Source organism: Hordeum vulgare, chromosome 2H (genome assembly GCF_904849725.1).
Source record: "Hordeum vulgare subsp. vulgare chromosome 2H, MorexV3_pseudomolecules_assembly, whole genome shotgun sequence".
Taxonomy (NCBI): domain Eukaryota; kingdom Viridiplantae; phylum Streptophyta; class Magnoliopsida; order Poales; family Poaceae; genus Hordeum; species Hordeum vulgare.
Genome location: NC_058519.1, coordinates 144,779,333 through 144,923,511, shown reverse-complemented (window position 1 = coordinate 144,923,511; position 144,179 = coordinate 144,779,333). Strand labels below are relative to the sequence as shown.

Genomic DNA, 144,179 nt, shown 5'->3' with positions numbered 1-144,179 from the left:
GACCGGAATCCAAGGGTCTACAGGAAGGTAGCGATCCGCTGGTACCAAACCCGTGGCGCCTGCTTCAACCCGTACAAGGAGCGAGAAAGCAGGCACACATGATCAGGGTGATTAGCGTCGACGAAGCCAGTGGGCTGCTGACAGAACACCTGCTCGGAGAGATCTCCATGCAGAAAGGCGATGGAAACGTCCAACTGATGCACTGGTCGAGCTCGAGAGACCGCCAACTGGAGCACCATATGGATAGTGCTCGGTTTGACAACCAGGGCGAACGTGTCGTTGAAGTCCACGCCGTCACGTTGCCAGAATCCACGCATGACCCATCGAGCTTTGTAGCGCTCAAGGGAACCATCGGGGAGGGTCTTGTGATGAAACACCCATTTCCTAGTGATGACGTTGGCATGAGGGGGTCGCGGGACAAGATGCCACGTGCAATTGCGTTGTAAGGCGTCAAACTCCTCCTACATCGTCGCAAGCCAATGAGGACCCGGAAGGGCCTCACGTGCGGAGGAGGGTATAGGTGATGGTGCCCATGTCAAGGCCGTGCAAGCGTACGCATTCGATGGATAACGTGTGCTCAGGCAAAACGCACCCGTATGGGCGCGGGTCATCATGCGAGAAGGCGGAGCCGGTGCCGGGACACACTTGGCGACGGGCGCTGAGGTCGAGCCCGTCGCGGGGTGGCTGGCCGTAGAACCAGCTGGTGTAACTGCGGGGAGGCAGAGGTAGACTCGACCTCAGGGGAGGGAGTCGCCAGCTGGGTGGCGGCGGGCGCCAGGAGTTGGTGTCGGTCGATGGTGGCCGCAGACCTCCGCTACGAGGTGTCGATGTCGCAGCAGCAAGAAGATGCGCTAGACGCCAGTGTAGGCGAGGGAGCTGCCGATGGAGGTACCTCAAAGAAAGGAAACACCGTCTCTACAAAATACACGTGCCTCGAAGTGTACACGCGGTGAGTAAGAGGGCCATAGCACTGGTAACTTTTGGTGTTGGAGGGATAGCTGAGAAAAACACACGGAAGGGATCATGGGGCGAGTTTGTGAGGGGTGGTGGACGCTGTGCTAGGATAGCAGAGACACCCGAAGAAGTGAAGACCGTCATAAGATGGGGGCGCACCAAAGAGGAGATGGTGAGGAGTGCAGTTCTACCGAGTGCAAGATGGACGGATGTTAAGGAGTAATGTGGCAGTGGCGAGGGCATCAGGCTAGAACCTGGGTGGTATGTTAGAGTGAAACAATAACGTACAGACGCAGTCATTGAGAGAGCATAGGATGCACTCGGCAAGGCCGTTCTGTAGGGAGGTGTAGTGGCAGGTTAGACGGAAGATGGTGCCGTGAGAAGTTAAGATAGTGCGAAGGGTGACATTATCAAACTATTTACCGTTATCGGTTTAGAGGGCAAGTATGGGGCGACCAAACTGCATGGTGACATAGGAATAAAAGGTAGTGATTGTGGTGAGAGCATCAGACTTGCGACAAAGAGGAAACTTCCACACATAATGAGAATAATCAACTAAAATCACCAAATAGTAGAGGTAGCCTGTATTACTTGCAACGGGTGATGTCCAAACATCACTATGAAGTAACTGAAACAGAAAGGTAGATATAGTTGTTCACTCGCTAAAGGGAAGGCGAACATGCTTGCCGAGACGGCAAGCCTTGCAAGAAGCACCGTCCAACTTATTACATGAAAAAGAAAAGCTCCTAAGAATTTGACGAAGGACGGCTTGGCTAGGGTGGCCCAAGCGAGCATTTCTGAGGTCGACGCCGGCGAGCACAGGGTAGAGGTCCTCCGGACTGTCACATCGGTGGAGTACCATCCGAGTATGGCAGACGTTCACAGAGAAACCAATGGCGTCAAATTCAACGGTAAGAGGATTTTCACGAGCGAGGAAACGAACGGAAACGAGATTAGACACTAATTCTGGAGAAACTAGAAAATTAGACATGTTGATAGGTGTGGAGTTGGACGGACAATTAGTGACCAACAAGATTAATAGGTAAGGAAGAACCATTGCCTACGGTGATACGGGTGGGAGTGTTGAAAGGGGTGGAGGAAATGAGGTTACCGGGATCAGGTATCATGTGCGCGGTAGGACCTGAGTCCATGTACCAGTCGCCTCCACCGCTGTACGCACTATGTGACGGGGCCGAGTGCAAGGCAGCAAGGATTGAGGGGTCCCATGGCAGCAGTACCTGCGGCGGTGTGAGGGCCCCATAGGGCTGCGTCGTGGCTGACAGCCCGTAACCGCCAGCAAAGGATGGGTCGGACGATGCGGTGTAGCCGGCTCCAGCTAGCTAGGTGGCGGTGCCAAAGAAGGCATGGTGGCCCGCGGGAGCAGGGCCAATGAGACCTCACATAGAGGCCCTTGGGACGGGCATGTTATAGGTATGCACGACGCCCGTCCAAGGGTTTGGACCGGCGGTCCAGGGCGGGGATGGCTGCGAGAGGCGCGATACCCCAGTTCCCTTGCTTCGGCAACTACTGTTGGTGGCGGCCAACACCTCGGTGCCGGTTACACCGGACTCCGACCTGCTGTTGATGGTGTTGTGGAGGCGCGGGGGCGGCGGGAGGCACGACGGGTAGTTGGAAAAAACCGGGCGACGGGGGAGGCCGCGGGTGCGGTGGCACAGGTGCCGGAAGACTAGCTCCACCGCGGGTTGTGCCGGCGGTGAGAGCGGTGTGTTGCACCTGCTGCTTAGCCTTCTTCATCCAACATAACTCAAGTTTCAGGTAGGCGACGACAACCTGAAAGGTGGGTTCCGTCAACAAATGAGGTTAGAGGGGGCGTAGTCGAAGACCTCGTTGAGGCCGACGGTGAGGGTGCTCAACATGAGCTCGTCAGAGATTTTGGCATGTTGTCACGAAGCTCATCGGCGAGCATCTTCAACCACATGCAGTTGTCATCGATGGAGGAGTCATCCCGATGGCACCCGAAGAACTCTTGCTGCAAGAAGACATGGCGCTAAAATTGTTGTCGGTGAAGAGCGCGTTGATCTTGGTCCACACAGTGCAAGCGTCATCGCCGTCAGTGACGACTGTGTGGAAGATGTCCTTCAAAACGGTTTGGTAAAACCATCGGATGAGAGTAGCCTCGATGGCGGACAACTCCGGATCGCCATTCATGAACTCGTTGTCGATGGAGCCATGGATGTGTTCGGTGAGTAAATACTCGCTGAAGATAAGGTTGAAGTAGGTCTTCTGCCCGTAGTACGAGGAGGTGGAGGAGTCGAGGCGGATGGGAACAGAGCCTTCGATGTTGAGATCACGGATGGCGTCGGCAGAGGGGGAGGGACCGGCAAACGGGTTGGTTCTATTGGTGGAGACGGATCCCGGAGATTCCATGGCGGCGGCGATGGTGGGGCGCGATGGGGAGGGGAGTGGCGGGTTGGCATGGCATGCAGCGGCGACGCTAGATGCAGTGACGACGGTGGTAGCCGAGAGTGGGAGAGGGAGCAGAAGCAGATGGGACACGACAAGGGACGGCGGCGGCGGCAGGGCGTGGTGGTGGTGGGCAGCAACGGCGGTGGCGGCTGCAGCGTGGAGAGGGATCGCAGTGGCGGCGGTGGTGGCTAGGGTTAGGGCAGCGACGGCGGCGGCAGCGACGGCTTGGAGATGATACGCAGCGGTAGCAGCGGTGGCTGGGATTAGGGTAGGATCAAGAGGTATGATACTATGTAGAGAAGGGTCTTGGCAATGCAACTCTCAATGTCATTGATTGGGTGCAATGGCACATATACATAGAGTATAATGTGGGCCTCTACCTCAACTATACATGGTTAGGAGGTGGGCTGGCCTATACAAATATACGTGCCTAAAATACATATTCAACACTTCTCCCACTCGTGGGTCTAGAACTGGATGCTCTTCCCGCCCTTGCACGCGAGCGCCGGCCAGTTGGCGTCCATCTCCTTCAGCAGGTCCTTTCTCCCAGAGCTGTAGGGGCCACATCCCGTGGATGCCGAACTCAGGCCGGCACTTCTTCTTCCCCTTGGTCACCATCTCTATGACGCCGTCGAGCACGCCTTGGGTCTTGCACTTGGAATAGTTGGGCCACATCCCGTGGATGCCGAAGTCCGTCACCGGCTTGCCGGTGCCCGGGAAACACCACCCCGTCTTCGTGTCACAGAACGATCCAGGCCACTGAAATAAAACATACAAACGTCGAGAAACAAGACGATGATCATCGTAAGGTTCATCGCTTTTCCCGAAGGAATCAGACAACTTTAACATTACAATATGCATATTAACTTCTGTGCAAAATGGGTTCTACAGATTGGAACTTGATCATCGATTATTACTATTGTTACTAACTTGCGGAACAAGGTAGAAGAAATCGAATTCCTCAGCGGAGGAGACGACGACGAGAGAAAGCAGGACCAGAACCGAGAGCACAACAAGCTTCTTCATCTTGGTTTACGAACTTTGCTGTGTAGTTGCAGCTAGCGCGCGACAACTTATAGCACGACATAGTAACCTAACAATTTCTTCTTTCTTATACTGTAATATATATGCACGATATGTAACAACTTCATGCAACAGGCAAGATGTCTAGCGTAGATGCAATCGGAGTTCGAATAGGACAAGCAATTAGGTGCCTAATCCTGATCCAGTAGCTGTGAGTTAATCACGTTGCCCTATACACATAGGATTAGGAAAAAACCAAACCGAGTCCTACTAGTATTAGGATACCTAGTCCTAGTCTATTTCCATAGTCCCTTGTGGATGTGTATAAAAGGCACCCTAGGGGTGGTGCTTGTAACACCAGAAAAATGAAAAGCAATACAAAGCAAAGGCTCGACACGGGCCTTTAGCCATCAAATCTATCGATCAGTTTTATTCGTGTTGCTAGTTACGCAAGTTCCGTCAAGTAGCCGGCCGAAGCAAGAATCGCTTAGGCACGCCTGTACGGCTGCATACGCACGTTCAAAAGCCAACAATTGGTATCCAGAGCCTCGGCGATCTACGATCTACGATGACGGACAACGAGGCTGAGTCGGTCAAGTCTGGCAAGGGTGGTGCCAAGGCGAACAAGAACGGCGACAAGGTGAAGAAAGGCGTCGAGTCAGCAACCAGTGGTGGAGGAACGAGCGGCGCGAACGTCAAGGCACATCACAACATCCCCATCCAGTACCCGATGCTCACCGACGCCAACTATGGAGTGTGGTAGGTAATCTCGGACGACGACGTCAATGATGAGTCCGACGAAGGTGCCATGGCCGCCATAGCCCAGTCCATGCCGGATTCCATGCTGATGACATTGGGGGAGTTCGAGACGGCAAGAGAGGAGTGGAACGCACTCAAGGAGATGAGGATCGGAGAAGCTCGTGTCACCAAGGCTCGGGCACAAGTGCTGAAGCACTAATTTCACAAGTTGCAGATGGAGGAAATTGAATCGGTGAACGACTATGCCATGCGTCTTACTACTTTGGTGGGAGAGATCCGCACGCTTGGTGCAAAGCTCGATGAGACCAAGATTGTGGAGAAATTTTTCAGTTATGTGACTGATAAATTCATGTACATCATCGGCAGGCTCGAGCAGCTTTACGACATCGACGACATGACCATAATGGAGGCGATCGGACGCCTGCGGACATGGGAAGAGAATGCTCGTGGCTATCAGAAAGGCAAAGGAGGAGGTAGTGACCAACTCATGTACTCCCGCGCAGATTGGGAGGCCCCAAGTAGCAAAGGAAGGCGTGATGGTGGCGAAGGCTCAAGCAACGTGAAGCGCGACGGACAAACCGGAAATGGCAAAGGAAAAGGCAAGCCACAAGGTCGTGGTAAGGCGGACCAATCTAAAGGGCGGAAGCCACAAAACTTGGATTTATCCGAGGCTAAGTGCTATAACTGCAACGAGATGGGTCACTATGCAAAGGATTGTCCGAAGCCTAAAAAGCGGGAGATCAAGGGAAATTTGTCAAAGCAGGAAGAGGAAGGTCCAGGTCTTCTGCTGTGCGAAGTTTGTGATCTCGCTAAAACGGTGGTTGTGAACCCAAGCCGGAAGGTGCTACTTCATGAGAAGAAAGTGACACCGAAGTTATCCCTTGATTAGAACGTGTCGTGGTGTCTTGACACGGGTGTCAGTAACCACATGACGGGGTGCAAGGAGAAATTCCTTGAGCTGGAATACGATGTTGAAGGCTCGGTCAAGTTCGGTGATGGTTCAGCTGTGGAGATTTGCGGGAGGGTCTCATAGGCGAACATGGCATACTCACCGGAGTGTACTACATCCCACAGCTTCGTAACAACGTCATCTCTATTGGGAAGCTTGACGAGAATGGATGTAAGGTGAATATCGAGAACAGAGTGATGAAGATCTTCGATAACCTCCGAAATTTGCTAGCTCGTGTTACTCGCACACGGAACAGCCTCCATATCCTCAACCTTGATCAATCTCAACCGGAGTGTTGGCTCGCCAAGAGTGATAATTCGTGGTTATGGCATGCTAGATTTGGACACGTTAACTTCTATGCCTTGAAGAAGATGTCAAAGATGGAGATGGTATCTGGGATGCCATTTATCGGCCATGTTGATCGAGCATGTGACGGGTGCTTGGTTGGAAAACAGCACAGCAGGCCGTTCCCTGCTCAGTCTACCTATCGTGCAAGTGATGCACTCGAGCTGCTCCATGGTGATCTATGTGGCCCTATCACCCCGGCAACTCATGCGGTAAAGAAGTATTTATTCCTTGTGGTAGACGACTACTCGAGATATATGTCGTTCGTTCTCCTACGATCTAAAGATGAGGCATTTGAAGCATTCAAGAAGTTGAAGGCTGCAACGGAGATGGAACACAAGTTGAAGGTTCGCGCTCTACGGACAGATCACGGCAGAGAGTTTACGTCGAACGAGTTCAACGACTACTGCGAGAAGATTGGCATAAAAAGGTTCCTCGCGGCACCTTACACACCGCAGCAGAACGGGGTCGTTGAAAGGCGCAATCGAACCGTCATTGACATGGCAAGGAGTTTACTCAAGAGCAAGAACCTGCCGGGGACTTTTTGGGGAGAAGCTGTCTCGACGGCGGTCTATCTTCTCAACCGGGCTCGAACGAAGGCGGTGATCGGCAAGACTCCGTATGAAGCAATTTACGGACGTAAGCCGGATGTGTCTCATCTATGGACGTTCGGGTGCGAGGCACATGTGAAGACGGCGGAGCCGCACCTCTCCAAGCTTGCCGATCGTAGCACCAAGATGGTGTTCATCGGATACGAGAGGAGTTCGGGCACCGCTTCTACGATCCACAAACCAAGCGTCTACGGATTTCACGCGAAGTCGTGTTTGAAGAAAACCAAGCGTGGAATTGGAGCACCGCAGCCGACGATGCTCCAAACGGTAACATATTCACGGTTGAATTTCCAACTGATGATGATGCAGGGGAGGATGTCCAGGTGGTTGGCAAGACTCCTAACCTAGGTGACCACAATGGTAGTGATCATCATGGTGCTGACACCGACGACGACATGCATAGGTCGCAAGGAGATAGAGACAACAAAGCGCATGACACGGGTGGAGATCTAGATGACAACAGCGACAACGAGGCGCATAGAGACGATGACAATGAAAATGATGGTCATCATCACGACAACTATGCCGACGACGCGGATGTCGATGACACGCCCGAGACTCAGCCATCTTCCTCAAGTGCATCAACCTCGACACAATTTTTGTCGCCTCCTTCACAAGCCACAACGGACTCCTTAGGGCCTCGTCTCTACAAGACCCTCAAGAAAGTCTACAAGTACACAAAGCCAGTTACGCTCGAGTACTCCGGACTATGTTTGTTCGGAGTTGATGAGCCGACGAACTTCATAGAGGCGAGGACGCACGCCATGGATGAGGAGATGAAGGCGATTGAGAGCAATGGCACGTGGACTTTGGTAACCCGACCTCCAAAACAAAAGGCGATAGGTTTGAACTGGGTTTACAAGTGAAAGAAGGACACGGAGGGTGCCATGGTGAAGTACAAGGCAAGACTCGTTACAAAGGGCTACGTACAACGTCAAGGAGTTGACTATGATGAGGTGTTTGCACCAGTTGCTCATCTCGAGACATTGAGAGTGCTCCTAGATTTGGCAGCACAAGAGGATTGGAAGGTTCATCATATGGTTATTAAATCCGCTTTCCTCAACGGTGATCTCACAGAAAAAGTGTACGTAGAACAACCCCTCAGCTACGAGAAGAAAGACGAACAAGCGAAAGTTTACAAGCTCAAGAAGGCACTTTACGGGTTGAAGCAAGCGCCAAGAGCTTGGGATTTAAAGTTAGACCAAAGTATGATCACGAACGGGTTCAAAGGATGTTCCCTCGATCATTCGAAGGTCATTCTACAACGCACCGAAGAAGAGGTGAAGATTAAAGACATGACCAAAAATGAGTGTTGTCATCAAGCTACGGACGAGCCGACGACAGTAAAGACAGTCCGTAAAATGCTGCAAGGGACGACAAAGGCCATGCCGATGATAACAGTTATGAGAAGCAGCAATCGTGTTTGGGACCCAGGTTGGAAGTAAGGACATCGTGATTAGGGGGTGAATGTGAGTTAATCACGTTGCCCTATACACATAGGATTAGGAAAAAATCCAAACCGAGTCCTACTAGTATTAGGATACCTAGTCCTGGTCTATTTCCATAGTCCCTTGTGGATGTGTATAAAAGGAACGCTATGGGTAGTGCTTGTAACACCAGAAAAATGAAAAGCAATACAAAGTAAAGGCTCGACATGGACCTTTAGCCATCAAATGCATCGATTAGTTTTATGCATGTCCCTAGTTACGCAAGTTCCGTCAAGTAGCCGGCCAAAGAAAGAATCGCGTAGGCACACCTGTACGGCTGCATACGCATGTTCAAAAGCCAACAGTAGCAAGCTAATTAGGAGCCCGCCTCGTTTTGTAAAAAACTAAGGTGGATATTTCATCATAATCGATCGTGCATTGGATCGCTTCCTTTCCCACGTAGGGGAGCTGCGGGAGTAACGGGTTTGAGTGAAGAGAATAATGCACTAGAACAATTAGAGGGAGCGCCGATCGACGGGATGTTCATGGGACATGTTGTTTTCTGCAACTCACATCTAGTTTCCCAGATGTAGAGGCCAGGGGTATTCCTCCTTTTCCAACCACTATTAGAAAAACAACGCTTTGGTTCTAGCCGGATCGGAGCAATAGTTCCGATTGCGTTATGAATAAAGACTAATGAAAGCATTAATCCTAATTCGAGCGCTGGGAACGCCGGACGGGGCTCGGCAGGCATCGGCCCTGGTTTCGATGGAACATTTGGTCCCGGTTGGAGGCACCAACCGGGACTAAAGGGTTTGTGGCAAGTCCAATTATCTTTTGTCTCGGTTGGTGTTTTCACGGGACTAAATGTTCGTCTTCAATTCCGGTTTTATACCCTATCCGGGACTAAAAGTTTGCTTATATATATCCTCGCCCCTAACCACCCTCTCCTCTTTTTTTCCTTAGAGAAGGTGGAAGGTTTGTGTTAGTTTATTTTCCTTTCATATGCACTAAGGTGTTCGATGAAGTGTCTTAGAGCATGATGTCTTTGATATGAGGTGCCCGAGCCACACTTACGCTTTCTTCTCTTTCTTATCCTCTATTCTTCCTCCAAACTATTGCCCTAGTCGTCCCCGCCATCGATCGCTCGTGCTGATCCCGTCGTCGGCACCACCATGGTTTTTATATCCGCCCCCGTCGACTCTCGTTCGGTCTATGATTCATATGTGGTATAATATCTTTCATAACTCTTTGTTTCATTTAGTGTTTATTATAATTATGCAGACTAACTTGACATAAATATTTTTACATAGGAGGTATTTGAACCGGAAATTCCAACCGACCCTCTTGTCGAGAGGCTAAATGTAGTTGAAAAAGAAAACAATTATTTGAAAGAAAAATTGAAAAGAGTTCAAGAAGAGAAGATGAAATTTGAGTTGCATGTTTTCGATGTCGTCGATCTACACAAGATCAAGATGGATGCAATGTGCTTGAAGATTAGAATGTTTAGAAAAATTTCCATTGATAAAGAGGCTTGGTATCATTTTGTTGTTGGACCAATTGTTACCTTAGTTGTGATAATGCTTGCATTTGTTGTTGCGTTTAAATGTTTTACATAGTTGTATGTTAGTTTCAATGTATGTTTTAGATGCTCTAGATAGTTGTGTGTTGTTTTATGAGAACTATGTATGAACTTTATGTATTTATTTTTGAATTAATACCATTTGATCACTATATTACTTTGGTTTTAATGTGATGAACTTATATTAATTTGGTAATTTTTCTATTCATGATATTCTGTAATGAGATGGGCAGAATTGGTTTTAGAATACTTTGATCAAGCTAATTTCTTATCCTTGACGCACCACTTGGCCTAGATGAATATTTAGACCATTCTAGAAGGTGTACCTAGTTTGAACTCATTTGGACATGTTTCGCAATATAAAGGTGCTCAAACTAGAAAATCGACACATATGGTTTTGAGGGAATTTGATGATGTTATCTTGTTCTCCAACACATGAGACTTGGCAAGATCATCAAATATTGCATTTTTGAAATGCTAGAATTTTCTTAGAATTTATGGAGAATAACTCCTTTGTAAATATTTCAAAAGCTTGAAATATCCAAAAGGGGTAATTGAGTGTTTTGACCAATATTTTGAGCTATGTAAGAGAGAGAGAGAGTTATTCGAGGTAGAATTAATATGACTAGGGTGAGGTGTGGTAAAAATTTGAGCTAACAGAGAATCCATTTGGTACCCCATCATTGACCATAAGATTTTGGCAGAAGCTGTTTGATGATGAATAGAGGTACTTATAGGAATATTATAGCGTTGGAATTTAACAGGAATGAGCTCGGTATCAATTTAAGATTGTGTGCACATTTGTAGCTCAGTTGAAGAAACTTTGCAATGTATAATTTTCAAACCCAAGAAATGGGCACAAATGGTTTTGACAAGCTTTCACCAAGTTAACTTGTTCTCAAACTTGTGGCACTTGATGGGGTTATGCCCATGAAGATCTGGCAATGTGGTATAAATTTGATATCAATGGGAGCAAGTTGCCAATGTAACTTTGTCAAACCCTAGAGATGGGCAGTATTGGTTTTGACAAACTTTGACCAAGATAATTTTATCTCCTTGATGCACCACTTCGCCTAGATGAATATATAGACCATTTTAGAAGTTGTACGAAATGTGAGCTCATTTGGACATGTTTAGCAATATAAAGTTGCTCAAACTAGAAAATGGAAAAATATGGTTTCGCGGGAATTTGATGATTTTATCTTGTTCTCCAACACATGAGACTTGGCAAGATCATCAAATATGGCATTTGTGACATTCTAGAATCTTCCTGGAATTTATGGTGAATATTTCCTTTGTAATTTTTTCAAAAGCTTGAACTATTCAGAAAGGGTAATTGAGTGTTTTGACTAATATTTTGAGCTATGTAAGAGAGAGAGAGAGAGTTAGTCGAGGTAGAATTAGTATGACCAGTGTGAGATGTGGTAAAAGTTTGATCTAAAGAAGAATCTATTTGGTTCCCCAATCATTAACCACAACATTTTGGCAGAAGGTGTTTAATGATGAATAGAGGTACTTTGAGGAATCCAATGGCTTTGGAATTTAACAGGAATCAGCTTGGTATCAATTTGAGCTAGTGTGCAAATTGTAGCTCATTTGAAGGAACTTTGAAATGTATTTTTTTCAACGGATTTTTATTTCTGTGCACCTAGTTCCTTAGTTCTACTCATTCATCCCCACACGCTTAACTTTTGCTCACTTTTCTCCACTCCCTTGCCCGAAACCCTCATAACTAGTCACATTGGACGTTGTCGTCCGGTCAATGGATTGACCGTTAACTCTGACGAGTGGTGTCGCGTAGGGACCAGTCCATAGATTGACCGTTACGTGCTAACGAGTGGGGCCGCAAAACTAAAACTCACTCCTGAATAAGATCGACTCATTTCTACGCAGCCCGTTCCGCCGCTGTCGTGCTGCCTCTACGCTCTCATGCCGCCTCTGCCACAGTCGTGCCGCCTCCGCCGCATCTACCCTCTCCCCCATCTACGATTAGCAGGCGATGTCGGGGGAGCACCCCATCCGGCACATCGATCGTGAGATGATTGGGTCGAATCAGAGGCAGATAATTCATGGATTCCACATGGGTAAGAATCGTTTTCCTCTCAAATTGATTAGGAGATCCGTAAATTAGGATGTATTTGACCACCGTTGGCGCGAATTAATGAAATTTTTTGAAACTAGCGAGCGAGCTGCGTGGAACTAAACCAGATCTGATTTCTAGATTTTTCAATCGAATAGGGTTGATCCTGCACTTGCTTTTCAGCTGGCGGTTAGAATGGAAACTAGCGAGCTGCGTGGAACTAAACCGTATCTGATTTGTGGATTTTTCTATGTGAAAGGGGTAGAAACCTTCGTTTTCTTCATAGATTTCCGCGAGGCACTCTGTTGTGAGTATCCATGGAGCCCTACCAATGTTGTTGAACTGAGATATTTCTACAGTACCGAGCATAGATTTGTCCCATTAACTTGCGATGAGCATCTGGGATTGCTATGTAGTTTGAATGTTGGCAACCGTTTCGGTAAAATCCATATCGGTGTGCTTCACGCACGCAAATAACGTATCCCGAAGGGAAAGGGTGTTCAGACATCATCTATCTCTGCTAATAGAGAGCGTCCTCGCACTCCTAGTAGGCCGAGAGCAAGTAAACCTAGTGATTCTGAAAGCAACAACTGGTCGGCTGCCGTTTATTCTGCCACTTCTCCTCTCCCTTTTGCACCTGATGTAGAAGTAGATGTAGAGCCCGACCAGGAAGTGCCTCGACATGATGATGAGGATGAGATTCTGTTCCCTAAACTGGTAGATGAATATCTAGAGGAGCCTAGCAGTCGTGCTGAATTTGATGACACTGATGATGAAGAGAGGAAGGAGAACATTGACTCCTTAGTTTTACAAGAATACAATGGTGAGGACATACCAACAATTGAGTGGAACAGGGAGAATCCTCTGCTTACTCCAGGAACCCTATTCGAATTGATGGTGGACTATCGTAATGTAGTGACTACATATTGCAGTCTCACTGAAAACTCCTATGAGGTTGATAGGAGTGAGCACGGAAGATTCACTTTTCATTGCCCTTATGATAGGTGTAGGTGGAGGTTGCATGCATCCACTATGCTAAAGAGCAAATTTATTCAGGTATTGCAACTGAATCTTTTTGATATTTTTATCCATTCTATATTCAGATCATGAGTACTGTTTACTAATTGTATTTGACATCATTTTCATTTTGTTTCAGATAAAAACAACCCACACGGGCACACTTGCCGACCTGGAGGGGGAGGCGGAAAGGATAAATCAAAGCTTGCAAAGACTCGGTGGGTGGCAGATGCAATCTTGGATTGGGTGAGGGAAACACCAACAATTGGTCCAACAACACTCCATGGGAAGCCATTTGAGAAGTACAAGATTAATATATCTGACATGAAGATTTTATATGCTAAGGAAAGGCTCTTTATAGGATTAATGGTCCATGGAATGAGAGTTTTCAGTTGCTTTACACCTTCAAAGCTGAACTAGAGACAACTAGTCCAGGGTGTGTTGTAGAGATTGACAAGCATACAATTCACTACAAATTAAAAGGGAAGATAGTGGAGAAGGAGTGCTTCAGGAGGGCTTTTGTTTGTTTCAAGGCTTGTTGGCAGGGGTTTCTGAATGGTTGTAGGCCCTATTTGGCTGTCAATGCAACAACTTTGAATGGAAGATGGAGAGGCTAGCTAGCTGCAGCTTCTGCAGTTGATGGATACAACTGTTTATTCCTAGTTGCATTTGGTGTGTTGGAGGCAGAGTCCGAGGAGAGTTGGGTCATGTTTCTGTTGCAGTTGTGCAACATTAGAGGTACACCCTCAGGTTTAGTTATACACACATGCTTGGAAGGGTTCAGATTGTGCGGTAGAAATTGTATTACCTAGAGTGGAACATAGGGAATGTATGCGACACCTAGCACATAATTTTAAAAAGAAATTCAAAGCCAAATTTTATGATGAGAACCTATGGCTAGCATCATACACATGCAGCTTCAGGAAGCATGAGCACCATTCGAGAGTATTGTATGCTCACAATCCTTTGGTGAAGGAGTACATGGATGAACATCATGGAACGGTGTGGTCAAGAAGCAAATTCAATGAAATCTGCAAAGTAAACTATGTGACCAATAACCTTGCTGAATGTTTCAATGGAAAGTTCAAGTCAATGAAATGGCTTTTGTTGTGGCAAGCATTTGATAAGATGAGGCAGATGATGATGATAAAGATGGCTCTTCGTAAAAGAATTGCAGAAACACAATATCTTGGCCATCTTATGCTCCCATCTCTGATTAAGGAATTGCATGCGAAGTGATGACGAGTTGATGGATAAACTTCTCGCCCCTTGTTGGTTACCCCAAGTGGAAGGTCGAGATGTAGTCAGGAGCAGATTTCCCTTACACGGGATTGTAAGGTTTATTGAACCAGGAGGACTCCGAGGAACAACAAATAGGTGTCTGCTGTTCTAGCGCTAGCAGAAGACATGGACCTGCACACACAACAAATAACTTTGCTCCCAACGAGTTCAGAGAGGTTGTCCATCTCTCCTGCCTTGTAGCTTGCAAAGGATCAAAACACAAGCGGGAATAGAAATAGTGATTGCAACAGAAAAGTAAATAAATACAGTAAATGGTGGAACTGTAAACAATGGTGGTAATATGGACCAGAGTCCCATGACGTTCACTAGTGATGTCTCTCTCCCAAAAGACGATAAACAACTATGCTGAGTAAAGAAATTACAGATTGGGCAATTGACAGAATTATAAATGCACCACAATGCTAATTATGCTACTAGAAAGTTAGAGGCTCAAAAGTAATGGGCTGTACGCCAATACAAGTAGACCGTTTATCCATCACCATCTACTCTCTAATCATCCACCTTGAGATATCTATCCAGAACATCTCGCTGGTAATAAGTTGTGAGCCCCACCCAAAGTGTAAACACAAAGCAACGGACAACTGCATTAACAAACTTTGTGTAAGGTAAACAATCCTTGCAACCATGGTCACAAGCACCATTGTTTCCTCCCATGTGGCAAAAGCACATCCCCTAGTCTCATGTTTGTGTCACTCAAGCTAGACATCAGGGGGCATGAACCCACAATCATGCATGATGCTCCCTCTTGGAGTTACAATCTACTACTAGGCCAAAGCAATAAAAAGTAACGGTGAACATGCATGAATTACTCAAGAACGTAATATAAAAGGAGAACCAAATATATAACTCATCACAATCTGAACATAATCTCATAATCCATCGGATCCCAGCAAACGCAGGAGAGAAACAACAGGTAAATTACAAAGATGGCTTGATCATGTAGGGCAGCTCAGAAGGGCTAAATATTGAAGCACAAGATTGGAGAGAAGACATCACATAGCTACTGGTCATGAACTCATGGTCCAAGGAGGACTACTCACGGCACGTCCAGGAGCATCCATGGTGGTCGAGAAGCTCCCGGAGGTCAGTCCTCCGTCCGGCAAGGTGCCGGCAAGAGGTCTTCTGGCGCTCCCGATCTCAGAAGTGTTGCAGCTGTGGAACGGTGGAGAAATTCGCGATTCTGGATCTGTCTATAGGGTTTTCTATGGAGAGGTATGTATAGGCCGAAGGAGGGCACCAGAGGAGGTGGGCCCCACCTAGGCGACCTGGTGGCGTGGCTAGGAGGTGGGCCGCGCAGGGAGGCCTCCTGGGAGAGCCATGGCTCCCCTCTGGCCCTACTTGATGCCTCGTGAAGCTTCTGTCACGCTGATTTTTATATATTTTTCTCGGAATTTTTGGGGCTCTGTAAATTGGGGTAAAAATCCCTGCAAAAAAGACGTCACCCAAAAATAGCAAAACATATAACAATGTCACCCAAAAGATCATGGAACAAAGATAAATTATAGATACGTTTGGGATGTATCACCAAGGCAAGAGGACTAAGAATGAAATGCATTCGACCATTGACATACGAGGCCGAGGTGACATACACTGACAGTAAAAATAGGGAATGGAGATATCCAATGAACCTTGGAACAAATGAATGCAGTTGTAGGCAATGGCAGATCCGCGGGAAGTCATGCATACATGCCCTACATCTCATGACTCTTATTGGAGGAGAAAATGGTGAAGTTGATCAGTATTGCTCTGAATATTTCTCTATTGCCAAATTTAGGGCTGCTTATGCCGAAAATGTGCCAGCACTCCTGGGACAAGACCAATGGAACATAGTAGACCCAGGGTTCAAACTCTATTCTCCTGTACTGACTAGACCACCAAGACAACAAAGGAAAAACAGGATAAGAGCTGGTGAAGAGGGTCGTGGAAAAAATAGTGTGAGTGCAAAAGATGTGGTATTCTAGGGCATATTGCTAGGCTTTGTACCAATCCAGTTGATGCATCATTTGGAGAAGAGGAACAATGGTGACGGGGGTATAACCCTGGGGTAGGCTCATCAAGCCTACACCTCTATACTTTGCTATAGAAGGGAGCAACGACATCCTCAACCGCCGGCTCCTCCTAGCAGGCTACAAAGTACTTGCCCGCTCGGAGCATAGCCGTCTACTCTATGGCCGGCTGGCCAAGATGGCAGCCGGCTGACAGGCACTTGTCGCATCAATCCCGAGGATGTGACGGGGGCCTTCGATTAAAGGAGAAGGTAGCTCAACACATGTACGATGGAGAAGCACATGTATGGCTACAGTGGCTTTAGCCGTACCGCCGACCGACGTTGGCTCCGATCCGTCAACCACGCACAGTACCAGTGCATAAGAGAACACTCCATTACCTGGCCCGACGTGGCTATAGTGGAGGGTTCGTACCGCAGACCGGCGCCGGATCTCGCTAGACGACACCGGTCGTACCGCACGCGTCCTGCGTGAGGAGCATGCATCGATCTCATAGGCTGGCTGGTCGGTCCCATGGCCACTCTTGCACCCAATCACACCACACAGGAGAGGTAGAACGCGAGTCGACTTCTTTTTCTTCCTCCTTCGTCGAACAACTCTCGTTCATCAACCACTTCGGTAGGACTAGGAGTATTATCTCCCGCGGAGAGCCCCCAACCTGGGTACATTGTGTGTCTTTCTTGCTAGTTACCAATCCCATTCCCGGAGCCCGCCGGTGTCCTTTCGGTCCCAACCACCCTCGATAAGCCTACCTATGGCATCTGTCGTGAGAAAACAACGACAGTTGGCGCCCATAGTGGGACCGTCTACGACATCGGTCAGCGTTACGCTCCGGGCGGGACCCTCCGCCAACTTCACCAGATGCCTCGCGTCCGGACTGATCAGCACGCTAGTGGAGCCTACCCCTGCGGAGGTTTCAGCGGTGTTGATTGACTATCCAGCCCGTCCTGCAGGCTTTGTTGAGGAGATCGCCAGCAACCAACTTGCCAGCGACGTTGCTTCCGACGTCGCTCGCCTCTGCACTCTCTTCGGCAACGTGTGCCTCGATGAGGAGCCTCGCCACCTGCGCAAGCTTCAGCAGGGTCAGCCTTGAGGATGCACCTGCACCAGACGAGTACCCCTCGGACATACTCAACTGCAACGATCCACCATCATTCACGGGGTGTCTTGCTCCACATGACGTTGCCATTACCTCTGATCTCATAGAGGTGATGGTCCCTGGCACAAGCACCAGCTGAGGCCGCGTCAAGGCCGCGGTGGATGCAACTGACCCCCCTCCGGGCCCAGCCGATCCGCTTCACGCCACCCTTGTCGGGCTGACCACTCCCATCACCACGACGACGAACACAGCTACGGCCAAGGCCGAGCGGGAGGAAGCTCGCAAGTAACTCCTGGTGGAGGGCACTGCTCTTGCCACCGCCAAGCGTCGGATGGATGCCGTGCAACATGAGTATAACTGCGCTTATGGTTTCACTCCGGCCGCTGATGGTCACAGCCGGCATGGAGAGGTCAGCCACGGCGGCCGGATCGTCGCCAATATCCTAGGCGGCATGCTCCCCATCTACGACACTCCTGTGGCCAACATGCGGGCTGCACAGGCGGTCCTCGCGGAAATGGGCACTCTGGAGGGTGAGGAATGTGCTCGCCAAGAAAGGTGCGGCAAGGACCTCCTCGACACCGCCAATGAGCAGCATGCTCGCCTTGACCCTACACACGCATTCTCGGTGTCTCCGGCTCTCGACCCGAGGGTCCCCGCGTCCCCAGCGGCCGGCAGCAAGCTCAACATTCTTCAACCCCTCGCATGTATGGACGGAGGGCTGATGGAAGACAACACCAGCGTTCCCAGGAGCAGAGCGAGCCATGAGCAGTATCTAGCTGACGACGCAAGGCGGCTGGAAAGGAAGGAGAGGAGACTCGGTCCATGAAGTTCCCCCGCCTAGGCGTCGGGAAAGGGCCAACACGCCTGTGCCTCCGATCCGGCCCGAGCTTCTGGCTCGGATGGGCCCTCGCGTTCCTCGCAGCGAGAACGATGCTCGTCTCCGGATCGACCTTCTCGCACAGTTCGCCCTATTGGAGGAGGAGGTTCCGTTGGTCTTGCGTGCTTTGGCCCCCAGATCCAAGGGGAGCAATTCCCTACCGGCTTCACCCACCCCCGCGACACTCCAAAGTACAAAGGCTCCGCCAAGCCGGAAGACTAGCTGATTGACTACACTACTAAAGTTTGCATTGCCTAGGGCAACAAGCACGTAGTCGTCCGCTACGTGCCACTCATGCTGACCGACTCGGCAAGGACTTGGCTTACCAGCCTACCAGCCAACAATGTCAACTCTTGGGTTGACTTTGACGAGGAGTTCGTACGCAACTTCACCGGCACCTACAAGGGCCCTGGCCGGCCTCGCGAGCTGGCCATGTGCGTTCAATTGCCCGACGAACCCCTTCGCGACTACGTCACGCACTAGACGGAGTTGCGGAACTCTCGCAAAGAAGTGCATCAGGTACAAGCAATAGACTTATGTATTTATGTAATATAAGAGCACAAACTCGAGTGCTCCGGGCCGACCTCTTTGGCGGTTCTTATGGCCAAGGTGGATAAGAACACCACTACCGACTCCGCAATGAGGATCAAGGTCCGCACAACGGACAAGATCATCGCATCGCTGGCTACGGCTAAGCAGGCTAGCGACAACCGTGGTAGACAAAACAACAAGCGCAAGGCGGATCAACTTGATCCGTGACCTGGAAGCAAGCAGGTGTCCAACGTGGAGGAAGAGCAGCCGGCTGCTCAAGCCGGCGCTCAGCAACAGCGGATCGACAAGAACGCTTGGCAGCCCAAGCTCACCTTTGAACAGATGCTCGATGCGCCTTGCAAAATGCATACCTGGGTGAAGCCGAGCAACCATGCACTATGGCAGTGCAGCTTATCACAGCGCTTGGCCCGGGCTGCGGGTCTGCCGGCTCCACTGGGGGCGGCTCCTCGAGGTCCCGTTCCCGGGCCGAGTCCAGCTCCAACTCAGCCGCCTCCCAATGATGACCATCTCCACGATTAGTTTCCCGAGCGGGACGGAGCCTACGTTGTCTTCATGAGTGAAGGCAACAACAAGCACATCGAGTGTCAATGCTGGCATGAGGTGAATGCCACGGTCCCTTCGGTTCCCCAATACATGCATTGGTCTGAAAAGCCAATTACATGGAATTAGGCTGACCATCCAACGGTGGTGCCGAACCCCAACACATACGATCTTGTCCTCGACCCCACCCTCGCCTCCAAGAGACTCACGTACCGGTTCTCACGGGTGTTGGTCGATGGCGGCAGCAAGATCAACATGCTCTACCGAGACACTCTGCTCAAGCTTGGGCTGAAGGAGGACTTGCAGTCGACCAGGACTGTTTTCCACAGAATTGTGCCGGGACAATCTTGCTCGCCGATTGGCAAAATCCAGCTGGGCATCCTCTTCGGTGACAAGGCACACTTCTGCCGCGAGCCGGTCTGGTTCGAGGTGGTGGACCTCAATAGACCATACCACACGCTGCTGGGCAGGCCGACATTGGCCAAATTCATGGCTATCCCCCATTACGCCTATCTCAAGATGAAGATTTTGGGTCCCAAGGGCATCATCACTATTGCTTGTGACTACAAGAAGTCGCTCGAGTGTGCGCACGCCAGCAGCCGGCTGGCCGAGGCGCTGGTGATTGCTCAGGAGAAGAGACAGCTTAACCGGCTCATGGTCAGGCTACCGAGCAGCTGACAATGCCCACTCCTCCGTCCCAGTCGATCAGCCAGGGCTCGTTCGAGCCATCCAAGGAGACCAAGCAAGTGCCACTCGACCCGGCCAACCCCAAGCAGTGCATCACCATCGGCGCCAACTTTAGCCCCAAATAGGAAGGCTTGCCCGTTGACTTCCTCCATAGAATCAAGGTATCTTTGCATGGTCCCCAAAGGATATGCGAGGAGTCCCGAGGAAGTACGCCGATGATACGTCTCCAACGTATCTATAATTTTTGATTGTTCCATGCTATTATATTATCAACTTGGGATGTCATAGATGCATTTATATGCCATTTTATATCATTTTTGGGACTAACCTATTAACTCAATGCCTAGTGCCAGTTTCTATTTTTTTCGTGTTTTTGACCTTTTTCAGAAAACAATATTAAACGGAGTCCAAATGGATAAAACCCGCGGGATGATTTTTTCCATAGCAGAAGACACGTAGAGGACTTGAGAACCAAGACAGGAGGTCTTGTGGGAGGTCATGAGCCCCCTACGCGCGCCCTAGGGGGCGCCTACCGGCTCGTGGGCCCCCCGTGCCTCCTCTGCCCTACCTCTTTCGCCTATAAATTCCAAAAAATCCCGAAACCAACCAGGAGAGACACGAAAATACTTTTTCGCCGCCGCAAGCTTCTATCTTCGCATTATCCCATCTGGGGATCATTCTGGTGCCCTAACGGAGGGGGATTCATACATGGAGGACTTCTTCATCAACACCATTACCTCTCCGATGATGTGTGAGTAGTTCACCACAGACCTTCGGGTCGATAGCTAGTAGCTAGATGGCTTCTTCTCTCTCTTGGATCTTCAATACAAAATTCTCCATGATCTTCATGGAGATCTATCCGATGTAACTTTCTTTTGCGGTTTGTTTGTCGAGATCCGATGAATTGTGGATTTATGATCAGATTATCTGTGAATATTATTTGATTCTCCTCGGATTTCTTATATGCATGATTTCATATCCTTGTAATTCTCTTCGAGTTATGGGTTTCGTTTGGCCAACTTGATCTATAATTCTTGCAATGGGAGAAGTGCTTGGTTTTGGGTTCATACCGTGTGGTGTCCTCACCTACTGACAGAAGGGGTAGTGAGGCACGCATCGTGTTGTTGCCATCAAGGGTAAAAAGATGGGATTTATATCATATTGCATGAATTTATCCCTCTACATCATGCCGTCTTGCTTAAGGCGTTACTCCGTTTGTTATGAACTTAATATACTAGATGCATGCTGGATATTGATACGTCTCCGTCGTATCTACTTTTCTAAACCCTTTTAACCTTGTTTTGGACTCTAATTTGCATGATTTGAATGGAACTAACCCGGACTGACGTTGTTTTCAGCAGAATTGCCAGGGTGTTGTTTTTGTGCAGAAATAAAAGTTCTCGGAATGTCCTGAAAATTTACGGAGATTTTTTTTGGAACAAAAGAAAAATACCTGCGCAAAGTTCCACGTGAGGAGGCGTGCCAGTGGGACACAAGCCCACAGGCCGCGACCAACCCCAATGGCCGCGCCGTGCAGGCTTGTGGGGCCCACGTGGCACCACCGCCCCAATCTCAGTTCTATATCTTCCGTTTTGCCTGGAAAAAAACCAGAGAGAATGTTTCATCGCGTTTTGCGATACGTAGGCGCCGCCACATCCTGTTCTTCATCTGGAGGGCAGATCTGGAGTCCGTTTCAAGCTCAGGAGAGGGGAAATCGTCGCCATCGTCATCATCAACCTTTCTCCATCGACAGTTCCATGATGCTCTTCATCATTCGTGAGTAATCTCATCGTAGGTTTGTGGGACGGTGATGAGTTGGGTTAGATCTATCATGTAATCAAGTTAGTTCTTGACGGGGATTGATGCCTTGTATCCACTATGTTCTAGATTGATGTTGCTACTACTGGGCTATGATTAATGCTTGTCACTAGGGCCCGAGTGCCATGATTTCAGATCTGAACCTATTATGTTGTTGCCAATATATGTGTTTTTTAGATCCTATCTTGCAAGTTGTAGTCACCTAGTATGTGTCATGACCTGGCAACCCCGGAGTGACAATAGCCGGAACCACTCCCGGAGATGACCATAGTATGAGGAGTTCATGTATTCACCGCCTGTTAATGCGTTGGTCCGGTTCTTTATTAAGAGGAGAACCTTAATATCCCGTAGTTTCCATTAGGACCCCACTGCCACGGGAGGGATGGACAATAGATGTCATGCATGTCCTTTTCCCTAAGCATGTATGACTACATACAGAATACATGCCTACATTAGATTGATGAACGGGAGCTAGTTACTTATCTCTCTGTATTATAGCTGTTACATGATGAATCACATCCGTCATACTCATCTATCGCAGATCCATTGCCTATGAGTCTTTTACTACTAGTCCTCGCTACGTTACTTTGCCTAGGCTTGTCCCTTGCTACAAGAGGGATTGGGCCACTTTGCTGCTGCTGTCACTACTGTTCTTACTTGTTACTTTGTTGCTGTTGCTACTACTGTTCCTTGCTACTCCGCTGTTACTTGTTGCAAGACTTTGTTGGCGCTAACATCCCGTCAACAAGGCCTTTTCTGGCGCCATTATTGGGAATTGTCAAGGCTTTTTCTGGTGTCGTTGCTATCATACTACCTTTCTACTGATACTTTGCTTGCAGACATTAATCTTTCAGGTGTGGTTGAATTGACAACTCAGCTGCTAATACTTGAGAATATTCTTTAGCTTCCCCTTGTGAGAAAATCAATAAATTTGGGTTGAATACTCTACCCTCGAAAACTGTTGCGATCCCATACGCTTGTGGGACATCAAGGCTTTTTCTGGTGCCGTTGCCGCGGAAGCACAGCTATATTCTCTGAGCACTTGGGATTGACGTCTGCTGATCACTATGAGGAATCCGAAAGATCCAAGAACTAAAATCCTGCCTTCCACTATGAGGAGAGGTAAGGAACTACCATCTAGCTCTGCACTTGATTCACCTTCAGTTTTGAGTAAGTTTATGGCTTTGCCTCCTGCTAGAAATCATGATATGTCGCATGTGCTTGATGATGCTACTTCTATTGCCCATGATACTTATGATGCTATGCTTGATACTATGCCTGATGATGCTATGCTTGATACTATGCCTGATGATGCCATGCTAAATACTATGCCTGATGATGCTATGCCTGATACTGCTTTGCCACTAGGTGCATTCCTTGATGCACATATTGCTAGAGTTGTTGCTAGATGTGATGATACTTCTGGGACTGCTGATACTATTGAAGTAGAACCTGCTACTATGCCTGAATTGCCTGTTATGCCTGATATGCGTTATGTTATGGAGGGAGAGATAGCTGAGGATTTTCTTGCGTGTAAGGATAGCTATAATGTTGAGAAACTTCTGCGCAAGTGGAAAGAAAAATATCTGAACGCTAGGATGAAATACGACCCGAAGTTTGCCACTTCGCCTATCTTTGTGACCGATCAGGATTATGAATTCTCTGTCGACCCTGAGTTAATCACTCTGGTCGAATCTGATCCTTTTCACGGTTATGAGTCTGAAATAGTTGTAGCCCATCTTACCAAACTGCACGATATAGCCACCCTATTCACTAGTGAGGAAAAGATCCGCCACTACTATTTGCTCAAGCTGTTTCCTTTCTCGCTAAAGGATGATTCCAAGACCTGGTTCACTTCTCTTGCTCTTGTTTTTGTGCGTAGCCCCGAGGATATGGTCTACTACTTCTCCGAAAAATATTTCCCTGCCCATAAGAAACAAGCTGCCTTGCAGGAAATATACAACTTTGCTCAAGGTGAAGAAGAGAGTATCCCACAAGCTTGGGGGAGGATTATACAGCTATTGAATGCTTTGCCTGATCACCCTCTTGAGAAGAACGAAATACTTGATATCTTCTATAATGGACTTACTGATGCTTCCAAAGACCACCTAGATAGTTGTGCCAGTAGTGTTTTTAGGGAACGAACTGGAGAACAAGCTGAGATTCTGTTGAACAACATGTTGTGCAATGAGAATGCTTGGACTATTCCCGAACCACCTCCTAAGCCAACTCCGAAGAAAAGAGGTATTCTATTCCTCAGTCCTAAAGATATGCAAGAAGCCAAGAAATCTATGCGAGAGAAAGGCATTAAATCTGAAGATGTCAAAAATCTACCACCTACCGAAGAGATCCATGGTCTCGATAACCCGATACAGGTAGTAGAAGTAAATTCTCTACGTAGGTTTTATGATAGTGATATTCCTTTTGATAAACCTGCTAGCTTATGCTTTGATGAATTTGATAACCTCGTTGTCAAACAACAGAGTTTCAATGATTATGTTAGCATACAATTGGAAAAGAATGCTCATTTGCTTAGTCATTTAAGTGCTTGTGTGGACAGAAATGTCAATGATCTTAAGCTTCTGAGTAAACAAGCCTCTATGGTTACTACTCGGGTAGAACAAGTACTTAAAGCTCAAAATGACTTGCTCAATGAGTTGAATGACAATGCCGTCAGAGTCGTTACTAGAGGCGGTAGAATGACCCAGGAACCTCTGTATCCTGAGGGTCATCCGAAGAGAATTGAACAAATTCTCAAGGCGTTAGCACTGATGCACCTAGTCATCCTAGAAAGAAGAAGGAAGATGATAGGGATGTGCACGCTAGCAACCCTGTTGCCGCTACACCTGAGAGTCCAAACGATCCCTCTGTATCTAATGCTGAGACACAATCTGGTGATGAACATGAGCCTAATGATAATATCAATAGTGATGTTCATGAAAATGCTCAACCTAGCAATGAAAAAGATGTGGAGATTGAACCTAGTGTTGATCTTGATAACCCACAGCCTAAGAATAGAAGATACGATAAGAATGACTTCGCTGCTAGGAAGCATGGTAACGAAAGGGAGCCATGGGTTCAGAAACCTATGCCCTTTCCTCCCAAACCATCCAAGAGAAAGGATGATTAGGATTTTGAGCGATTCGTTGAAATGATCAGACCTGTCTTTCTGCAGATGCGTTTGACTGATATGCTCAAGATGTCTCCGTATACTAGGTACATGAAATATACACTACTAAAATTCATAATCGTCCTATATCATAATTTCCAAAACTATGACCCCATCGGCTTAGTGGCGTCGATGGTCGGTGGTGTCGGGTGTCGGTCGCATCGATGGTCGGTGGTGTCGGGTGTCGGTGGCGTCGGGGGTCGGGGGTTAGTTGTGTCGGTGGTCAGGGGTTAGTGTCGTCGGGGGTCGAGGGTCAATGGCGTCAGGAGTTGGGGTCTTTTCGGTCAACAAGAGGCCGAAGAGGTGTCGGGGGTCGGGGTTGGGGGTCAGGGTACGTAGGGTGTCGGGGGTCGAAGGTCAGTGGCGTCGTTGGTCGGGGCTCGGGGGGCGAGGGTCAGTGGCGTCAGGAGTCGAGGGTCAGTGGCGTCGGGCGTCGAGGGTTGGGGGTCGAGGGTTAGTGGCATCTGGAGTCGAGGGTCAATGGCGTCGGGCGTCGAGGGTCAGCGGTTAGTGGAGTCGGGGGTTGGGAGTCGGGGGTCGGGGGTCAATGGTCAATGGTGTCGGGCATTGGGGGTCGGGAGTCGGGTGTCAGTGGCGTTGGAGGTCGGGGGTCGAGGGTCAGGGGTTGGTGGCATTGGTCGTTGTGGGCTGGGGGTCAGGGCTCGGGGTCCTCTTCTTTCATCTTCTCCTCTCTCCTCTTTTTCTTCTTCTTCTTCTTCTTCTTCTTGATCATCTTATTATTCTTCTTCTTCTTATTTTTTCTCCTCCTCCTCCTCCTCCTCTTCTTCTTCTTCTTCTTCTTTCTTTTATCTTTCTCCTCCTCTCCTCTTTCTTCTTCTTCTTCTTCTTCTTCTTCTTCTTCTTCTTCTTCTTCTTCTTTCTTTTATCTTTATCCTCCTCTCCTCTTTCTTCTTCTTCTTCTTCTTCTTCTTCTTCTTCTTCTTCTTCTTTCTTCTTCTAGTTTATTATTCTCTTATTTTCTTCTAAGTTTGACTAGATAAAGCATGTAGAGTAGGAGCGTCACATACAATTCAATGCAAAGATACATGTTTCTATTACAATAGAACCTCAAAAGGCTAAGATCTAAGAGGTGTTAATAAAACTACATCAATGGTTCATGCATGAGGTTTATGTCAACACCTCCTATCTTCAGACCAAAAGCTTAACATGCAACTTCTGTCAAAAATGCACATTTACTTCAAATGCAAATCTATCATTTCTTTTTTGGGGCCCATACCCTTCTTCATCTATCATTTCTTTTTTCTATCTATTTTTTTCTTTTCTATCTACTTTTTCTACTTAATAAACTAACTATCTAATTTAACATAAAAACAGAAGAAGAAAAAACTAACTATCCAATTTAACAGAAAAAACACAAAATAAACTAACTATCTAAATTAACTATCTAATTTAAAAGAAAAAACAAGAAATAAAGCGAAAAAGAAAAAAAAAACCTTACCTGCGTAGGGGCAGTGGGCGGCCGGGGCGGAGGGCAGTGGGAGGAAGGGAGGGCGAGCTCCGGCCCTGGGCGGCGGGGAGGAGGTGCGGGAGGAGGAGGGGAGGGCGAGCTCCGGCCGCGCGGCGGTGGTGGGCCGGAGCGGCTCCGGTGGTGGCGGCGGCGGCACTCAGGTGGGCAGGGCGCGGGAAGGAGGGGCGCGTCGACGACGGGCGCAGGGAGGAGTTGCGCGGGGAGGAGGGGAGGCGAGCTCCGGTGAGCTCCGGTGGTGGTGGCGGCGGCGCTGGAGTGGGCAGTGCGCGGGGAGGAGTTGCACTGGGGTGGGCAGTGCGGGTGGAGGAGGGCGCGAGTTGGCCGTTAGGGGAGCGGGGGGTGGGGGCTGGGCGCTATTATGGGGAGCTCCCCTTTGCTGTCTGTAAAGGCTGGGAGGGAGACGGCAAAGGGGTGGGTGGGGTGGGGCGCGAGTTGGCCGTTAGGGTGGCGCCCCTTTGCCGTCCGCGTGCTCTTTGCCGTCCGCCTTTAGGGCCTTTGCCATGCGTTAGCAGACGGCAAATAAAACCTTTGCCATGGGTAACCTCTTTGTCGTCCGCTTGGTACCAACTGACGGCAAAGAGCATCTTTGCCATGCGTCAGCAGACGGTAAAGGCAAGGCAGACGGCAAATTTAGCAATTCCAGTAGTGATATTGTGATTAATAAGAGGAGGATACCTGATCTTGAGATCTCCGCCATGCTTGCCAATTATACCTTCAAGGGTGGAACCCCGTAGAAACTAGGTGATCCCGATGTGCCCACTATACCTTGCTCCATTAAAGACAACTACTTCAGAACTGCGTTATGCGATCTTGGAGCCGGTGTTAGTGTTATGCCTCTCTCTCTTTATCGTAGACTTTAACTGGATAAGTTGACACCCACTGATATCTCTCTGCAAATGTCCGACAAATCAACTGCTTTCCCTATCAGCATTTGTGAGGATGTGCCTGTTGTGGTTGCTAACACCACTATCTTAACAGACTTTGTTATCCTGGATATTCCTGAGGACGATGCCATGGCTGTCATCCTCGGAAGACCCTTTTTAAACACCGCAGGGGCTGTTATAGATTGCAACAAAGGCAATGTCACTTTCCATGTCAGCGTTAATGAGCATACGGTGCACTTTTCGAAGAAACAATATCGAGTACATTGCATCAATGCTATTGGAAAAACTTCATCAATTCTTACTGGGAGCTTTCAATGCCCTATTCCTCGTGTCAAGATGAAGTATGATTTCCTTGTTGGGGAGATACACATCCCCATTGAGGTGACCTAGTGACTATTCGAAAATTCTCCTTCTCTTTTGCGATTCAAGAAGTTTTGTCGAGGGGATTTAATCAACCCCATTGACAGATTTGTTCCGATGACCATGAGATGGATGAATCAAGGAGTCACAAACCTCTGTTCTAAGCTTTCACTTTAGGTTTCTTAGAAGAAAAATGATAGGTTTAATTTAGTTTTCCCTTTTTCTGTTTTAGCGTCGGGTAGAAAAGAACCCCGAAAATAAAAGTTCTCCGAACGCCGAGAAAATCAAGTATAATTTTTTCTGGAATATTTGAAAAATTCAGGGACAAAGTGTCTGCCTGGGGGCACACCAATGGGCCACAAGCCCTAGGGACGCGAGCACACCCCTGGCCGCGCCATCTAGGCTTGTGGGGCCCATAGGCACCCCCCACTCATTCTTGCTCCCATCCAGTTCTCCTACCTCCAGAAAAAATCGTTTCGCAGTTCAAACCCGTGTTCTTGCTCCTCTTGCTGGGATTTTCGATCTCTTTGCTCAAATCACCGTTCTCCGAACTATTTTGGGGAAATTACTCCTTGGTAAGTGAGTCCTCCATCAGTCCAATTAGTTTTTGCTCTAGTGCCTTATACTCCACGTATTTTTGCTGCCTTGGTGACCATGTTCTTGAGCTTTGTATGCTGATTCTAGCAGGTCCCAAGTAGTTTTGATGCGTAATATGGTCTCTATGCACATGTTCGACTAGTTTCTACAAGTTTTGTTGAGCCTTATTCACCTTGTCTTAGAATCACTCAAAATTTCAGAAATTTTCAGAGATAGAAAAGGGAAAAGATGAGGAGGTTCTTGAGAGGCTCGTCAAGCCATGACCCCAAGGATAATCGGAGTGAGAAGAAGCCCAAGTATCCGGTTCCTCGAGTCGCGGAAGTTCGAGCGTGCGAGTGGCCAAGCGACGTGTTCTTACACGCTGCTGGAATTTATGAGGACTTTTATCACTTAGTGGAAAATGGAGGCCTTACCGCCTTCGTTGAAGATAAGTGTCCGCAATACCTCCTCCTCACTAATATCTTCGTACAAAGCTTTAACTTCTATCCGAGGAAGAATCCTCCTATGGTTGAGTTCAAACTTTATGATATCCCCCAACGCATGTCACTCCAAGATTTTTGCAATGTTTGCAAATTACCTTACGTTGGGGATATTCATGAACCTTGTCCATGGGACTTGGAAGCTTTGATCAGTACAATTGCTGTAGGAGAGGAGAGAGGAGTGTATTGTGCTAGAGCTGCTAGCATTCATTTTCCCGTGCTTCGGTACTTCTCATTATTTGTGGGAAAATGTTTGATTGGCCGTGGGAAAGCTGGGTCACTTAGTTCTCGAGATCTTACGGTCTTGCACGAAGCCCTTTATAATGATAAAACTTATAGCTTGGGCGCTATAGTAGCTCAACAGTTGAACCTGAACCGTTCTAAGGGTGTTGTCTATGGAGGTATCTACGCTACTCGTCTTGCCAGACACTTTGACATATCTATTAGACTAGAGGAAGAAGAAGAGGTTCTTCTTCTCGAGAGATATCTCGATTACGCTAGCATGGTTCGCCATGACTTTCTTGATAGAGATATAGGTGGAAGAATGATTTATAACCTGGTATTTTGTCAGGGTACTCGAGAGACTATTACTTTTGCTGCTCCTTCTTTGTTCAATCTTCATGCAGGCAGGTACACTATTATGCCCTCGGACATCTACGCATATGGGGCTTGGCCCAACCACAGTTGCCCGTGCCCGAGCCGCCAGTTGAGTACTAGACGCCAGTTTATCAGTGGGAGCCAGAGGAGCTCACAAAGTAGTGGCATCCACGGTCCACTCCGGAGTACCCAGGAGCTGGTTATTTCCCTCCTTGGGAGTAGACCAAGTTAGGCCAAAAGCCTGAGCTTGGGGGATTACGTGTTCTCACCGACTTTCCATTCTTGCCTATGCTTTCACTTTGTTAGCCGGTGTTCACACTTTTCCAGTGTATCATCCATGCTAGTTTATTTCTTTTTCTCGTTTTCTTTTCGTGTGTCTCTCTAGTTTGAGAAAAAACCAAAAATATTTTCTTTTCTTCTTGTGCTTGTTGGGAGCTTTCCCGTGTAGATAGTTTTCTTTATCTATGTGTCAAGGTAGAAGATATTGGTTACAATGTTTAGTGGCTCTTGCATGTATACTTGTTTAGATTTCAAAGAGCCATATTACTTTGTCTTCTCCTTTGTGTTTGCCTGCAGATTCTAGCTTTAGTCCAATGCACGAGTACTCTTATTATTGTTCACATCGTTCGGCCTTGCAAGTGAAAGGCAATAATAATGGTATATGATGAAGTGACTGAGCCTGAAAAAGCTGGTATGACCTCGATCTATTTTGTTTTTGTAAATATGGCTAGCTCGTCATACCTGATTCAACTTTGTTGTGAGAGAAACATGTTTGCAATGACAACTTAGAGATCATAGTTGCTGATGCCATGCTTACTTAGCTAAGAGCTTATAATTGTTTGTCTTGGTTGCCAACATGAATGTTGAGATGACTATGATGTAGTATGATAGGATGGTATCCTCCTCTGAATGTTTCAAGTGGCTTGACTTGGCGCATGTTCACGCATGTAGTTGAAACAAAATCAACATAGCCTCTACGATGTTCATGTTCATGGTGATTTATGTCCTACTCATGCTTGTACTCAATGTTAGTTACTCTCAATGCATTTTGATGACTGTTGTCGCTCTCTAGTTGGTCGCTTCCTAGTCTTTTGCTAGCCTTCACTTGTACTAAGCGGTAATACTGCTTGTGCATCCACCTCCCATAAACCCAAAGTTGTGCCATGTGAGTCCACCATACCTACCTATGTGCGGTATCTACCTGCCGTTCGAAGTAAATTTGCATGTGCACTCTCTAAATGTTCAAGAAATAATCTGTTTTGCATGCCCGAACCGCTCATGTGGTGACAGGGGGCTATTGGTATCTTCCATGCTAGGCGTGTTATCCTAGATATGTGTTTATTCACTATCATTCACGAGAAATGGGCCAGTAATTGGAATTCCCAGTTCCATGCTCAAATAGAAAATATAATTGCAAACAAAACTCCCCAGTATTGATGTTGGTTTGGACGGTACGCGAGGATTCGGCTAGCCGTGGAGTGTGATTGATTGGTGGTTGGGGAGTCAAAACTTTACTTTTCTGTTTGGGAACCGCCTATAGCTTGTGTAGCATGGAATATGTTGAGAACTCTTAGTCATTGCGTTGACAATGAAAGCATGCCACCCAAAATTATTATCTCTGTTTTCAAAGCTTGAGCTCTAGCACCTCTGCAAATCAATGCTTCCCTCCGCGAAGGGCCTGTCTATTTATGTTCCTGTTGAGTCATCTTCCTCTTACAAAAGCACCAATTAGAGAGCACCTATGTCATTTTTATGCTTTGCTTTTAACTGTGTTGAGTATGACTATGACTGGATCTTCATTGCCATGAATTACAATGTTTAGTCAGCCCTTGGTCTTTTTAGGTGCTCTGCATTTAAGTTTTGCGGTCTCACAAAGAGCTAGCGAGATACCATCAATTCGTACTACTTCATGTTGTTTTGATTGAAGGGTTGACACTTGAGGCTTATTATTATGTGCTCGCTAGTTGATTATGCTGTTGATATGAGTTTATCGTGAGACCTAGATGTCAATTGCTTATGTGGTTCGCTTGTGATGATGCTGAAATTCTGGTTGTGAGTTAGATATAGTTGCAACAACAAGATCAAACAGAGTTCGTCAAAGTTTTTCTTTTGTCTCTCTCGGTTTGTCAACTGAGTTGCTTGAGGACCAGCAAGGCTTTAAGCTTGGGGGAGTTGATACGTCTCCGTCGTATCTACTTTTCCGAACTCTTTTGCCCTTGTTTTGGACTCTAATTTGCATCATTTGAATGGAACTAACCCGGACTGACGCTGTTTTCAGCAGAATTGCCATGGTGTTGTTTTTGTGCAGAAATAAAAGTTCTCGGAATGTCCTGAAAATTTACGTAGATTTTTTCTGGAATAAAAGAAAAATACCTACGCAAAGTTCCACGTGAGGGGGCATGCCAGTGGGCCAGAAGCCCACAGGCCGCGGCCACCTCCTATGGCCGCGCCGTGTAGTCTTGTGGGGCCCACGTGGCACCACCGACCCCAATCTCAGTTCTATATCTTCTGTTTCGCCTGGAAAAAAAACCAGAGAGAAGGTTTCATCGCGTTTTGCGATACGGAGGCACCGCCACATCCTGTTCTTCATCTGGAGGGCAGATCTGGAGTCCGTTTCGGGCTCCGGAGAGGGGAAATCGTCGCCATCATCATCATCAACCTTTCTCCATCGACAATTCCATGATGCTCTTCATCGTTCGTGAGTAATCTCATCGTAGGCTTGCCGGACGGTGATGAGTTAGATGAGATCTATCATGTAATCGAGTTAGTTCTTGACGGGGATTAATCCCTAGAATCCACTATGTTCTAGATTGATGTTGCTACTACTTGGCTATGCTTAATGCTTGTCACTAGGGCCCGAGTGCCATGATTTCAGATCTGAACCTATTATTTTGTTGCAAATATATGTGTGTTTTAGATCCTATCTTGCAAGTTGTAGTCACCTACTATGTGTTATGACCCGGCAACCCAGGAGTGACAATAGCTAGAGCCACTCCCGGAGATGACCATAGTATGAGGAGTTCATATATTCATCGTGTGTTAATGCATTGGTCCGGTTCTTTATTAAAAGGAGAACCTTAATATCCCGTAGTTTCCATTAGGACCCCGCTGCCACGGGAGGGATGGACAATACATGTCATGCAAGTTCTTTTCCCTAAGCACGTATGACTACATACGGAATACATGCCTACATTAGATTGATGAACGGGAGGTAGTTACTTATCTCTCCGTGTTATAGCTGTTACATGATGAATCACATCCATCACACTCATCCATCACTGATCCACTGCCTACGAGTCTTTTTCTCCTGGTCCTCGCTATGTTACTTTGCCTAGGCTTGTCCCTGGCTACAAGAGGGATTGGGCCACTTTGCTGCTGCTGCCACTTTGCTGCTGCTGTCACTTTGCTGTTATTGTCACTACTATTGTTCCTTGTTACTTTGTTGCTGCTGCTACTATTGTTCCTTGCTACTCCGCTGTTACTTGTTGCAAGACTTTGTTGGCGCTAACATCCCGTCAACATGGCCTTTTCTGGCGCCATTGCCTGGAATTGTCAAGGCTTTTTCTGGTGCCATTGCTATCATACTACCTTGCTACTCATACTTTGCTTGCAGACATTAATCTTTCAGGTGTGGTTGAATTGACAACTCAGCTGCTAATACTTGAGAATATTCTTTAGCTTCCCCTTGTGAGCAAATCAATAAATTTGGGCTGAATACTCTACCCTCAAAAACTGATGCGATCCCATACGCTTGTGGGACATCAGATAGCGGTCGATGTGTGGAGTAATAGTAGTAGATGCATACAGTATTGGTCTACTTTTCTCGGATGTGATGCTATATGTATGATCATTGCCTTAGATATCGTCATGACTTTGCGTGATTCTATCAATTGCTCGACAGTAATTCGGTCACCCACTGTAATCCTTACTATCATGAGAGAAGCCTCTAGTGAACACTATGGCCCCCAGGTCTATTTTACACATTATATATTCAGATCTACATACAAAAATACCAAAAATACCTTGCTTCACTTTTATCTATTTACCTTTCATCTCTATCAGATCTCACCTTGCAAGTAATCGTGAAGGGATTTACAACCCCTTCATCGCGTTGGGTGCAAGTTTGTTTGTTTTTGCGAAGGTTCATTGGTGCCTCATCTTGATACTCCTACTGGATTGAACCTTGGTTCTCAAACTGAGGGAAATACTTATCTCTACTTTGCTGCATCACCTTTTCCTCTGTAAGGGAAAAACCAACGCAAGATCAAGAAGTAGCAGCCGAGCATAAGCTTCATGTACGGCCGGATGCAAAGCCGGTCAAACAACCTTTGTGTCGCTTCACTAAGGGGAAGCGGCGCACAATTGGAGAATAGATCGCCCGACTGCTTGCAGCGGGCTTCATCATGGAAGTTTTCCACCCGGACTGGCTGGCCAACCCAATCCTTGTGCTGAACAAGAACAAGACATGGCACATGTGTATTGATTACACAAGACTTAATAAGGCATCTTCAAAAGACCCCTTCGCCCTGTCATGGATAGATCAAGTGATCGACTCCATGGCCGGCTGCGAATTGTTGTCCTTTCTGGATGCTTATTCGGGCTACCACCAGATCAAGCTGGACCCGGCCGACCATCTCAAGACCTCCTTCATCACTGCTTTTGGAGCCTACTGCTACACGACCATGACGTTAGGCCTGAAAAATGCCGCCGCCACCTTCCAGTGTTGCATGCAACAATGCCTCCTGCCACAAATCGGCAGGATCATACACGTTTACGTTGATGACATCGTCGTCAAGACCAAGCAGCATTTCAGTCTCCTTGACGATCTGCGGGAGACCTTCGCCAACCTGCGCGAGTACAAGATCTGGCTCAATCCGGAGAAGTGCGTCTTTGGAGTTCCAGACGGCAAGCTGCTGGGTTTCTTCGTGTCGGCTCGCGGCATCGAAGCTAACCCCGAGAAGATGAGAACCGTCGAGCGCATGGCCAAGCCGGCTTGACTCCTCGACGTTCAGAAGTTTGTCAGCTCCCTTACATCCCTCCGTTGGTTCGTCAACCGGCTGGGCAAGAAGGCGCTACCACGCTATCAATTGATGAAGAAGACAACCAAATTTGAGTGGAATGATCAAGCAGACGAAGATTTCACCGACCTCAAGCGCATAATATCAAGAACGCCAATCTTGGCCATGCCGGTAGAGAGGGAGCCCATCCTCATCTACATCACAGGAACCATGCGCGTTGTCAGTATGGTCTTGGTAGTGGAGCACAAGGAGGAGGGCAAGGTGCTGCTGGTTCAGCGCCCTGTCTACTATCTGAGCGAGGTCTTGTCCGCCTCAAAGCAAAACTACCGCCACTATCAGAAGATGTGCTATGGCATGTACTTTGCCGCCAAGAAGCTGAAGCAATACTTCCAGGAGCATGCCATTATGGTGCTGAGCACGGCTCCACTTTCAGAAATCATGTGCAACCGTGATGCCGTGGGCTGGATCGCAAAGTGGTCCATCGCCATGAGCGACCACGACATCCACTACGAGCCGCGCACCGCCATCAAGTGTCAGGTGGTGGCCGACTTCCTCGTCGGTTGGGCCGAGACCCAGTTCTTGACGCCGCCTCCCGACTCCACACATTTGCGAGTGCACTTCGATGGCTCAAAGATGTGAACCAGTCTGGGAGCCCACATCGTCTTGACGTTTCCGAAAGGGGACCAGCTCAAATATGCTCTCCAGATACACTTCGCCGCCTCCAACAATGTCGCCGAGTATAAGGCGCTCTCACTCGGCCTCCGGCTTGCTAGAGAAATTGGGATCCGGCGGATCCTTTGCTTCGGCGACTCTGATCTTGGGGTGCACCAAGTCTCTGGTGAATGGGACGCCAGGGACGCCAACATGGCCTGTGATACGTCCATTTTGCATCATGCTTTCATGTTGATATTTATTGCTTTTTGGGCTGGTATATTACTTGTGGTACCATATTTATGCCTTTTCTCTCTTATTTTGCAAGGTTTATTTGAAGAGGGAGAATTCAGGCAGCTGGTATTCTGGACTGGAAAAGGAGAAAATCCTAGTCCACTATTCTGCACATCTCCAAATGCCCTGAAAATTTACGTGGATTTTTTATGCAATATATTAAAAATACTGGGCGAAAGAACTACTGGAGGGGGGCCACCAGGGCCCCACAAGCCCCCACTCCGCCATCACCCCCCTAGTGGCGGTGGGCAAGCTTGTGGGCTGCCTGACGGCCCAGTAGCCCCCCTCTTTTGCTATATGAAGCGTCCTGGTCTGGAAAAAATCAATTGGGAACTTTTTTGTGGTTTCGCCGCCACCACGAGGCGGAACTTGGGCAGATCCAATCTAGTGCTCTCGCAGGACGATCCTGCCGGGGAAACTTCCCTCCCGGAGGGGGAAATCGTTGCCATCATCATCACCAACACTCCTCTCGTCGGAGGGTAGGCTTCTTCATCAACATCTTCATCAACACCATCTCCTCTCCAATCCCTAGTTCATCTCTTGTAACCAATCTTCGTCTTGCGACACCGATTGGTACTTGTAAGGTTGGTAGTAGTGTTGATTACTCTTTGTAGTTGATGCTAGGTGGATTACTTGGTGGAAGATTTTATGTTCAGATCCCTGATGCTATTCATTATACCTCTGGTCATGATTATGATTATGTCTCGTGAGTAGTTACTATTGTTCCTGAGGACATGGGATAAGTCATGCTGATAATAGTCATGTGAATTTGATATTCGTTCGGTACTTTGATATGCTGTATGTTGTTTTTCCTCTAGTGGTGTTATGTGAACGTCTACTACATAACACTTCACCATATTTGGGCCTAGAGGAAGGCATTGGGAAGTAGTAAGTAGATGATGGGTTGCTGGAGTGACGGAAGCTTAAACACCAGTCTATGCGTTGCTTCGTGAGGGGTTGATTTGGATCCACTAGTTTAATGCTATGGTTAGACTTTGTCTTAATTCTTATTTTGTAGTTGCGGATGCTTGCGAGATAGGTTAATCATAAGTGGGATGCTTGTCCAAGTAAGGGCTGTACCCAAGCACCGGTCCACGCACATATCAAACTATCAAAGTAATGAACGCGAATCATATGAACATGATGAAACTAGCATGAGAGAAACTCCCGTGTGTCCTCGGGTGAGTTTTTCCTCCTATAATACTTTGTTCAGGCTTGTCCCTTGCTACAAAAGGGATTGGGGCACTTGCTGCACCGTTGCTACTACTTTTTACTTGTTACTTTTTGCTCGCTATGTTTCACCTCGCTACACAATCACTTGTTACCGCAACTTTCAGTGCTTGCAGTTATCACCTTGCTAAAATCCGTTTATCAGAGCCTTCTGCACCTCATTGGGTTCGACACTCTTACTTATCGAAAGGACTACGATTGATCCCTTATACTTGTGGGTCATCAAGACTCTTTTCTGGCGACGTTGACGGGTAGTGAAGGGCCTTTGGTAAGTGGAAATTGGTAAGGCAACATTTATATATTGTGCTGAAATTTATTGTCACTTGTCACTATGGAAACTCTTCCTTTGCGGAGTTTGTTCAGGGTATCTTCACCACGAACGGAAGCACGAGGAGTTGCTCCTCAACCTGAGGTACCTACTGAAAATATCTTTTTTGAAATTCCTTTCGGTATGCTTGAGAAACTGCTGGCTAATCCTTTTACACGAGATGGATCTTCACATCCAGACTTTCATCTAATCTATGTAGATGAAGTTTGTGGTTTATTTAAGCTTGCAGGTTTGCCCGAGGATGAGGTAAATAAGAAAGTCTTTCCTTTATCTTTGAAGGATAAGGCTTTGACATCGTATAGGCTATGTGATGATGCTGGATCATGGGGCTACAATTGGTTGAAACTGGAATTTCATCAAAAGTTCTATCCTATGCATTTCACTACAAGAAATCTGCTAATCCATGACGGATTCACCATGACACTTTCGGGAACTGTCATGGATAGCCTAGTACAACCCCGCAATCCCGCCCAAGCCCACTAAAGCCCACCCAACCGACCACCGTATAAAAGGCTAAGCCTAACGTCCTCCCCCTCGACCCCTCCTCTTTCCGTCATCCACACAGCCGCTTCCCGATTCCCCATCGCCGCCACCCACCATCTCTCCCCGTCCCTCCTCCCACACCTCACCGTCAGCCCTCCCCCTCCCTTTACCTCACATCACTGCTCCGGCAGCTGTCAGACCTGCTGCATCCCCCACCCATCGACCCATGTCACGACCCAACTATCTCTTTATCTCGTGCGACCCTCGCGCCGCGACCAACGCCGGCGATATCTACACCTCACAGCACACCGACGAGCTAGTCTCCGACCCCTCCATCCTCTAGTCCGGCTGGATTCACCACTCCTGGTCTTTGGCGCTCACCCGCGACCCCTAGCCAGTGGGTAGAGTTTCGGCATCGGCGTCACATCCATCACCGGCTCGTCTCCAATGGTTCCTCCCTGTCGGGCACCACGCCCTCTCCACTCCAATGGTCTTCAATGGCGCCCACTAGCTCGATGCGCTGGTGCACGTTGGGTTGTATGACGCCAACCCCGACCTCCTTTGCAACATCTCCGGTGCAGCCGTGCATCCCGTGCATCCCATGACGGGTTCTGCCGTGCAACGGCGGTACCTGACCTTCAATGCGGCCGCTGCATCGCCTATGAACTTCTTCAGTGAGCACTTGTACCTCTGCCTGTGTCCGCTCCGTCATCTTGTGCTTATTTTATTTGGGTGATGTTTATGAATATTTGTGGAACTTATAACAATTGTGTGTATCGTAGGAATTTGTATTCTCAAAATTTATTTGAAATATTCGCTTGTGACTGATCACTTTTGATTCCTGATATATATTCAGAATAGGTTATAATGCTTGCATTTTCACTATGATAGCATAGTGAAGGTTAACCAGATGGATATCTCATGAATTCTGTAAGTTTGAACTTTGCATGATTGAGCAGTGGACATCCAGGGCAAGGGAGGTCTAGGTATTTCATTTTAGTTGGCACATTTAAGGATGAGTGAATTAGTGTCTGATATATGTGTTTTAGTCTGACCAATTCAAAGATGGAAAATATGTTCCTTTTATTATTATCCAAAAGATGGTTAGTGTTGCACAATTTCAGGTTTCTGATGCTAGTTCATTAATTCCAAGTAATAAATAGATAGTTGTTACTTTATGCATGACAAAACTCAAGTACATCATGAAGAAAGGGAAAGTAATGTGTGGCTACCCGTCGTACATTGGTCCTTCTTAGTTCAATTAGTATGCAACTGAATCAATTCTTTTAGAATTCAGTTATTAAATTTAGACATTTGGGAAGGCATACTTCCTTAAGAATTTGGTTCAGTCGAGACAACATTTGCATTTCAGTAATAATGAAATAAAACCGCATATCCAATGCTTTGCATATTATAGTCAGTACATCTCCCACCTGCTTGACAACGACGCCACGGTCCTCAAGAAAAACAGGGCGAGCTTGATTCCCTTCCATTCTTGAGGTGAATTATTCAGGCTGTAGATTTTGAGCTGTTCAAGGTGTGGAATGTTGTGAGTTATTCAATATGTGAGCTGTTGTGTGATTCCAGTAAAAAAGAATTTGTACAGATATTTTTTGTTTGCATATATAAAATCTGCACTCGATAAGGTCCGTGATATCTTGCATTGTCTCGATGATCTAGAGTTTCTATTTCTTGGTGTTCATGGGTTCCGATTCTGCTTGTATCTTACTAACCATTAATTAATTCATTTTGCCATGTGATAAAATAACTTGTAGTTCTTGTGCAAGCTGATGAAAGTTTGCTACGCATGCACAAGTGTTTCAGTTCTTATTCCGATCAACTTATTTACAAATGTACTGGTTCATTTCATGATTGTTTCCTGTTATAAATAATAATTACTGCACCAATAAACTATTGGTGTGGGAGATCTCTTAGTGAAACTGTATCATAATCTTTGTTAATATTTCGCATGCCATTTGAAGTTCACATGGCAAGCCAGTATTGTTATTACTCTATTTGTTGGCGCTTTGAGGTGAACTTGCATCATGAACATTGAGCTAGATGAAAAATGTTTTGTGCCGATTTTGATTTAAACTTTGAGTTAATATAGTCCACAAATACATATTCTTATTTGAACTTGGCCTATGTTTATGCCCGGTTTGGGTTAATTATCTTGACGCTAGCCCGTCACTTCTTTACAGTCATTTTTGTTTGTTAAGGAATGGTGTGGTACAGTGTTTATGCTAGCAGAATTTTCTTTACATATTTTGTAGCTGATCGCCTGTACAGAAAATTTTGATCCGGAAACACCAAGTACTTGTACAGGCGCTCACAACTTCCTCTCACAAAAAAACTAAGTGCCCATCTCTCTCACCTTTGTTCGCATTTATTTTAGAATACATGAATGTTTGATCCAGATAAGCTAAATACTTGTACATGCGCAGAACTCGTCTCACAAAAAAATAAACTAAGTATTTCTTTGTAGCACGTTTGTTTGCTTTCTTATTTGAGAAATCTCGTGTTTGTTTGCTAGGCCAGAAAATAGACAGCTCCCAGCCTGGTTAGCGCCATGCACTTATTGTTTGTTCGGTCTAGAACCAATGGGCGAACTAACTGTTGCTACTATTGCACTTTTAGTTCTGTGATGTGTGTTTTTTACTTTCATTTGTAGGCTAACTTGATTATACTTTCATTAGACACACTTTTCTTTCGACCGCTTTTGCTTGTTTTCACGTGTGTTTCCCAAATTTAGATGGCACCTTAGTATAGTAGTGGTGTGTGCACGGATGATTGCTTGGAAAATCAACTAATATTATTACACTTTGGATTCATTTGGGAGCGTGCTTTTATAACTTATTATAATTTTATGCAGGTTTGGCAGTTAATCCGTCTTACTGGAGGTTGAAGCTTTTTAGCAGGAATTACTTGGGTCTGGATAGCTGAGCAGTGCATTTTCTTTGAAGTCATGTAAGTCATTTAAAAAAAATGCTTATAGCGCTTTCTAGATATGCTCGTGATGATTTGATATTAAACTTTGTATTTTCAAATCAGTCTAGATTCTTGGAAATCTGTATTGTCATGTAAACAATTGCTATTTTTTGAATGAATATAATTTGGTTGTCCTGTTGTAAATTATGTTATATCAAGAAAACAAGTTGTACAAAAATGGTGCTAACGGGTTGGACTATAAAAATAGGTAGGCTAATGTCCAGGACAGGTTGGACTGTCCACCAAAATTATTGGGCCAAATCCCTCATTGGGCTGGTTACAACATGGGCCATGTTAGACGCCTTGTTAAGTCCACGTTGCATCCGCGTCATGTAAATCGGTGACGGATTGTTCCGTCAGATCCTAGTTTGGGCTTGGCGGGCTAGGAGAAAATCTATGATGGCCAAGAATCATCATGGAACGTGCGATGTCAAATTATGACGTGATATACATGACAGATTTTGGCTGATCTGTGACAAACTGGGACCATCCTGTATTAACAAGTTTCTTGTAGTGTTTAGTACGTCGTGATCGGAACTTTATTTATAACTTTTGGCCTCGTGACAGGGAAAGCATAGCTCAAGCTTGGGGGAGGCTTAAATCAATGCTATATTCATGCCCCAATCATGAGCTCTTGAGAGAAATCATCACTCAAAACTTTTATGCCCGGCTTTCTCATGAAGATCGTACCATGCTTGATACTTCTTGTGCCAGTTCTTTTATGAAGAAAGATATTGATAACAAGTGGAATTTATTGGAGAGAATCAAACGCAACTCTGAAGATTGGGAGCTGGAGGAAGGTAAGGAGTCAGGTATGAATTTCGAGTTTGATTGCGTTAAATCTTTTGTTGAGACAAACATTTCTAGAAATTTTAGCGCTAAGTATGGACTTGACTCTGAGATAGTAGCTTGTCTATGTGAATCTTTTGCTGCTCATGTTGATCTTCCCAAAGAGAAGTGGTTTAAATATCATCCTCCTGTAGAGAGCGACATAGCCAAAACCAATCTAGTTGAGGAGAAAATCATAGCTTTTAGTGATCCTGTTGTTCCTTGTGCTTACACTGAGAAACCACCATACCCTGCTAGGTTCAAGGATTATTCTAAAGCTCCAACTGGGATACCTAGGGGTTACATTAGACCACTTGCACCCCCTGAGGAGATTAGAGTTGAACATAGTGTTTCTATTATCAAAGATCTCTTAGCCGAAAAATTAGATGGGCATGTTATCAAATTCCGTGAGGACTCCGCTAGAATTGTTAAACCTCACACAAAAGACAAACACGGACCTGTAGTTGGCCTGCCCGTTGTTTCTGTTAAGATAGGAGATCACTGTTACCATGGTTTATGTGATATGGGAGCTAGTGTTAGTGCAATACCCCATTTTCTATATGATGAAACCAAAGATGAGATTGCACCTGCTGAGTTATAACCCATTGATGTCACTATTACTCTAGCTAATAGAGACACTATCTTCCCTCTGGGAATTGTGAGAGACGCAGAAGTCCTGTGTGGTAAGACGAAGTATCCTACTGATTTCCTCGTCCTTGGTACTGCACAAGATAGCTTTTGTCCCATCATATTTGGTAGACCCTTTCTCAACACTGTCAATGCTTACATTGATTGCATTAAGCAGACTGTCACAGTAAGTTTCGAGGGTGTGTCTCATGAATTTAACTTCTCCAAGTTTGGAAGACAACCCCATGAAAGAGAGTCGTCTGGTAGGGATGAAATCATTGCTCTTGCCTTTGTTGCCATACCTACTACAGATCCTTTAGAGAAATATCTGCTTGAGCATGAAAATGATATGCATATGGATGAGAGAGATGAGATAGATAAAATTGTCTTAGAACAATATCCTATTCTCAAGAATAATCTGCCTGTTGAACTGCTTGGGGATCCTCCCCCACCAAAGGTTGATCCTGTGTTCGAGCTTAAACAGTTGCCTGATACTCCTAAGTATGCCTATCTTGATGAGAAGGAGATATATCCTATCATTATTAGTGCTGTCCTCTCAGAGCGCGAAGAGAAGAAGTTACTAAAAACTTTGAGGAAGCACCGCGCTGCTATTGGATATACTCTTGATGATCTTAAGGGTATTAGTCCTACTCGATGTCAGCACAAGATTAAAACCGATACTGACTTTAAACCAGTTGTTGATAATCAAAGGAGAATAAATCCCAAGATGAAAGAGGTCATTAGAAAAGAAATATTAAAGCTTCTGGAAGTAGGAATCATTTATCCCGTTGCTCATAGTGATTGGGTAAGTCCATACATTGTGTACCTAAGAAGGGAGGTATCACCGTCGTTCCTAATGATAAGGATGAACTAATCCCACAAAGAATTATTACAGACTGTAGAATGGTGATAGACTTCCGGAAACTGAACAAGGCAACCAGGAAAGATCATTATCCTTTGACGTTCATCGACCAAATGCTAGAAAGGCTATCAAAACACACAGACTTCTGCTTTCTAGACGGTTATTCATGTTTCTCGCAAATACCTGTTGCACAATCTGATCAAGAGAAAACCAATTTCACCTGCCCTTTCGGTACCTTTGCCTATAGACGTATGCCTTTTGGCTTATGTAACGCACCTGCCACCTTCCAAAGATGTATGATGGCTATATCTCTGACTTTTGTGAAAATATTGTCGAGGTTTTCATGGATGACTTCTCCGTTTACGGGTCTTCCTTTGATGATTGCCTCAGCAACATTGATCGAGTCTTACAGAGATGCGAGGAAACCAACCTCGTCTTGAATTGGGAGAAGTGCCACTTTATGGTAAATCAAGGTATCGTCTTAGGACACAAAATTTCTGAGAGAGGCATTGAAGTTGATAAGGCTAAGGTTGATGCAATTGAGAAAATGCCTTTCCCCAGAGATATCAGAGGTATACGAAGTTTCTTAGGTCATGCTGGTTTCTATAGAAGGTTCATTAAAGACTTCTCTAAGATTTCTAGGCCTCTTACCAACCTCTTGCAGAAGGATGTTCCTTTTGTTTTTGATGAGGATTGTGAGGAAGCTTTCGAAATACTTAAGAAGGCTTTGATAACCGCACCTATTTTTCAACCACCCGACTGGAACTTGCCCTTTGAAATCATGTGTGACGCTACTGATTATGTTGTTGGTGCTGTTCTAGGACAAAGAGTTGACAAGAAGTTGAATGTCATTCACTGCGCTAGTAAAACTCTAGACAGTGCCCAAAGAAACTATGCCATTACGGAGAAGGAATTTTTAGTAGTCGGGTTTGCATGTGAAAAGTTCAGATCTTACATAGTTGACTCCAAAGTCACTATTCACTCCGATCATGCTGCTATTAAGTACCTCATGGAGAAGAAGGACGCTAAGCCTAGGCTGATCAGATGGGTTCTCCTGCTACACGAATTTGATTTGCACATCGTTGACCGAAAGGGTGCTGATAACCCTGTAGCAGATAACTTGTCTAGGCTAGAGAATGTCCTTGATGACCCACTACCTATTGATGACAGCTTTCCTGATGAGCAATTGAATGTCATCCGCACTTCACATAGTGCACCACGGTATGCCGATTATGCAAACTATATCGTAGCCAAATACATACCACCCAGTTTCACCTATCAACAAAAGAAGAAATTCTTCTTTGATTTGAGACATTACTTTTGGGATGATCCTCACCTTTATAAGGAAGGAGTATATGGTGTTATTAGACGTTGTGTGCCTGAACATGAACAGGGATAGATCCTGCAGAAGTGTCATTCCGAAGCCTACGGAGGAGACCATGCTGGAGATAGGACTGCCCATAAGGTATTGCAATCAGGTTTCTATTGGCCCACTCTCTTCAAGGATGCCCGTAAATTTTTCTTGTCTTGTGACAAATGCCAAAGCATAGGGAACATCAGTAAGCGTCAAGAGATGCCTATGAACTATTCACTTGTTATTGAACCATTTGATGTCTTGGGCTTTGATTATATGGGACCCTTCCCGAGTTCCAATGCGTATACTCACATCTTAGTTGCTGTGGATTACGTTACTGAGTGGGTAGAAGCTATCCTCACTAAAAATGCTGATCACCACACCTCTATTAAGATGCTTAAAGAAGTCATATTCCCAAGATTTGGAGTCCCTAGATACTTGATGACTAATGGCGGTTCACACTTCATTCATGGTGTTTTCCGCAAGATGCTAGCTAAGTATGAGGTCAACCATAGAGTTGCATCTCCTTATCATCCTCAGTCTAGTGGTCAAGTGGAGTTGAGTAATAGGGAGATCAAGTTGATCCTATAGAAGACCGTCAATAGATCTCGAAAGAACTGGTCAAGCAAACTTGATCTATGGGCTCATAGGAGTTCTTATAAGAATCCCATGGGCATGTACCGTATAAAATGGTTTATGGTAAGGCCTGTCATTTACCTCTTGAGCTGGCACACAAAGCTTATTGGGCAATCAAAGAGCTCAACTTTGATTTCAAACTTGCCAGTGAGAAGCGGTTGTTTCATATCAGCTCGTTAGATGAATGGAGAGCCCAGGCATACGAGAATGCCAGGTTGTTCAAGGAAAAGGTTAAGAGATGGAACGACAAATGAATATAGAAACGAGAGTTCAATGTAGGTGATTATGCCTTGCTATACAATTCTCGTTTGAGATTCTTTGCAGGCAAGCTTCTCTCTAAATGGGAAGGTCCCTATGTTGTCGAGGAAGTATATCGTTCCGGTGCCATCAAAATCAATAACACGGAAGGAAATTTTCCTAAAGTGGTAAATGGGCAAAGAATCAAGCATTACATCTCTGGTACTCCCATAAATGTTGAGACCAATATCATCAATGTCATAACTCCAGAGGAGTACATAAGGGATGTTTATCACCCTGTTTCAGACCTTGAAAACGAAGATGTATCTGTTTCGGCAAGAAATTGGACTCCGATACTTTTCCAATAGGAAATTTCCTCAATTTTGGAATTTTTGGAAAATTAGAAAAATAAAAAAGCAGTCCGGAAAGCAAACGAGGCAGCCACAAGGGCCCACTCCGCCACCACCACCCCTGGTGGCGGTGGGCAAGCTTGTGGGCACCTCGTGTGCCTCCCGGACTCCGTTTTCCTGCGGAGGACTCCTTCTGGCCCAGAAAAAATCAATATATAGTCGCCCAAAGGTTTTGATCTCCGTATCGCGCAGTTTTCCTCTGTTTTCGTTTCGAGCTTGTTGTCTGCCGCAGATTTAGGTCAAGATGTCTTCTCAAGATTCAGAAGAAGAGATCTATGTGGCCGATGATCGTGCTAACTCTAGGATCTATGGGGTCTTGGAACCATATGGCTGGACCACTGATGAGAAAGAGGACTATGAGCCCAAAGGGAAGGAGCAAACGAGTTCCGATGAAGAGGAGGCTCCTCTACCTCAACCTGCCAACACCCATGTGGAGTTCAAGAAGTCAAGCCTCTCTGACCATAGGAAGAAGCCTAAGACCTTGTTTATCCCTTCTCGTTTCTTGCAGGAGAGTAAGCAGGAGCTTTGCCGTATAGTTTTCAAACTTGAGGAGGAAAATGACGATCTAAGAGAGCATAACTTTTTGCTCAAGTGGAAATTACACAAGCTCAAGACTGCTCCAACAACACCACCGTCACCACCAAAGGAAGACAACTAAGCATTGGTATGGGCAATCCCCTTGGCTTCTGCCAAGCTTGGGGGAGTTGCCCTCGTATCGTATCACCTTTATATCTTCTGCTTTTACCTTTGTTTTAGTTCTTTCCTTTTCAGTTTTTATTTCTTCTTTTAGAGGAATAAGTCTTTAGTTTTTAGTTTGAGTCTTTAGCTTTTGTCTCTCCCCCGTTGTATTCGAGCTTACGAGCTATATAATAAAGAGTGTCTTAGTTAAGGGCTTTGCTTTGTGCCATGAACAAAAGTATGAAAAGAATGATAGCATGAAAGATCATGAGACGATCTTATGGAAAGTGATAACTTCACTTAGGACATGTATGGTGATTGAAACTTGTTGAGAATAAATCAACATAGACCTCAGTCATTGTTGCAATTAATAAGAAGTAATAAGGAAAGAGAGGTTCACATATAAATATATCATCTTAGACACTTTTTACAATTGTGAGCACTCACCAAACTATTACATGCCTAGGAGTAGATGTTGGACAAGGAAGACAGCCTAATGAATTGTGTTTGCTTGGTTCCAAACAATGTTATATGATTAGAGATCCCTTAGCATGTGACGATTGCTTCCACCTCATATTAGCCAAGACTCCCGCACCAAGTAGATATACTACTTGTGCATCCATAAACCTCCAACCCAGTTTTGCCATGAGAGTCCACCATACCTACCTATGGATTGAATAAGATCCTTCAAGTAAGTTGTCATCGGTGCAAGCAATAAAAATTGCTCTCTAATATTTATGATCTATTAGTGTGTGGAAAATAAGCTTTGTACGAACCTGTGATGAGGAAGACATAAAAGCAACAGACTGCATAATAAAGTTCTTTGTCACAGGAGACAATATAAAGTGACGTTCCTCCGCACTAAGAGGACACGCATTCAAACCTCAAAAGCGCATGACAACCTCTTCTTCCCTCTGCGAAGGGCCTTTCTTGTACATTTACTTTTTACCCTTGTGAGAGTCATGGTGATCATCACCAATTCCCTTTGTCTTGGCTACCGTCGCATGTTTGGGAAAGATCTATATTCGTATATCAACTTGGAGTTGAGTACTTATGCTTTATTGTTGTTGACTTTACCCTTGAGGTAAACCATTGGGAGGCAAAACTATAAGGCCCTATCTTCCTCTGTGTCCAGCTGAAACTTTGACACCATGAGTACCACGTGAGTTGTAACAATTGTGGAAAACAAAAGAGATGATTGAGTATGTGGGTTTGCCTTACATGCTCTTATTTGAGTCTTTATGATGTTGTGATAAATTGCAATTGCTTCAATGACTATGGACTATAGTTGGTTAATTCTCGGTAAGGTTTTTGCTTCATGCTTGCTTTGTGAAGGAATTTTTACTTTCTCATAAGAATCATTATGATGTATTGCTGTCCTATGTGTGATCATGATGCCCTCATGTCCGTATTATGTTTTATCGACACCTTCGTCCCTGAACATGTGGACATGTTTATGGAAGTTGGTTTTCGCTTGAGGACAAGCGAGGTCTAAGCTTGGGGGAGTTGATACGTCCATTTTGCATCATGCTTTCATGTTGATATTTATTTCTTTTTGGGCTGTTATATTACTTGTGGTACCATATTTATGCCTTTTGTCTCTTATTTTGCAATGTTTATTTGAAGAAGGAGAATTCAGGCAGCTGGAATTCTGGACTTGAAAAGGAGCAGATCCTAGTCCACTATTCTGCACATCTCCAAATGCCTTGAAAATTTACGTGGATTTTTTCTAGAATATATTAAAAATATTGGGCAAATGAACTACCGGAGGGGGGCCACCAGCCCCACAAACCCCACTCCGCCACCACCCCCCTTGGTAGCGGTGGGCAAGCTTGTGGGCTGCCTAACGGCCAACTAGCCCCCCTCTTTTGCTATATGAAGCGTCCTGGTCTGGAAAAAATCAATTCGGAGCTTTATCATGGTTTTGCCACCGCCACGAGTGGAAACTTGAATAGATCCAATCTAGAGCTCCGGCAGGACGATCCTGCCGGGGAAACTTCCCTCCCGGAGGGGGAAATCGTTGCCATCGTCATCACCAACACTCCTCCCGTAGGAGTGGAGGCATCTTCATCAACATCTTCATCAGCACCATCCCCTCTCCAATCCCTAGCTCATCTCTCGTAACCAATCTTCGTCTTGCAACACCGATTGGTACTTGTAAGGTTGCTAGTAGTGTTGATTACTCTTTGTAGTTGATGCTAGGTGGATTACTTGGTGGAAGAGTTTATGTTCAGATCCCAGATGCTATTCATTATACCTCTGGTCATGATTATGATTATGTCTTGTGAGTAGTTACTATTGTTCCTGAGGACATGGGACAAGTCATGCTGATAATAGTCATGTGAATTTGATATTCGTTCGGTATTTTGTTATGTTGTATGTTGTTTTTCCTCTAGTGGTGTTATGTGAACGTCTACTACATAACACTTCACCATATTTGGGCCTAGAGGAAGGCATTGGGAAGTAGTAAGTAGATGATGGGTTGCTGGAGTGACGAAAGCTTAAACCCGAGTCTATGTGTTGCTTCGTGAGGGGTTGATTTGGATCCACTAGTTTAATGCTATGGTTAGACTTTGTCTTAATTCATCTTTTGTAGTTGCGGATGCTTGCGAGAGAGGTTAATCATAAGTGGGATGCTTGTCCAAGTAAGGGCAGTACCCAAGCGCCGGTCCACCCACATATGAAACTATCAAAGTAACGAATGCGAATCATATGAACATGATGAAACTAGCATGAGAGAAATTCCCCTGTGTCCTCGGGAGAGTGTTTCCTCCTATAAGACTTTGTTCAGGCTTGTCCCTTGCTATGAAAGGGATTGGGCCACTTGCTGCACCATTGCTACTACTTGTTACTTGTTACTTTTTGCTCGCTATGTTTCACCTCGCTACACAATCACTTGTTACCGCTACTTTCACTTCTTGCAGTTATTACCTTGCTGAAATCCGTTTATCAGAGCCTTCTGCTCCTTGTTGGGTTCGACACTCTTACTTATCGAAAGGACTACGATTGATCCCCTATACTTGTGGGTCATTAGCCTGCTACCGCTTCCTCACCCAGCAGCTTAGTGGCCCCTTCGATGGCTACGAGTTCCATCATGTCCCTCGAGCGGACAACGAGGCGGCTCACACATTGTTGAAAATCGGCTCCACAAGGCAAGAACTCCCGGCCAGCTTCTCCCTCGAGCAGCTGCACAAGCCCTCCATCAAGCCGTCTCCGGAGTAACCACCGGAATCGACAACTCCGCCGGCTCCGCTCACTCCGCCAGCTCCGGAAATCTTGCCGGCTCCAGCTGCTTCACCGGCTCCAGCAACTCCGCCTACTACGCCAAACCTCGATCCCTGTCGGCTCAACACCCAGTCGGTGGCCGTCATGGAGGTTGATGGCATGCCGGTTGCCACGACGGTACCAGAGACAGAAGGTCTTGAAACCATTACCACAACGACAAACTCGGGGGCTTCAGAATCCCTTGACCTTTAGGCCGAGCCGGAGCCGGCTCCCGTGTTGGCTCCCTCATCGACACCACCCATCCTGGCCCTCCTTCTTCACGACGATCTTCCTCAAGATGAGGCGTGATACGTCTTGAACGTATCTATAATTTCTGATGATCCCATGCTATTATATTATCAACTTGGGATGTCTTATATGCATTTATATGCCATTTTATATCATTTTTGGCACTAACCTATTAACTCAGTGCCCAGTGCCAGTTTCTATTTTTTCCGTGTTTCTGACCTTTTTCAGAAAAGAATATTAAACGAAGTCCAAACGGAATAAAACCGGCGGGATGATTTTTTCCATAACAGAAGATACGTAGAGGACTTGAGAACCAAGGCAGGAGATCTCGGGGGAGGTCACGAGCCGCCTAGGCGCGCACTACGGGGGCCCCGCGCCTAGCAGTCTCGTGCCACCCCCGTGTCTCCTCTACCCTACCTCTTTCCCCTATAAATTCCCAAAAATTCCAAAACCAACCACGAGAGCCACGAAAATTCTTTTCCGCCGCCACAAGCTTCTGTCTCCGCAAGATCCCATCTAGGGACCGTTCTGGTGCCCTGCCGGAGGGGGATTCGGACACGGAGGGCTTCTAAATCAACACCATTGCCTGTCCGATGATGCGTGAGTAGTTCACCACAGACCTACGGGTCCATAGCTAGTAGCTAGATGGCTTCTTCTCTCTCTTGGATCTTCAATACAAAGTTCTCCATGATCTTCATGGAGATCTATCCGATGTAACTTTCTTTTGCGGTGTGTTTGTCGAGATCCGATGAATTGTGGATTTATGATCATATTATCTATGAGTATTATTTGAGTCTCCTCTGATTTCTTATATGCATGATTTCGTATCCTTGTAATTCTCTTCGACTTAGGGAATTCGTTTGGCCAACTTGATTTATAATTCTTGCAATAGGAGAAGTGCTTGGTTTTGGGTTCATACCGTGCGGTGTCCTCACCTAGTGACAGAAGGGGTAGCGAGCCACGCATCATGTTGTTTCCATCAAAGGTAAAAAGATGGGGGTTTAGATCATATTGCATGATTTATCCCTCTACATCATGTCATCTTCCTTAAGGCATTACTCCGTTTTTCATGAACTTAATACACTAGATGCATGCTGGATAGCGGTCGATGTGTGGAGTAATAGTAGTAGATGCAGACAGTATCGATTTACTTGTCTCGGACGCGATGCCTATATGTATGATCATTGCCTTAGATATCGTCATGACTTGGCGTGATTCTATCAATTGCTCGACAGTAATTCGTTCACCCACCGTAATACTTGCTATCATGATAGAAGCCTCTAGTGAACACTATGGCCCCCGGGTCTATTTTACACATCTTATATTCAGATCTACGAAAACACCAAAAATACCTTTCTGCACTTTTATTCCATTTTACCTTTCATTTGCTTCAGATCTCACCTTGCAAGTAATCGTGAAAGGATTGACAACCCCTTTATCGCGTTGGGTGCAAGTTTGTTTGTTTTTGCGTAGGTTCATTGGTGCCTCATCTTGATACTCCTATTGGATTGATACCTCGGTTCACAAACTGAGGGAAATACTTACTTCTACTTTGCAGCATGACCCTTTCCTATTCAAGGGAAAAACCAACGCAAGCTCGAGAAGTAGCAAGAAGAATTTCTGGCGCCGTTGCCGAGGAGTATTCAAGTGAAGCATATCTACCAAGTACCTATCGCAAACTCATCTCTTGCATTTACATTATTCGGAATTGCCTCTCCTTTTCCTTTCCCCCACTTCTAAAACAAAATTTACAAAAATAATTGCCTTTTTCGTTCGCCTTTTCTTTCGTTTGCTTTCAGTTTTCTTGTGTTGCCATGTGCCTTCTATTTGCTTGCATCTTCGCTTGCTAAAAATCTATTGATATGGATCCTCATCCAGTTGCAAATCTTTTCAAAAGACCAAATTATGATGAACAATTTTCTAGTGAGTTGAGTGCACCTGACTATCTCTATGGAGTTTTGTTTGAAAATCATGAATCTGAAATTTTTGATGAAGTGTTGAAAGAAGAAAATTATAAAGTGGTTCATGATATGTGCTTGAATTAAAAACATGATTGCCATGTTGTTAGTATGAATTCTCTGAATATCTATGATGCTAATGATATGCAAAACCACAAGCTTGGGGAAGCTATGCTTGATGAAGAGGATATATTTTGTTTCCCAAGTTTTGGTGATGACCCTTATGCTATAATTGATCATGAAAAGAATGCTTTGTGTGATAGTTATATTGTAAGATTCCTTCATGATGTTACTGAAAATTACTATGAGAGAGGAACATATGCTTTTACATGTTGCAATAATTGAAAGTGCGATATATCGACTAGAGGGGGGTGAATAGGAGATTTTTAGAATTTCATCAGTGAGGAAATTCCTTTTGAGGAAATTCATCACTGATGACTAACTTACAGCGGAAACAGTAAAGGATCAGAAGTGCAAAGTTTCACAACAGCAGTTTTTCAGAGTGAGGAATGTGAAAACAGATTGCTCTGTGAGCAGGCACGCAGAATACAGATGAGAATTAACTGACGTGAAGAATTTGGGGTTGAGGAAATTTAGAGAAAGTCTTCAGCTAATTCTTCAAACACTAGCAATGAAAGTCATCAACACATAATACAAGGAAAGTAAGGAGTTGAGGAATTAGAACCCGTTTCTCAGTGAAGACAGTCGTTGATGATCCAGTTCCAACTGCTGTGACAGTTGTACATCTGGTTTGGAGCGGCTTGGTATTGAAACCAAAAGACACACAGTCCCGGGACACACAGTCCCTACCGTATTCTCCTTGAGCTAAGGACAAACAGTCCTCGCCCAACACTCATGGTAAGTCTTCAGGGCAGACTTCCAAACCCTCACAAACTTGGTCACCCGGCGATCCACAATTGACTGCTGGAAAGCTCTAGACCATGACGCCTAACCGTCTGGAGGATGCAAAGTCCTCAAAGGTAAAAGGCTTCAGTCCCACACATGAACTACTTCTTCAGTGATGCTCAATCACAAGGTTTGGTTTGTGGTTTCGGTGTATGGTGTATTTCCTCACTAATGAATTACTCTCGAATACTCTGAGGAATTGGGTTGCTCTTATGACAAGTGTCAGTGTCTAACGGAGCAGCCAACCAGCTAATGGTTGTGGGGGTGGCTATTTATAGCCTGGGAGCATCCCTACATGATTTGACACTAATGCCCTTAAATAATATGACCGTTGGAGTGGATAAGACCAATGACTTGGCGTGGCTATCGAAACGGTCGGAACCCTTAGCTGTGAGAGTCCTCATGTCACTCGTATTCCTCACTTGAGGCTTTTGGTAGGATTAGGCTTGGGTTGAGCATCATGAGGAAATTCATTCCAAAGTGTAACTTCGACCCCCCTTTAACAGTACGGTGTTCCTATTACTCAAATGCGAAGAAAATAAAACAGAAAGTGTAAATCTTCATGCTTCAAATTCTTCAAAGTGATTTTCTTCAGGACACACCGAATTCCTCAATATCAGTATCTTCATGAGGAATATCAATTTCATCGCAGATTCCTCGCGATTCATTTCTTCAGCTTCACACCAATTTCTTCGACTCAAGACATATATTTTTAGGGGTCGATATTCTTCAAATATCTCAAACTCCTCAATGACTTATAGATCCTGTGTACACTTATAAACAAATTAGATACTTAACCTATAAGTCTTCAAACCACCAAAATCACTAAGGGGCACTAGATGCACTTACAGTCTCCCCCTTTTTGGTGGTTGATGATAACTAGGTTAAGTCTCCAACAGGGAAAAAAATATGAAGTGTAAATACTCATTTGAGGAATTTGAAATCAAGATTAAGAGAGACTCCCCCTGAAGATGTGCATATCTTGAGGATTTTGCTTTTCACAGCAAATGCACATTGATGATTTATATCATGGAGATCTCCCCCTGAGTCTTGTAAATCATGCATACATGTAACATATCATATGAAGAAAATGAAAATGCATGATGACAAATGGTGTCTGACGAATTTCAGCATGCGTGCATTAAAACTTGAGGAATAAGCATGCGAAGAAAAACGTTCAAAAGCGTCAGAGTACCATCGGGCTTAAGTTACAACTCATTACAAAAAAACTTCAGAAGAGCCAAGAGTTTGTAACTTAAATATAGTTCATAAGACCCAAAAACATCCCTCTTGAAGACTAACTCTCAAGTTTCTCCCCCTTTGTCATCAAGTGACAAAAAGGGACAAAATGAGGACTAACGCCCGTGAAGACTTTACTTCTTGGCGGTTGATGAAGAGTCATGCTGCTTCTTGGGAGTAGTCTTCTTCCTTGGACCGGTAGCAGGGTGGAGCTGTTCTTCATCAGTTTCAGCAGTGCGGAATGAAGAAAAGGAGCTGTCTTCAAGGTCTGGAACTGGAATAGGCCTGAACTTCTTCTTGGGAGTTCACGACCATTCAAAGTCTCGCTCAAAGTCCATTTCTTCAAGCTCAGTCTGAGTCTTCAGATGTGCAAGTGTAGCCTAGGTGCAATCAAAAACCTCATGCAGATAATGATGGTTGAGCTTCACAGAGTTGTGTGTTTCAGTCAGGGTTTTCACAATGGCACCAAACTGGTGTTTGACCCACTTGTGATTGCGATCCAACTTTTGGTGAAGACTGAGGAGGAGCTCTCTGGTATTCATGACGCGAGGAGGAACGGGGCTTGCCGGACGAGTCTCAGTATCATCCCATGAAGAATAAGCTTCTGGCTCTGTGAACTGGCCATCAAGGGGCCTACTGCCTTCTTCAATCACTGATTTGCCTTTTCCTTCAATGGGCTCGAAAGTCTTCTTGTTGACCCGGATAGGACGCATATAACTAACATGGTTTTGGCACTCAGCGAGAAAGTTGATGCCTATCCTTGTCCTGATGAATCTCATGATCCATGGGGCATATATTTTGTTATCAAAAGGACACATAGCATTGTCGGCCAAAGTCCTCAAGAAGAAATCATGGATGTTGATAGGAATACCATGAATGATGTTGAAGAGGATATTCTTCATGAGGCCTACGACATCTTCTTCATCATCATGTCCTTTGATCGGCGCGAGAACACTTTAGAGGATTCTGTAAACAGACCTGGGTGTGTACTTGAGCTTGTGGACGAGGAAGGTTGTTCTCGGAGGTTTTCCTTCAGCCAAAGGCTTCATGAGGACTTCCATCATCCCATTGGGCAGCTCACGCTCACCATAAAGCTTCCCAGCCTCATATGAGGGAATTGGTACAGGCAGTTATCGGAGGAGTTCGGTAGCAGGAGCCTTGTAGTGAGTGTTTTGTGTCATCCAATCCAACACCCAAGTGTTAATGTCTTCAGGATTGCCGGATATGTGAAGAGTGGCATAGAACTGAAGAATTAGCTCGCTGTTCCAGTCAGAGATGTCGGAGCACGTAGGTAGTAAACCAGCATCATGGAGTACACTAAGGACTCGCTCTAGGCACGGTATTGCTTCAAGTTCAACATGAGGAATATGCCTGTGCTGGAATATCTTGTTTCGTCCACATAGCACAGAGGCATAGTAATTCATCTGAGTCCTACTCCAAAACTTCAGATGCCTCATTTGAGGCTTGTCATAGGGGTTCTCTCCAATGAAATACATGCGTTCTTCAAAGAAATTTTCCTTTTGAAACTTAGGACGCTTGGAGAATGGCTGACGCTGAAGTGGCTGAAGATTTTGCTGAGGAACAGGAGGGAGACAACAACGGTTGTCTCTGAGTTGAGCACGACGAATGCATTGTCTTGGTCCGGTGCATTTTCCTCAGCATTTTCCTCAGGGTGAGGAATTTCAGTAGCTGGTACTTCAGGCCGAGGAGATGGCTCTGGCTGGTCATCAGGCTGAGGAATAGCTTCTTCTTGCTCACTTGGAGGAGGTGGGCCAGCCTGTTCCTCATCTTGAGGATTTTGCTCAGAGCGTTGAATTTCATCAGCATGAGGAGTTTCATGTTGTTCTTCCTCAGCTGGCTTCGTCGCAGATGCAGTTTCATCAGCTGGTGCAGTTGATTCTGGAGCAGTATCTTTCTGAGGAATGAAAGGCTGAGGACTGTCGTCTATATGAATTTCCTCGTCAGTGTGTTCCTCAGAGGCGGCATTCTTCATTTCCGCATCTGCCTTTTTAGCTGGATAATCAATGATGACCATTTCATAAGAAGGAGCAACATTCAGGTGCACAGGGTCCAGAGGAGCAGTTTCTTCAAGTGCTTTGAGGCGTTTGGCCTCTGTTTCTTCCTCTGTTGAGGAGGCCTTTTTCTTTTTGGCTTCCTTCTGAACAACCCTGGTTTTCTTCACGTCTGATGCAGACGGAGTCATCTTCTTCACCTTTGAAGCTTTTGGTGAAGGGGTTCTCTCTACAGATTCTTTAGCTGGTATTGAGGAACCAGCTGGTATAGAGTCATCAGCTTGCTATGATGAAGCAGCTGGGTCAGGGGCAGTCTCATCAGCTGCAGCAAATTCATCAGCTGGAGTTTCCATGATGATTTCTTCAATAGCCAGTTCATTTGCACGGCTTTCTTGGTGGACTTCCTCAGCTTGAGGAGTTTCCTCATCATGAGGAGATTCGTCTGCTGGCTCCTCAATCAAGAGCTGAGAAGTTGGTGCTGGGGGTGCATCCTTCTTATTGTAATCATCAACAACTCTAGTGGCCAGCTTGATGAAATTGCTCTTGAGACTTTTACGATCTGACAGCTTGGAGTACTTGTCAGTCAATTTCTTCAGCTCTGCCTATGTTGAGACCAGTGCATCAGGAGTCAAGTTGAGGAGATTCTGCTTGAGGAATTTCTCCTTTTTAAGCTTTGCAACTTTGGCCTGCTTGGCCTGCTGTTCTTTCCACTTGGCTTCATTGATGAAAGTGGCCACCATGTGGCTGATGCCAGGGGGAAGTTTCAAATCATCAAGCGGAGTGTTTGGGTCCTCATACCAGATGTTGATGTAGTCAAGGAGGACTTTGGAGTCCATTGCCAGAGGAATGGCACTGCCCGATGCTTGAGCTACTCTTTCCTATTTGTTCCTGATGATGGCTTGAAGTGTTTGATCATCATATTCATCACTGCCCTCTGATGCAGACGGGACGGTGATGATTTTGCTGGGGCTTGGCAGAGTTGCACATTCAGCAGACAGCTAAGTCTTCCTAGGAGGTGGTGAAGACTTTGTCTCCGAGCTGGTTGCAGCTGGGAGTGAGGTGCTTAGGCTTCATGACTTGCTTCTGTACTGTTTTCTCTTGAGGCTTTGGTGTTGGAGCTGAGGATTTTGGAGCTGAGGAGATTGGTACTGAGGGTTTTGGCGCTGATGGTTTTGGTGCTGAAGGTTTTGGTGCTGAGGGTTTTGTGACTGAAGCCTGAGCAGACTTCTCTTGAGGCTTTGGAGCCCTTGGCTTGAACGGTACATACTGCATTTGAGGAATTTCTGAACTAGAAGTCTCAGCGGCAGAGGAGGTAGCAGTAGCTGAGGCAGCAGCTGAGGATTCATTGAATTTCCTCACTCCAGTTTCTGCGTGCTTCTTGAGCTTAGCCAGATGCTTTTATTTCTCATCTGGATAGTCATCAATGGTCTCGAGGCTTGAGAGATGTGCTACTTGGTGATCCTCAAGTGGGGCCCGTCTGCCAGGGGGCTTCAGAGCGAATTTCTTCGCATACTTGGGAGTCACAAACCTGTATTCCTTCCATTCCTTCGCCCATCAGCGTTCAATCTTCTGCAGCCGTATCTTTCTCTTGGCCATTGTCTCATTTTCATCAGGCGTGCAATAGTCCAAGTAAATATCCTCAGGGATGTCCGCAGCTGTGTTTTTCTCAAGTTTCTTTCCTCCCTTCTGTTTTCTGTCATCCTTCATTTTCTTCATCTGAGGATTTTGCTGATGAGGATTCTGATGAGACTTGAAGATTTTCTTCCAGAAACGCTGCAAATGAGTTAATGTGATGAGAACCGAGAGATTCATCAGCTGACATGTGTGGACCTGTGAACAGAGTATAGTTGCGAGGAATTTGGAGAGGTCATATGCGTTCTCAGATTTGAAGAAAATGAAAAAGTTTGACAGTTGAGGAATATAACTAGTGGTTGAGGAATTTGCCTAAGCATGCTGTTCTTGGGTTCCAGAGTTGTACAGATCCGAAAATTCGCACAATTGAGGAATCGCATGAAAATCTTAGATGCTTAGCATAGTTCATCAATGATGTGGTGATAGGTAGTGTTTGAGGAACCAAGTGCTTATCGATTCTTGAGGAAAAACAGATTTCACATAGAAGATGTAAAATTTTAGATCTAACTTGCGGTAAAAAAGGGGATTTTATTTACCCTGGAAGGTGCGCACGAAGAACACAGAAAGGTGTGTAGAGAAGCTCTTCGGTCGCGTGTCCAATGCACCCTAACCCAGCGACAGAGGATGTCTACGGCGGCGGCGGACGAAGATGGTCCGACTCCGGCGTGGTTCCGGGGACGGAGCAGTCGAGGCAGTGAAGCTCTTCCTCACCGACGACGAGACTACCAGCGATGGCGCTAGGGTTCGGTGGTGTTTGCTGTGGCAGGAGTGCGATGGAGCGAAGAAGAGTATGCCGAGGGGGATAAGGACATATTTATAGCCAGATAGTTACTGTTGGCGCGAAAATTTCGGACCAAACAGCCCCTGCCTCTACGTCTCCGCAGGACACGTGTAGCTCCTGAACGAGGCGGTGGAGATAGTGGAGATCGTGGGAAGTGGGGTTCAGTTACTGTGTATTAAAGAAACAATCTTTGAAGATTTGAGGATTTTCGTTACAAAATCATCAGCTGACAAGGACACAGTGAGGATTTTGAACAAAGTTTCAAGTAGAACGCATATGAAGAATTGAATAGACTGGATGAGTATAGTATAGAGGGAAAGTAGGGTCCGATCACATTCACATAGCAGAAATATCAACTTGAAGAAATAGCTATAAGTGAATGTTGTTGAGGACTTGAAATCACAGTCTATCTAGTCAAATGAAAGTCATCAAGTGTTTTTGAAGATTTTGTGATAAATCGTCACAATGAAGAACAGCTGTTTTGAAGAAAAACACATTTTGAGGAAATAGAACATTTGAATAAAATCAACTTGAGTAATTTCACATTGGGCGGTGGCGTGACCCACCATATAAGAATGTTGCTTACAGACGCCGCGTACAATTGTCATAGGGCCCTGAGAAATAATTACTTCGTTGATTTCTTCACATTTAGAGTGACATTCTTCATCAGTTGAAGAAAATTGATTCATCATGTGTTGCACATCTAAGTCATCAATTTTGCATAAGTGTTAGGATGAGTGCATGTTTTTACAAAACATTTGAAGATACTAAGATATTTAGCTCACACCGCAACTTGCAAAACCTTTTCTCATCCAAGGGATTAGTGAAGATATCTGCCAGTTGATCATCAGTCTTCACATGGTCGATGAGGATATTGCCCTTGAGGACATGGTCCCGAAGAAAATGATGACGAATCTGGATGTGCTGGGTCTTCGAGTGCTGTACTGGGTTGTATGCAATTTTGATAGGACTCTCATTGTCACAGTAGAGAGGCACATTCTTCATGTTGACGCCGTAGTCCTTGAGGGTTTGCTTCATCCATAGTAATTGAGCACAGCAATAACCAGCAGCAATGTACTCAGCTTCGGCAGTCGAGAGTGATACGCAGTTTTGCTTCTTTGAGGACCAGCCAACTAGTGATCTTCCGAGGAAATGGCATGTGCCAGAAGTTGACTTGTGATCCACACGGTCACCAGCATAGTCAGAATCAGAATACCCTACCAGATGAAGATTTGAGCCCTTGGGATACCATAATCCTAGTGTTGGTGTGTGAGCTAAGTATCGAAGAATATGTTTCACAGCCTTATGGTGTGATTCCTTCGGTTTTGCTTGAAAACGTGCACACATGCAAACACTAAGCATTATATCTGGCCTAGATGCACATAGATACAATAAAGAACCAATCATAGAACGATATACCTGCCGATCAAAATCTTTACCATTTTGATCAGTGCCGAGGTGGCCATTGGTAGGCATTGGAGTCTTGGCACCTTTGCATTCATGCATGTCGAATTTCCTCAGAACATCCTTGAGGTATTTCTCCTGTGATATGAAGATTCCATTGCTTTGTTGACAAATTTCAAGACCTAAGAAGAATTTCAGCTCCCCCATCATGGACATCTGATATTCTTCACTCATCATGTAGGCAAATTCATCACTGTATCGTTTGTGAGTACAGCCAAATATGATATCATCGACATATATTTGGCACACAAATAGCTCATTATCATAGGATTTAGTGAAAAGAGTTGGATCGAGTGAACGAGGTTTGAAGTTTTTCTTCATGAGGAATACCTTCAATGTATCATACCATGCCCGAGGGGCTTGCTTGAGACCATAAAGAGCCTTTTTGAGTCTGAAGACTTTGTCTGGATTCTTTGGATCCTCAAAACCTGGGGGCTGAGGAACATATACTTCTTCCTCAAGCTTACCATTGAGGAATGCACTTTTCACATCCATTTGATATAAGATGATGTTATGATGATTAGCGTAAGCAAGTAGTATTCGAATAGCTTCAAGTCTAGCAACAGGAGCAAAAGTTTCATCGAAATCTATTCCTTAAACCTGGGTGTAGCCTTGGGCTACAAGTCGTGCCTTGTTCCTCACCACTTGACCGTCCTCATCTTGCTTGTTTCGGAAAATCCACTTGGTGTCGATGATGTTGTGTTTGCGAGGATCTGGTCGTTTGACGAGCTCCCATACGTCATTCAGATTGAATTGAAGAAGTTCGACTTGCATAGCTTGGATCCACTCCGGTTCCAGAAAAGCCTCAGCAACTTTTGAGGGTTCTGTGATGGATACAAAAGAAAAATGCCCACAAAAGTTAACTAAGTGTGAATCTTTTGAGCGAGTGAGAGGACCTGGCGCGTCGATGTCATTGAGGGTTTTGTCAAGTTCTACATCATTAGCAATCCTCGGATGTGCTGGTTGAGGATTTCGTCTGGGTTGAGGAAGTGGTTCTGGTGCAATTTCCTCAAGAGCATCTTCTTGATTTTCATCAGTGATGGGGATCGTTTCTTCACCAATTTCCTCAGTGGGGACAATGTCTTCAGTAGGTTTGAGCTTTATTGCTTCCTCAGGAAACAACTTATCTGGATCAGAAGGCAATTGCTTGCGAGCCATTAGTTTCATCGAACCGCACATCTACAGTCTCAACAACTTTGTTATGATAGTTGTTGAAGACTCTGTAAGTGGGCGAGTCCTTTCCATAACCGAGCATAAAACCTTCATGTGCCTTAGGTGCAAATTTTGAGCTATGATGAGGATCTCTAATCCAGCATTTTGCACCGAAGACTTTGAAATAACTTACATTGGGTTTCTTGTCAGTGAGGAGTTCATATGAGGTTTTCTTGACGAATTTGTGAAGATATACCCTGTTGATGATATGGAAAGTGTGTTGATTGCTTCAGGCCAAAAGCGACGAGGAGTCTGATATTCTTCAAGCATTGTTCTTGCCATTTCAACCAGAGTCCTGTTCTTCCTTTCGACGATGCCATTCTGCTGAGGAGTATAAGGAGCAGATAATTCGTGAGTAATACCAAGTTCATCAAGATAATCATCAAGACCAGTGTTTTTGACCTCGGTTCCGTTATCACTCCTGATATGTTTGATCTTGATGCCAAAGTTCGTCGAGGCCCTTGAAGAAAATCGTTTGAAGATTTCGTGCACTTTAGTTTTATACACTATGATATGCACCCAAGTATATCTGGAATAATCGTCAACTATGACGAAGCCATATAAAGATGCTGCATTGGTTAGTGTGGCATAGTGAGTAGGTCCAAATAGATCCATATGAAGCAATTCGAATGGACGAGTAGTGGTCATGATAGTCTTCGAGGGGTGCTTGGATCTGGTCATTTTCCCAGATTCACAAGCACCGCAGAGATGATCCTTGAGGAATTTGACCGATTCGATGCCGATGACATGCTTCTTCTTCGCGAGCGTGTGCAAATTCCTCATGCCTGCATGACCTAGTCTTCGGTGCCACAGCCATCCTTCTGAGGTTTTTGCTAGTAAGCAAGTGGCTGGTTGAGGACCTGTAGAGAAATCAATAATGTAAAAATCCCCTCTTCTTACACCTTCGAAGACTTTGGATCTGTCAGATTCCATGATGACTACACATCTATATCTACCAAAGATGACAATCATATCAAGATCACAAAGCATGGAGACTAACATGAGGTTAAAACCAAGGGATTGAACAAGCATCACTTTGTCCATATGCCTATCCTTGGAAATATCCACTTTGCCAAGTCCCAATACCTTGCTTTTACCTTTGTCAGCATACACTACTGAAATTCAGAAATTTGCCGTCTGCCAAGGCGGACGGCAAAGGGTGCAACCACGGACGGCAAAGGCTTTGCCATCGGTCAGCTGACGGCAAAGTAGACGGCAAAAAAAATCTGCTCAAGAGGTTCTTTGCCGTCTGCTTTCTCAAAGCGGACGGTAAAGAATCTTTGCCATGAGGGGGAAGACGGCAAAATAAATGGGACGGCACATATTGCAACGTCCCCGTTAAGTGTTAACGGTAGGCCTCCTCTCTTTGCCGCCTGCCTTCCCCCCTTTGCCATGTGGGGGCAGACGACAAAGAGGGGAGAGAGAGGGGGCAGATTCCCCCCTTTGTCATCTGCCTTCCCCCCTTTGCCATGTGGGGGCAGACGACAAAGGGGGGAATCTACCCCCTCTCTCTCTCCCCTTTGCCGTCTGCCTTCCCCCCTTTGCCATGTGGGGCTGACGGCAAAGAGGGGAGAGAGAGGGGGCAAATTCCCCCCTTTGCCGTCTGCCTTCCCTCCTTTGCCATGTGGGGGCAGACGGCAAAGAGGGGAACCAACCCCTTATTTATTTATTTTTTGTTATATCCAGCATTTTTAACAATAATCAGGATATATATATATATTTGACATAAATAAATTTCTTTCCGTACTCATAACCATATTAAAATAACCTCTTATATCCAGCTTTCAAGTTGCATCCGTACCAAACCATATATTACACCAGTTTCATCCACGTGCATACAAAGTTTCATATATTCATATACTACAATAGTTCCAATACAACCCATGGTACACGAAATCACCTTCAAGCATTCCATCAATATTTTCCAAGCTTCCCGTGAAGTGAAGGTAATCTGCAAAATGACAAATAAGAAAGTTAGAACAATAATACTAGATGAAGTAGTGTATATATAGGTTATTTCGGAGAGAAATTAGCTAAGTATAGACCATTTCTGAGCTAACTAAGCTAATTATGTCATTTAGGTGGAACCCTAGCTAACTATAGGTCGTTTCGGAGCTAACTTGGGTAAAATAGGTCATTCCGGAGCAAAACTATGCTTATTAAGCCATTTTTGACCTAGCTAGGCTAATTATAGGCCATTTAATACCTAAGTTAGGGGGAATAGGTAATTTTGCAGCTACGTAAGCCTTATTATGTCATTTAGGAGAGAAGTTAGCTAACTATAGGTCATGTTTTATTAAATAGACCATTTAGGAGCTAACTAAGCTAATTATGTCATTTCGCAGGATAATTACCCAATTTAGCCTTTCTTGGATGAGTCTAAGCTACGTAGAAGAATAGAAACAGAAGAAGAAGTAAAAGAAGGAGGAGGAGGAGAAGGAGAAGGAAGAGGAGAAGAAGAAGAAAAGAAGAAGGAGAAGGAGAAGGAGGAAGAAGGAAGAAGAAGAAGGAGAAGGAGAAGGAGGAACAAGGAGGAAGAAGAAGGAGAAGGAGGAGCTCCTTCTCCTTCTTCTCCTCCTTCCTCTCCTTCTTCTTATCCTCCTCCCTCTCCTTCTTCTTCTCCTCTTCTTCTTCTTCCTTCCTTTCATTTTTCCTCTTTCTTCTCCTCTTGTCCCCTTCTTCGGGTTAAATTGTCTAAGAATGCCTTTTTGGAGCTAATTATGTCATTTCGAGGATAATTAGCTAAGTATAGGTCATGTTTTATTAAATAGACCATTTAGGAGCTAACTAAGCTGATTGTGTCATTTATATGGATAATTAGCCAATCTAGCCTTTCTTGGATGAGTCTAAGCTACGAAAAAGAAGAGAAAGAGAAGAAGAAGTAAAAGAAGGAGGAGGAGGAGGGGGAGGAGAAGGAGAAGGAAGAGGAGAAGAAGAAGAAAAGAAGAAGGAGAAGGAGAAGGAGGAAGAAGGAGGAAGAAGAAGGAGAAGGAGGAGCTCCTTCTCCTTGTTCTCCTCCTTCTTCTCCTTCTTCTTATCCTCCTCCCACTCCTTCTTCTTCTTCTCCTCTTCTTCTTCTTCTTCCTTCCTTTCATTTTTCCTCTTTCTTCTCGTCTTGTCCCGTTCTTCGGGCTAAATTGGCTAAGAATGCCTTTTTGGAGCTAATTATGTCATTTCGAGGATAATTAGCTAAGTATAGGTCATTTTTTTATTAAATAGGTCATTTTGGAGCTAACTAAGCTAATTATGTCATTTAGATGGATAATTAGCCAACTTAGCCTTTGTTGGATGAGTCTAAGCTACGTAGAAGAAGAGAAAGAGAATAAGTCAAAGAAGGAGGAGGAGAAGGAGGAGGAGGAGGAGAAGGAGAAGGAAGAGGAGAAGAAGAAGAAAAGAAGAAGGAGAAGGAGAAGGAGGAAGAAGGACGAAGAAGAAGGAGAAGGAGGAGCTCCTTCTCCTTCTTCTCCTCCTTATTCTCCTTATTCTTATCCTCCTCCCTCTCCTTCTTCTTCTTCTCCTCTTCTTCTTCTTCCTTCCTTTCATTTTTCCTCTTTCTTCTCGTCTTGTCCCCTTCTTCGGGCTAAATTGCCTAAGAATGCCTTTTTGGAGCTAATTATGTCATTTCGAGGATAATTAGCTAAGTATAGGTTATTTTTTATTAAATAGGTCATTTTGGAGCTAACTAAGCTAATTATCTCATTTTGATGGATAATTAGCCAATTTAGCCTTTCTTGTATGAGTCTAAGTTACGTAGAAGAAGAGAAAGAGAAGAAGAAGTAAAAGAAGGAGGAGGAGGAGGAGGAGGAGAAGGAGAAGGAGAGGAGAAGAAGAAGAAAAGAAGAAGGAGAAGGAGAAGGAGGAAGAAGGAGGAAGAAGAAGGAGAAGGAGGAGCTCCTTCTCCTTCTTCTCCTCCTTCTCCTTCTTCTTATCCTCCTCCCTCTCCTTCTTCTTCTCCTCTTCTTCTTCTTCCATCCTTTTATTTTTCCTCTTTCTTCTCCTCTTGTCCCCTTCTTCGGGCTAAATTGGCTAAGAATGCCTTTTTGGAGCTAATCATGTCATTTCGAGGATAATTAGCTAAGTATAGGTCATTTTTTATTAAATAGGTCATTTTGGAGCTAACTAAGCTAATTATGTCATTTAGATGGATAATTATGCAATTTAGCCTTTCTTGGATGAGTCTAAGCTACGTAGAAGAAGAGAAAGAGAAGAAGAAGTAAAAGAAGAAGGAGGAGAAGGAGGAGGAGGAGAAGGAAGAGGAGAAGAAGAAGAAAAGAAGAAGGAGAAGGAGAAGGAGGAAGAAGGAGGAAGAAGAAGGAGAAGGAGGAGTTCCGTCTCCTTCTTCTTATCCTCCTCCCTTTCCTTCTTCTTCTTCTCTTCTTCTTCTTCTTCCTTCCCTTCTTCGGGCTAAATTGGCTAAGCTAATTATGTCATTTAGATGGAAGTCTAGCTATCTTTTATTAAAACACTAGAAATAACATACCTAAGTTAGGGTGAAGCACGGTGGCTCTGGCTTGTTTCACCTGGAGAAGGCTTCCCTGGAGAAGGCTCGACTAGAGAAGGGTCGTTTGATGCGTTTCGGGAGATATTCTGCACCAAACATCGTTTGCAATGTGTAGTTAGCATGAGGACACTCTTAAGATCACTGCACTGAAATGAAACTCATCGTCCCCGCCACGTTAATTTCTGGCATCGGCGGAGGGACTTGGCCTCTCTTCTCGCACATAGACTGTACATTTGGTTTCGACAAGTCAAACTTTTTATTTATTAATGAAACGGACATTCAAATTCTAGATTTTAAATAACATGAAGAAGAAACTTACCACGAAGAGCTCGTATATGGCCCTGTTAGACACATCATTCCGTGCCCTCTCCACCTCCATCAATGCAGTCGTTCTCTCCTCTAGCTCCCTAATTTCCTCATCCTTCTCCGCTATAGCGGCCTGCATTGCCTCTATCTCTTTCTGAATAGCAGCCTGCAACACAACTCATTGTTAGCAATGTAATCATATTGGTTCCAACGCACAACATAAAGCAGAAAGATAGTTGAGTCCATTAAACTAACCTCGATGGCGAGCTCGACTGGCCGTGGACGACGTGTTATCTCCGGACAAGAGCTCGTTTGGCGTGCCTTTATCTGCCGAAGAGTGGTAGGACAACGTATAAGGCCGTCTCCAATGCTGATCGAGCCATGGGGCCTCCCGTTGCCAGCTATCATCACCAGCTCTGGATCAATAGGCCCCTCGCTCGTGTTAAAGTCCTCCCCTTTCCTCGCCTTCCCGTGATCTCTGTACTTCATGAGCTTGTCGTGGGAGGAGATGTTGGTGAAGTTTTCTGGATGCTCGAGGTCAGACTCAGACAATGCCTTGACCTTCTTGTACGAGGCAGTATGGGCCATCGCATACATGTCGTACATCTGTGGTCCCTCCGTCTTATTGTGACGCGCCTAAAAGAGAGAGAGGAAAATTGTATTGGTAAAGAGCTCAAGATAGCATTAAGAATGAATTGCATGAGGCATGAAGCAAACCACATACCCAGTTCTCGCCAAATTGGATTAAGTGGACGCTCCCTTGATGGTGTGGCACGCCAACCATTTTGCCACGCCTCTCCTTGGCGTTGTTGTGGCTGGCCTCCCACGTTTCGGAGCACCACTGATCCACCAAGGCCTCCCAACAATCCATCTTATCCAAACACCATCTCGGGGGCACCTAAGTTAATAAAGAGAAATTTGAGTGCATAAGAACCAAATCAAGGAAACTAACTACAAAGCCTTAATAATATGTAATTACCTTCATGCAATGCTCCTTCTCCATCTTAGCATCACGGCACTTCGCCTTGTCAATCCTAATACGCTGCATGGCATAGTAGTCTCGAACAGCCTGCACCCGAGCCTCGTGCCAAAAGTTTTGAAGTAGGCGGCGACTTTCGGTTTCGATAACCTTTGCCGCGTCCTCCTCGTATCCCTCCTCACACCTGTAGAAGGTCTGTAAACGAGACAACACCGATTAGTACAATAAATAGCTATGGTTAATTTATAATTGTGTGAAAGAGAAATTACCTAGAACTTTCGGATCACCATGTCCGCCCTCGTGTCACACAAAACACCGTCGATCTTCACCTCCAGCGGGGCCGGGGCACCCAAGTAGTGCTCCCAGGTCATTCCTACCTCTCGCTCCCGACCGGGCAATGTAACAAACCCTGGGATGTTTTGACGGCAAAGAACACCAAGGACGTTGTTGGGCTTGCGGACACCCTTGGCAACAATCCAACTCCTACAGTATGACAAATTAAAGCCAAAACATTAGATATTTGAGAAAACGCGAAGGCAAAAGGTTAAATAAGAGTAAATTAACTTACTTGTCCCCATTTGGCCTAATCGACCACCTCTGCTTGGGGGTAGCTGGCACGAGCGGGAGCCCCGAACTACCACGCTGGTAGACGGTAGCCCCCTCACCCAGCTCCTCGTCGCTACCAGCATGGCCACTTGGCTCAGGCCAGGTATCCCACTAGGTCTCTTGGGACGTACCCTCATCCCTGCTTTGCTCCAAAGTCGCCTGGAAGGAAGCCTCTAGGACACGAGTCTCGTTTGTCGAAGGCTCGTCGACCCGAGGCTCGTGAACCGGAGACCGTGTAGCCTCCACCTCAGACGAATCTACCCTAGAAGTCCTGTGCTCAGGTGAATCAGCTTGGGGTGGTGGCGGAGACTATGTAGCCCTAGCTCTCCCGCGGCCACGTGTACCTTTAGTACAACATAAATACCAACATGAGTAATAAAATGTATATAAATACCAATATGCATACAACATGAGTACAACATAAATACCAACATGAATACAACGTGTACCTTTAGTGCCTCTCGGCTTCGCGGGGGATCGACCTCCTCTCACGGGGGGCGCTCCTTGCATAGTAGAGAGCAACACACTCCGAAGAGGCGAGGCAGGAATGGAAGTACCCATCCCATCACCCGCCGACGAAGAAGCAGCCGCGGAGTGCTTTCGACCCTTTCCCACCATCTTTCAACACCTGTCATGACAAAGAGTAAATGAAATTAGTACAACATAAATACCAACAGGAGTAATAAAATGTATATAATTTAAGTGTATCATCGTCAAAAATACCAACATGACTAATAAAAATTGAATACCTAACATGAACTCAAAATTTATATATAGTATAAGAGTTGAATACCTGACATGAACTAATAACAATCGTCCTCGTCTATATATGCTTTGGGGTCAATAAATGCATCATGATCATCACTATCCTCGGGAGTCGAGGGTCAGTGGCGTCGGGCGTCGGGGGTCGAGGGTCGAGGGTCAGTGGCTTCTGGAGTCGAGGGTCAATGGCGTCGGGCATCGAGGGTCGGGGTTAGTTGAGTCGGGGGTCAGGAGTCGGGGGTCGGGGGTCAGTGGTGTCGGGCGTTGGCGGTCGGGAGTCGGGTCTCGGTGGCGTCGGAGGTCGGGGGTCGAGGGTCGGGGGTTGGTGGCGTCGGGCGTCGGGGGTCGTGGGCCGGGGGTCGGGGGTCGGGGTCCTTTTCTTTCTTCTTCTCCTCTCTCTTCTTCTTCTTCTTCTTGATCATCATATTATTATTATTCTTCTTCTTTCTCCTCCTCCTCCTCCTCCTCCTCCTCCTCTTCTTCTTCTTTGTTTTATCTTTCTCCTCCTTTCCTCTTTCTTTTTCTTCTTCTTCTTCTTCTTGCTTTTTCTTCTAGTTTATTATTCTCTTATTTTCTTCTAAGTTTTTTTCTATCTATTTTTTCTTCTCTATCTACTTTTTCTACCTAATAAACTACCTATCTAATTTCACATAAAAACGGAAAAAAACTAACTATCCAATTTAATAGAAAAAATAGAAAATAAACTAACTATCTAAATTAACTATCTAATTTAAAAGAAAAAACAGGAAATAAAGATAAAAAGAAAAAAAACTTACCTGCAGTGGGAGGAGGGAAGTGGGCGGAGGGGAGGGCGAGCTCTGGCCCTGGGCGGCGGGGAGGAGGGGCGTGGGGAGGAGGTGCGCGGGGAGGAGGGGAGGGCGAGCTCCGGTCGTGGGCGGCGATGGTGGGCCGAAGCGGTTCCGGTGGTTGTGGTGGCGGCGCTTGGGTGGGTAGAGCGCGAGGAGGAGGGCCGCAGGGCGGAGGGACGCGGGGAGGAGGGGAGCGGGGAGCTCCGGTCGTGGGCGGCGGCGGTGGGCTGGAGCAGCTCAGGTGGTGGTGGCGGCAGCGCTGGAGTGGGCTGGGGCGTGCGCGAGAGAGGCAGGAGATCGAGGGGAGCGGGGGTGGAGTGTGCCGTTAGGGGAGCGGGGGTGGGGGCTCGGTGCCGTTAGGGGGAGCGCCCCTTTGCCGTCTGCAGAAGCTGGGAGGCAGACGGCAAAGGGATGGGTGGGGTGGGCCGGGCTTCAGCCGTTAGGGTGGTGCCCCTTTGCTGTATGCATGCTCTTTGCCATCCGCCTCTGGGGCCTTTGCCATGCGTCAGCAGACGGCAAAGAGGTGGCCGACGGCAAATAAAACCTTTGCCATCAGCAACCTCTTTGCCGTCTGCTTTTTACGAGCTGACGGCAAAGCGGATCTTTGCCATGCGTCAGCAGACGGAAAGGCATGGCAGACGGCAAATTTCTCAATTCCAGTAGTGATATGTGATTTGCTTCAGAGGTGATGGAGTTAGTGGCATATTCATCAGTAAGATTTTAGCACCAGTCATGTGATGTGTGCAGCCACTATCAAGAACCCACTCAGTATTCTTGGGTTTGTCATCCTGCAGATGAATTAGTACAGCTTACCATCTCATATGCTTCAGATTTGAAGAATATGATACTAATTTCATTAGATCAGTAATTTCATCATAACAGAAATGTAAGGACGTGTGAAATATTTCTATTTCATCAATCATTAGCTTGCGTCCTATCAAGCATTTCTTCAGGTCTCCAGCAAATTCTTCAGATGATGATTTTCATCTGGAGACCTGACCTGCAGAACTGATTAGTTCGATTTCTTCACCACCCACATCTGAAGGGGTGGCAAAGCATTCATCATCCTGCGAGCACCATATGAGAACGGTGGCATTGAGGCCAATGCACTTCTCTTAACAGTAGGGGGATTAAAGTACTCATATGAATATGCAGAGAACTGGTATGAGGATTTACGAGCATAATGATTTGAGGAGTAACGCTCATATTCATGTTCCTTGTAGTTTCCCTGCATGTCAGAAACATTAGCGCGGGTACGAGCATAGTTTTGACCAGTTGAGGATTTTGATCCTCTTGAAGACTTTGGTCCTCCTGAGGAATTTGATCTGGGGTTCAGATCCTTCAGTGGTGGTTTCATGAGGACATTCACCTGAACATTTTCAAGACAACTTTTGGGAACCCAGATTTTGCTCAAGGGAGGGCATTCCAGCAGTTAGTTCCAACATATTGAGCAAATACTTCACCAGATTGATTTTTATAGTTGGAGTCAAATGACTCATCTGAGGAATAGGATAATTCACATGAAAAGCCAGTTAGATTAGATGGATCAAAAGGAGGCCCAGTAGCAGCAACCCATGAGGTTTTGGGATACTGCTTAGGTTTCCAATAAGATCCATCAGCATTTAATTTCCTCTCAAAGGCAATTACTTCTTTCCTTGGGTTCCTGTTCAAGATCTGCTTTTTGAGCCCATCACAACGGGTTTGATGTCCTTTGAGGCTTTTGTATATGCCTGTCACGTAAAATTCCTTCAACCCTGCATTTTCATCAGTAACATTTGTGTTTTCCTCAAGTGAGGAAATAGACACAGCAGGTGCAGTTGAAGAATTTGTAGCAATGGTAGCATTTGATGATTCTGGTGAGGAATTAGCAGTTTCGTGTTCAATGCATTTAAGACATGGAGGAATGAATTCAACTTGACCAGCGCTGATCTGTTGAGCTAGTAATGAATCATTTTCCATACAAAGATCATCATGAGACATCCTCAGCTTCTCAAGATCAAGCTTCCTTTGAAGAAATTCATAGGAAAGCTTCTCATGATTAGTGAGGAGTGTATCATAACGATCTTGAAGAATATCAAATCTAGACCGAAGACTTTTCACATCTTCAGTGAGGATTTGGGTAAGGTTCATTTCGTCATTCAACAGATCATCACTTTTATCTAGTAGTTTCTGAAGCTTTTCCAGAGCAGTTTGTTGTTTAGTAGCAATGATAGCAAGTTTACTGAAACTGGGTTTCTTATAATCATCAAGTTCACAGTCACTTGAATCAGAGGAGGAGGCATTATTTGGTACCTTTGAACCTTTTGCCATGAATCAATAGGTTGGAGCGAAGTCATCAGCATAGTCATCAGTATGGATGGTGCAATCATTTTCTTCAAGATTGACGATTGACTTGCTGACGAAAGTGGTTGCCAGTGCAAGACTAGCCTGTCTGGATTCTGAGTCTTCATCAGAACCCTCTTCTTCATCACATTCCTCTGGTTCTACCTCAGAGTCCATTTCCTTGCCAATAAGTGCGCGAGCCTTTCTGAAACTAGTCTTCTTGTGCGATGAGGGCTTTGAAGATGAGGATTTTGAAGATTTCTCCTTCTTCCTCGAGTCATCAGAACTGTCATCCTTGTATTTCTTCTTCTTTGATTCCTTTCCCCAACGGGGGCAATCAACAATGTAATGACCTAATTTCTTGCACTTGTGGCAGGTTCATTTCTTGTAGTCCTCAGATGAAGATTCTGATTTCTTCATGTCTCTTCTTGAAGATTTACCAAACTGGCCAAATCGTGTAAATTTCTGGAATTTCCTCACGAGCATTGCAAGCTCCTGTCCAAATTCTTCAGGGTCACCAAGGCTGTCATCTGTGTCTTCTTCTTTAGATTAGGAAATTGCTCTAGCCTTCAATGCACGTGGTCTGGAATAGCTTGGTCCATATAGATCTTTCTTTTCTTCTAGCTGGAATTCATGAGTATTTAGCCTTTCAAGTATATCAGCTGGATCAAGCATCTTGTAGTCTGGTATTTCTTGAATCGTCAGAACTAAAGTATCAAATGAAGAATCCAAAGATCTCAGCAGTTTCTTCACATCTTTGTGATCAGTGATGTCTCGAGCTCCCAGTGCTTGCAGTTCATTTGATATGTCAGTGAGGCGATCAAAGGTGTCTTGGCATCTTTCATTGTCATGTCTCTTGAAGCGATTGAAGAGATTGCGAAGAACATCAACACGAGAGTCACGGTGGGTTGATACTCCTTCATTTACCTTGCACAATCTCCCCCACATCAGTGTTGTAGAGCCCAAAGCACTTACTCTTCCAAACTGGCCTGGGCTCAGATGGCCATAGATGATGTTCTTCGCTTGAGAATCGAGTTGCTTGAATTTCTTCACATCAGCAGCAGAGACACTGGCAGAGATGATGGGGACGCCATGTTCCACAATATACCAGAGATCATTATCAATAGCTTGTATATGCATTTGCATTTTGTTCTTCCAGAAGGGATAGTTCTTTCCTTCGTAGGTAGGACATGCTGCAGTCACCTTAAACATGCTTGCCGTCAACATAACTAAAACACCAGGTGGTTAAACCAAAATCACACAGAACAAGGGAGTACCTTGCTCTGATACCAATTGAAAGTGCGTTATATCGACTAGAGGGGGTGAATAGGAGATTTTTAGAATTTCATCACTGAGGAAATTCCTTTTGAGGAAATTCCTCACTGATGACTAACTTACAGCGGAAATAGTAAAGGATCAGAAGTGCAAAGTTTCACAACAGCAGTTTTTCGGAGTGAGGAATGTGAAAACAGATTGCACTGTGAGCAGGCACGAAGAATACAGATGAGAATTAACTGACGTGAAGAATTTGGGGTTGAGGAAATTCAGAGAAAGTCTTCTTGTGCGATGAGGGCTTTGAAGATGAGGATTTTGAAGATTTCTCCTTCTTCCTCGAGTCATCAGAACTGTCATCCTTGTATTTCTTCTTCTTTGATTCCTTTCCCCAACGGGGGCAATCAACAATGTAATGACCTAATTTCTTGCACTTGTGGCAGGTTCATTTCTTGTAGTCCTCAGATGAAGATTCTGATTTCTTCATGTCTCTTCTTGAAGATTTACCAAACTGGCCACATCTTGTAAATTTCTGGAATTTCCTCACGAGCATTGCAAGCTCCTGTCCAAATTCTTCAGGGTCACCAAGGCTGTCATCTGTGTCTTCTTCTTCAGATGAGGAAATTTCTCTAGCCTTCAATGCACGTGGTCTGGAATAGCTTGGTCCATATAGATCTTTCTTTTCTTCTAGCTGGAATTCATGAGTATTTAGCCTTTCAAGTATATCAGCTGGATCAAGCATCTTGTAGTCTGGTATTTCTTGAATCGTCAGAACTAAAGTATCAAATGAAGAATCCAAAGATCTCAGCAGTTTCTTCACAACTTCGTGATCAGTGATGTCTCGAGCTCCCAGTGCTTGCAGTTCATTTGATATGTCAGTGAGGCGATCAATGGTGTCTTGGCATCTTTCATTGTCATGTCTCTTGAAGCGATTGAAGAGATTGCGAAGAACATCAACACGAGAGTCAGGCTGGGTTGATACTCCTTCATTTACCTTGCACAATCTCTCCCACATTAGTGTTGTAGAGCCCAAAGCACTTACTCTTCCAAACTGGCCTGGGCTCAGATGGCCACAGATGATGTTCTTCGCTTGAGAATCGAGTTGCTTGAATTTCTTCACATCAGCAGCAGAGACACTGGCAGAGATGATGGGGACGCCATGTTCCACAATATACCAGAGATCATTATCAATAGCTTGTAGATGCATTTGCATTTTGTTCTTCCAGAAGGGATAGTTCTTTCCTTCGTAGGTAGGACATGCTGCAGTCACCTTAAACATGCTTGCAGTCAACATAACTAAAACACCAGGTGGTTAAACCAAAATCACACAGAACAAGGGAGTACCTTGCTCTGATACCAATTGAAAGTGCGTTATATCGACTAGAGGGGGGTGAATAGGAGATTTTTAGAATTTCATCACTGAGGAAATTCCTTTTGAGGAAATTCCTCACTGATGACTAACTTACAGCGGAAATAGTAAAGGATCAGAAGTGCAAAGTTTCACAACAGCAGTTTTTCGGAGTGAGGAATGTGAAAACAGATTGCACTGTGAGCAGGCACGAAGAATACAGATGAGAATTAACTGACGTGAAGAATTTGGGGTTGAGGAAATTCAGAGAAAGTCTTCAGTTAATTCTTCAAACAGTAGGAGTGAAAGGCATCAACACATAATACAAGGAAAGTAAGGAGTTGAGGAATTAGAACCCGTTTCTCAGTGAAGACAGTCGTTGATGACCCAATTCCAACTGTTGTGACAGTTGTACATCTGGTTTGGAGCGGCTTGATATTGAAACCAAAAGACACACAGTCCAGGGACACACAGTCCCTACCGTATTCTCCTTGAGCTAAGGACACACAGTCCTCGCCCAACACTCGTGGTAAGTCTTCAGGGCAGACTTCCAAACCGTCAAAAACTTGGTCACCCAGCAATCCACAATTGACTGCTGGAAAGCTCTAGACCATGACGCCGAACCGTCTAGAGGATGCACAGTCCTCAAAGGTAAAAGGCTCAATCACAAGGTTTGGTTTGTGGTTTCGGTGTATGGTGTATTTCCTCACTAATGAATTACTCTCGAATACTCTGAGGAATTGGGTTGCTCTTATGAGAAGTGTCAGTTTCTAACGGAGCATCCAACCAGCTAATGGTTGTGGGGGGGTGGCTATTTATAGCCTGGGAGCATCCCGACATGATTTGACACTAATGCCCTTAAATAATATGACCGTTGGAGTGGATAAGACCAATGACTTGGCATGGCTATCGAAACGGTCAGAACCCTCAACTCTGAGAGTCCTCATGTCACTCGTATTCCTCACTTGAGGCTTTTGGTAGGATTAGGCTTGGGATGAGCATCATGAGGAAATTCGTTCCAAAGTGTAACTTCGACCCCCTTTAACAGTACGGTGTTCCTATTACTCAAATGCGAAGAAAATAAAACAGAAAGTATAAATCTTCATCCTTCAAATTCTTCAAAGTGATTTTCTTCTGGACACACCGGATTCCTCAATATCAGTATCTTCATGAGGAATATCAATTTCATCGCAGATTCCTCGCGATTCATTTCTTCAGCTTTAGACCAATTTCTTCAACTGAAGACATATATTTTTAGGGGTCGATATTCTTCAAATATCTCAAACTCCTCAATGACTTATAGATCCTGTGTACACTTATAAACACATTATATACTTAACCTATAAGTCTTCAAACCACAAAAATCACTAAGGGGCACTAGATGCACTTACAATAATATCAAGCTTCCTCTCTATGTGTTCAACATTTTGAAGTTATGCTTGTTTTGCCTTCCTATGCTAGTTAATTCTTGATCCCATAAATTGTTTGCTCAAAAAATCCCTATGCATAGGAAGGGGGTTAGACTTAAACGTGTTTTTTTGCCATTCATGCTGCTCTTTTTCATATCTCAACTACTACTTTTTATGTGAGTATCATTGAAATCATTAAGCTTAGCTAGGGGCGTTAAACGATAGCGCTTGTTGGGAGGCAACCCAATGAATAAATTTATTTTTGCTTTTCACTTTCTGTTTTGTTGAGTCCACAGCATCCTAATTTTGTTATGATTGTGTTTTTATGTTTTAATTAGTGTTTGTGCCAAGTAGAACCTTTATGATTAGTTTTGGTCATAACTGTTTAATCATGCTGAAAAAGACAGAATCTTTGTGCTCACGAAATTATTTTATTTCCTATCCAGAAAGAGCTTTTCAGTTAATTATTTTATATACAAATTTCCCTAATTTTCACAATTTTTCATAATTTTTGGGATACCAGAGGTATAGGAAATATACATATTACTACACATTGTTCTGTTTTTGTTGTGTTGATTACTTATTTTGATGAAACTATGGTTAGTATCGGGGGGTACGAGCCATGGAAAAGTGAGAATATAGTAATATAACATCAATCTAAACGGAAATAAAGTTTACTATAGTACCTACAAAATTGGTGGTTTGTTTTTCTTATGCTAATGATATCACGAGTTTCTGTTTAAGTTTTGTGTTGTGAAGTTTTCAAGTTTTGGGTGATGTTCTTATGGATAATGGAACAAAGAGTGGAAAGAGCTTAAGGTCGGGGATGCCCAAGTCATCCCAAGACAAATTCAAGGACACCAAAAACCCTAAGCTTGGGGATGCCCCGGGAAGGCATCCCCTCTTTAGTCTTCAATCCATCGGTAACGTTACTTGGAGCTATATTTTTATTCACTACATGATATGTGTTTTGCTTGGAGCGTCGTGTATTATAGGAGTCTCGGCTTTTTGTTTTGTCACAATCATCCTTGCTGCACACCTTTTGAGAGGGACATGCACTCACCGTGAATTTGCTAGAATACTCAAGGACATTCACTTATATCTTTTGAGCTAGTCAATTTAGCTCCCATGAACTTCACTTATATCTTTTGAGCTAGATAATTTTGCTCTAGTGCTTCACTTAAATATTTTTAGAGCACGGCGGTGTCATAGTTTGTAGAAATAAAAACTCTCGATCTTCATTTATATCATTTTGAGAGTGCTCTCTCTAAGTAACTTGGTAATTGGTGTGTGCCATGAAATTAGTCCTAAATATGATAGGCATCCAAAGAGGATATAATAAAAACTTTCATATTCAAGTGCATTGATTAGTAATAGAAGTTTCATTCCTCACAATTAGTTTTGAGATAGGGATATGGTAATATTAGAGTTATGTTAGTAGGGTGTTGTGAATCTAGAAATACTTGTATTGAGGTTAGTGATTCCCGTAGCATGCACGTATGGTGAACCTCTATGTTAGGAACTCGGAGCATAATTGATTTATTGATTGTCATCCTTTGTGTGGCGGTCGGGATCGCGCGATGGTTAACACCTACCAACCCTTCCCCTAGGAGTATGCGTTTAGAACTTTGTTTCGATTACTAATAAAACTTTCGCAATAAGTATATGAGTTCTTCATGAATAATGTGAGTCCATGGTATAGATTTACTCTCACCTTCCACCATTGCTAGCCTCTCTAGTGCCGCGCAACTTCCGCCGGTGCACAAACCCACCATATACCTTCCTCAAAACAGCCACCATATCTACCTATTAGGGCATTTTCATAGCCATTTCGAGATATATTGCCATGCAACTTCCACTATTCCGTCTCATGACATGTGCCGTCATTTTCATATTGCCATTTCATGATCATAAGATAGCTAGCGAGATGTTTCAATGTCATACGCTAAGCTAGATCGTTGCACATCCCGGTACACTGCCGGAGGCATTTCATATAGAGTCATTATTGTTCTAAGTATTGAGTTGTAAGTAAATAAAAGTGTGATGATCATCATTATTAGAGCATTGTCCCTTGTGAGGAAATAAAAAAATAGGCCAAAGATGCCCACCAAAAAAAAGTGGCCAAAGAGCCCAAACAAAAAAATGAGACAAAAAGAGAGAAGGGACAATGCAACTATCTTTTTCCACACTTGTGCTTCAAAATAACACCATGTTCTTCATGATAGAGAGTCTCTTGTTTTGTCACTTTCCTATACTAGTGGTAATTTTCGTTATATAACTTGGCCTGTATATTCCAATGATGGGCTTCCTCAAAATTGCCCTAGGTCTTCGTGAGCAAGCAAGTTGGGTGCACACCCACTAGTTTTCCTTGTGAGTTTTCATACACTTATAGCTCTAGTGCATCCGTTGCATGGAAATCCCTACTCATTCACATTGATATCTATTGATGGGCATCTCCATAGCCCATTGATACACCAAGTCGATGTGACCATCTCCTCCTTTTTGCCTCACAACCTCCACCACACTCTATTCCACCTATAGTGCTATATCCATGGCTCACGCTCATGTATTGCGTGAGAGTTGAAAAAGTTTGAGAAAGTAAGAGTGCAAAAACAATTACTTGGCCAATACCGGGGTTGTGCATGATTTAAATTCATTGCGTGGGGATGATGGAGCATAGCCAGACTATATGATTTTGTAGGGATAACTTTCTTTGGCCTAGTTATTTCGAAAGTTCATGATTATTTTGCTAGTATGCTTGAAGTATTATTGTTTTCATGTCAATATTAAACTATTGTTTTGAATCTTACGGATTTGAACATTCATGCCACAATAAACAAGTTACAAAGAACAAATATGTTAGGTAGCATTCCACATCAAAAATTCGGTCTTTACCACTTCCCTACTCAAGGACGAGCAGGAGTTAAGCTTGGGGATGCTTGATATTTCTCCAACGTATCTATAATTTTTGATGATTCCATGCTATTATATTATCAACTTGGGCTGTCTTACATGCATATATATGCTATTTTATATCATTTTTGGGACTAACCTATTAACTCAGTGCCTAGTGCTAGTTTCTGTTTTTTCCGTGTTTTTGACCTTTTTTAGAAAAGACTATTAAACGGAGTCCAAACGGAATAAAACCTGCGGGATGATTTTTTCCATAATAGAAAATACGTAGAGGACTTGAGAACCAAGGCAGGAGATCTTGGGGGAAGTCACGAGCCCCCTTTGCGCGCCCTAGGGGGGGCGCGCCTAGCAGGATCGTGGGCCCCCCGTGGCTCCTCTGCCCAACCTCTTTCGACTATAAATTCCCAAAAATCCCGAAACCAACCAGGAGAGCCACAGAAATACTTTTCCGCCAACGCAAGCTTCTGTCTCCGCAAGATGCCATCTGGGGACCATTATGGTGCCGTGCCGGAGGGGGATTCGGATACGGAGGGCTTCTTCATCAACACCATTGCCTCTCCGATGATGTGTGAATAGTTAACCACAGACCTACGGGTCCATAGATAGTAGCTAGATGGATTCTTCTCTCTCTTGGATCTTCAATACAAAGTTCTCCATGATCTTCATGGAAATCTAACCGATGTAAGTTTCTTTTGCGGTGTGTTTGTCGAGATCCGACGAATTGTGGATTTACGATCAGATTATCTATGAATATTATTTGAGTCTCCTCTGATTTCTTATATGCATGATTTCGTATCCTTGCAATTCTCTTTGAGTTATGGGATTCGTTTGGCCAACTTGATCTATAATTATTGCAATGGGAGAAGTGCTAGGTTTTGGGTTCATACCGTGAGGTGTCCTCACCTAGTGACAGAAGGGGTAGAGAGGCACGCATCAGATTGTTTCCATCAAGGATAAAAAGATGGGGTTTATCTCATATTGCATGAATTTATCCATCTACATCATGTCATCTTGCTTAAGGCGTTAATCTGTTTGTTATGAACTTAATACACTAGATGCATGCTAGATAGCGGTCGATGTGTGGAGTAATAGTAGTAGATGCAGACAGTATCGGTCTACTTGTCTCGGATGTGATGCCTATATGTATGATCATTGCCTTAGATATCGTCATGACTTTGCGTGATTCTATCAATTCCTCGACAGTAATTCGTTCACCCACCATAATACTTGTTATCATGATAGAAGCCTCTAGTGAACACTATGGGCGCCGGGTCTATTTTACACATCTTATATTCAGATCTACAAAAACACCAAAAATACCTTGCTGCACTTTTATTCCTTTTTACCTTTCATGTCCTTCAGATCTTACCTTGCAAGAAATAGTGAAGGGATTGACAACCCCTTTATCGCGTTGGGTGCAAGTTTGTTTGTTTTTGCGCAGGTTCATTAGTGCCTCATCTTGATACTCCTACTGGATTGATACCTTGGTTCTCAAACTTAGGGAAATACTTACTTCTACTTTGCTGCATCACCCTTTCCTCTTCAAGGGAAAAACCAACGCAAGCTCGAGAAGTAGCTAGGCAGAGCCATGGTAATTCCAACAACCATCTCCCACGTACGCCATCATCAACCACGAGCTGGTTTGACTTAGCATAACCAGCGTGTTCCAACACAGCGTCAAGTCAGAAAAAAGGCAAGAAATCCTCAAGGACATACACGAGGGTGAGTGCGGGCATCATGCCGCCTCCACAACCCTGGTGGCCAAGGTGTTCCGCCATGTATTCTACTGGCCCACAACCCTGGAAGAGGCCAAAACCCCGGTCGACAAGTGCGAAGGCTGCCAGCGCTTCAGCACGCAAAGCCACATGTTAGCCTCTTCGAGCCGCATCTTGACCAAGTGGATTGAGGCCAGGCCAATCAAGAAACTTGACGGTCCCACGGCCGTCAAGTTCATCAAGGACATCTTTGTCCGCTACGGCCTCCCCCATAGCATCATCACCGATAACAGCACCAACTTTGCCAAGGGTGCAAGGGCGCTCTTCTGTGCCAAAGATGGCATCCGACTCGATCTGGCATCAGTGGTGCACCCGTAGTCAAACGGCGAGGTGGAAAGGGGAAACGACCTAATCCTGGCCGGCATCAAGCCAAGACTCGTGGCGTTGCTCGTCAGTTCAGTCGGCTACTAGATCAAAGAGTTGTCGGATGTACGGTGGAGCCTCCGCACCATGCCGAACCGGTCAACTGGCTTCACACCATTCTTCCTTGTGTATGGGTCCGAGGCAATCATCCCTGTGGATGTTGAGTTCCGCTCGCCTAGTGTCACCCTATACACGGAGGCACATGCAAAAGAGGCAAGAGAGCTGGCCTGAGCCGAACGGCCATCTACCAGCTACTATCTAAGCCGAAGCTGAGGCACTACCACAACAAGAAGGTCAGGCCTCTCTCCTTTCATGAGGGGGACCTAGTACTTAGAAGAATCCAGCGAACAGCCGGCCAGCACAAGCTCTCCTCCCCATGGGAGGGACCCTTCATTGTCAGCAGGGCATTGCACAACAATGCATACTATCTAATAGATGTCCAGAAGCCGCATACGTGCAAGAGAGTTGACTCCAACGAAGAAATGAAGCATCCATGGAATGCGACATTGCTTTGCCCGTTCTACTGCTAGAAGAAGAGAGAAAAACGTGTACGTATGTATCCTTTACCTTTTTCGGGATTTCAATGAATGCAATGGGTACACCAAGCCAGTACTTGGGGCATACCTTTTCATGTTCATGAAAAGAGTTGTCAAATACAAGAGTGGGATCTTCATGTTCATGAAAAGAGTTGTCAAATACAAGAGTGGGATCTCCGGTCCGTCTCCTCGGGCTCGGGGGCTCGCTAGCCGGTCCGAGTTACTTGCTTAGTCATAGTCGAATATATAATGCACATCGAGCTAAAACCCTTACCATCCCACACAAGCTACAGACAGGATTCCGGCTGTCCGGCTAGAGGATTGTGGGAAGGAATGCTGGCTGCACGAAAAATCCAACTACGAAAGGGTCGCCGGCTTGGGTTGGTTCGATCGCTTCCGATCTTCTTTTCTAGATGGCCTTTGCTGGCTTGCTCTAAGTCTAAGTATCTCAGCGGCTTCAAAAAATCCGACGCTGATGCCTTCAAAGGTAGAAGCCCCGTCTCAGTCATAGACCGGCTCCCGATTGTCGGACTGGTGGCGTGGATGCTGGAGGAGGCAAGCTGTTGGATAGACGGAAGTGAAAGGGAAACAAAAGACACAAAAGCGAGCCGGCAAGCATAGCCTTCACACGCACAATGCAAATAGATAAACATATATCACAGTCAAAATCATGTAAAGTCCCACGGCCGGAGTTCAATACATAACCCCCCTAGTGGGTGGAACTGCTGGACTAACAAAACAAGTGCAGAAAAACGAAAAAAGCTTCACTTGGTAGCGGCTCCACCCGCGGCTCCGGCATCACCGGCGGCATAGGCCTCGTCGCTGGAGTCGTCGTCCTCAAATGATGTCTCATCGGAGCTGCCATCATCGTCATGGAGAGCCAGCTAGAATTGATCCTCCGGGATCATGTTGTCGTGAGCTTCACGCTCCAGGCTGAACTCGTTCCAAGCAGCGAAGGATGCAATGTCGCTGGCCCACACATGGAGCTCGTCCTCGATGGCTGCCAGCTCCGCATCTGCGCCGGCATGTTCTGCTGCGAGCCGGCCCAAGTTCAGGTTTTTATACCATGACTTGGCCAAGCGGAGCGCCATGTATGCTCCGGCTCGTGCAGCTGACGCATGCCAGGCGTCCAGACGAGAGCATCCGGCTTCAAGCCAGCGGGACAGCCGGCTCATTGACGCCAGCGCCATCGCATCATGCCAAAGGGCATTCACTATCGCGAGCCTGATGTCCTGGAGCCGGTTATGAGAATACGCTAGCTCCCGCATGCGGGCCTTGGCGCCAATGGCTATCTCCTCCACAGTCCATCAAGTGGTGGCGTCCACCTCAACGTCGGCAGCATGTCGCTCGTCGTGATTGGCCTCCACGGCTACATCTGCCGCCTCCCGTGTCCCTGGGAAGAGTTCTGGGGAGCTGGAGTAGGGCGTGGCGTGAGCAAAAATAGAAAAGAGAAGCGAAAGACATTGAAAAAGAGGACAAAGCAAAGATGGCTCACGGTTGAGGTGAATGTCGACCTTGCCCGCCTCCTCTAGAGCCTCTCAGTCCTGAACCACGCGCTCTTGAGCCAGGCGGGTGATCTCGCCCCGAAGGGCTTGGGCTTCCTCGATCTCCTTCGCCAACTAGGCTTGCGCGTCCTTCAGGGCGGCATCCTATTGCGCCTTCTCCTCAAGGTGCAGCTTCTCCAAGCGCTCCAGGTCGGCGGTGTGCGAGGCTTCCTTATGCGTCAGGGCATCAGCATGGGTGGCGCCCAGCTGCTGCAGCTCCGTGTGATGGCCCTCCTCGTGGTCCTTCTTTTCCGTCTAGAGAAGATCCACTTCCTGATGGAGCCGGCCGTCTTCACCGTGCAAGGCGTCGCGCTCATAGATGATTGGTCCACCGAGCCTTGAACGTCGCTGGTCCGGCTCTTGGCCTCTTGGATTCGGGCCAGCTGCGCGTTGTAAGCCTGCGCTTGGCTGTTGTGAAGATCCTACAACAAAAAGAATCAAAGGAAATCAAGTGTAAGACTCAGCCCGACTAACTCTAAGCCGGCCCGACTATCGGGGGCTACACCCAGTGGGTGCGTTGGCGTGCCCCCACTGGAAGAGAAAGAAGAAAACAAGCCGCCGCGAGTAAGACTCGGCCCGGCTAACTCTTAGCTGGCCCGACTCTCACGGGATACACGGAGTGGGTGCGCTGGCGCGCCCCCACTTATGGGAAGAAAGAAGAATAAAAAGCTCAACCGAAAGGTGCGGGAATTAAAAACTTACCGCGGTCCACTCCTCGAGGCAGTTAAGGTCTCCCCGAGCCACCAGGGCCGCCTCCGCCACCTTTTCACGGTTGTGGGAATATGCTGCCACAAGCGCAGGGACCCCACTCAGTGTGGCACGAGGAGGCAAGGTTGCGTGGATTTAATTGGCCGCGTTCGAGGACTCTAGCTAGGGGCCGGCTCCCGGAGAAGGGGCTACTCTGGAGGCGCATCGGCCACGGCCAGACGCGACCATGGTACTGTCTCCTGGCGGTGTGCTTTTGGTCGGCTCCCTTGACACGTCATTCTGATGAGACGCCTGCGGACCCTCGGTCCACGCGGTCTTATCCTTCACCACCAGGGTCGTCTCCGTGTTGGGTGGTGGAACCTCCACTCTCAGCGTGTGTATTGGCACCTCCGGTGTGGTGTCCTCTCCAGTGTCAGGCGTGTCGGGCGCCGCATCGAGGTCCATGAGCGTGGAGGCAGGATCTGGCCCGTTGGTCTTGGCGGTCTCGGCTGCGCTTGCTCCGGCACGAGCCGACTCGTTGGTTGGGGCCTCCACACTCACCCGTGAGGCGGGATCATGCTTCGTTTTGGAGCGCCTCTCCTTGGTGGCTGGCTTCTAAGCAGGGTCGGTGGCACGCTTGCCGGGCTGGTCCCGGCCTGCAGCTGCCTTAGGCGGCCCTCCTGCTCAACCAACGCCTTCTCGGTGGCATCCATCTCGGCCCAGGCGGCCTACTCTATGGCGGCGGTGTCATCCTCCTCCATCGTCTGGGGGTCCCTGATTACCGTAAGTTAGTAAGAGTGGGTTCCCAACCGAGAAATTAAGAAAGGGGATCGCCTTCGGAGAAAAGAGGAAATCAATTACTTACCCAGCAACGAAGGGAACCAGCCGTCTACTAACGGTGACTCGCTACTTCTTCGAGCCGCCCCGCGACTTCCAGCGAGAGGCCCTCTTGCTCTTTGTTTGGGGGCCGACTTGGTGATAGCGACCTGCTTGCCTTTCCGCCATGCCCCTTCGCCCTACATGGCCGGCTCTTGAGCGGCTCGATGTTGCCGCATCATGGGAGGGCTGGAGACCTCCTCTAGCTCTTCCAGGTCTTCCACATCGGCTGCACCGCACAATGGAGGTGACACCTCGCCATCATCTGTCTAGTCAAGCAACGCAGATGCAAAAAACTCACCGGCCGGCTCGGTGCCCTCCGACTCCGCCACCCCCTCCACATCCTCGGAGGCGGATGGTTGAAGCTCAACCTCGTCTTCATCCTTGATCTTGGTGGGGTCCGACACCTCCACATTGGCAGTCGACGGCTGGTAGACTTGCAGATGTAGGAATAGCTGAAGCTGTAGCTGACGTTCGGCGTCACATGCTAGATGGTATCCAAAGAAAGGCAAGAAACACAATCAATGAAGGAACATACTGTCAGAGCTGGATGGCTTCAGTCATAGGGGGCCATGCATGCTCCACTTCCATTCACCACCTTCATCCATGGAGGTGGAGGAGATCAAGTTCACCTGATGGAAATCCTGCCGGCTCACTGGTTCTTCGTTGAGATCCGACATATGGATCATGCCGGCCACCCATGGCAGATCAGGTGTGGCCGGCGCTGCTGAGGCAGGATCCGGCGTGCCACCATGCCGGCAATAAAATCCCTGGCCAGAAGGCCACGAGTCCTCAAAATCTCTAGGTGGGCGCATATCTGCTTCACCTCTGGGATGGGGTTCGGAAGCGTACTGTTCCAGTTCAGCTTCGCAACTGGCGAAGCGGCGGCGAGAAGCTCTACGTGGCGCCTGAAGCTCCGGTGATGGACGACGAGGAAGGCACGAGCGGCATCTCTTTCTCTCTCTTGCTTTGGGAGGGAAGGAGCGCTGGAACGGAGCGAGATGATGGGGGCGGGGGGAATGGCCTCTTCGGTGCCCCGCCCCTCCATTTAAACCACCGAGGAGATCGTGGGGAGGGGATCCAGTGCGCATGATCCCCACCCCCTCCGGATCATGCGGGAGCTTAAATGCGCTCCGAAGTATCAGCCATCGCGGCGCAATCCACAAAGGCTCCTTGCATGCGTGCCGAGGGTGCGGCGTGGCGGGCACATGCCGCAGGCCCAGTCCCGTCATGCGCATGGCTTCTCAGGGTGCGACGCCCAAAGCCTGACACGTGGCGCCATTGTTGCGCACGAAGAAGCCGAGGCATCTGCCGGGAGCCAGCCGGCTCCCGGCGTGGCCGCCTCCCATACAACAACACTCAAGGCCCGCAAGCCGGATACTCAAGCCGGCAAGGCCCTTCGCCTTGATATGACGGACCTCCCCTGCTTCGGGGACTACTGGCGAGGGGATAACCCCGGGGTAGGCTCATCAAGCATACTCCTCTATACTTTGGAATACAAGGGAGCAACAACATCCTCAACCGCCACCTCCTTCTGGCCGGCTACGAAGTACATGTCGATAGGAGCGTATTTCTCTACTCTCTGTCCGGCTGGCCAAGCCGCCAGCCGGCTGAAGGGCACCTGTCGCATCAAATCCCTAGAATGTGACGAGGGCCTTCGATTAAAGGTGAAGGTACCTCAGCACGGGTACGATGGCCAAGCGCACGCATGGCTACAGTTGCGTCGGCCATACCGCCGACTGACTCCGGCTCCAATCCGTCAACCACGCACATTACCCATGCACCACAACCTACTCCATTACATGGCCCGACGTGGCTACAGTGGAGGCAGCAATACCGCTGACCGACGGCGGATCTCGCTAGACGACACCGGTCATACTGCATGCGTCTTGCGTGAGGAGCACGCACCAATCCCATAGGCTGGCCGGGGGGTGCCATGCTCAGATGGGACCTTGCATCCGGCGGGCCCCTCAAGCGACAAGACTAAACATAGTGGGCCCCCTCGACGGCCTCACAGGCTGCCAGCCGAGTCCCCATAATGTACTCTATGTCCATTCTATAGGCCGGTGGGTTCGACTATAAACCCCTCGCCCCCATCCATGCAGGGGGTCGGCTATTCTTGCACCCACAAACACCACACAGGAGGGGTAGAATGCGAGCCAGTTGCTCTTTCTTCCTCCTTCGTTGAACAGCTCAAGGAGCATCCTGTAAACACTCTGGTTCATCAACCACTACGGCAGAACTAGGGGTATTATCTCCCGGAGAGTCCCGAACCTGGGTACATCATGCGTCTTGGTCGCTAGTTACCAACCCCATTCCCGGAACCCGCCGATGTCCTTTCGGTCCCAACCACCCTCGTGTAACACCCTAGATTTTGCCCATTTCTTTTTCTTTTGAATTTGGTCTGGTTCTGCTTTTCTGTGGCTTGATTGTTTTGAAACCTAAAGGGATCACCCTTGATTCCTCTTCCCTAGTGGCTTGCCAATCCCCAAACCATTCCAAGACCTTTTTCATTTCCATCTTGATCCAATCCCAATATTCTTTTCCCTGGGAATATTCCTTTTTCTTTTAAAAGAATAATCATGTTTGCCTTGGGTTTGTGAAGCAACCGCCATTTCTATCTTTCCAAAAATTCCCAAATAATTCTCAAAAATCTCTTGGGTCATATCTTCCTCAGATATGACAAAATATTTCCTTGCCATGTTCAAAAATATTTATCACATATTCCTTTTCTGATTCTGCCCTATGTGTCAAGTTGTGAAGCAAGTTCCATTTATATTTGCTTGCTTGCTCTCAAAATTTTGTTGCGACTCTTTCCTATCCATATCATTGCCTCATGCCAAAATTCAACTCAATTTAGCTAGTAAATATTTCTTGGCAAATTTCCAAAGCTTCTGATCCATAGGAAGCTTTGTGAAGCAAGTGCTAGCTAGGAGTGTTCAAATGAGTTGAAACTTTGCCATCATCTCAATATACTCAAATAATGCCTCTCCACCAATTTTGAGCATCACTCCTTCAACTATGAGACCATAGCATGAAATCTTTGTCTCTGGTCATTATTTTGGATTGTGAAGCAACTATATTTTATGTTGCTCCATAAATTCTACAATTTTACCACGACATTCTCCTACCTATAAAACCTCTCTAAACCAATTTTGAGCTCATTTTATTTAGCCAATTATTCCCAGTAATTCTCCTAAGATTCGGCCCAGCAGGCTGCTGTGTGAAGGAAGTATCACTTTGGTTTATCGAGATGATATGAAATTTATACAACATCTTCATAGCCATAAATAATTCATATCCTCCAAGTTTCAGCTCCATCCAAGCTAGTATGTGAGTGCCACATCAAAATCCTTGTTGTGGACTAGATTAGTCAGTTATAAAGCAACTGTATCAAATATTGGTCCATGTGCTCCTCAAATTTCACAGGATTCTAGTCCTTCCTACCCTAAACCTCCCAGACATGATGCTTTGCCCTTATCTATTCTCTGTTGATCACAGTAATAGGACCAAGTGTGCTACAGGAAACTTCCAGTGAAGTTTCCCATCAACTCTTGGTGTCTTATCGTGATCTATCACCTTAGTTGGACCCCTCTTTAGAAGGGCTATCTGCTAGACATGGTGCTGCATGCTAGAGTGCACCATGTGCACAAGTTCACATGGTGACCATGCAACCAGCATGCAATAACCGTGCTCTGTGCAATGGAGCCCTTGGCCTCGTCAGTTTCTTCTCTCCCTCAATCTCTAGTCATGTCCAAAAGTTTCCCCACGTCGTCCCCTTCCTCCTGGAGCCCTCTCCCCCTCTGATTTCTGCCTCGCCATGCCGCAACGAGCTTTGCCCTGTTCCACCAATGGCAGCCATGTCGTTTTCCTCCCTCGAGCTCTCCCGCAGCCTGCCCAAGCTGTCTCGTCTTCCCTAGCCCATCCCCGACGCTGCTAGCCGCCAGCCATGTCGCCCTGGTGCTCCAGTGCTTGGCTAAGCTCGCCACAGCGGCCGTCGTTATCTGCTTCCGTCGCCGCAGCTATTTAAGCAGCCCTAGGGTGCCTCGACCCCTCCATCCTCCTCTCCTCCACCTGAGAAGCCTCCCCAACCAGTCTAATGAGCTCCCGGAGATTTCCTCGCCCTCCATTGCCGCCATGGCCGCCGCCGAGCCCCTCTCAAATTCGCTTGGGTGCCGGGTTTCTCCTCTCCGTCTTTGGTGCCCAGAGGAATCCCCGAGCCCCGGTGATCCTCCCCACCTCTAGCCCCATCGCCAAAGTGCCCTGTGGCTGCACCCCCGTGGGTCAACCGCCGCCGCTGCTCTCTGCCTCCGCACGGCGTCGCTACTCCGAGCCTCTCCGGCGCACATCTAGGGTTCAGACGGGTGCGACGTGGTCTCCCAAGGCTGCCGACAGTCTTGGCTTGGCCAGAAACGGACGGAGCCACCGTGGCCCTCGCCGGCCACACCCTGCATGGCCTCCCGTGCTCCTTCTGTCGGGAGGAAGAAGAAGGCGAGACGAGGAGGAGAGAGACAGGGGGCAGGGTCAACGCGGGCCCAGTCGTCGGTGACCTAGAGGCGGGCCCCGCCTTGCTATGTCGTTTAAGTGGAAGCGCCCGACACTAAAATATGTTCTCCCCTCGAGGAAACGTATTCCTTCAAAGGCGCCAACGGCTGTGCTCCCAAAGACCAGATTGCAGATATTGTTGTTGCAGATTATTCCCTGGCAGAAAAGCATTCATATCTTTTTATCCGTAGCTCCGATTCTGGTGTTCCAAAGCCCACGTCTTTGTCTCGTCGAGCCCATCAAGGTGGTACCATTTCCATTATGTGATCACACAATGGAAATGACCTTGTTGCTATTGCCCGTAAACAGCTCCTCCGAGAGAGAACTATTTTCGGCAATTCCTTTCGCGAGTTCCTCACACTTCTTCCCGGTGCATCCTTCATCCCAGGCAAGCCACAACTCTCATTTGCTTCATTGCATTACAATATCATAGTTTAATTAACCTTTTAATAACAAATACATCTGTTTATAATCTCGCATCTGAGTATGCACTGTGAATAGATGACTACCGTGTTGAGTACGGGATTGTTAGTGACTAGTGTCTTACACACTAGTCGAGGCCCTAATGTTGAGATTACTGTCTATGATTACTTTGGGTTTCAACGGACAGTTTATGGATCTGGATCAACAGTAGTGGTTGAGCATATCGGTCATTGGATTACTGTGACATCGGAGTGTCAACTATAACAGAGAAATTATTCGGAGATAAGATAACTTAGTGGTTGATCTAGAGTCACTTGTCCGTGCTCATCAGTGCAACCACATTTGCCGATATAGGAAGGCCTTGACTTGGATTGATTGCATGCTCTTTCACTGGTACGTCCAAACAGGGAGGGTTATGCACGTGTGCTACCTTGGCTCGGTAGGCGGTGATAACCCTGTGAGCCAGTTGAGTTGTTTTGTTCGCACGTCCTCGTTTGGGACAATTTAGTTTGGCCACGACAGTGGAAGGTGTCACGAGGACACAATGCCACCCAGGGAAGGACTCCGGGGAGGATGAATGCCGGTGGTACGATGAAAGAGTCATGGGTCAGACAAGTTTCGTTGGAGCAATGCTGGTCCACTCGAATGGGATCATGAGGTCAGTGCTCCATGATGTGGGTAAAGTGTGCAACCTCTACAGAGTGTCAAACTTATTCGAATAGACGTGTCCACGGTTTTGGGCAGCCCGACCAGACCTAAGTTGGTGGTCAACTGTAACTATGATAGTAATGATGGAAGAACTTGTCTGAGTATGGTAACAGCTGGGCATCATGCCGATGATAAAGGGTACTCGCTAAAGGTTCTTGGTAAGATCACAATAGTTGGTATCACCAGAGTACAGTGGTAGTAGCCTGGTATAGTTAATTTTCAACTACCCCTTTAGTGATAACAAATCTTTACCCAATCTTGATTGCTATGATGTTGTCTTGCCTTAATGCTAAAGTTTGTTGTGAGCTTGTGAGTACATTCAAAGTACTCACCTGGCTTGTCATGCTAGTTTGCAAGTCATGCAATGATTGCTCGATTGTCGAGGACTCCGAGTTGCGAGCTAGGATGAGTCTTCCAGCCAGAGTCCCTGCGGAGTGGACTTCATCACACCCGTTGTTGTTCCGGTGCTAGTGTAGGAATTACCGTAGGCAGATGTAGTATCGCCGAGGCGACGTAATCTAAGAACCCTTGTAATATTTTCCATCGTAATAAAGAGCTGATTTGTTCTATGCCAACGGTTCCGTATTCCAGAAGACTTGTCCTTGGGCTTAATATGGGGCATTCCCGTTTCCTTTGAGCCAGGGTGCCACACCTCGATAAGCCTACCTATGGCGTATGTCGTGAGAAAACAACGATAAATGGGCAGCTGCAAATATAGAGGAGAATGCAGCAGCAGAGGAGAATGCAACAAGTTTAGAGGAGAATGCAACAAGTTTAGAGGAGAATGTAGAAGGAGAGGAGAGTGCAGCAAGTTTAGAGGAGAATGAAGCAACTAAAGTAGCAGCTTGGTATGTGTGTAACCTTTTCCTTTTTTGCATTTGTTCTCTTTCTTATCCATGGCTAAGCTTATTTATATTTGACCCAACTCTAGGATAATTAGAGGCACACGACAGAAATACCTAGAGAGGAAGAAACTTTGGTTGAACCATCATCGGATGCAGAATTGGCAACCATGGCTTATGAAGGTTTGGAAGCTATAAGAGACGAGGAAGATATTTTGTGTGAAGTTCCTATAAGGATTGGTGGACCCACGAATGACCGTCAACTGGTCATGACTTGATCGGTCAGTCAAAGCTCAACAAAACCGTCACCACCAGACGTGAATATTAGAAGCAACAAGAAAAAGCATTCAAAAGAAAAAAATATCCCAGCTAGGGAAACTGGGAGAAAGACGGTTAACCCATCCCGGAACACAAGGAGCAAGGCAAAGATTTGAATTTGAACTTGAATCCAAGTCATAAACTTTCAACTTTAAGGATTTGTAAAAAGGATTCTGTCGTAAATTTGAACTACTGTGAAAACTTTTAATGTGTAATAATTCTATTTGTAATTTGATGTGAAATTTGAGGTAGAATACAAAACTGAGGCAAAATTTGATTTTTAGGCAAACTTTGAATTTGAACCAACACTTGAAGTCCATTGACGTATGGTGTGAGTTGAAAAGTTTGTTGAACTATTATAAACGTTAGGTGATCAATCAGATCACTTTTGGGTGGTAAAACTCGTAGTCATGAGAAATGTGCTCCAAATGAGCTCCCAAGCTAGGCTAAACAACCCCATTTGTAATCAAGTTTTTGTTGGGCCTACTCTAAATGAGCCAAATATTTTTTATTAACACCTATGCAATCTATATAGTGTAGATTCCAAGTATCACTATTTATTAAATTAATCTTCATATTTTTACATTTTTTTGAAAAAATATAGTTTAATAGAAAACCATCAAAAACACGTTTAAAATATGAAAATGGTAAACTAATTTCAGATCCTTCGTATTCACTTTGAAATCAAGCTTTGGTGATTTTTTTGGATTTTTTAAAATTTTCAAAAACCAAAGGGAACCCTACCTCCTCTCCTTGGATTCTATGAAATGGTATACATCATAGCTCATATGTCTGAAGGTTTTTTCATCGACATGTCCATAGAAAAAGTTTATGATTTTTGGTTGGTAACACCTCACACAAGACAACATTGTGCACAGGTTTTATATTTTTTATTTTTTAAAATAATGGCGCTCATTTGACCTCGATCGTGCTAGCTGGGTTTTTTTATAAATGTGTGCATACCAAGTTTAGTATTTTTCCTCGTTAGTGTGTATTATAAAACGATGAACGGCGATGGTTTCATATTTTTTCAATTTTTAAAAAAATTATTAGTTAAGCTCAGTCAAAGCCTTGGAAACCTTGTTCACCAGCTCAAAACCATTGTAAACCCCGCGGGCTTTCGCCTAACCCTAGCTCCGAACTGCAGCCGTCCGATCATATCCTAGCGCCAATGGACAACCCTCAGATCACATGGACAGGCTGTGTGGAGGCTCCACGCTGTTGGATCACATGGATGGCTCCGCATCTTTGGATCGTGGGGTGACCCGCGAGATGCGATCCTCGAGAATTGTATGTTGTGCTCGCCCACCCTTGCCTCCCCTTTCTTCTGATGCTTATTCTGCGGCGACGGAGGAGCCACTACTTTGCTTGTTCTTCTCCGGCGACAAGAGCAACTACTCTTGTGCTTCTTCTCCAGCGACTTTCGGCAATATGTCGAGTTCCAGTTCAGCCTCTCGGCACTCGTGGACCCAGTATGGTCCACTTCCATAGAGCGATGTCCTATCTTCCCACACAACGCGCCACTGATACGGTTGACTTCGAAGGAGGTCAAGAATGGCAACTATGGGCGCGAGTTCGTGAAATGAGAGAGCAAGCAAGAGGGGCAGGTTAGATCTCATGATTTTTCTGTGATTTCTTTTTCTATTTACTTTTAATTCCTTTTCTTTGGATCTACGATTCAGGGTTCATGTTTTCGTTTCAGATCGTGAAGAAATGCACACATTTTGAATGGCTGGATGACTATGTTAAGCGGATTCAATTCAATGGGACCCCATCCAGGGAGCTCAATCTGCAGTCAGCACCAATGAATTTGGTCTCTAAAAGTTCTGCTATGACAGTTGGGGATGCAGATCTGAAGGGGGAATTAAACAAGATGAACAAGAACTTGAGGCATATGATTGAATTGAACAAGCACGCGAATCTGATATCTTTAGGATTTTATCCATTCTATTTCTGTATAATGTTGTCGCAACAAAAGTCCTTCCTTGGCACTAGGAGTTCTTCTTGTTACTCCTCTGGTTTGCGTCGGTTTTTCCCTTGAAGAGGAAAGGGTGATGCAGCACAGGAGGAGTGAGTATTTCCCTCAGTTTGAGAACCAAGGTATCGATCCAGAAGTTGGGCCTCGTCAAGTCCAGAGTACCTGCGCAAACACAAACAAGCTTGCACCCAATGCTTCAAAGGGGTTGTCAATCCCTTCAAGATTGTTTGCAAAGGTGAGATCTGAAGGCGGAAAGTGCAACGAAGTAAAAAGTGTAAGGCTGAAAATATGGTGTTGAGTAGACCCTGGGGGCCATAGTGTTCACTAGAGGCTTCTCTCATAATAGCAAATATCACGGTGGGTGAACAAATTACTGTCGAGCAATTGATAGAACCGCGCAAAGTCATGACGATAGCTAAGGCAATGATTTATACATATAGGCATCACGTCCGAGGCAAGTAGACCGATACTTTCTGCATCTACTACTATTACTCCACACATCGACCGCTATCCAGCATGCATCTAGTGTATTGAGTTCATGACGAATAGAGTAACGCCTTAAGCAATATGACATGATGTAGAGGGATAATCTCAAACCAATGATGAAAACCCCATATTTTTACCCTTAATGGCAACAATATGATGCGTGCCTCGCTACCCCTTCTGTCACTGGGTGAGGTCACCGCACGGTATGACCCCAAAACCAAGCACTTCTCCCATTGCAAGAATCATAGATCTAGTTGGCCAGACAAAACTCACAACTCGAAGAGAATTACAAGGATATGAAAACATGCATAAGAGAGATCAGAAGAAACTCAAATAAGATTCATAAATAATCTGATCATAAATCCAAAATTCATGGATCTCGACAAACACACCGCAAAAGAATATTACATGGGATAGATCTCCATGAAGATCATGGAGAACTTTTTATTGAAGATCCAAGAGAGAGAAGAAGCCATCTAGCTACTAGCTATGGACCCGTAGGTCTATGGTGAACAACTCACGCATCATCGGTGAGGTCATGGTGTTGATGAAGAAGCCCTCCGTGTTCGAATCGCCCCTCCAGCAGGGCACCAGAACGTGCCCCAAATGGGATCTTGCGGAGACAGAAGCTTGTGGCGGCGGAAAAGTAATTTCGATGATCTCCTGATTTTTTTGGGATTTTAGGTAATTTATGGGTGCAACCCCTAGGTCAGGGGGCGCTCAGGAGCCCACAAGCCTGGGTGGCGCGGCCTACCCCCCTGGCCGAGGGGTGGGGGCTTGTGGGGCCCCTAAGGCTCACCTGCCTTGGCTCCCAAGCTTCCCGATCTTCTTCCGTTCTTGAAAAAATATTTTCGGGGATTTTCTTCCGTTTCGACTCCGTTTCAAAATCTCCTCTGAAAGGGGTCAAAAACATGGAAGAAACAGGAACTGGCACTTGGCACTAAATTAATAAGTTAGTCCCAAAGAATATATAAAAGGCATGCAAAACATCCAAAGTTTGAGAAGATAATAGCATGAAACCATAAAAAATTATAGATACGTTGGAGACGTATCATATAGTTGCTCTAGGGTCTGCTTACTTGCTGGTCATCACTCGTTAGAGATGCTATTATTGTGGTGTCATGTGCTCTAGGATTTGGTAAATTTTTTGGATCACGTGCTCTAGGATTTTCTTAAATTTGTGGATCATGTGCTCTAAGATTTGCCTAAATTAGTGGATCATGCTCTATGCTCTGTGTTGCTTAATTTGTGGATCATCTCAGTTTTGTCAGTTTTGTACACTTTCAGTTTCTTCAGTTTTGTTAGACAACACCGACCATAGAAGAAAAAAACAAAGTTCTTGGGCCCAAATTGAAACTAAGCTTCGGTTGGGCCATCGCATTGTGTTGAGTGTCGAAGGCCCACAAAGATAAAAGAGGCATAGAAAATCGTGCACGCGTTGGCTCCATTTTTTTGCTTGATTATTGCCATGGTAAATCCATTTATTGCCATGCCGAACAAAAATAGGGCATGATGGTAAATAGATTTATTGTTGGACTTGCCTATGTCAAATTTATTTGTACATATCGTGGCAATTTCCTTCTATATATAGCATACGACACAACACTTAGATTTTTGACATGCGTGTATTATAAACATGTTTTTGTTGCAAGAAAAATATTGTATACACTAGTTTTTGTTTTTGTTTTTGTTATTAAGAGGATGTGAGATTTAATTATGTAGATCATGATATCCATCTGAAACCACCTCTAAAATAAAGTCCGGTGGCACCATTAGCCACCATATCCATCTAGAGAGCATGTCTAGGGCTTGGCTATGTCAACATATCCATCTAGAGAGCATGTCTAGGGCTCGACAACGGCACCATATCCATCTACCGATATCTCACATAGCAAGCATACATCCATAAAGTAGAAAGTGGCAACCATAGCATAGTTCTTACATAAAACATAGGGTGCCCTAAAACATTTTTTGTGGGTGAAATAATGTATTACTCATCACGAGAGGTTCGAAACAACCAATGACAGCTAGCTGTGTCGCTAGCAAAGGCCCCAACCCTATCCAAGTCATAGTTCTGCCGTCTAAACGAGCAAACTTACCTAAGCTATCACTAACTTTATTTTGGCTACGACTGATATGAGTGATACAAGATTAACGAAGAGACATAAAGTATGTAATCTCCTTAATAAGGAATGTGTAGATAGATCTATCCACCTCTTTTGCCTGGATCAATTTCACTTCAACAAGGTAGTCCATATATCTGGATCATAACTGGAAGAGATAACGATAAACACTCCATAGAAGCACATAGTTCAGCTTCGAGGGTAGCCAACGACATAACATAGACATATAACACGTTGTGCATAGAAGAGTTCACGACACAACCAACGACATAACATAAAAATATATAAAAATCCCTAAAGAGCAAGACAAGCTTCACAAGACCAGTCGGGCCTTCATTACCATCTTCACTGCGCCTTCTCTTCAGTGCTCCTCCTCCATGTCATCCTCACGGAGGTAGTAGGGGATGCTATGCATACTGTTGCAGGTGGGGAAGATGCTATCGAAGTCCGTGAAGATGTTGTAGGTGGAGAATGCGATGAACTCGCACCGACACCAAAACACCTTGCCGAGGAGGTACTACGCATCGAATCTGTTGGTGACGTTGTCGATGAGCCCTATCGCCGGAGTGCTGGTGTCTGGATGCACATCCTCCAGTCGAAACATCACCAGCGAGCCAGCCCGGAGGTGGGAAAGCCCACATGAAAGAACTACTGGGAAAACTCGTTTCCACCCCTCCAGGGTGAGAATGCCGACAAATGGAGCGTCGTCTCGACGATGATACCGGCGGGATACCACCTCTTCGGCACGCTCGGTAGGAGCTGGAAGGTGGGGCCATTGTACTGCATCCTCGCCTGGCCTTGAGAGTGCTCTGGGTTTGGGTGAAGAAGAGAAGGGGTGGCACAAATGGATGTGTGGAGAATAGGTGGAGGCGTGGGTGGTTCAAATAGAGAAAGTGGAAGGGAAGGGGAGTGGCACCGGCCGCGCTTTGGATTTGCTACATTCAAATGGGTGGCGTCAATCAATATGCCACTTTAATAGATGGGAGTGGATCAAGGAGATAAGCGTGCGAGATGAGACAAACCAGCAGCAATGACCGTCCCTGCGTCCCTGGTGGCTCGCGTGCAGAAAGAGGTTGGTAAGAATCCATGGCGGCTTGCGTGTAGAAAGAGGGGAGGTCAGCGCATCGTGGCGGCGGGCATTAGCGCATGCAGGCATGCTATCTATGTGCATGAATAGCAGGCTCATGTCGTTGCGGCGCCCGCAGGACCCAGCAATCTAACCACGGCCCAACAGGCGAACATCGGCACCGTCCAACGCGACCCCAATTGTGAGGTCCAACGAGCGACACAGCCCAACATGGCCCCACTTACCAAAGTAAACGGTCAAAGCACTGACCCAATGGCATTCACCATTTGTGACCATTTATGAGGGTTTCAGACAAGGGAGTGGGAAAAAGTGAGAAAAAGTTAAGAGCGTGGGGATGAATGACTAGAGCTAAGGAGCCAGGGGCACAGAAATAAAAATCCCTTTTTTCAAACCATAGAAATGGGCAGAAATGGTATTGACAAGCTTTGACCAAGCTAAATTGTTCTCCAACGCACTACTAGAAAAAGGGCTATAGCTAATATGGATATTAATGGCGCACCATGTATGTGGTGTGTCATTACTGCGCACTAGAGACTGGTGCACCATTAGTGTCCATATTTGTAAGTGCATCTAGTGCCCCTTAGTGATTTTGGTGGTTTGAAGACTTATAGGTTAAGTATCTAATGTGTTTGTGAGTGTACACAGGATCTATAAGTCATTGAGGAGTTTGAGCTATTTGAAGAATATCGACCCCTAAAAATGTTTGTCTTCAATTGAAGAAATTGGTCTGAAGCTGAAGAAATGAATCGCGAGGAATCAGCGATGAAATTGATATTCCTCATGAAGATACTGATATTGAGAAGTCCGGTGTGTCCTGAAGAAAATCACTCTAAAGAATTTGAAGCATGAAGATTTACACTTTCTGTTTTATTTTCTTCGCATTTGAGTAATAGGAACACCGTACTGTTAAAGGGGGTCGAAGTTACACTTTGGAATGAATTTCCTCATGATACTCAACCCAAGCCTAATCCTACCAAAAGCCTCGAAGTGCGGAATATGAATGACATGACGACTCTCACAGTTGAGGGTTCCGACCATTTCGATAGCGACGCCAAGTCACTGGTCTTATCCACTCCAACGGTCATGTTATTTAAGGGCATTAGTGTCAAATCATGTCGGGATGCTCCCAGGCTATAAATAGCCACCCCCCACAACCACTAGCTGGTTGGCTGCTCCGTTAGAAACTGACACTTGTCATAAGAACAACCCAATTCCTCATGAGTTTTCGAGAGTAATTCATCAGTGAGGCAATACACCATACACCAAAACCACAAACCAAACCTAGTGATTGAGCATCACTGAAGAAGTTGTTCCTGTGTGGGACTGAAGCCTTTTACCTTTGAGGACTCTGCATCCTCCAGACGGTTAGGCGTCATGGTCTAGAGCTTTCCAGCAGTCAATTGTGGATCGTTGGGTGACCAAGTTCGTGAGGGTTTGGAAGTCTGCCCTGAAGACTTACCACGAGTGTTGGGCGAGGACTGTGTGTCCTTAGCTCAAGGAGAATACAGTAGGGACTATGTGTCCCGGGACTGTGTGTCTTTTGGTTTCAATACCAAGCCACTCCAAACCAGATGTACGACTGTCACACCAGTTGGAACTGGGTCATCAACGACTGTCTTCACTGAGAAACGGGTTATAATTCCTCAACTCCTTACTTTCCTCGTATTATGTGTTGATGACTTTCATTGCGACTGTTTGAAGAATTTGCTGAAGACTTTCTCTGAATTTCCTCAACCCCAAATTCTTCACGTGAGTTAATCCTCATCTGTATTCTGCGTGCCTGCTCATTGTGCAATCTGTTTTCACATTCTTCACTCTAAAAAAACTGTTGTTGTGAAACTTTGCACTTCTAATCCTTTACTGTTTCCGCTGTAAGTTAGTCATCAGTGAGGAATTTCCTCAAAAGGAATTTCCTCAGTCATGAAATTCTAAAATTCTCCTATTCACCCCCCCTCTAGTCGATATAACGCACTTTCGATTGGTATCAGAGCAAGGTACTCCCTTGTTCTGTGTGATTTTGGTTTAACCACCTGGAGTTTTAGTTATGTCGACTACAGGCATGTTTAAGGTGACTACAGCATGTCCTACCTACGAAGGAAAGAACTTTCCCTTCTGGAAGAACAAAATGCAAATGCATCTACAAGCTATTGATAATGATCTCTGGTATATTGTGGAACATGGGTCCCCATCATCTCTGCCAGTGTCTCTGCAGCTGATGTGAAGAAATTCAAACAACTCGATTCTCAAGCGAAGAACATCATCTGTGGCCATCTGAGCCCAGACGAGTTTGGAAGAGTAAGTGCTTTGGGCTCTGCAACACTGATCTGGGAGAGACTATGCAAGGTAAATGAAGGAGTATCAACCCAGCGTGACTCTCGTGTTGATATTCTTCGCAATCTCTTCAATCGCTTCAAGAGACATGACAATGAAAAGTGCCAAGACACTTTTGATCGCCTCACTGACATATCAAATGAACTGCAAGCACTGGGAGCTCGAGACATCACTGATCAGAAGTTGTGAAGAAACTGCTGAGATCTTTGGATTCTTCATTTGATACTTTAGTTCTGATGATTCAAGAAAGACCAGACTACAAGATGCTTGATCCAGCTGACATACTTGAAAGGCTAAATACTCATGAATTCCAGCTAGAAGAAAAGAGAGATATATATGGACCAAGCTATTCCAGACCACGTGCACTGAAGGCTAGAGCAATTTCCTCATTTGAAAATGAAGACACAGATGAAAGCATTTGTGACCCTGAAGAATTTGGACAGGAGCTTGCAATGCTTGTGAGGAAATTCCAGAGATTTACACGACGTGGCCAGTTCGGTAAATCTTCAAGAAGAGACATGAGGAAATTAGAATCTTCATCTGAGGACTACAAGAAACGAACCTGCCACAAGTGCAAGAAATCAGGTCATTACATTGCTGATTGTCCCCGTTGGGGAAAGGAATCAAAGAAGAAGAAATACAAGGATGACAGTTCTGATGACTTGAAGAAGAAGAAGAAATCTTCAAAACCATCATCTTCAAAGCCCTCATCACACAAGAAGACTAGTTTCAGAAAAGCTCGGGCACTTATTGGCAAGGAAATGGACTCCGAGGCAGAATCAGAGGAATGTGATGAAGAAGAGGCTTCTGATGAAGATTCAGAATCCGGACAGGCTAGTCTTGCACTGGCAACCACTTTCGTCGGCAAGTCAATCTTCAATCTTGAAGAAAATGATTGCACCATCCATACCGATGACTATGCTGATGACTTTGCTCCAACCTATTGCTTCATGGCAAAAGGTTCAAGGGATGACAAACCCAAGAATAGTGAGTGGGTTCTTGATAGTGGCTGTACACATCACATGACTGGTGATAAAAGCTTACTGATGAATATGCCACTAACTCCATCACCTCTGAAGCAAATCACATATGCTGACAAAGGTAAAAGCAAGGTATTGGGACTTGGCAAACTGGTTATTTCCAAGGATAGGAATATGGATAAAGTGATGCTTGTTGAATCCCTTGGTTTTAACCTCATGTCAATCTCGATGCTTTGTGATCTTGATATGATTGTTATCTTTGGTAGATATAGATGTGTAGTTATCATGGAATCTGACAGATCCAAAGTCTTCGAAGGTGTAAGAAGAGGGGATTTGTACATTGTTGATTTCTCTACAGGTCCTCAACCAGCCACTTCTTACTAGCAAAAACCTCAGAAGGATGGCTGTGGCACCGAAGACTAGGTCTTGCAGGCATGAGGAATTTGCACACGCTCGCGAAGAATAAGCATGTCATCGGCATTGAATCAGTCAAATTCCTCAAGGATCATCTCTGCGGGGCTTGTGAATCTGGGAAAATGACCAGATCCAAGCATCCCTCCAAGACTATCATGACCACTACACGTCCATTCGAATTGCTTCATATGGATTTATTTGGACCTACTCACTATGCCACACTAACCAATGCAGCATATTTATATGGCTTCGTCATAGTTGATGATTATTCCATATATACTTGGGTGCATATCATGGTGTATAAAACTGAAGTGCAGGAAATCTTCAAACGATTTTCTTCAAGGGCCTCGACGAACTTTGGCATCAAGATCAAACATATCAGGAGTGATAATGGAACCGAGTTCAAAAACACTGGTCTTGATGATTATCTTGATGAACTTGGTATTACTCACGGATTGTCTGCTCCTTATACTCCTCAGCAGAATGGTGTCGTCGAAAGGAAGAACAGGACTCTTGTTGAAATGGCAAGAACTATGCTTGAAGAATTTCAGACTCCTCGTCGCTTTTGGCCTGAAGCAATCAACACTGCATGCCATATCATCAATAGGGTATATCTTCACAAATTCCTCAAGAAAACCTCATATGAACTCCTCACTGACAAGAAACCCAATGTGAGTTATTTCAAAGTCTTCGGTGCAAAATGCTGGATTAGAGATCCTCACCATAGCTCAGAATTTGCACCTAAGGCACATGAAGGTTTTATGCTCGGTTATGGAAAGGACTCACACACTTACAGAGTCTTCAACAACTATCACAACAAAGTTGTTGAGACTTTAGATGTGCGGTTCGATGAAACTAATTGCTCACAAAGAGAGCAATTGCCTTATGATCCAGATAAGCTGTCTCCTGAGGAAGCAATAAATCTCAAGCCTACTAAAGACATTGTCCCCACTGAGGAAACTGGTGAAGAAACGATCCCCATCACTGATGAAAATCAAGAAGATGCTCCTGAGGAAATTGCACAAGAACCACTTCCTCAGCCCAGACAAAATCCTCAACCAGCTCATCCGAGGATTGCAAATGAAGTACAACTTGACAAAATCCTCAACGACATCAACGCGCCAGGTCCTCTCACTCGGTCAAAAGCTTCACACTTAGTTAACTTTTGTGGGCATTTTTCCTTTGTATCCATCACAGAACCCTCAAAGGTTGCTGAGGCTTTTCTGGAACCGGAGTGGATCCAAGCTATGCAAGACGAACTTCTTCAATTCAAGCTGAATGACGTATGGGAGCTCGTCAAACGACCAGATCCTCGCAAACACAACATCATCGGCACGAAGTGGATTTTCCGAAACAAGCAAGATGAGGACGGTCAAGTGGTGAGGAACAAGGCACGACTTGTAGCCCAAGGCTACACCCAGGTTGAAGGAATAGATTTCGATGAAACTTTTGCACCTGTTGCTAGACATGAAGCTATTCGAATACTACTTGCTTATGCTAATCATCATAACATCATCTTATATCAATTGGATGTGAAAAGTGCATTCCTCAATGGTAAGCTTGAGGAAGAAGTATATGTTGCTCAACCCCCAGGGTTTGAGGATCCAAAGAATCCAGACAAAGTCTTCAGACTCAAAATGGCTCTTTATGGTCTCAAGCAAGCCCCTCGGGCATGGTATGATACATTGAAGGAATTCCTCATGAAGAAAGGCTTCAAACCTGGTTCACTTGATCCAACTCTTTTCACTAAATCCTATGATAATGAGCTATTTGTGTGCCAAATATATGTCGATGATATCATATTTGGCTGTACTGAAAAACGATACAGTGATGAATTTGCCTACATGATGAGTGAAGAATATCAGATGTCCATGATCGGGGAGCTGGAATTCTTCTTAGGTCTTCAACTTCGTCAACAAAGCAATGCAATCTTCATATCACAGGAGAAATACCTCAAGGATGTTCTGAGGAAATTCGACATGCATGAATGCAAAGGTGCCAAGACTCCAATGCCTACCAACGGCCACCTCGGCACTGATGAAAATGGTAAAGATTTCGATCAGCAGGTATGCCGTTCTATGATTGGCTCTTTATTTTATCTATGTGCATCTAGGCCAGATATAATGCTTAGTGTTTGCATGTGTGCACGTTTTCAAGCAAAACCGAAGGAAGCACACCGTAAGGCTGTGAAACATATTCTTCGATACTTAGCTCACACACCAACACTAGGATTATGGTATCCCAAGGGCTCCAATCTTCATCTGGTAGGGTATTCTGATTCTGACTATACTGGTGACCGTGTGGATTGCAAGTCAACTTCTCGCACATGCCATTTCCTTGGAAGATCACTAGTTTGCTGGTCCTCAAAGAAGCAGAACTGCGTATCACTCTCCACTTCAGAAGCTGAGTACATTGCTGCTGGTTCTTGCTGTGCTCAATTACTATGGATGAAGCAAACCCTCAAGGACTACAGCATCAACATGAAGAATGTGCCTCTCTACTGTGACAATGAGAGTGCTATCAAGATTGCATATAACCCAGTTCAGCACTCGAAGACCAAGCACATCCAGATTCGTCATCATTTTCTCCGGGACCATGTCCTCAAGGGAAATATCCTCATCGACCATGTGAAGACTGATGATCAACTGGCAGATATATTCACTAAGCCCTTGAATGAAAAAAGGTTTTGCAAGTTGCGGTGTGAGCTAAATATCTTAGAATCTTCAAATGTTTTGAAAAAACATGCACACATCCTAACACTTATGCAAAATTGATGACTTAGATGTGCAACACATGATGAATCGATTTTCCTCAACTGATGAAGAATGTCACTCTGAGTGTGAAGAAATCAACGAAGAAATTGATTCTCAGGGCCCTTCGACAATTGTACGCGGCGTCTGTAATCAACATTTTTATATGGTGGGTCACGCCACCGCCCAATGTGAAATTCCTCAAGTTGATTTTCTTCAAATGTTCTACTTCCTCAAAATATGTTTTTCTTCAAAACAGTTGTTCTTCATTGTTATGATTTATCACCAAATCTTCAAAAACATTTGATGACTTTCATTTGACTAGATAGACAGTGATTTCAAGTCCTCAACAACATTCACTTATTGCTATTTCTTCAAGTTGATATTTCTGCTAAGTGAATGTGATCGGACCCTACTTTCCCTCTATGATATACTCATCCAGTCTATTCAATTCTTCATATGCGTTTACTTGAAACTTTGTTCAAAATCCTCACTGCGTCCTTGTCAGGTGATAATTTTGTAACAAAAATCCTGAAATCTTCAAAAACTGTTTCTTTAATACACAGTAACTGAACCCCACTTCCCACGATCGGATAACCACGATCTCCACTATCTCCACCGCAGTGTTGGGAAGCTACACGTGTCCTGCGGAGACGTAGAGGCAGGGGCTGTTTGGGCCGAAATTTTCTCGCCAACAGTAACTTTTGGCTATAAATATGTCCTTATCCCCCTCGGCATACTCTTCTTTGCTCCATCGCTCTACTGCCACAGCATACACCACCGAACCCTAGCGCCATCGCAGGTAGTTTCGTCGCCGGTGAGGAAGAGCTTCACTACCTCAACTTCTCCGTCGCTGGAATCACGCCGGAGTCGGACCATCTTCGTCCGCCCCCGCCATAGACGTCCTCTGTTGCCGGGTTAGGGTGCATTGGACACGCGACCGAAGAGCTTCTCCACACACACCTTTCTGTGTTCTTCGTGCGCACCTACCAGGGTAAATAAATCCCATTTTTATAGCAAGTTACATCTAAAATTTTATATCTTCTATGTGAAATATGTTTTTCCTCAAGAAACGATAAGCACTTGATTCCTCAAACACTGCCTATCACCACATCATTCATGAACTATGCTAAGCATCTAAGATTTTCACGAGATTCCTCAATTGTGCGAATTTTCGGATCTGTACAACTCTGGAACCCAAGAATAGTATGCTTAGGCAAATTCCTCAACCACTTGTTATATTCCTCAAATTGTCAAACTTTTTCATTTTCATCAAATCTAAGAACGCATAAGACCTCTCCAAATTCCTCGCAACTATACTCTGTTCATAGGTACACACATGTCAGCTGATGAATCTCTCGGTTCTCATCACATTAACTCATTTGTAGCGTTTCTGGAAGAAAATCTTCAAGTCTCATGAGAATCGTCAAGAGTTCAATCTCATCAGCAAAATCCTCAGCTGAAGAAAATGGAGGATGACAGAAAATAGAAGGGAGGAAAGAAACTTGAGCAAAACACAGCTGTGGATATCCCTGAGGATATCTACTTGGACTATTGCACGCGTGATGAAAATGAGAGAATGGCCAAGAGAAAGATACGGCTGCAGAAGATAGAACGCCGATGGGCGAAGGAATGGAAGGAATAAAGGTTTGTGACTCCCAAATATGCGAAGAAATTCGCTCTGAAGCCCCTTGGCAGAAGGGTCCCACTTGGGGATCATCAAGTAGCACATCCCTCAAGCCTCATGACTATTGATGACTATCCAGATTAGAAGGAAAAGCATCTGGCTAAGCTCAAAAAGCACGCAGAAGCTACAGTGAGGAAATTCAATTAATCCTCAGTTGCTGCCTAAGCTGCTGCTACTTCCTCTGCCGCAGAAACCTCTGGCTCAGAAATTCCTCAAATGCAGTCTGTGCCATCAAAGCCAAGGGCTCCAAAGCCTCAAGAGAAGTCTGCTCAGGCTTCAGTCACAAAACCCTCAGCACCAAAACCCTCAACACCAAAACCTTCAACACCAAAACCATCAGCACCAAAGCCCTCAGTACCAATCTCCTCAGCTCCAAAATCCTCAGCTCCACCTCCAAAGCCTCAGGAGAAACCATTACAGAAGCAAGTCATGAAGCCTATGACAGCGAGCTCCAGCTCCTCACTCCCAGCTGCAACCAGCTCGGAGACAAAGTCTTCAACACCTCCTGCGAAGACTCTGGTAACTGCTGAACATGCAACTCCGCCAAGCCCCAGCAAAATCATCACCGTCCCGTCTGCATCAGAGGGAAGTGATGAATTTGATGATGAAACCCTGCAAGCCATCATCAGAAACAAGCAGGAAAGAGTAGCTCAAGCATCGGGCAGTACCATTCCTCTGGCAATGGACCCCAAGGTCCTCCTTGACTACATCAACATCTGGTATGAGGACCCAAACACTCCAGTTGATGATTTGAAGCTTCCCCTCGCATGAGCCATATGGTGACCAATTTCATCAATGAAGCCAAGTGGAAAGAACAGCAGGCCAGGAGGCCAAAGTTGCAAAGATTAAAAAGGAGAAATTCCTCAAGCAGAATCTCCTTAAATTGACTCCTGATGCACTCGTGTCAACACAGTCAAAGCTGAAGAAATTGACTGACAAGTACTCCAAGCTGTCAGATTGTAAAAGTCTCAAGAGCAATTTCATCAAGTTGGCCACTAGTGATGTTGATGATTACAATAAGAAGGTTGCACCCCCAGCACCAACTTCTCAGCCCCTGGTTGAGGAGCCAGCAGATGAATCTCCTCATAATGAGGAAACTCCTCAAGCTGAGGAAGTACACCAAGAACGCCGTGTGGATGAACCGGCTATTGAAGAAATCATCCTGGAAACTCCTGCTGATGAATTTGCTGCAGTTGATGAGACTACCCCTGACCTAGCTCCTTCGCCAAAGCAAGCTGATGACTCTGTTCCAGATGGTTCCTCAATACCAGATGAAGAATCTGTCAAGAGAACCCCTTCACCAAAAGCTTCAACGGTGAAGAAGATGACTCCGTCTGTATCAGACGTGAAGAAAACCAGGGCTGCTGAGAAGGAAGCCAAAAAGAGAAAGGCCTCCTCAGCAGAAGAAGAAACAGAGGCCAAGCGCCTCAAAGCACTTGAAGAAACTGCTCCTCTGGACCCTGTGCCCCAGAATGTCGCTCCTTCCTATGGAATGGTCATCATTGATGATCCAGCAAAAAAGGCAGATGAGGAAATGAAGGATGTCGCCTCTGAGGAACACACTAATGAGGAAATTCATATAGACGACAGTCCTCAGCCTTTCATTTCTCAGAAAGACATTGTTTAAGCATCAGCCGCACCAGCTGATGAAACTGCATCTGCCACCAAGCCAGCTGAGGAAGAACCAACTGAAAATCCTCAAGCTGATGAAATTCAACGCTCTGAGCAGAATCCTCAAGATGAGGAACAGGCTGACCCAACTCCTCCAACTAAGCAAGAAGAAGTTATTCCTCAGCCTGATCCACAACCATAGCAAGCCCCTCAACCTGACGCCCAGCCAGCACAATCTCCTCAGCCTGAAGTACCAGCTGCTAAAATTTCTCACCCTGAGGAAAATGCTGAGGAAAATGCACCTGACCAAGAAAATGCAGTCGTCATGCTCAACGCAGAGACTTCCATTGTTGTCTCCCCTCCTGTTCCTCAGCAAAATCTGAAGCCAGTTCAGCGTCAGCCATTCTCCAAGTGTCCCAAGTTTCACAAGGAAAATTTCTTCGAAGAACGCATGTACTTCATTGGAGAGAACCCCTATGACAAGCCTCAAATGAGGAATCTGAAGTTTTGGACTAGGACTCACATGAACTACTATGCCTTTGTGCTATGCGGACGAAACAAGATATTCCAGCACAGTCATATTCCTCATGTTGAACTTGAAGCAATACCGTGCCTGGAGCCAGTCCTCAGTGTACTCCATGATTCTCGTTTACTCCCAATGTGCTCCGACATCTCTGACTGGAACAGCGAGCTAATTCTTCAGTTCTACGCCACTCTTCACATATCCGGCAATCCTGAAGACATTAACACTTGGGTGTTTGACTGGATGACCCAAAACACTCACTACAAGGCTCCTGCTACTGAACTCCTTAGAGAACTGCCTGTACCAATTCCCTTAGATGAGGCGGTGAAGCTTTGTGGTGAGCGTGAGCTGCCAAATGGGATGATGGAAGTCCTCATGAAGCCTTTGGCTGAAGGAAAATCTCCGAGAACAACCTTCCTCGTCCACGAGCTCAAGTACACACCTCGGTCTGTCTACAGAATCCTCTGCAATATGCTCGCACTGATCAAAGGCCATGACGATGAAGAAGATGTTGTAGGCCTCATGAAGAATATCCTCTTCAACATCATTCATGGTATTCCTATCAACACCCATGATTTCTTCTTGAGGACTTTGGCCGAAAATGCTATGTGTCCTTTTGATCACAAGATATATGCCCCATGGATTATGAGATTCATCAGGACAAGGACATGCATCAACTCTCACGCTGATTTCCAAAACCATGTTGGTTATATGCCTCCTATCCGGGTCAACAAGAAGACTTTCGAGTCCATTGAAGGAAAAGGAAAATCTGTGATTGAAGAAGGAAGCAGGCCCCTTGATGGCTAGTTCAGAGAGCCAGAAGCTTATTCTTCATGGGATGATACTGAGACTCGTTCGGCAAGCCTCGTTCCTCCTCGCGTGACTAATACCAGAGAGCTCCTTCTCAGTCTTCACCAGAAGGTGGATCGCAACCACAAATGGGTCAAACGCCAGTTTGGTGCCATTGTGAAAACCCTCACTGAAACACAGAACTCTGTGCAGCTCAACCATCACTATCTGCATGAGGTTTTTGATCGCACCTCGACTACCCTTGCACATCTGAAGACTCAGAGTGAGCTTGAAGAAATGGACTTTGAGCGAGACTTTGAATGGCCGTGGCCTCCAAAGAACAAGTTCAGGCCTATTCTAGTGCCAGACCTTGAAGACAGCTCCTTTTCTTCATCCCGCACTGCCGAAACTGATGAAGAACAGCTCGACACTGCTACCGGTCCAAGGAAGAAGACTACTCCCAAGAAGCAGCACGTCTCTTCATCAACCGCCACGAAGTGAAGTCTTCACGGCCGTTAGTCCTCAGTTTGTCCCTTTTTGTCACTTGATGACAAAGGGGGAGACACTTGAGAGTTAGTGTTCAAGCGGGATATTTTTGGGGTTTATGAACTATATTTAAGTTACAAACTCTTGGCTCTTCTGAAGTTTTTATGTAATGAGTTGTAACTTAAGCCCGATGGTACTCTGAAGCTTTTGAACGTTTTTCCTTCCATGCTTATTCCTCAAGTTTAAATCCACGCATGCTGGAATTCATCAGATACCATTTGTCATCATGCATTATCATTTTCTTCATATGATATGTTATATGTATGCATGATTTACAAGACTCAGGGGGATATCTCCATGATCTAAATCATCAATGTGCATTTGCTGTGAAAAGCAAAATCCTCAAGATATACACATCTTCAGGGGGAGTCTCCCTGAATCTTGATTTCAAATTCCTCAAATGAGTATTTACACTTCATATTTTTTATCCCTGTTGAAGACTTAACCTAATTGTCATCAACCACCAAAAAGGGGGAGATTGTAAGTGCATCTAGTTCCCCTTAGTGATTTTGGTGGTTTGAAGACTTATAGGTTAAGTATCTAATGTGTTTGTGAGTGTACACAGGATCTGTAAGTCATTGAGGAGTTTGAGATATTTGAAGAATATCGACCCCTAAAAATGTATGTCTTCAGTTGAAGAAATTGGTCTGAAGCTGAAGAAATGAATCGCGAGGAATCTGCGATGAAATTGATATTCCTCATGAAGATACTGATATTGAGAAGTCCGGTGTGTCCTGAAATTTGTGCGTGTACACGTGAAGAATTTGAAGCATGAAGATTTACACTTTCTGTTTTATTTTCTTCGCATTTGAGTAATAGGAACACCGTACTGTTAAAGGGGGTCGAAGTTACACTTTGGAATGAATTTCCTTATGATGCTCAACCTAAGCCTAATCCTACCAATAGCCTCAAGTGAGGGATATGAGTGACATGAGGACTCTCACAGTTGAGGGTTCCAACCATTTCGATAGCAACGCCAAGTCATTGGTCTTATCCACTCCAACGCTCATATTATTTACGAGCATTTGTGTCAAATCATGTCGGGATGCTCCCAGGCTATAAATAGCCGCCCCCCACAACCACTAGCTGGTTGGCTGCTCCGTTAGAAACTAACACTTGTCATAAGAGCAACCCAATTCCTCAAGAGTCTTCGAGAGTAATTCATCAGTGAGGAAATACACCATACACCGAAACCACAAACCAAACCTAGTGATTGAGCATCACTGAAGAAGTTGTTCCTGTGTGGGACTGAGGACTGTGCATCCTCCATACGGTTAGGCGTCATGGTCTAAAGCTTTCCAGCAGTCAATTGTGGATCACCGGGTGACCAAGTTTGTGAGGGTTTGGAAGTCTGCCCTGAAGACTTACCACGAGTGTTGGGTGTGTACTGTGTGTCCTTAGCTCAAGGAGAATACGGTGGGGAGTGTCTGTCCCGGGACTGTGTGTCTTTTGGTTTCAATACAAGCCGCTCCAAACCAGATGTACGACTGTCACAACAGTTGGAACTGGGTCTTCAACGACTGTCTTCACTGAGAAACGGGTTCTAATTCCTCAACTCCTTACTTTCCTCGTATTATGTGTTGATGACTTTCACTGCGACTGTTTGAAGAATTTGCTGAATACTTTCTCTGAATTTCCTGAACCCCAAATTCTTCACGTCAGTTAATCCTCATCTATATTCTGCGTGCCTGCTCAGTGTGCAATCTTTTTTCACATTCCTCACTCTAATAAAACTGTTGTTGTGAAACATTGCAGTTCTGATCCTTTACTGTTTCCGCTGTAAGTTAGTCATCAGTGAGGAATTTCCTCAAAAGGAATTTCCTCAGTGATGAAATTCTAAAAATCCCCTATTCATCCCCCTCTAGTCGATATAACGCACTTTCAATATTACTAATGGCGTGCCTTGTGTCTGGTGCGCCATTACTATCTTTGTCTTGGCCCCACATCCTTTTCTAGACATATCAGTGGCGCACCATGGTAAGTGCGCCATTACTAGTTTTAACTAGTAATGGCGCACCACATCCACGGTGCGCCAGAACTAACAATTGTTTTTTCAGTTTTTTCAAAACTTCTAATGGCGCATTATTACCTACTGTGCCATTAGTAACCCTGGTTACCAATGGCGCATTCTTATGTGGGTGCGCCATTGATAACCAGAAGTGGAAAAAAACTCCCGCTCCCCTCCCCTCGTGGCTCTCCTCCCGATCCAAATCCAGAAACTCCCGCTCTCGAGGCTCTCCGCACCGCACGTGCCGCCACCGGCTGGCCCTCCGGAGGCCTCCCCCACCGCACCTGCCTTCGCCTGCTGAACACCCTGCTCCCCCTCGCCGCTGCGCCACCATCCGCCTCGCACCGCGCCCTCCCCGCTCCCTGCCTCTTCCCACCGCCGCCAGGAACCCCCAATGATGGGCAACGACAAGGGCACCGCCGCCTCCCCCTCCGCCTCCGCCGCGCTCCCCTCCTTCGGCTGGCAGGTTCACCCCAAGGTTCGCCCCCCTCCCTCCCCCGCATTTTTGAACATAGATTGAGTTATAGGTAGGACAACCATAATTGTCTTGTTATAACACACCTGGGGCAAGCTAAAAGTAGTACTGTTATCACCCATAATTGCCAATGAGTCTCTTATTTGGTTGACCTAATATAACATGAAACCCATTTTTTTGTTAACAAACTTGCATATCATATTTTCCACTTAGATATAGCTTGAAATAATTGTACTTCATCAATATATTTCTCTCCTGTAATAAGATATTAACAGAAGGTTAATTCCACTGCTCAAAAATATATTTCGAGATCCAACAGCTGTAACCAGAGGTACTTCAATAGAAAAAGAATCTCAATCTAATAAAGTACGTAGGTAGCAATGTAACTTGAACGAACCGTCGATGTTGGGCACCCGTTGGAGAGCTTCATCAACCATCTGTTGGACAGATTTTCCTTCTGTTATATGAAAATTAACAATTAAACAAATGGAAGTTTGACCAAACAGTGAATGGGGACTGGGATTCAGATCTTTACAAGTAGTTTATTGTCATAGATGAATTTAGCAATCCTGGGATGTGAGGGGTTTAGTTTTTGGACTGGAATTCAGATCTTTACAAGTAGTTTATACTCATAGATTAAATAACACATATACATGCTATCCCTATTTATAAAGATGGCTCTCTTCTAACTAATCAAAACAATATCTCTCAGTGGATTAAGGAAAATTTACTTAATCTCTAAGTTGCTACATTCAGCCAAAGTGTGGATCTACAGCTTAAATGGATTAATTGGATTTTTTTCTTTACTTAACCAAAGCTCCTTTGTTGTCAAATCAATGATAGTGTAGGCCCATATATTTTGGGTGGAAAAGTTTTAGAACAGAGAGACCCGTCCTCTCCCGTATGAAAATTAATTATGATAAATGTGAACTTGTTGTGATCAACTTTAGGAGAAGATGATATTAAGACTCTTTCTCAAATTTTTTGTTGTAAAGTTGGGGATTTCCTCCTGAAATATTTGGGAGCACCGCTTCATTACCTGAAATGAAGGGGGTAAAATATTCAACCTATTATTGATAAAATCATTAAAAGAATTTGTGTTTGCAGAGGCAGGTTGCTTAGCTATGAGGCTAAGCTGATTCTATTGCACACTTGCATTACTAGTATTCCTATGTATTTGATATCTCTGATCAAATTTCCAGAATGGTCAATTAAGACCATTACATATGAGATGTCTCACTTTTTTGGGGTAACATGGGGGAGGTTCACAAGTACCACCTTGCTAATTGGGGATTAGTTTCCAGAAGAAGGACTTTGTGGGCCTGGGGGTCATAAACTTGAGGGAGTTTAACACGGCCCTGCTTGCATATTGGTCTAAGAGATATCTACAGGGATGAGAGAAGCCTTGTATAACTTTGATTAACTACAAATATAACACCAGAGGGCCTAATATTGCACACTTGACAAACGGTTGTATAAAAAGGATATGTGATCGATGTGAAATAAGCAAGGAATATAATGTTACCTGAATTCTCAATTATTATCTGGTTGATGTAGATAAATAAGTAGACGCTGTTGTCAAGTTTGGATGGTTGTAGCACGCTCGCAGCTGCACGTTCCTTTTGATACTTCATCCAATCCTTCATGATATGAAACAAATGCATTTTCTGGTTGATGTAGATAACTAAGTAGCTACTGTTGTTAAGTTGTGATGGTGTTGTTTAATCCTCACATTCCCCTCCTATGATATGATATTTGACAATTATTATCCGAACCAATTATTATCTGACAAAGATGAAAGTAGAATGTTGATGTTCTTTATTCTTGTTCATTCATGCTTTTCCTTTTTGATACTTCCCTTGCACCTAAAGAGTGATCTTCATGTTTGGTAGCTTTGCTTGTTTTGCCGTAATGTTGATTCATTTCCATTCCGGCAAATTTCAAGCGCTCCATATGTCCAATTTTAAGTAAATGTCATGCCCAAATTTTCTCTGTTTTAGGAATTGTCGTCTGACGCCGAATACGTTATGTGTGAATAGTGCCAAGACAAGCGTGGCCTTTGCGACACGCCTTTCCTAGTTGATGATAGGCGCTTCAGCATCATGCTGGATGGGGACTTCGAAGTGGATACATTAAGTCACAACGACAAGTCTTTTTTCATAATTAAGCATGACTTCTTTTGCTTCAACTTATTGTTTTTATTTTTTACTATTCTACTAGCGTATCCCCTACCATGCAAGACATTATGTGTTGGATATGATTTGTTTCAATACTCAAGAAACAATGGAGGTAAAGATAGTTCACTTGAGGACCGAGAATGGTTATACTTTTGCCGTAAAATTGTACAATGCAGACACCTAATCCTTTTTTGAATGCAAAACTTGGGTAGCACTATGATCCAGAAGATGAAATTGAAGGTAATATCGACATCTGGGTCGATGTGCAGACGCCTCCAGTTCTACCATTATGTGAGTTTCTCAACCACATTTATTAAGTAATTTATATTGTTTATTTAAAAAAAGTTGACAACTTATTTCCATTGACAGCTTATTTTCATTCTTCAAAAAATGTACGGAAAATGGTAGACATAACCTATTACTACAATGATGAAGCAGAAATAACTTGTCAGGAGATACATCATCTTCTCCATTTTATCACTGATCTTGAGAAGTACAATACCAATCAGCAAACTTCCCCATATTATGGTCAATATGGCCACTAGTGCACGTGGTGAACTACGGTAACTTGCATGGAGATTGCATGGTAATATTTTCTACTATTACAACATCCATGCATCTTTAGGATAAATTCTTGCAAAACTAAACTACATTGCTAGCTACAAAGCTAATACTATGTTTTTCAACAGAAAATCCCGGAAGATTGTGTGCGTCATCTGATGTTACCAGGAGGTCGCCTTGATGATATGATGATAGGACAAGCGCGGCCAGGTCAGCCTAGGTATCTAATGTACTCATGTCCATACCGGATTTCTAAAAGCGATGAAGTCATGACAATCAAAGATTGTAAAAAATGTATGGTCTATCCTAGAGAGCTACTTGGAAGAAACATTGTGCGTAGGCCAAGAATTGGAGACAAGATGATCTCTATTCTCCACAATGGAGACTCAGGGCCTATCTTGTTTTTTGATATTCTACCTAAGCAGAGGAGTAGGTCCTAGCTTCAATGTGTTATTATGTGCTTCAATGTGATGATGTGCTACAATGTGATTATGTGCTACAATGTGTTAATGTGATGATGTGCTACAATGTATTAAATAGTATTGGTGGTAATGACTATGAGGATTATTAGCTATTTCCGAGATGATGTCTGATGTGCTACAATGTGTTAGAGTTGACGATGATGATGATGTGCTACAATGTATTTTGTAACATGTGCACCATCTAAAAGTGCACAGGTTACAATGATGATGATGATGACGATGATGATGATGATGTGCTACAATGTGCTAAAAAAATCCTAATATTCGTAGTAGTGGCGCACCATCTAAAAGTGCGCCATTAGTAAACCCACATCAGTGGCACATTTCTGGGCCTACTAATGGCTCACCTGGTGGTGGGCCACTGTTATGTATATTAACAGTGGCGCACCAGGGATGCGCCATTACTATTTATTAGTAGTGGCGTGATAATAGTGGCGCACCTATAGTGCGCCATTAATAGGCAAAATAGGTGCGCCACTAATAGCCTTTTTTCTAGTAGTGACATGTGGCACTTAATGGGGGTGACGCGCAGGAACATCTGGCAATGTGGTACGAATTTGAGATCAATAGGAGAAATTTGCTAATGTAACTTTGCCAAACCACAAAGAAGGGCAGAATTGGTTTTGGCAAATTTGACCAAGCTAATTTGTTCTCCTTGATGCACCACTTGGCCTAGATGAATATTTAGACCATTTGAGAAGGTGTACCATGGTTTAGTTCATATGGACATGATTAGCAATGTGAAGTTGCTTAAATTATAAAATAGACATTAATGGTTTTGATGGAACTTGATGATGTTATCTTGTTCTCCGACACACCTCGCAAGATCATCAGATATGGCATTTGTGATATGATAGAATTTTCTTGGAATATATGGTGAATATTTCCTTTGTAAATACTTCAAAATGAAAAATAAAAATCATCATGTTTTCTAACACAAACACAATATAATTTGTAAAAAGAGTAACAAGAAAACATAAACTAAAATAATCAAAACAAAGGAAAAAAGGTATATGACTAAAAGTGCTAAACATAATCTATTTTTGAATAAAACATATATTTAAAATATCCAAAAAGATCCTGAAAATGCCTTAAGCTAAAAGAGCTAAATAATAAATAGATTTAGAGCAGGTTTGTGGCCCCAACCGGGACTAAACATAAGCCTTTCGTCCCGGTTTGTGGCACCAGCCGGGACGAAAGGCCTAGGAGCATCTCAATCCGTTCGTTCCCCAACGGGCGTGAAATAGTGCATGGGGGGGCTGGCGAAAAAATCGGCCTGGAGGGGCTCTGGTTTGTAGTCTCCCACCATTGGTCGCCCGAAAGGGTTTTAATAAAAACTTAAATCACGCCGAATTTGGCCAAAACCAAGTCAAATTCATACGCACTAAAATTTGTAAAAACTAGAAAACATAATTAAACATTAAAAATAAACTGAAACTAAGCTAAAGTCGCCCGTCGCATGCCGCTGCCGACTGTTGCCGCCGCCTTCTATATGTCGAGGAGCTTGTAGAAGGCGGTGTAGTCGTTGTCGCCATTGTCGCCGTTGCCGCTCACTCCAGCACCGTCCTTCCTGCTCCCCTGCCCTAGGTCACTACGCCTTGAATGCGCCACCCGTGATGAATCAATTGAAGGTTGACCAGCAGCGCAACCTTCACATTGATTCTCGCGGGAAACGAGGCGATGAGGACTATGATCACGCGGCCAGTTGCTGACTCGGCGGGCCTAGCTCTTTTGCACCAAAAACAATTCCGTCGGCGCCCCCGGGCGACCCCCAACACACTGGATTCGGTTTGGGACCGCCAGTGCCAATTTCGGCCCGAGCCGGCGAAAAACGACCTCTTGGGGGCGCTACTGGGCCATTTCCCCCCGCCGATATAAAAAATGGCCGGGGGCGTGCTGTTGGGGGCGCCGCTGGAGATGCTCGAAGCTTTCGTGCTCTTTGGGCTGCTGAAATTTAGCTTTAGTCTCGGTTGGTGGCTCTACAAGGGACTAAAGGTGGCCTTTAGTCCCGGTTTCTGGCACCAATCGGGACTAAAGACCCTGGGTTATTTAACCACTACTTTCCCCTCCCCCAATCTTCCTATCCATTTCCTCCCTCGCTACTTGAAAACAGTTTATTGCCATCTGCCACGCGAAAGAGAAAGAGAAAGAGTCCGGAGGCAGACGGCAAAGATATAGATGGGCCCACCTGACCGCAGGGTGGCTAGGTCAAACTGGAGTCACACCTTTGCCGTCTGCTAGCGGACGACAAAGAGTCGGGAGGCAGACGACAAAGAGTCTAGACTCTTTGCCATCCGTCGGCAGACGACAATGCTCTAACTCCGTTAAAGGTTCCTTCCCCCCCACCCCCGCCCCTCTCTCTCTCTCTGTAATGATCACCCCACGCGCCCCTCTCTCTCTCCCCACCCCGCGTGCCCCTCTCTTTGTAACGGCCGCCGCCGCCCCCGTCGCGCTGCCGCCCCTTGTCGCCCCCGCCGCCGCCCCTGTCACCCCCGCCGCCGCCCCTGTTGCCCCCGCCGCCACCGTTGCGCCACCACCATCGTCCCGCGGCTGCCCCACCTCGCCCCCGCTGCCGCTGCCCCACCACCATCGCGCCGCCACCCCTGGCGCCCCCGATGCCGCCCCGCCACCCCAACACCCCGGCCCCTCCACAGCCGCCCCTCCTGGTGAGCCCCCACCCCCACCCCCCACCCCCCACCCGCATTATTTTTTAGTAGGTTTATTAATTTTTAGTAGTTTTTGTAGTTTTAGTAGTTGTTATTGTTAGTACTTTTCATGGTAGATTTAGTTAGGTTAGTAGTTTTAGTTAGGTTAGTTAGTTAGCTTGGTTAGTTAGGTGGAGGAGGAGAAGAGGAGAAGAGGAGGAGGAGGAGGAGGACGAGAAGAGGAGAAGAAGAAGAGGAGTAGGAGGAGGAGGAGGAGAAGAAGAAAAAGAAGAAGAAGAAGAAGAAGAAGAAGAGGAGAAGAAAAAAATAAGAAGGAGAAGAAGAAGAAGAAGAAGAAGAAGAGAAGAAAAAAATAAGAAGGAGAAGAAGTAAACAAGAAGAGAAGAAGAGAATAAGAAAAAAAAAGAAGGAGAAGAAGAGAAAAAAGAAGAAGAAGTTGATTTTTTATTGTTTGGTATTTAGTGGTAGCTAGAGTCTTTTTTAGTTACTTAGTGGTAGATTCTGTTTTTGTTATAGTGATACATTCTGTTTTTGTTATTTTTTTGCTGTTTAGTGCTATCTAGGTTTAGCGATAGGTTTAGTTAGCTGGGTTAGTTAGGTTAGTTAGTTAGTTAGCTTAATAGAAAGAATAGGAAGAAGAAGAAGAGGAGGAGGAGGAGAAGAGGGGAAGAGGAGGAGGAGGAGGAGAAGAAGAAGAAGAAGAAGAAGAAGAAGAAGAAGAGGAGAAGACAAAAATAAGAAGGAGAAGAAGAAAATAAGAAGAAAAGAAGAAGAGAAGAAGAGAAGAAGAATACCTTCTGCTCCTCCTTCTTCTCTTCCTTCTTCTCCTCCTCCTCCTCCTCCTTCTTGATTTCTTATTCTTCTTCTCCTCCTCCTCTTTCTTCTCCTCTATCTTATTCTCCTGACCTTATTTTCCCCAACAATGAGATAATTAGCCCATTTAGCTACAAAATGGCATAAAAACCTTGGTTAGCTCATGAATATTATATTCTTGACTTGTTTTCCTCTAAAATGACATAATTAGAATATTTGTGTTGATCGGGTGGATTTACATGTGCTAGTTGTCTCGTCGCTGTGAGGTTTACTGTGCGAAGACCTGCTCGTGCGTTGTACGAGCTCCGCCCCTGCATTCGTGGGTCAGTACAAATTTCATCTCCTCCCCGCCCCTTCATTTATTGTGGCTCGGTTTCCGGATGAAACTTTCTAGATTTAGGTAATTAAATTAATTTATTAGTATCTGTGACCAGTACGCGTCTCCCGTTCGAAAGGGCGACATCTATAAATATGCATGTCTTTGCATATTTATAACCGCCATCCTTTCGAATTGTCCAACATTATACATGGACAGCCTGAGTATGTGTAGATTGGGTTCATCTTCCCATATGCTGTGCTCTGGATCCGATGCGGAACTTCGTCAGTGCCTCCCTGTTGTTCTCCGGATGCACATCCTCTCTGTTTATTGCGGAGACGTGTATCAGGAGAACAACAGGGAGGTGCTGCCGAAATTTTGGGTTGGATCCGGAGCAGAGCATGGGAAAACGAACCCAATCTACACATACTCGGGTGGGATTAGGACCTATCTTTACCTATTAGCGTGTAGGTTGCGTGGACGTAATAAAAATGGCGAACCCGATTAACCGATGAATATAAATGCTAAATTATATATAAATATATTTCTTCTGCTTTTAGTAGCTAGGCAAGATGAGTGATCGTGCATGGATGTATACCGGTCAACCTAGTCAGAAAGAGATGACGAAAGAATGGTTTGTAAAAACAAAGGAATTTGTGAAAGCCGCATTCGCAAATGGCTAGGAAAGAAACTATTGCCCCTGTCCTGGATGCGACAACTATAAAAGGATGACAGAGGCTGTAATGATTAAACACCTGCAGAGGAGGGGTTTTAAGCCTAATTATATGGTGTGGACATTTCATGGTGAGTCTATACAACGCACAAGAGCTGAGGTGGTCCGTCGTCGCACGGACAAGCATGGTACCATGATCGAAGACATGGTGTAAGACTTTGATGATGCTCGGGATTCGGAAGATGAGATGGTGGAATCTGCAAAGGCCTTTTATAAAATGTTGGAGTCTTCAAAACGTCCTGTCCATGAGCACACTGAAGTCTGTCAGTTGGATGCAATTACACAAGTAATGGCTCTGAAGGTTCAGTTCAACTTGGGAAGAGAATGCTACGACGGGATGATGACACTATATGGACGCTTCCTACCCAAAAGCCATGTCATTCCTGCAAACCTGTACCAGTCAAACAAAATACTTCATGTCCTTAAGATGCCCTATGAGAAGATAGATGCATGTGAGAAAGGATGTGTCTTATTTAGGAAGGAGTATGCACACTTGGACTATTGCCCCAATTGCGAGTCTTCCAGGTATCTTGTGGTAGACAACGGTATAGGTGAGAAGAGGCAGACCAAAATCGCAGTTAGTGTTCTTCGGTATATGCCAATCGTACCAAGACTTCAACGTCTTTTCATGGTTGAAGAGACAGCCAGACAGATGACATGGCACAAATTGGCCAAAAGAACCGAACTAGATGCGGATGGGAATAAGATGGTGGTACACACATCGGATGGGGAAGCGTGGAAACATTTCGATGGATTGCATCAGTATAAAGCGGCAGATCCAAGGAATCCTTGAGTCTGCGCCGCCACGGATGGTTTTAATCCCTTCGGCATCACGGCAACCCAATACAGTTGTTGGCTTGTATTTGTCATTCCACTCAATCTACCCCCCGGGCTGATTATGCAAAGAAAGAACATATTTCTGACGTTGATAATTCCAGGGCCCAATTATCCGGGGAGGAATATGAATGTGTACCTGCAACCGCTTAAGGATGAATTGGAAGAAGCTTGGGATAATGGGGTCAAGACATACGATGCCGCTAGAAAAGAAAACTTCAAAATGCATGTGTGGTACATGTACTCTATGCATGACTTGCGAGCGTATGCGCTATTCTCTGGATGGTGTGTGCATGGAAGGTTACCGTGCCCCCAATGCAAGGCAGCTCTTCAGTTTCATTGGTTGCAGCAGGGTTGGAAGTATTCTTGCATTGACTTGCATAGACAGTTCCTAGATCCAGACCATCAGTTTAGTAAAGACAAGAAGAACTTTACCAAAGGTAAAGTTTTCAAAAACTTGGCACCACCTGCGTTCACAGGCCAATAGATCCTGGATCTGTTAAACGCCCTCGAGCCTGATCCAGAGCGTCCATGGTATTTCAAGGGGTATAATTCAAAACATGCCTGGACTCACAGGCCATGCTTATGGGATCTACCTTACTTCAAAGACCTCCTACTTCCACACAATATTGACATGATGCACACTGAAAAGAATATCGGAGAGGCTATTTTTGGTACATTGTTTGACATAGATGGGAAGACAAAGGATAATACTAAGGCTAGAGTCGATCAAGAGACACTATGTCATAGACCGTTACAAAACATGCGAGAAGCCAAAGGAAAGCAGAAGTGGTCGAAGCCAAAGGCATGGTTCAATCTTGGAAGGCCAGCTATGAGGGAAATTATCTTGTGGATCAAAATGCACTTGATGTTCCCCGATGGGTATGCAGCGAATCTAAAGAGGGGAGCGAGTCTTGAAAAATTAAAAATCTTTGGTCTCAAGAGTCATGATTGGCACATATGGCTAGAGCGGGTAATGCCGGTGATGTTACGTGGCTTTATTCCTGAGGATGAATGGCTAGTACTAGCGGAGCTGAGCTATTTCTTCCGTGTTCTTTGTGCGAAAGAATTGTCGCCTGGCGTGGTAGAAGACATGGAGGAGTTTGCACCGGAGTTATTGTGTAAGTTAGAGAAGATCTTTCCACCGGGCTTCTTTAATCCAATGCAGCATTTGATTTTACATCTACCGACCGAGGCAAGATTGGGTGGGCCCGTGCAAGATCGTTGGTGTTATGCAACTGAGAGGATGCAAAAGACCTTTTGAGCTAAATGTAAAAATAAGCGTAGAATTGAAGCATCGATGGCTGAGGCATTCATTACTGAAGAGGTGGAAAACTTTGTGACAGCACACTACGAAGCCAAAAATCATAATTTACATAATCCGAAACCTCGGCACAATGATGCAGACCCTAAAAAAGGTGGGTCCAACCTCAGCCTATTCAAAGGGAAGCTCGCACCAACCGGTGCTTCGAAACCAATAACGTTGGATGTCGAAGAATGGCGGAACATTTCGTTGTATATCTTCAACAACCTAACAGAAGTGCGGCTCTACATCGAGTGAGTTCTCGGCACATTTTCCCGTAACATCTAATTCATTTGAACTGCTCTTATTCCCGGATATTTCAAACAGCCGTTACGTCGCCAAATTCTCGGATGGATTGGTGATCGAAAATGATTCCGTCGAAGAGTATGAGATTCTGTCAAAGACAGGAGGCGGCTATCCCGGTTTCATCTCTTGGTTAAAAAAACGGTAATTATCAATAATGGACCATTTCATTTCTTGGTATAACTTGCGGCTAATGCAACAATCGTTTCGTATTAAACTTGTAGGCTAATTCAGAGTCTATGGACGCCGAATTGAGACAAGTCGCTAATGGTTTTGACTATAAGGTCCGTTCATTTGAGAAATACAACATCAACGGGTATCTCTTTCGTACCTTTGGCAAAGAGCTATCTATGCCCGACCGGGAATCTACAAATTGTGGTGTCTGTGCTATCGGCGAAGGTGTTATCGAGTATTATGGAAGAGTTGAAGCAATTTATGAACTTCAATTCTATGGTGAAAACCCCCCGAACGTCATAGTCTTCAAATGTTATTGGTTCTAGCCGAAGAAGACTAGAAGGACTCATGAACATATAGGACTAGTCAAAATCTATCCAAACACCCATTTAGATGTTCCCGATGTCTATATTACGGCTCAACAGGCGACCCAAGTTTTCTATCTACCGTGGGCATGCCAAACGGATAAGAATCCGGAAGGTTGGTATGTTGTTTATGAAGTGCCGCCACATGTCAGACCACCTCTCCCAAATGAACGGGATTATGAACCTCACATTAACCTAGACACATATGATGGAGAATTATTCCAAGAAACACGTCTTTCCAACAAACGTTTCAAGAACCGCCGTGCTTCACCCAAGAACATGGAAGTAGACAGCGACAATGAATCCGACTCCAGCCCAGAGCCGGAACCAGAAGACCTGGAACTCGTAGAGGTTACTGATGCGGATGACCTGTCAATGCTTCAACAATTAAAGGAAGGCCTTTCACAACTTCACGCCGTTGAACCCGACGAGCACGTCATTCATGAAAACATGCGTGATAGTGATGATGATGATGCATTTATTGATGATCATTATTAGTTTGTAAGATTCACAACTTAAATTATATATATTTTAATCTTTATTATTCATGTCAGTTATTCAATTTTTTTATGTTGTATTAATTTCTTTTAATCTTTATCATGGCAGGTCACCAGGTGTTGAAAGATGGTGGACGGTGGTCCAGATCGCTCGACGGGTTCTTCCCAGGCGCCCCGCACGAGGGGTGGTAATTCCCTTCCACCCCTATCTCTCCGTAGAGCCTTGGCAGACAATATGTGGACACCACCCGTGGGTACTTCTTCGTCGGCGGCATTGCCCACTGGGAGAGGTGATGGTCAGGTAGGCAAGAAGGGGAAGGGTACAGGGAAAGGTGGTGGCCGCGGAAGATCCAGGAGGACTGTTGAGCCGTCCTTGCCACCACCACCAGCTCATTCACCCGAGCATAGGACTACTATGGTCGATCCGTTTGCGGAGGAGGCTACGGGGACTCCGTTCCAGGAGCCTGGTGTTGACGGGCATTCGTCCCATGAGACTCCGGTCCAGGAGCAGCCTCGGGTCGAGGTGCATTCGGCCCACGAGACTACGGTTCTGGAGGCTTCACCCGACATGGAGAGGCCCGAATGGGAGACCTGGCCGGATTGTAACGAGTTGCCAGATTGGACCGAGGGTCCGGGTGGCTCAGGGAGCGGGGATGGCGGGGATGAGCTTACGGATAGTGAGGGCGATGTGCAGGTGGACGAGGCCACCGTATACGAGCGTGGTAGTACATGTCTCCTGGTCGTGCCGGCTACCCGCGAGCAGAGGCCGGTGATTAAACCTGAAGGAGATAGGTAAGTACATTTACTATTTTTTTAGCTTTTGCCTTCAAGTTTGTTCAAATATCTACCGCGTTGACCTTATCATACTGCAGGGGATCGGTACACCCTCTTGGAGTCCGCAGACCGAACTCCGTCCTTGGTGTTCTTTGCCGGACAAATTTATCGGGGTTTGTCACGTTGCCTCGTGAGGGTGAGGTTCCTACACTAGTATTTTCCTAGGAGCACTACTAGGCTGCACAGGCCCCGCCGGAGGAGATTATAGATGGTGTCTTGTGCCACACGAGGGCCGAGATGGTGATCAAGAGATTTTGGGTAAATTATCCTTTTATAGAATCTAAAATTAACAATATAGCTAATTATTGTACTAATCGGTGTTTTCACGTTTGATTGAAGACCTTCTATAGGTGTGAGGATGGATACGAGGAGGAGGAGGCCAGGGTTTTCGAGGCCGAGTGTAGGCGATTACTATAGAACTTGCGCCACGAGGCTCGGCCGCAGGCTAGTCGAGATTACTACGCCACGCGTGGTATTAAGAAGCAGAAGAAGGATTGCCACAGAAAGTTTCTGAAGAAGGAGCAATACATGAAGGTAATTAGCTATTCTTAAGTCCTTCTACGTAGTTTTCTTGATTTCATTCATAGGCGTAGCGCTCAAAATTCTTTCTAATAACTTACATGTGCCCTCGAGATGGTGTACGGATAAGATGGATTGTTGGGAGGCGTTGGTTGATGAGTGGTGCACAGGCAGCTGGCGAGCCGTCCACGAAAATGCGAAGGATCGGCGTAGCCAAATGGTTGGTGTGCCACACCATCAAGGGAGCCCCAACTTACTTCAGTTCGGACGAAACTGGGTATGTGATTTGCTTCATGATTCATGCAATTCATTCTTCATGCTAATATTTTGTTCCTCTCTTTTAGGCGCATCACAATAAGAAGGAGATGCCACACTTGTACGACCTTTATGGCATGGCCCATACTGCCTCGTACAAGAAGGCAAAGGCATTCTCTGAGTCTGACCTCGATGATCCCAATAACTTCACCAACATATCATCCCACCAGAAGCTCGTGGCATACAGGGACGCGGGGAAGGCTACGAAAGGGGATGACTTTAACCCTAGCCAGGAACCTTTGGATCCAGAGCTGGTGATGATATCTGGTGGCGGGAGGCCCCATGGCTCGATAGCCATGGTAGATGGGATAATACGTTGTCCACTCACTCTCCCGGAGATCAAGGCGCGCTAGTCGAGCAGCTGTCCAGAGATAATGCATTGTCCACGGCCAGTCGATCTTGCCATCGAGGTTAGTTGTACGGACTAAGAACACTTTCATCCATTTCATTATGTGTGTCACCATAGATCATTACTATGGTAAAGAGGAATGGTGTTTCAGGCTGCTCTTCATAAAAAGAGAGATTGGCAAACGAGGCTGCTCTTGAGAAAGAGAGATTGGCAAGCCAGGCTACTCTTGAGGCTGCTCTTGAGAAAGAGAGATTGGCAAGTCAGGCTGCTCTTGATGAGAGGGACCAGACCACGACACGATTGATTGAGGAGGAGAGGTCCCGGAATGAGGCGGGTCAATGGGCCCTGTACGAGCTTTTTGTGGTAAGTTTTTTTCACATTAGCCAAATCATGTGTGTAATGTCTGTTTCATTACTAACTAATACGACCCACTCTTCACGGTCTGTGCGAGAAGAGCGGTCAAGTCCCTCTGTCGATGCCCGTCTTCTCTTCGATTGGCACGAGGAGTTTCATTATAAACTAGTATTAATAATTGAGTGTCATCATGCTAACTGAGACATTGCAAAATATCTATTCTGCAGAATAACTCCCGAGCGACATCGCTTGACCCTTCTCCAGGTGTTTCTCCTCCTTGATGACCACTACGGTATGTTTCTGTTCTCCTCTTTCATATTCTCCTTGCCTTAATTTCCCCAACAATGACATAATTAGCCCATTTAGCTCCAAAAAGACATAGTTAGCTAATTTAGCTCCAAGAAGAGGAGAAGAGGAGAAGAAATAGGAAAAATGAAAAGAAAGAATAAGAAGAAGAAGAAGAGAAGAAGGAGGAGGAGGAGGAGGAGGAGGAGGAGAAGGAGGAGAAGGCCAAGGACCTTCTAGTCCTTCTCCTCCTCCTCCTCCTTCTCCTCCTTCTTCTTTATTTCTTCTTCTTCTTCTCCTCCTCCTCTTTCTTCTCCTATTTCATATTCGCCTTGCCTTAGTTTCCCCAACAATGACATAATTAGCCAATTTAGCTCCAAAATGCCATAATGACCTCAAAATGGCATAAGAACCTTGGTTAGCTCATTAATATTATATACTTAGTTTGTTTTCCTCTAAAATGGGATAATTAGCCCATTTAGCTCCAAAAAGACATAGTTAGCTAATTTAGCTCCAAGAAGAGGAGAGTCGGATAAATGAAAAGGAAGAACAAAAAGAAGAAGAGAAAGAGAAGAGAAGGAGAAGGAGAAGAAGGAGGAGGAGAAGAAGGAGAAGGAGGAGGAGGAGGAGAAGGAGGAGAAGCCCAAGGACCTTATAGTCCTTCTCCTCCTCCTCCTCCTTCTCCTCCTTCTTCTTTATTTCTTCTTCTTCTCCTCCTCCTCCTATTTCTTCTCCTCTTTCATATTCTCCTTGCCTTAATTTCCCCAACAATGACATAATTAGCCCATTTATCTCCAAAATGCCATAATAAGCTCAAAATGGCATAAGAACCTTGGTTAGCTCATTAATATTATATACTTAGCTTGTTTTCCTCTAAAATGGGATAATTAGCCCATTTAGCTCCAAAAATACATAGTTAGCTAATTTAGCTCCAAGAAGAGGAGAAGATGAGAAGAAATAGGAAAAATGAAAAGAAAGAAGAAGAAGAAGAAGAAGAAGAGAAGGAGGAGGAGTTGGAGGAGGAGTAGAAGGAGGAGAAGGCCAAGGACCTTCTAGTCCTTCTCCTCCTCCTCCTCCTTCTGCTCCTTCTTCTTTATTTCTTCTTCTTCTCCTCCTCCTCCTCTTTCTTCTCCTATTTCATATTCTCCTTGCCTTAATTTCCCAACAATGACATAATTAGCCAATTTAGCTCCTAAAAGACATTATAAGCTCAAAATCGCATAAGAACTTTGGTTAGATCATTAATATTATATACTTAGCTTGTATTCCTCTATAATGACATAATTAGCCCATTTAGCTCCAAAAAGACATAGTTAGATAATTTAGCTCCAAGAAGAGGAGAAGAGGAGAAATGAAAAGAAGGAAGAAGAAGAAGAAGAAGAGAAGTAGAAGAGACGGAGAAGGAGAAAGAGAAGAAGAAAAAGGAGGAGGAGAAGAAGAGAAGAAGGAGAAGGAGGAGAAGAAGGAGAAGGAGCCCTCCTTATTCTCCTTCTTCTTCTCTCCTCCTTCTTCTCCTCCTTCTTCCCCTTCTTCTTCTCTTCTTTTTTATTCTTCTCCTCTTCCTTGTCCTTGTCCTTCCCCTTCCCCTCCTCCTCCTCCTCCTCCTCCTCCTCCTTCTTGTTTTTCTTCTCCTTGTTCTCTTCTTGCTTCTTCTCTTTCTTCTTTAATTTATATTATTTGTCATATATATGTTGTTGTTCTTCTTCTTCTGACTTTCTTATTCCCATTTTGCAGATTGGATGTACTACATGCATGGAAGCTGGCATTGGAGTGCTTTAGTCTCCGTTTTTATTTGAGTTGATGAACAATGTGGAACTATATGTATATGTATATATGGATGAACAATATATGTGCAACTATATGTACGTATATATGAATGAAACTTTGTATGTGTTGGTTCTTTTGATATATGGGATGTACGTTGATGAACAAATGGCATTGATGAGCTTTATATGTCACACCCTGTTTTTCACCACAAGTATTTTATGTTGCAAAAATCAGAGCTTGTTAAGACTTTTTCAAATAATGTTGTGAGTGCAATGTGAACCCTTGTTTGAGTATATGCTTGTTTGTTTGATGACTCAAACCTATGAAAACTTATTATTTTGCTCTCTTCAAAAACCCTTTTCCTTATATCAAGATCACCTTCATCATGTTGGGATACACTACTAGATCATGAAGCCAAGTGGCACTTGCAATCAAAAGTTGGTGATCTGATCCAAATATTATTTTCCTTCTTTAAAGACATTAATTGGTATTTAAAATATTATTTTCCTATTTTATATCTATGTCTGTTTCTAAGGCCAGTAATGATATTCCCACAAGGAAAATTGCTTTCCTGCCTTAGAAAACTCTGAGTCAATTCATGGAAGCTGAGAAGGACATATATTTTCCATATATAAGATTTTAAACCCTATTTTATATTAATATTATATGAGTAAAACCCTGAAAACCATTTATGTCTGTTTTAGCTTTTTGAGATGTTTCCAAAGGAAATTATCTCAGTAAAATCCCATAAAATTACAGGAGCCCTCCCAAGCCATATTAGGTGCTCACCAAAAATATCACCTTGATCCAAGGTGGGGAAGTGCACCTAATGAGCCCAAAACTCTCTCTGTCCAGAGAAGAGTTGGAACAACTCTACATTGCATAGCTTCTCCAATGGAGCTCAAACTTTGCAGAAGTGTTTGACACCCCAAATGAGGACTCCACACCAAAGATGGGATTTGTGAGACTCTGTTTGGCCACACTTCCTTTGCAAGGGACAGTACTGGTCATTTTGAGACATTTTCAAGTTTACAAAGCCAAACTTGTTCAATGGAGCTCAGATTTGGTGGAACCCTATGTTTTTACCCCAAGACCAAACCTGTTAAGTTTCATTTCCAGTGGTGAAGTGGAAGCACCCCAAGTCACTGTCGAACACCTACTGACACGAAGGTCAAAACCCTCCTAGCCACTGTTTTACCCATTGTCAAGGCCCCAAACTTGGTGGGTTAGAGCACCAGAACACCCTGAGCACCCAGTCAATCAGCCCCTCCCCAACTCCAAGCACAACTGACAAGAACTCCAATTTAAGCCGAAGGGCAGTACTAGCAACACTAGTGTTCCTTGCTCCCTTGACCAGCTCGAGCTCCCACTAAGCCACAACGGCTAGGCACACTCCCAGCAACACTTAGGACATGGAGGACACGCCCAAGTGCCCCAGAGCGAGCCAGCATGCCGTGGCATGCCAAAACTGCGCTCTGGGCGCGCTGCAGAGAGCCACCAGCAAGGGGACGACGCTCCGGCCGGTCCCAACCTCCCCAGTTATGTCCAAACGCTCCCCCGACAACCATTCAGTGCAAAGCTACCCCAGGGACCCTCTCCCCCTCGCGCAGGAGCTCAGGCGACGCATGCCCGTGCGCGCCCGACGCGGACGAGCATGCACGGTCGCTGCGGCTCGACCAAACTCACTTTCCCTCTGCGGCCGTTGCACTAGGAGGTCCTAAACCACATCTCGAACCCGTGGTTTCGCGGCCAGCACCTCACTGTGCTCGCACGCGCGTGACGGTGAGTCACCGGCACGCCCGAGTCGGGTCACCGTCGTTGTCCTATAAATAGGTCCCCCCGGCACCCCAGCACCCTCCAAGCAGCTTCAGCACAACCAGTAGACACTCCCTAGCCACCCAATCGAGCTCGCAGAGCCCCGGTGCTCGAGATCAACTGAGGCCCCTCCGCCTCGGAGCTCCAATCGATCTCCGGCTACACGACTGCTCCTGCGCTGCCCGACCTCCCATTACACTCCCCTTGACACCAGGAACATTTCCCCTAACTTCCCCGAGCGAATCCGTGCCCTAGCCCCTAGTTAAACACCAACCCGAAACCCTTCCGCCATGGGCACCTCGTCGCCAGCGACCCAGACCACCTCCGGTGACGTCCCGACCACGAGCAGGTAGGCGGAGGCACAAGGGACCCGTTCCCGTTCCCAGATTGGCCCGAGGACAACGGCAGCCTCACCGGCGTCCATCTCCACCTCTCTGGATGGAGGTAGGAGAAGGACCCGACAGGTGGAGCCCACCTGTCGGTGTCCTGGGGCTGCGAGCGCGCGCAGCCGCTGACGCTGACTCCAGGGGCCCGCAGGTCAGGTTTGAACCTGGCCCGCGCGCGCCTGTTGGCCAGGCCTCCTGGCTGGGCCGGCTGGATCTGTTCCCCTGGCCTTTTCCTTTTATTTTAATCCAGTAACTTAAATGATTTTTATAGAAAGATTTAGCCAGTAGAAAAATATAATTCTTCCACCTGTAATTTTCTAAAAATGAGTAGTATTTGATTCTGTAATAGTTGACATTTATCAAAAACAGAAACTATTTTGATATAATAAAAAGATATTAAAAAGCACTTGTTTGCTTCTGTTTGCTTTTAAATAAATATGCTTAGCTAATAAAACTAGAGGAAACATTTTCCAAAATGATAAACTGAATTTATTCAAGCCTTGCAACATTTTTAAAAGAACTTTGTCATCTGTTTTAGTGAGAGATAGTATTTATTTATTCCTTTCTTGACGGTAGAGTTACCGAGTGACGGAGGATCCGGAGCAGAAGACCTCGAAGTCCCCAGATACCTAGCTGATCAAGGCAAGCAACCCTTTTGCCATGACTTAAGTATATAAAATGATTCATGCTAGTATAGCAAGTATTTTACCGTTGCATGTGATCACGATGTCGGTTCATCATTGTGGTGATGTTACCGAAGCCTTCTTCGCAGCACTTGCATTGATAGTAATGATATTCACATGGCTCCTCGGAGCACAAACATGATGAGCTCACCCTACTATCTATGAGGATAATGCTACTGTCATGTTGATTAATCAAGTTATAAGATCATTGCATTGAGCTTGACCCTACCCCGTGAGGGTCATGTTATTACCATGATGACAAGTAATGATAGAAGCATTTTATCATGAGCATGAAAATGAGTTAAATAAAGAGTTTACGAAAACCTCGTCGGGTGCCACTAATGCCCGAGGGTGATGAGGAGTTGGTGATCACTTTTGGTGAAGTGATCCACCGGTTATTTTGGTGTGAGTATGGGTTCGGAAATGGGATTAGATTTATGATGTGTCGACCGTCCCAACCTTACCAGTACGACCATGATACCCCTTTATGGGACAGGGCTTTGTTGATTACTCTGTTCGATACTAGCAAAGAGCCACATTACTAGTGGCGGGAGTGATCGGTGTCACTCTCGTGATGGGGTCGTGCCAGGTAGGACGACTATGCCATTATTATGAGTTCCACGCACACTGTTGGTCCCTGCATGGTTGATACAGTCCAGAGTTGGTGCTCGTAAGACGTACAACATGTGGGCTGGGTACCAATCGAGTGGACCTCTTTGTCTAGTATCGTCAGGGGAAAGATGATGATCGGGTACTTACCTCGGGTATATGTGATATACCGCAAGTCGTGGATGACACGGAAGTTTCCCGTTTCTCGCGGGTCTAGCGTACTACCTCTGCCTAGTGTAAACTATTCGAATAGCCATGTCCACGGTCAAGGACAGTTGGGTGGTGCTGCTTAAACGACGTCCAGTGTTTCCGCATAAACCAAAAGTGTGTGTGTGTGGTGTTAAAAAGGTGTTGTTATGATAATCACTATAATATGATCAAGTTCGCTGACTTGACATATAGGGTAAACTCGGACGGTTTAGCCCTCATTAGTACATCGAGATTATGACAAGTCCGATGACTTGGCATATAGGGTGAACCCGGGGTGTTCAACCCTTGTCACATATGTTGATATCTGTAACCTGCTCTTAAGAGTAACCCTTTAACTTGTTGCATATACCTGATCATGCCACTACATTGCATTCGACTAAAGATACATGTTACTGTTATTCTTTACCATATATATATTCATATCATGGGCTGTTTGCGAGTACATTCAAAGTACTAATTGGCTTGCCAGTGGTTATATTATTGACCAGACATGGAAGGACCGAGTTTGGCGATGAGTACGCCGTCGCAGACGAACTGCGATCTAGGACGCTTCCAAGTCACAATGTCTGTCGGTGTAGGCTTGATGGCATGGGCCCCGCTTAGTCTTTACGAGTTTCCGCTACTCGATGTATCCGTTTAATTTGGCTTTAGGCCTTGCTCTTGAACCCGACCTTCTGGTCGTTCGATGTAATAATTTTGGTACGTGGATGTAAGACTCTATTATTCAGTATATGTGTTCAGTGAACATTGATCCTTGGGGTCACTGGGCACGGCGAACTCGACTTGCTAGTCAGTGTCCCCACATTATATGTATATCATATATGTGTTGTGACCTATTTATCATATATGTACTATGAATTATATGTATATGTGTTGTGAAATAGAAAAAATAAAAAAATGTGACAATATAGGCTCTTTGTCATATGCCAGCTGATGGCAAAGGCCTTTGCCGTCAGCTGGCCGACGGCAAAGGTGCCACGTGGCGCCCAGCTGTGCAACCTGGGCAGTAGCAGCTGGCCATATAGTATCTTTGCCGTCTACTTCTAGGGGGGAATACGGCAAAGAAGATGACACAGAGGAGGGGGGAGGGGTAGGAAGACGGCAAAGAGTGGAGGGGGGGAGGAGGAGTATGCAGACGGCAAAGAAGAGGGGGAAGGCAGATGGCAAAGAAGAGGGGGGAGGCAGACGACAAAGAAGAGGGGGGGCAGACGGCAAAGCCTCCGTTAGCCCCTAACGGAGGCAATGCCTGTCGGCTGCCATCTCGACCACTTTGCGGACTGCTCCTATGAAAAGCTGATGACAAAGCTCTTTGCCGTCCGCTTTGGGGAGACGGACGGCAAAGAAGCTACAATGTCGTTGTAGGCTGACGCAGAAATTTTGTCGGTCGTGAGATTCTTTGCCGTCTGTGGTATTCTCTTTGCCGTCCGGGATTGACTCTTTGCAGTCTGTGATGGTAGAGGGAAAAGAAGCTAATTCCTGTAGTGCCTCCCCCGTTGTCGAACCACCACGACGCCACCTGGCTGCCGGAGATCACCTGTTCCGTCGACTCCAATCCATCCCCGAGCCCGCTGACTGTCGTCGGAGCTCCTTGTTGGAATTATGCCCTAGAGGCAATGATAAATAAGTTATTATTATAATTCTTGTATAAAGATAATCGGTTATTATCCATGCTATAATTGTACTGAATGAAGACTTAGATACATGTGTGGATACATAGACAAAACACTATCCCTATGCAAGCCTCTAGTTGGCTAGCCAGTTGATCAAGGATAGTCAGGGTCTTCTGACTATGTACAAGGTGTTGTTGCTTGATAAATGGATCACATCATTGGGACAATCATGTGATGGACTAGACCCAAACTAATAGACGTAGCATGTTGATCGTGTCATTTTGTTGCTACTGTTTTCTGTGTGTCAAGTATTTATTCCTATGACCATGAGATCATATAACTCACTGACACCAGAGGAATACTTTGTGTGTATCAAACGTCACAACTTAACTAGGTGGCTATAAATATGCTCTACACATATCTCCGAAGGTGTCCGTTGAGTTAGTATGGATCAAGATTGGGATTTGTCACTCCGTATGACGGAGAGGTATCTCAGGGCCCACTCGGTAATACAACATCACACACAAGCCTTGCAAGCAATGGGACTTAGTGTAAGTTGCGGGATCTTATATTACAGAATGAGTAAAGAGACTTGCCGGTAAACGAGATTGAAATAGGTATGCGGATACTGACGATCGAATCTCGGGCAAGTAACATACCGAAGGACAAAGGGAATGACATACGAGATTATATGAATCCTTGGCACTGAGGTTCAAATGATAAGATATTCGTAGAATATGTAGGATCCAATATGGGCATCCAGGTCCCGCTATTGGATATTGACCGAGGAGTCCCTCGGGTCATGTCTACATAGTTCTCGAACCCGCAGGGTCTGCACACTTAAGGTTCAACGTTATTTTATGCGTATTTGAGTTATACGGTTGGTTACCGAATGTTGTTCGGAGTCCCGGATGAGATCACGGACATCACGAGGTTTTCCGGAATGGTCCGGAAATGAAGATTGATATATATGATGACCTCATTTGATTATCGGAAGGTTTTCGGAATTACCGAGAATGTACCGGGAATGACGAATGGGTTCTGGATGTTCACCGGGGGGGCAGCCCACCCCGGGGAAGCCCATAGGCCTTAGGGGTGCCGCACTAGCCCTTAGTGGGCTGGTGGGCAAGCCCAAAGAGGCCCCTGCACAGGAGATAAGAAAATGAAAGACAAAAGGAAAAAAAGGGGGAAGTGGGAAGGAAGGGAAGGACTCCACCTTCCAATCCTAGTTGGACTAGGATTGGAGGAGGACTCCTCCCCCCCCCCTCGGCCGAACCCTCCTTGAGCCCCAAGTCAAGGCCCCTCCCCTCCCACCTATATATATGGAGGTTTTAGGGCTGATTTGAGACAGCTTTTCCATGACAGCCCGACCACATACCTCCACGGTTTTTCCTCTAGATCGCGTTTCTGCGGAGCTCGGGCGGAGCCCTGCTGAGATTTGGTCACGACCAACCTCCGGAGCACCGTCACGCTGCCGGAGAACTCATCTACCTCTCCTTATCTCTTGCTGGATCAAGAAGGCCGAGATCATTGTTGAGCTGTACGTGTGCTGAACGCGGAGGTGTCGTCCGTTCGGCACTAGATCGGAGCGGATCGTGGGACGGATCGCGGGACGGTTCGTGGGACGGTTCGTGGGGCGGATCGATGGACGTGAGGACGTTCGACTACATCAACCGCGTTTATTAACGCTTCTGTTGTGCAATCTACAAGGGTACGTAGATCTGAAATCCCCATCGTAGATGGACATCTCCATGATAGGTCTTCGTGCGCGTAGGAAATTTTTTGTTTCCCATGCAACGTTCCCCAACAGTGGCATCATGAGCTAGGTTCATGCGTAGATGTCTTCTCGAGTAGAACACAAAAGTTTTTGTGGGCGGTGATAGGTGATTTGCTGCCCTCCTTAGTCTTTTCTTGATTCCGCGGTATTGTTGGATTGAAGCGGCTCGGACCGGCAGTAGTCGTACGCTTACGAGAGACTGGTTTGATCGCTACGACCAACTCCGTTGCTCAAAGATGACTGGCGAGTGTCGGTTTCTCCAACTTTAGTTTAATCGGATTTGACCGAGGAGGTCCTTGGATGAGGTGTAATAGCAATTCATATATCTCTGTGGTGGTGTTTGCGTAAGTAAGATCCGATCCTACTAGATACCCATGGTCACCACGTAAAACATGCAACAACAATTAGAGGACGTCTAACTTGTTTTTGCAGGGTATGCTTGTGATGTGATATGGCCAACGATGTGATGTGATATATTGGATGTATGAGATGATCATGTTGTAATAGTAAATATCGACTTGCACGTCGATAGTACGGCAACCGGCAGGAGCCATAGGGTTGTCTTTAAACTAAGGTTTGTGCTTGCAGATGCGTTTACTATATTGCTAGGATGTAGCTTTAGTAGTAATAGCATGAGTAGCACGACAACCCCGATGGCGACACGTTGATGGAGATCATGGTGTGGTGCCGGTGACAAAGAAGATCGTGCCGTTGCTTTGATGATGGAGATCAAGAAGCACGTGATGATGGCCATATCATGTCACCTATGAATTGCATGTGATGTCAGTCCTTTTATGCACATTATTTTGCTTAGAACGACGGTAGCATTATGACGTGATCTCTCACTAAAATTTCAAGACGAAATTGTGTTCTCCCCGACTGTGCATTGTTGCTACAGTCTGTCGTTTCGAGACACCACATGATGATCGGGTGTGATAGACTCAACGTTCACATACAACAGGTGCAAAACAGTTGCACACGCGGAACACTCGGGTTAAGCTTGACGAGCCTAGCATGTGCAGACATGGCCTCGGAACACATGATACCGAAAGGTCGATCATGAATCATTTAGTTGATATGATTAGCATAGGGATGCTTACCACTGAAACTATCCTCAACTCACGTGATGATCGGACTTGAGCTAGTGGAATTTGATCATGAACCACTCAAATGACTAGAGAGATGTACTTTTTTAGTGGGAGTTTAGCAAGTAAATTGATTAAGTTAAACTCTAATTATCTTGAACATAGTCTAAGTCCACTTTGAATATATTTGTGTTGTAGATCATGCCTCATGGGACAGTAACCCTGAATTTTAATATGTTCCTAGAGAAAGGTAAGCTGAAAGATGATGGAAGCAACTTTGTAGACTGCGCTCGTAATCTTAAGTTGCTCCTGCAAGCTAGGAAGAAGGATTATGTCCTTAATGCTGCGCTAGGAGGTGAACCACCTGCTACGGCTGACCAAGATGTTAAGAACGCTTGGTTGACACGTAAGGAGGACTACTCAGTAGTTCAATGTGCAGTCCTGTATGGTTTAGAGCCGGGACTTCAACGTTGCTTTGAGCGTCATGGAGCATATGAGATGTTCCAGGAGTTGAAGTTTATATTTCAGAAGAACGCCCGGATCGAGAGGTATGAGACCTCTGATAAATTCTATGCTTGTAAGATGTAGGAGAATTCGTCTGTCAGTGAACATGTGCTCAAAATGTCTGGGTACTCAAACCGTCTAGCTGAGCTGCGGATTGAACTCCCGCAAGAAGCTATCACTGACAGAATTTTTCAATCACTGTCGCCAATCTATAAGGGCTTTGTGTTGAACTACAACATGCAAGGGATGAACAAGTCACCCGGCGAGTTGTTCGCGATGCTTAAAGTCCCAGAGTCAAAACTCCGTAAAGAGCATCAAGTGTTGATGGTGAATAAGACCACTAGTTTCAAGAGAAACGGCAAAGGAAAGAACGGTAATTCAAAGAAGAGCGGCAAGCCTGTTGCCAATCCGACGAAGAAACCCAAAGCTGGACCTAAGCCTGAAACAGAGTGCTATTATTGCAAGGGTATGGGTCACTAGAAGCGCAACTGCCACAAGTATCTGGCTGATAAGAAGGCGGCCAAAGAAAAATCAGGTATATTTGATATACATGTTATTGATGTGTACTTAATCAGCTCTCATAGTAGTGCCTGGGTATTCGATACCCGTTCTATTGCTCATATTTGCAACTCAAAACAGGAAATGCGGAATAAGCGAAGGCTGGCCAAGGATGAAGTGACGATGCGTGTGGGAAATGGTTCGAAGGTTGATGCAATCGCCGTCGGCACAGTTTCACTTCAGTTACCATCAGGATTAGTTATGAACTTAAATAATTGTTATTTAGTGCCTCCGTTAAGCATGAACATTATATCTGGATCTTGTTTATTGCGAGACGGTTACTCGTTTAAGTCACAGAATAATGGTTGTTCTATTTCTGTGATTAATATCTTTTGTGGTCATGCACCCAATGTGAGGGGATTGTTCATATTGAATCTTGATAGTGATAATACACATATACATAACATTGAGACCAAAAGAGTTAGAGTTAACAATGATAGCGCCATATTTTTGTGGCACTGCCGCTTAGGTCATATTGGTGTAAAGTGCATGAAGAAACTCCATGCCGATGGACTTTTCGAGTCACTTGACTTTGATTCACTTGACATGTGCGAACCATGCCTCATGGGAAAGATGACTAAAACTCCGTTCTCCGGAACAATGGAGCGTCCAAGTGACTTGTTGGAAACCATACATATCGATGTGTGTGGTCCGATGAGCGTGGAGGCACGCGGCGGATATCGTTATTTTCTCACCTTCCGTGATGATTTGAGTAGATATGGTTATGTCTACTAGATGAAGCACAAGTCTGAAACATTTGAAAAGTTCCAGCAATTTTAGAGTGAAGTTGAAAATCATCATAACAAGAAGATCAAATTCCTACGGTATGATCGTGGGGGTGAATATCTGAGTTTCTAGTTTGGTGCTCACTTAAGAAAATGTGGAACACCACAGCGTAATGTTGTGTCCGAACGTCGTAATCGTACTTTATTAGAGATGGTGTGATATATGATGTCTCTTACCGATTTGCTGTTATCGTTTTGGGGCTATGCATTAGAAACAGATGCATTCACTTTAAATAGGGCACCATCAAAATCCGTTGAGACGACACCATACGAACTGTGGTATGGCAAAAGACCAAAGTTGTAGTTTCTTGAAGTTTGGGGATGTGATGCTTATGTCAAAATGCTTCAGCCTGAAAAGCTGGAACCCAAAGCGGAGAAGTGCGTCTTCATAGGTTAGTCGAAAGGGACAGTTGGGTATACCTTCTATCTCAAATCCGAGGGCAAAGTGTTTGTTGCTAAGAACGGAGCTTTTTTCGAGAAAGAGTTTCTCTCGAGAGAATTGAGTGGGAGGAAGATAGAACTTGATGAGGTTGTCGAACCTCTCATCCCTCTGGATGGTGGCGCAGGGCAAGGGGAAACCCCTGTCATTGCAACACCAATTGAGGAGGAAGTTAATGATGATGATCATGAAACTCCAGATCAAGTTTCTACCGGACCTCGCAGGTTGACGAGACCGCGTACTCCTCCAGAGTGGTATGATAATCCTGCCTTATCAATTATGTTGTTAGACAACAATGAGCCTGCGAATTATGAAGAAGCAATGGTGGGCCCGGATTCCAACAAAAGGCTGGAGGCCATGAAGTCCGAGATAGGATCCATGTATGAAAACAAATTGTGGACTTTGGAAGAACTACCTGAGGGCCGCAAGGCTATTCAGAACAAATGGATCTTTAAGAAGAAGTCGGACGCTGACGATAATGTGACCGTTTATAAAGCTCGACTTGTGGCAAAGGGTTTTTCACAAGTTCAAGGAGTTGACTACGATGAGACGTTCTCACCCGTAGCGATGCTTAAGTATGTCAGAATCATGTTAGCAATAGTTGCATTTTTCGATTATGAAATCTGGCAGATGGATGTCAAATCGGCGTTCCTTAACGGTTTCCTTAAGGAAGAGTTTTATATGATGCAACCCGAAGGTTTTGTCGATCCTAAAAATGCTAACAAAGTGTGCAAGCTCCAATGATCCATTTATGGGCTGGTGCAAGCATCTCAGAGTTGGAATAAATGATTTGATGAGGTGATCAAAGCATTTGGGTTTATACAAGTGGTTGGCGAATCTTGTATTTACAAGAAAGTGAGTGGGAGCTCTGTGGCGTTTCTAATATTATACGTGGATGACATATTGCTGATTGGAAACAACGTGGAGTTCTTGGAGAGCATTAAGGATTACTTGAATAAAAGTTTCTCTATGAAGGACCTAGGAGAAGCTGCTTACATTCTAAGCATTAAGATCTATAGGGATAGATCGAAACTCGTGATAGGACTTTCACAAAGTACATACCTTGATAAAGTTTTGAAGAGGTTCAAAATGGAACAGTCCAAGAAGGGGTTCTTGCCAGTTTTACAAGGTACGAGATTGAGTAAGACTCAGTGCCCAGCAACTGATAAAGATAGAGAGCATATGACCACCGTCCCCTATGCTTCAGCCATAGGTTCTATCATGTATGCAATGTTGTGCACTAGACCGGACGTTAGCATGGCCATAAGTATGGCAGGCAGGTTCCAGAGTAATCCAGGAGTGGATCACTGGACGGCGGTCAAGAATATCCTGAAGTACCTGAAAAGGACAAATGAGATGTTTCTCGTGTATGGAGGTGACGAAGAGCTCGCCGTAAAAGGTTTCGTCGGTGCATGCTTTGACACAGATCCAGACGACTCTAAGTCGCAAACCGGATACGTATTTTTTCTTAATGGCGGTGCCGTAAGCTGGTGCAGTTGCAAGCAAAGCGTCGTAGCTGATTCTACATGTGAAGCGGAGTACATGGCTGCCTCGCAGGCGGCTAAGGAGGGTGTCTGGATGAAGCAGTTCATGACGGATTTTGGAGTACTGTCGAGCGCACTGAATCCAATAATCTTGTTCTGTGACAACACGGGTGCCATTGCCTTACCAAAGGAACCACGGTTTCACAAGAAGACCAGACAAATCAAACGACGCTGCAAGCTCATCCGCGACTACGTCGAAGGGGAGGACATAAATATATGCAAAGTGCACACGGATCTGAATGTAGCAGACCCGCTGACTAAACATCTTCCACGGGCAAAGCATGATCAACACCAAAACTGTATGGGTGTTAGATTTATTACAATGTAATTCGCATGGTGATGTGAGGGCTAGATTATTGACTCTAGTGCAAGTGGTAGACTGTTGGAATTATGCCCTAGAGGCAATGATAAATAAGTTATTATTATAATTCATGTATCAAGATAATTGTTTATTATCCATGCTATAATTGTATTGAATAAAGACTTAGATACATGTGTGGATACATAGACAAAACACTGTCCCTATGCAAGCATCTAGTTGGCTAGCTAGTTGATCAAGGATAGTCAGGGTCTTCTGACTATGTACAAGGTGTTGTTGATTCATAACTAGATCACATCATTGGGAGAATCATGTGATGTACTAGACCCAAACTAATAGACGTAGCATGTTGATCGTGTCATTTTGTTGCTACTGTTTTCTGCATGTCAAGTATTTATTCCTATGACCATGAGATCATATAACTCACTGACACCGGAGGAATACTTTGTGTGTATCAAACATCACAACGTAACTGGGTGGCTATAAAGATGCTCTACAGGTATCTCCGAAGGTGTCCATTGAGTTAGTATGGATCAAGACTGGGATTTGTCACTCCGTATGACGGAGAGGTATCTCGGGGCCCACTCGGTAATACAACATCACACACAAGCCTTATAAGCAATGTGACTTAGTGTAAGTTACGGGATCTTGTATCACAGAACGAGTAAAGAGACTTGCTGGTAAACGAGATTGAAATAGGTATGCGGATACTGACGATCGAATCTCGGGAAGTAACATACCGAAAGACAAAGGGAATGACATACGGGATTATATGAATACTTAGCACTGAGGTTCAAATGATAAGATCTTCGTAGAATATGTAGGATCCAATATGGGCATCCAGGTCCCACTATTGGATATTGACCGAGGAGTTCCTCGGGTCATGTCTACATAGTTCTCGAACCCGCAGGGTGTGGACACTTAAGGTTCGACGTTGGTTTATGCGTATTTGAGTTATATGGTTGATTACCGAATGTTGTTCGGAGTCCCGGATGAGATCACGGATGTCACGAGGGTTTCCGGAATGGTCCGGAAACAAAGATTGATATATAGGATGACCTCATTTGATTACCGGAAGGTTTTTGGAATGTATCGGGAATGACGAATGGGATCTGGATGTTCACCCGGGGGGGGGGGGGTGCAACCCACCGCGGGGAATCCCATAGGCCTTAGGGGTGCCGCACCAGCCCTTAGTGGGCTGGTGGGCAAGCCCAAAGAGGCCCCTTCGCAGCAGATAAGAAAATCAAAGAAAAAAGAAAAAAAAGGGGGAAGTGGGAAGGAAGGGAATGACTCCACCTTCCAATCCTAGTTGGACTAGGATTGGAGGAGGACTCCTCCTCCCCCTCTTCGGCCAAACCCCTTGGGGCTCCTTGAGCCCCAAGGAAAGGCCCCTTCCCTCCCACCTATATATACGGAGGTTTTAGGGCTGATTTGACACAACTTTTCCACGACAGCCCGACCACATACCTCCACGGTTTTTCCTCTAAATCGCGTTTCTACAGAGCTCGGGTGGAGCCTTGCTGAGATTAGATCACCACCAGCCTCCAGAGCACCGTCACTCTGCCGGAGAACTCATATACCTCTCCGTCTCTCTTGCTGGATCAAGAAGGCCGAGATCATCATCGAGCTGTACGTGTGCTGAACGCGGAGGTGACGTCCGTTCGGCACTAGATCGGAGCGGATCGTGGGACGGATCGCCGGACGGTTCGTGGGACGGTTCGTGAGGCCGATCGAGGGACGTGAGGACGTTCCACTACATCAATCGCATTTATTAATGCTTCTGCTGTGTGATCAACAAGGGTACGTAGATCTGAAATCCCCCTCATAGATGGACATCTCCATGATAGGTCTTCGTGCGCGTAAGAAAATTTATGTTTACCATGCGACGTTCCCCAACACTCCTCTCCTTCCTCCTTGAGACTCGTCGCCCTCGCTCCTCGTCGCCGTACCTCCTCACCCTCCTCCCCAAGCATCGCCACCCCTGCTCCTCGAAATTGAACCACCACGAGAAGTCTCCCCCGCTGATCATCCCTCAGCTTTACCATGAGCTCCTGCTCCCAACACCTCTCTCTCCTCGGTCGATTTATCCCCGTTGGCCACCTCTATTGAAGCTAGCCGCCACCGTGTTTCATCTCATAAGATGCCATTTTGTCATTTTGTGTGATTTAATGCAAGCATCATATGAGGTAGCTTTGCACATGAAACAGGAGAATTTTTATGTCTTCTTATTGGTAGAATTTTGTTCATTCGATGATAGGTACCATAAAGGATGCTACAAGGTTGTAAACACGCTATGAAAAACATTTATGCCATGGCTATCGTAAATTTCACTAGGTCTGAAAACTGTTGTTATATAACTTTGCATTTTGCCGGTGAGGATTCCTCGACGTTCATCGGAGTCGTGCCCGACGATCGGCGGAGGAGTTGTCCTGGACGATCGCCGAAGGCGGCCCCAACGATCACCGGAGGAGACATGCCCGATTAATGCTGGTGAGTAGAGTCCCCAGCGATCGCCGGAGGGGTCCCGACCATTCGCTGGTGAGGAGTCCCCGACGATCGCCGAAGGAGTCCCTCCGTCCACCAGCGTCCTCCCCGCTGACCTATAGGAGACGGTTTAAGCATTGTAACAAGCTTGCAAACATGCTATGATACTGTTCTTGTTTTGCACTTGCTATGTACTACTAATACTTAAACTGCCTCTTACAAAGCGTGTCAACTTTGCATATATGCATATGATTTCATTAAGTTTGAAAAACAACTTATCTCATGGTTGTATATTGCCTTGATGACTGCCGTGAACATGTTGCTCCTATGTTTATGACATGCTCAATAGTTCCTTCTATACTTGTCGTCGATTTTAATCTTAAAATCATGAACACACGAAATGTCGTCATCTGACGACGAGGGCATACCTATGTGCCATTTGTGCTAGGATGACAGGGATATATGCGACCATTATCCTCACCTAGACAATGGTATGTCCTTCACCATCAAGCTACATGGTGACTTTGAGATTATTATGATATGCAAAGACGACATGCATTTTTTGTTAATGAAGTATGATGTGTGTTTTTTTTGCTTTAATTAACCTTTAATTTTCTTTTGTACAATTCTTCTAGTGCATTACCTACCATGGAAGATTTTTTGTCTTAGACAAGTTCCATTTCAAATAGAAGGATAGGAAAGAGCCTAAGATACCTCACTTAAGAACGGAGCATTACACTTTTGTTTTTAAGGTAAAAAATGAAGATGATCACACATATTTTAGGTATTCTAAGTGGAGAGCATTTTGCAAGGCATATGGGTTGGATGAGGACATGCACATTACCTTCGATCTTGGTAATCTTGATGTTCGTGATAATAATATAGAAATTTGGGTGCATGCGGATGAATTGATTCGAGTTCTACCTCGAGGTGAGTTTGTCAACAGATTTTTTTGGTAATGTATATTGATTATTGAAAAGTATTTGGTACTCACCCTGACTGAACTTCTTTATTTTAAATTATCATCTTATTTCTCTGCTACAAGAACTACACGACAAAAAATAGATCATACCTACTACAGTTATGGTTCCTACCTTACTTGGTTGGAAAATATCATCTGATCTCATTTATTCTTGATGTTCTATATCATGCTAAATAGTGACTACATATTGCATTCTCACTGAAAACTCCTATGAGGTTGATAGGAGTGAGACAGGAAGATTTACTGTTCATTACCCTTATGATAGGTGTAGGTGGAGGTTGCGTGCATCCACTATGCTAAAGAGCAAATTGATTCAAGTATTACAACTAAATATTTTTTCAAATTATTTATCCATTCTATATTCAGATCTTGAGTACTGTTTATTAACTATATTTGACATCATTTTTCATTTTGTTTCAGATAAAAAACAATCCACATGGGCACACTTGCCCACGTGGAGGGGGAGGCGGAAAGGGTAGATCAAAGCTTGCAAAGACTCGGTGGGTGGCAGATGCAATCTTGGATTGGGTGAGGGAAAGACCCACAATTGGTCCAACAAACACTCCATGTGAAGCTATTTGAGAAGTGCAAGATTAATATAACTTACATGAAGATTTTATATGCTAAGGAAAGGCTCTTGATAGGATTAATGGTCCATGGAATGAGAGTTTTCAGTTGCCTTACACCTTCCGAGCTGAAGTGGAGACGACTAGTCCAATGAGTGTTGTAGAGATTGATAAGCATACAGTTCAATCCAAACTAAATTGGAAGATAGTGGAGAAGGAGTGCTTCATGAGGGCTTTTGTTTGTTTCAAGGCTGGTTGGCAGGGGTTTCTGAATGGTTGTAGGCCCTATTTGGCTGTTGATGCAACTGCTTTGAATGGAAGATGGAGACGCCAGCTAGCAGCAGCTACTGCAGTTGATGGACACAACCGTCTATTCCCAATTGCATTTGGTGTGTTGGATGCAGAGTCTGAGGAGAGTTGGTTCTGGTTTCTGCTACAGTGGCGCAACATTATAGGTACACCCTCAGGGTGAGTTATACAGAGATGCTTGCAAGGGATCAGATCGTGCGGTAGAAATTGTATTCCATAGAGTGGAACATAGGGAATGTATACGACACCTATCGCAGAATTTTATAAAGAATTTGAAAGGCAAATTTTATGATGAGAACATATGGCTAGCATCATACACATGTAGCTTCAGGAAGCATGGCCACCATTTGAGAGTGTTGTATGCTCACAATCCTTTGGTGAAGGAGTACATGGATGAACATCATGGAAAGGTGTGGTCAAGAAGAAAATTCAATGAAATCTGCAAAGTAAACTATGTGATTAATAACCTCCCTGAGTGTTTCAATGCAAAGTTCAAGTCAATGAAAAGGGTTTTGTTGTGGCATGTATTTGACAAGATGAGGCAGATGATCATGATAAAGATGGCTCTTCGTAAAAGAATTAGAGAAACACAATATCTTGGCCATCTTATACTCCCATCTTTGATTAAGGAATTGCATGCCAAGTGATGATGAGTTGATGGATATACTTCTCGCCCCTCGTTGGTTACCCCAAGTGGAAGGTGGATTGTAGTCAGCAGCAGATTTCCCTTACACGGGACTGTAAGGTTTATCGAACCAGGAGGACTCCAAGGATCAACAAGTAGGTGTCCGCTGATCTGGCGCTAGCAGAAGACGTCGACCTGCACACACAACAAATAACTTTGCTCCCAACGAGTACAGAGAGGTTGTCAATCTCTCCAGCCTCGTAGTTTGCAAAGGATCAAAACACAAGTAGGAATAGCGATAGTGATTGCAACGGAAAAGTAAATAAAAGGAGTAAATGGTGGAGACGTAAACAATAGTGGTAATACAGACCAGGGTCCCATGATGTTCACTAGTTATGTGTCTCTCCCAAAAGACGATAAACAACTATGTTGGGTAAACAAATTACACCTAGGCAATTGACAGAATTATAAACGCACCTTAATGCTAATCATGCTACTAGAAAGTTTGACACTCAAAAGTAATGGGCAGTACAGCAAGACAAGTAGATCGTTTATCCATCAGCATCTACTCTCTAATCATCCAACTTGAGATATCTATCTAGAACATCTCGCTGGTATTAAGTTGCGAGCCCCACACAA

The 144,179-nt window shown here is 45.3% G+C and overlaps 1 pseudogene; it reads right to left on the bottom strand.

Moving 5' to 3' along the window:
* Positions 1-4,407, bottom strand: part of LOC123429813 — a 5,917-nt pseudogene extending 1,510 nt beyond the window's left edge.
* Positions 4,408-144,179: the final 139,772 nt, after the last annotated feature.